This window comes from Mixophyes fleayi, chromosome 4 (genome assembly GCF_038048845.1).
Source record: "Mixophyes fleayi isolate aMixFle1 chromosome 4, aMixFle1.hap1, whole genome shotgun sequence".
Lineage (NCBI taxonomy): Eukaryota > Metazoa > Chordata > Amphibia > Anura > Limnodynastidae > Mixophyes > Mixophyes fleayi.
The window spans coordinates 337,146,953-337,265,466 of NC_134405.1; the positions used below are offsets into that span (position 1 = coordinate 337,146,953).

At 43.0% G+C, this 118,514-nt stretch overlaps 1 long non-coding RNA gene across 2 annotated transcripts; it reads right to left on the reverse strand.

Annotated features, from left to right (window-relative positions):
- Window positions 1-43,695: 43,695 nt before the first annotated feature.
- LOC142150310 (uncharacterized) lies at window positions 43,696-112,836 on the reverse strand. Of its 2 annotated transcripts, none has more exons than XR_012691076.1 (3): window positions 112,759-112,836; window positions 104,832-104,926; window positions 43,696-43,737 (listed from the first exon to the last, which is right to left on the reverse strand). It is a non-coding gene; the product is annotated as an uncharacterized LOC142150310 (long non-coding RNA). The 2 variants fall into 2 exon arrangements; XR_012691075.1 differs by lacking the exon at window positions 43,696-43,737 and adding an exon at window positions 54,955-55,073.
- Window positions 112,837-118,514: the final 5,678 nt, after the last annotated feature.

Below are 118,514 nucleotides of genomic sequence, written 5' to 3' on the forward strand. Positions count from 1 at the left end.
CCAAGATCTGCACCTCCCAAACACATTTATTTCCAGCCCTCATTACTAATTACAGAACATTTCTTGGGTTTTGTGAAATTCCCTCCCTCGCATAACAAGACTTTCCCCTAGCTGTCAAACCTTAAAGCGTTTTCTGATAACCTACCTTTTAGGCAAGCTTATCAAATGCCGAAGATCTTTGATATTCCGATCTTCAATCTTCTTCAAACTTCTTCTTCAATCTTCTTCAAACTTCTTCTTCTCTTTCCAATCTCCTTACCCTCCCTAGGATATTTCAATCGATTACCACCCTTCTACAAAATATACTCAAACTTAAAGTTATTCTTCTTAACTACTCATATATCACTCTGATGCCCAAACCAACATTGCTGTGTGACTGAATCATATAGCCCACTGAGCACTATTCTAAGGATCATTTACAAACGTACAAAAATGACACCTTAGTGCCTACTCCACCTTGTGATTTCATGAGCTTATTTTTGCAAACACACCCCCCTTTATATGGCATGTGCAGAGATCTGCAGGTCAGGATGGAAGTATCTGCGGCGTGTAATAAAGTTTGAATACAACCACCCGGAAATATATTGGGGCATTTGCAGCTGGGTACTATTATTCACGTTTATTGTCCCCACATGAAAATTTAATTTTGTTTGCCTGGACCAGATATTTGGTCCAATGGGTTGAGATTTAATGGGTTGAGAGAGAACAGTTAGGGGCCTTTTCTCCAAAAACATTTTTCTTTCAGCTTAGTTTATAAAAATAGGTGAGATACATTACTTCCTGCTCACGTAAGTGTTTGGTGTTATAGGGATTTCAAACAGCCCAAAGCGGATCCAGAGTTCCATGACATCCTGACAGCAAAGCAGAGACAGCTGGGTATGGGGCAGATGTTATATGACCGTGAGGTGGCTGTTATTCAGTGTGGGGGCTGTAACCAGAGTGGGTAAGATGGGTGGATGTATAACCCAGAACCCACAGTTAGGGTGTGTGCAGTACGGAGAGGGCATAGTGACCTCACCCATCCTTCCTTACGTATAAGTAGCACCTTCAGGTTTAGATGGTGATCCCACCAATCCAGGGAAGGGGTTGGGGTCTTGTCTAACAAAGCCTATAGTGGTTTGCACTGATAATAGATATTGCAGTAGAGCATATCACAGAAAACATGCAAATACTTAAAAGTTTTTGAATACCTGGAACCTGCCATTACTAGTAGAGATGTTCACTGACCCCCGTGTTCTGAACTTGGTTTTGGTTTTGGATCTGGATTAACTTTGCTTTTTGGTTTTGGCAAAACCGCCCTGGCGTGATTTGGTTTTGGTTTAGGATCCCGGTTTTGTTTTCTAAAATGCCTATTTTTATTTTGCTGAAATCACATATTTTTGCTTTTTTTCCCCCTACATTGTTATTAACCTCAATAACACTAATTTCAAGTCATTTGCAGTGAATTTTGACCATCTCACAGGTCACAGTATTATTTTCATACACTTTCAAACAAAGACTGCAGATTTAGAAGTCCAAGCCTGCCAGACCTATTATTTGTATTTCAGAAATGACAATTAGCAAATGGAGCAATGGAGCTCTCCTGAATGTCACTGGGGACTTTGAAGAACACTGCTACCCCTCCTCTTTCTTTTCTGCCTATGACACTGCCCAACTGCACCTGAGACTGCCAAGAACTGTGCTACCCCTTTCGTGTCCCTCTGTGAAATGGCGCTGGATCGCCGTGGAGGGCGGTACTTATAGAATCCAAAGCTCGCGAGATCCGACAACGTAACAATGACGTTTTGCCTCGTTTTCAATTCCGAGGTACTCGGATCTGCTAAGTTCGGGTGTGTTCAGTTCTCGGAGAACCGAGCCTGAGCATCTCTAATTACTAGGTAAAAATTGATATACAGTACTGAGTACTGTTCCATTCATTCAGGTATTCCTGACCTTTCAATGCACCTTGACCAAATTTGCAGTGGAAACTCGAGGTACTGTAAGATCACCCTCATTTTCAGGTCATCTTTTGGAGAACCCTGTTTCTGCCTCAAACAATTTTCAACTACTCCCACAATGTAGACATCGTGCACATCTAAAATACTTCCACTAATAACACCTCCAAATATGTGCACTCTTGATTTTGCAATTGAATGACCCAATCAGTGCATGTTTACAATGGGGTGTCCATCCTATTAAGAATAATTTTGTGATTCCTACAACTGACTCCGTTTTGTCATGCTAATATGTGCCCAGCTCTTTAAAAACACAGTCACATGAATATAAGTGTTTGGCATCAAAACATAGGACATGAAAAGGCTTTAGCACTGCAGAGGGTTAGTTTTCTGAGTTCTAAAAAGTATGAGCGTGATTCATTAAAGTAGGCAAAATGAAGGTAAATTGAGGGTTTTTTTTCTAAACGCACATCAATCTGGCATTGGCACGTCCATATTCAGCAAAGAGCAGATATAAAGTTATGTCTGTTGTTGGATGTGGGTCTAAGTGCACTCTGCTCTAACAATACACTTCAGGATAAGTCCAATACATATGTGGATTATAAAGTCCAAAAAGAACCCGCAGAAAAGAAAATTCTATTAATGTCACCAATTAATAATATAGTAATTAATGACAAAATATAAAAAAGTTTCCCCTCCCCTATAAAATATTAAGAGCATGATGATGTTCTTAATAACTACTGTACATAAAAAGCATTTTTACAGTTGCTCCCGATTGCCAGCACATGTTCTAGCACTTACACATGACCTACCTGTGGCTGAAGCAAGTGATACGACAGAAAAACACCTTAGAGATGCCCAAAGCTTGAATCGGACGCTGTTACGTAGGCTTGAGCTAGGCCTTTACTGTACACTGACTACTTGCATACGCCCAGTCCCCTCCCCGTTCCGCCCATGAAATCATATGCTGTCATGTGTCCTTTGCGCTCGAAGATAAATTGCATACACTTGCATTCTCTGGTGTGTCGTCCAGTTCTGGACATGCACAGAGCAATTAAAAGCAGAATACGGCAGGTATCGGCACTTGCGATCCTTGAATGAGGCCCTATATCTCCAAAGTGGCGAAGGGCAAAGTTCAGCAGCTCTCAAGAGAGTTCTAAAGACTAGTGTTCAGCAATGTGATCAGAACAACAACTGAAAGGAATGCTCTGTAGAAGAGGGGCTACGAGGAGTCAATGGTGCACATTTATAGGTCTGTGCTCTTAGTCAGTGGAGGGACATTGGCATCCAAACCCAAGATGCAGAACGTCAATCCTTGCTGACAACTTGGCATGAGCCTGAGAGGGGGTTAAAAAATCAGAATCTTGCAGCACTAGTAGATTCATTCCATAACGATTATCCCTGCACCTAAGACAGCAGCCTACCCAGGGGTGATACTACCATGATAATGAGAGTGCAACTGCAGTGTGGCCTGGAGCAGGTGGACCTCCATCACCTGTCAAAGCCCCAAATCATCAGTGCTGCAGACAATTTCTTACCCCTTCCATTTTACTGAAGTTCCCTCTAGCAATCAGTCCTTATAACATAAAGGTAGCTTTTGATTGGTTAACAATGTTGGATGCTTCCTATTGGTTAATATAAGAGCAGCCACTGACTGATCACCAGAGGGAGCTTCAGTAAGCCGGAGTAGGAGAGAAACTGTCTGCTTCATTTATATAATGCAACATTTTACTATGGGGCCCACAAATGTCTAGTTACACCCTAACCCTGCCCCTGACCCCGCTGTGTTCCCAAAACAAAATGATTCCTTGTTTTTCTGGTGATGAGATTATGATTGATGAGGTTATAGAATGAAATCTAATATATCATACTTCCAGCAAGCATCTCATAACATACTTGTACTAAACAGTAAAAATATCTGCGCTCAGGTAGATCTAAGAATGTCATCGGATAGCCACCACTTAATACGGATTCCCCTCGTCTAATGTGGGGTCTGTCAGTCACCTGCATCAAATTCCCAAACCCGCCAGGCTGTCTATTAGATACATTATAATCACATTACCCATGACTGCTGCAAATTTGGAAATGCAAACCATGTGTTGTGGGATAAATGATCCCCCCCCCCCCTATAAAAAATGTAAACCTCAGAAATATAACCACAGCAACAGAGGAATATATTAGTAATATGTTTTGGTGCCCAGCAGGGTGAAAGCGTTGAGTTGCATTTGGGGCTGGAATTAGAAACCAGCAAGCATAAGGTTAATGGCTATTTTCAGATGCGTAGAGGAGGACTGGGTGGGTATCACGGCATTGGTGATTGAATAGCAAGTACTAAAATGGGAAAAATGAACACAGTTGTTGGAGAAATAGAAGAAGGGATGGGTCAGAGATAGTCAGGCAGAGACTGGACCAAGGCTGGGGGCAGGTTGTAGAACTACAGTAACCAGAGGATAGAGAGTAATTGAGGACACGGTGGCAGACTAAATGAGAGTTATCACGTTACAATGGCACAGTGTCTGGCAGCATTTTGGTTAATGCAGAATCGCAGGCACAGCTTGGCATGTGTATTACAGGATGGGTGGGGCAGGGGCAGCAAGGGTTAATGAAGGAGGTGGGAGGGATTGGGGGGGGGGGGGGTTAAGGCTTTTCCTTGCCAGGCTCTGGGCTGTGTGTGGCCACGGGAAGGGGGGAGTTATAAGAGAGGAAACATATGCAGAGCCCAATCCGAAACACACAGGACCCTGTGACCCCTGCAGAGGCACCCTCTCCAGACCCTGTGCCCCCCCCCACCCCCAGCCAGTCGCAAAACAGAACTGCAATACAAGGAGCCCCCTCCCTCCAGTCACACTTCACAGCCGGCACCAGCCAAGCAGAGGCAGCTGCGAGAGCAACATCTGTAGGGTGGCGCTGCCAGAACCTCGTGTGTGGCCGCAGGTGGCAGAACGAGGGGAGGGGAGCGGGACAGGGTGAAGGCCGGGCACAGGAGCTAGACGGGGGAATGGGCAAAACACATGGCGTGAGGCAGGCATGAGGTATTTGAAACGCAATGCTCAGTTGCATTGAACACAACAACCTCACAGACTTGCATTGGGCACTAGGGTGGCAGTCAGTCAAGCATCCTTTGGGACATACACAGCACAGCATTAGGGGAATAAGCGCATCTGTATGGGATATTTGTAGGTAAAGCACAGTATCATCAGTGAATGTTGTGTGTCTTTGAAGGGGCGTAAAAATTGAAAGATTATTTGAACAGGTTTGGACCATAAATAATTGCCCGGGTCATCTCCTTAGATGCAGGAAACTAGCCGCAGGGCAGACGGACTCTGTTGGCGCCCTGCCACTGACACAGAGGTCTGGTCACTTAGCGAGGTAGCACATAAATATCTCTGCGTGAGCGAGCACCGCTGCAGGGCAGAGATCTGGGCTACAGATGAGGTTAGTAATTAGACTGAGAAGTTACAGATCTGACCACCTGTAATAGCCAGAGAGAATGTGCCAAGGCACAAACTGCGACTACAGTACTGGCACTAACTTGGTACTACACCTAATTAGGTTTAATAATGGGGATGAATGACTTGCCTCAGCGTTTTGTTTAATGGTCATATTAAGAGCCGAGCTAAGAGAGGAGCGAGTGTGGCTCAAGAGTGGATATTGCCACAGTCAGTGCTGGGGGCTCCGGCGCCCAGAGATGGCATATTCTCCGTGAAGCCCCTTTGACGCTCTATGGCGCATGCACGGAAGAAGTTTCCCTGTGCACGTGGCACCCCCTATACTCCCGCACTTCTTCCAGTACCACAGAGCAGGGACTCCACATTTTAAATAGTACGTGGGCCGCGGAGGATTTTTTTTTTTATCAGCGCAGGTAGGCAGGCTTACGGTGTTCAGACGGCCCAGGGGACAGTTGTGACAATGTGCCAGTGTGGGTAGTATAGGTGGGAATAGGATAGGCTCTAATAAAGAGATGGGTTTTCAGAGCGTGATTACAGATTTGAAGACTGAAGTGGAGTGAGAGTTGGTTAACAGCGTGGAGGTGAGGTATAGGTCAGAGGCAGATCTAAGCAGTGGCGGATCCAGGGGGGGCGATCGCCCCCCCTAGCAGGGGCTTGCTGCCGGCGGCTGCACAATATGTGCAGGTCCGCTCGGCAGTGACAGTGTGCTGCCCGGCTGCTCTGATTGTGTTTAAAACACAATCAGAGCAGCCGGGCAGCACATTGTCACTGCCGAGCGGACCTACACATATTGTGCAGCCGCCGGCAGCCTTGAAGTAAAAAGGGGGCGGGGCCTAAATCCCCCCCCCCCCCCCCCCCCCCTAAATCGCCCGGGGTAGGATACTTTTCTAGATCCGCCCCTGGATCTAAGAGGGGGTGATTACAGGCTTTAAGGGGGACCTATTTTTCCAAACACTAACTTGCCTTAGTCTTTTCCTTGGTTTGCAAATAATATAATGAGCAAATGAGATTGTGAGAACAACTGGTTAATCAGGGACAGAAAACAGAAAGTGCAGATTGGTGAATGATGAACAATCTACTTTTAGAAGTATTAATAAAACAAATGAATCGATTGTGGAATTCCTTCTCTACGCTGAAGCTTGCCTGGGCAGCTGAGAGATGCTCAGCTACCCAGTGGCACCGGATGTCTGTGGAAGGAGGACCCTTACAAGTCGCCAGGCCTGTCTGGGCTCAATCTGAGTATGCGTAAGCCGGCTTACCCAAGCTTGGACTTCCACTTCCAGATTCAACATAAAAAGATAATAAAGATGTATTAAAAAAATGTAAAAGGATGGGCAGCATAGTAGCTCAGTGGTTAGCACTTCTGCCTCACAGCACTGGGGTCATGAGTTTGATTCCCGACCATGGCCTTATCTGTGTGGAGTTTGTATGTTCTCCCCGTGTTCGCATGGGTTTCCGCCCACACTCCAAACACATATTTGTAGGTTAATTGGCTGCTATTAAATTGACCCTAGTCTCTCTCTCTGTTTATGTTAGGGAATTTATACTGTAAGCCCCAATGGGGCAGGGACTGATGTGAGTTCTCTGTACAGCGCTACGGAATTAGTGGCGCTATATAAATAGCTGATGACGATAAAATAAACTTTAATTATACAAAGAGTCCTGAGATGGAGATAGCGATAATGGATACAGTGGAGGTAGCACCGTTGCATATGGTATATGGGCTACTCTTCTGCTAAGGCGGGTGATACCCAGTGTTATGCCACACCACTAAGGGGCTTTTGTTAAAAATCCGTCAAAATCTTACAACTAAATGAAGTTACTTAACTTTTTTTTTTAAAACAAAACATCAGTGCCTAAAATGTTACACAGCAGCTACCAGTCATCGTATACTTGCAAATACTTTAAGTAAAAAAAGAAAAAAAAAGATATACATCTTGTATCTCTATAAAAGTAAAACCTTCCTTGACCTGGTGTAAGAGCTCCCAGCCAAAGTACATTGCTCATAATTACAGGTATTAATATTAATGTTCTCTCTATTACACATACATCTATAATACTTTAATAAAACAGTTTATTTTTATTCAAAATGCTGATGATGCCGAGTCATAGAAATCTGTTTTTGCTACAGCACTTAAACTGTTTTTGCATTTTCTTGAAAGACGTTATTCTGCTTGGTGTGCAAAACGTTAAATGTAGGATTATCTCTGCTCAAAACTCAACCGAATATTATCTTTACAAATTTGAAGAGGCTCATGCCAACCCTTAACCATTCAATGTAGCCCACGGGTTTTATGGAAAATGCAAGATCCGATGCCCTCTCGTGCACAGAGAAAGGACTTTAATGGAGTGGGCTTTAGAGGTTGATGATTCAGAAGATTCAAGGGCAAGTTTGAGACACCAAAGAAACGCCTACACCTAACTACAAGCGTGCGGTAACTTATAGCAGCTAATGAGGCATCAGATTTTGTTGTGCAAGATCAATCGGTGCCATAGTTAACTGCACATTGACTTGCAAAACAACTGCAATGTTTTATCTCAAAGCAACGCATTGGGAGATACCCCATTCTTAACCTGACTTCCAACAGCCACAGTGGTCAGTGGTCTCACTATTCGTTTTGGAGGTCGGTGGAATCGGTCAGATGGCTGGAGAGGAATCAGGGACATTTTAAGGTCAGGACTGTGTCTCCTTACTGGACCTCCTAGTAATGGAATGCGATGAAACAAGGGTTTAACTTTAATCCATTACTGAGGCATCTAGTTTCACACAAAGTATGGACTTTGGTCAAAGTCATTGTTACTCCTCATCTCCTCCAGATTTCCAGGTTCCAGTAGAGGTGGGTACCAGGCATGTTCAATAAAGGTTAAACCTACTAGGACGCTCTCTTTCCGTAAACCACCCCTGTTCGCCCGTATGCTTATGTTATGTATGTATAATGTATGCTTCAATTGTGTCTCCATGAGTGTACTCTGTAAAGGAGCTGTAGCCATCCTGGGGAAAGAGTGATCCTGCCAAGACTGCTGCGAGCACAGCCTATTCAGGTCTCTGGCTTCCAGTGGACAAGGGAAATCTTAAAATATTTGGCCATCTTGAAGCTGGGAATATTTCAGGCATTTCCTGAAGGCATCAGAATGGATCTTGTTTGAAGAGCTATATGGAAATGTAGAGATCCATCACCTGGACCTCAGGGGATTCTTACAAATTCATAATCTCTTGGTCCTTGGCTCTTGTCATTCGTTTTCACGCTCTTTGACAGACTTTGAATCTATGCGCGGATTCCAGAATATCGTGTCATACCCTTTCACAGACCTATATCCTTTAGATTTCCAAGGAAGGCAAATCCAGACCACCATATGCTTTAAAATGGGAGAGGAATATAGGATCCACCCTTCCATTTTAACAGTGGGTATAGCATAATCTACCATAATTCGTCAATAATTACCAGTTGCTAACGAACTGCCATCACAAGCCCAGTGATCTACAGAAGATGTTCCTGGCTTCTTCTTTCTACTGAAGATGTGGATCCCCCTGTTACATATCTTCTTGTACTATCCAATAAAGTGAAACTGTTGGGAGTTCGAGCTTCAAGACGAACCAACTTTTCATCTGCTTCATCTCAATGGTTTCCAAGTTGGGAGGTGCAAAACATCTTCGTCCATTGCCTTAGTCGACGCGGCTATGTCCTCTGGTTGTTATCCCCACCCTCACTTGGACAGTGGATCTATACTATGCTAGTGTTGGAGGATTGATTAAATCTCTTTCTCCCGTCTGTGCTCTGTTTATCTTTCCTCTCCACTCTCCCCTTCCCCCATTTGAACAGTAAAATAAATATTCCAAGTGCCTGGGACTTACTTACTGGAGTTTATTCATTTATGTGTAATTCATTCAATGGCCTGATGTTTCAAGATGTTTGTTATGTCAAAATAATTGATACTCTTTCTAAATAATTCTATACATACACAGACACACTCAGATTATGGATAGATTAATCCAAACAATAATTTGTGAGTGTAGCATTGGGATTAGTGGGTTACCTAAAATACAAAGTAGATTGAACCATGACCCCCATGAACCACTGAGAGGTTAGAAAGGTAACGTGAAGGAGCCATTACATATAATTCAAGTTCTTTTACAGGGAAAATTTTTTTGCATGTTGGTGCTGGGCTGGGCACATACATGTGCTTAGCATGTACACACCAACAGGGGAGGGCTGGAAAATTTTAGCCAGGGGGGGGCAGCCTATTAGGAGCGTTTTAAAGGAAAAAAACTGCAGGTGGCCCAGTGACCCAGCCCAATGTAACCCACTATGGGATTGGCCTGGGGGGGCAGAAGCCCACCGGCCCCTGTGCACCAAGAAATTAAGTGACCTGGCCAACTCCTTCCATCAGAACCTGCAACATTTCACACTCCAAACCTTAGACCGCAAATCCATGCACTTCCAAAGGAGCATTTGCAGAACGATCGGTGCGAATACCTTTTGTAAATTACCTTTAGAGCGATAAATATGAAATTATAGAAAATATTAACAGAACAGCTGTCTCATGTCTGCCATTTATATAAAGAAAGAAAAACACACTATTGACATTACTATATGGTTAATGAGCAAAATAGTTCTCACAATCCAAACACACACAGTGTTTTAATCTCACCAGTACATCGTGTTCAGATAGTTCACGAGCTGCCTTGTATAGAGATAATCTCTGTGTACAATGTTACAATACAAGAATGAATATCTATTCAGTATCATTAGAAATAATCAGATCAGTAATTAGACAATGGAGTATATATAATTCTAACATGGCACTGTGCAACGAAGACAAGATTTTTTTATGCTTTTGGGCATCTATGTCATTGTTTATTAACATTTATTTATATACAGTGGTGGAACTGGGCTGGTGTACGGCGGTAATCTCGCCACTGCATTTAAAATAGATTGTAGGAGTGAACATTCAGGAGACGATCTGCAAGAACGCATGTGCAATAGTCAAAGCAGGAGATTATGGTTTTGATTGAGAGATGCACATAAGTGCATTTGCACAACATAAAGATATATCTTGGTATAAAACTTTTGTCCATATTTAGAGTAGCTTAAAGCTTACCCTTGTGGCCCCTGGAGAGGGGGATTAGGGCCACTAATGTGCAAGTCCAGTAGAGGAATGACAGATGCAAGTTAAGCACACCCTATACATTTTGAACCTACATAAACTAGGTGCAAGTTTTGGAGTTGAAGATGATGACTGGTATCTTCATCATCTTCATCATCATCATTTATTTATATAGTGCCCAGCAAATTCTGTAGCGCTTTGTCCGCAAATTCCGTAGAGCTTTGGAAACAAACATTAATAAAACAATACTGGGTAATACATACAGACAGAGAGGTAAGATGCATCTAAATGCTAGATTAAAGATTGCACATACGTAAGATGCGTACAACTCAAAATATACATGTGAAAAATGCAAATGTTCAGATGCATCTTTTGCTCATATGTAAACGATATTTTCAACTCTAAATCGGGCGCTATGAGCGCATGAACTAAACTTTCCGCAGTGTCTTCTGTGAAATATGTGCTTATCCTGGAGATGTTTCTGATGTGCTTGTAAGAGGACTTGGAGACAAATGAGATGTGGACAAAGGACATTTCCGAGTCAAGGATGACACCAAGGGAACATGCTTGATGTGTAGGTCTTATTGTAGTCTTGTCAACAGATCTAGAGGTGTCAAGTAATTAGTTTCTGTTGACTTGTGGAAAGGTTTTTTCATCTGTGTTTGAGGTGTAGAGAGGGTGTCCAAGAACTGGCAGAAAAACATTCAACAACACAGGCCAACACGGATAGTGGAAGATCCAGAAACCATAAAAAAATGTAGCTGTCATCATTATAGAGATGATACTGAAATCCAAAATAGCTTATTAGTTTTCCAAGATAAGTGGTATAGATAGAGAAAAGCCTGGGACTGGGCCTTGTGGTACTCTAATTAGAGGAGATGCAGACAGGAGGTGGAAGAAACAAAGAGCAAATGAGCAGTTTGTTAGGTAGGCTGAGAACCAGGATAGAACAGTGTCCTGATTATCTAAGGAATACAGTGTTTGTATGAGAAGTGAGTGGTCGAATCATGGAAAGATACCAGTGGTGAGGGAGAAATTACAAATGTTGTTGAAGGCTAAGAACATAAGAGACAGAGAATGAATGATTTGTATAGTAGCGGCGGTAGAGTAGGGGTAGTGTAGACATGTAGTAGGGGCTAAGTGAAGAAGAGGGTAGATATCCCATCTTCAACAAATGAAGAGGGTGTAGGACAGAAATCCATCTGCAGATTGTTGCTCATGGAAGTGATACCATTATATATCAGATATTGTCAATCATATCCATGAAGTAGGAAGCAAAATCTTGGGCAGTGATGGTGGCCATATGGATTGATGTGGGATGGTTGAGAGGAAATTTAAATGTAAATCAGGACAGAAGAATGTAGAAATTAGGAAGATAAGTTATTGCAGAGAGGTGGAAAGGGTAGCGGAACTTCTGGGGTATGAGGATGCTTTGTTGAGTAAAAGTTCAAAGAGTTTAAAGTGGTGGAGGGGCAGAGATCTCAGGTGATCAGAGGATGGCTGAGAGAGGAAAATGACAGTTAAAGAAAGTAGAAAACAAGATCAAGGCAGTGCCCATCATAATAAGTAGTAGAATATATCCAATGGGAGAACCCAAAAGAAGAGGCTAGAAAGAACAATTTGGAGAGACAAGGAGATTGTGGATAATCAATTGGGATGTTGAAATCAGACATTATTGTGGGAATGTCAGAGGATAATCAATTGAAGTGACAGGAAGAGAGAGAATCAAGGAAATGTTAATGTGATACAGGGGCATGATAGACCACAGTAACATGCAAGGAGAAGGGCTTAACAATGCAGTATGTAGGGTTGAAGCCTTTTCCAAGGCGAAAATAAATGACCTGCTGGCCTTCTGTTGAACTGTTTGTGGATAGCGAAATGGGCAACAATCCATGGCTCCAACCCTCTCGGAAACCACTGAAAGCTCCATCTGACCAAGATGTCCTTGAAGTCTCCTTGGTGTCAAATCTACAATCTATAATGCATTCTTGGATTTGCTGGTGCTATATAAATAAATGTTGATGCTGTTGATGATTCTGAACAGATATTAATCAGTCCTGCCAGTGAAAACCATGGTCCAGGACACCAGACAGCGGTGAGTGATCATTGAAGAAATGCAGGCAGTGCAGCCATGTACTTGTTGCTATTACTCGATGAACTTCATAACTAAGTCAACTTTAGTTGATCAATAGCTTTGATAAACTATGATTGACTGTCGGCATTCAGAGGAAAAATAACCAGTGCTGTGATTGGCTACTCTTGATTCACCTTAGTGATCTATCTGCACTGACTAGGTAAATATGCATTGTATTGGACTACAGTTCTTTTAAATTACATTTTGTTTGTACCTTTTAGGGAGAGGTGGGGTAGGTGTTTTCGAAGACGATAAGAATTCAGTGCAGGTCTGCATTACAGCATTCGGAATTTTAGTGCCGGTGTCGGGATTATCTTGGTTGCAAACTTGAGTACCACCATTAGGGGGGGGGGGAGTTTTTAAAATATCTCATGAAGGTGGAGAGGGAAAGCTCCTATAAATCATACCCTACACATTGCCTTAACCAGGACAGCTACATGGATAGAAATAACTCACAGTGGGTATAACCAGAAACTGCTGAGCGAGGTTAAATATCTTACGAACTTGTTTAACAAATGTTTGGAAACCACTTATAGTAAAAGCAGCGTGTTTAAAGACTCTGGTCTTTAAACTCCCCAATAAAACCCGTGAAACAAACTGCAAACACCTGAGTCCATTTAACTGTAATGATAGCAGAAAAAAACAAATGAGTCTGAGCATTTGTTACACCAGTGAAGACAATGCCAGTACAATACTGGAAAGTGAACTGGAACTGAACCAACATCATTCCGGGAACAACCTGAACTGTAATTGTACTACTAACCATAAAATACCACTGGTACGTAATGACATTCCGTTCACCCATAACTGATATGGTGAAATTGACCTGGCAGTCCTCTGTTTATTACTTTCATACAAACAAGGCAATTAAGTTTTATCTGCATGATTATATGTTGTCGAGACACCTACTGTCGTTATCTTGTATAAGCGTCTACACCAGGGACTTGTGTGGGGAAGTACTGAAATGGTTAAACATTTTGTGCAGGTTGCACAGTGCATGCGTGGTGGAAAGCTGGGTATTTAGGTCTCAGTGGCTGGAGTATGATTTGATGTTGAGCTATGTGGTCAGGTCGGTGGTAGATCTTCAGGAAAATCTATGTAGGTCTGTGGGGAATCTGGTATGTAGTTCTCACTTTGATATTTATGTATATATGGTGGGAACAACCACTCCTAGGACTGCTAGCTGAAGGAAGGGTGTGTGAGATCTCTATTGCCAGTTATTACAAAGACAAGAACCGTAGGCCAATTGCTGCTATTAAATCTGTTGCTAAGAACTACAAAAGCTGTGCTTTTTGGGTGACCCAATCTCTGAGAAAAACACTTGATTTGAGCTAAGAAAACTTCTCTTCACAATCTGAGCTTGAGGTATTTTGAAACTGATCTAAAGTGGCAACCACCCCGGTTATTATATATTACACCTCTAACAACTATGAACAACATCATCTATATCCTTTGGACAGTTCAGGCGCAGGCCGAGACTATCTACGAGGACAAGGTGGGAGGCTAATCCTCTGCTACATAGAACTGCTTCATACATCCATTAAAATGTGAGGTAAATAATGTTTTTCAAAACACTATACATATTCTGGGATTTTGCTGAAGAGTAAATTTATGGTCCTACTCTCACGTTATCTGCTATGGTGAAGACGTAGGTTTTGAAAAAGTGCTGGAAAGATTGAAGGCTGGGAGAGAGTCTGGTAAGGAACTCTATAAGTGGGGAGCGGCACAAGAGATGTCTTGGAGTCGGGGGTGAGAGGCGGTGATCTAAAAGGAGAAGAGGTGTAAGTCAGAAGCAGATTGAAGACGGGAGTTTATTTTGTGTTGAGGTCAGAAATTTACGAAGGCCATTTTGGAGGTTGTGGTCAGAAAGCAGGAAGACTGGATTAGAGAAGCTAGAGATGGGAGAACAGGAGATGGGAATCACAGACAAGTTTCAGGAAGGACTATTTCCAACACTTTGGACGCAAAAACTAAATTTCACACATTTATTCTACATTATTGTATTATTAACTCTTTTTTTGCTGTGAATGTTGTAATGTTCTGATTGGCTACAGGTTGGTCTAACTCTGTGAATTATCATTAATATTATAATAGATCTGTATGGCGCCACAGTGCTCTGCAGCGCTGTACAGTAGGCAAGACAAGGACATGCATAAAACAAGGATAAACAAGGTAGATAAAATAAACGCAGACATAAGAACAAGCGGAATAAAAGACCCTGCTCATTAGAGAACTTGCATTCTAAGTGGAAGAGGACCCAGATGAAAAAAGAGGAGCGAGTGTGGTTGAGAGTGGAGATTGGTAAGGTTGTGAGGGTGCATTAGTGTGAATAGTGTTATCAGAGATAAGGTCACCTCTAAAAAAGAGATGGGTTTTCAAAGCGCGTCTACAGATTTGAAGGCTGTGGGAAAGTCTTATTGAGCGTGGTAGGGAATTCCATAAGTGAGGAGCAGCATGGGAGAAGTCTTCTAGGCGGGAGTGAGAGGTGGTTATCAGAGACGAGACAAGGTGCAGGTCAGAGGTAGATCTAAGAGGGCGGGAGGGAGAGTATTTTGATATGAGATTTGAGATGTATGAAGGGGTGTTGTTGAGGGCTTTGCAGGTGAGGGTGAGTAATATGAATTGGATTCTGGAGGACACAGGGAGCCAGTGTAGGAATTTGCAAAGTAGCGCAACAGATGTGGTGTGGTGAGAGAGGAAGATCAGTCTTGTAGCAATATCTAGGATGGATTGCTGTCTATATATGGGTGCCAGGAATGTCAGATAGCAGGAGGTTGCAATAGTCAAGACGGGAGATGACGAGAGAATGGATAAGAGTTTTGGTAGCATGTTGAGTAAGAAAAAGGCATATTCTGGCGATGTTTTTAAGGTGAAGTTGACAGGACTAGGAGAGAGTCTGGATGTAAGGAATAAAGCAGAGGGTGAAGTCAAGTGTAACACCAAGGAAGAAGACTTGGAAGACTGTGGAAATTAAAATATTATTGACAGTGAGGGAAAAAAGTGCGGTAGTTGGAGAGAGAGGCTGGATCGAGAGATGGTTTCTTTAGAATTGGTGAGATGAGTGAGTATTTAAACGAGGATAGAAATGTGCCAGTGGAGAGAGTCAGGTTGAAGAGGTGAGATAGAGGTGGGCATGCAGTGGAGGACAGGGAGCGGAGAAGTTGGGAGGGAATAGGGTCAAAGGAACAAGTTGCAGGGTGAGATGATGAGATGAGTGCAGAGACTTCGTCTTCAGTTACTGGAGAGAATAAATTAAGGGTAGATTGGTGAGTGTAGGTAAAGGTGGGTAGAGTGGGTCGGGTGAGTGGAATTAGGCATGAGGAAATATCTTGTTGAATGGTGTCGACTTTGTCTTTGAAATAGGTGGCAAAATATGTACTGTGAGGGAGGAAGGGGGAGGAGGTGCAGGTGGGCAGAGAAGTGAATGTTTTAAAGCTCTGATTGGACACAGGTTGTTCAGTTTTTGTCAATTTCTTAATTGGCTACAGATTGGTCTAGCCCTGTGAATGTTCTAATGCTCTGATTGGCTGCAGTGTAGGAACGTTTCAATGCTCCGATTGGCTACAGGTAAGTCTGGCCCTGTGAATGTTCTAATGCTGTGATTGGCTGCAGTGTGTGAAGGTTCTAATGCTCCAATTGGCTAGAGGATGTGGCCCTTCTGAATATTCTAATAAATTGTGTTTAAGCTGTAGCGTTTACTGTCTTTACCACCAAAAAATCTTCAATCATCTTAACCTATAAGCTGCTGTGTTCCTTTCTGTACATACCAGCTTTACATTTACAAAATTCTGCTAAATCATTGTGTTTGCTCAATGCTACAATTAATTTTCCTCTAGATGCTAGGATCGTGGTTACTATATCTTTTGCTAAGATAATGTCTTAAACTCTCCACTGTGGACATCCCCCTCAAGTTCTATTTTCCTTAGATACTATCAAGTGTTTCTCATGGCCTGTAACCCCATGAGTTTTATGAGTTGGGCTATGAACAACATGTTTACTCCAATAACCACACTTAACGCTTAAACCTATACTAAATGAAAGTGTAAAGCGAAATTAAATTCAAATATGAATGCAATTCGGCATTAACCATGAAAGCAGCACCCTCAGGAAGGGTCGTTTACTACATTTACTAACCACAAAATATTTCGGAAGCTTAAAGTGTTTAGGTTTGCACAGATGCATCTATTAGTCAGCTAATCCCAATGTAGATGCACCTGGATGGTCCAAAAGCCGATCCAATGAAAGCAACGTTGGATTTATGATTGCCAGCACCTCCAGAGGACTCCGTAAAGCAACAGTCCTTTTGCAGGGTGAAAAAGGGTCTCATTCTACCCGCAACCAGACAATGCCCCTATAAATGTACCCTCGAATCTCGTTTAAATATCTCACCCCGCAAAAATAAAATCCCATTTTTGCATGTGAGTGCAATACAAAGCTCATGAGTATTTTTCTAGGAATGTTCCCTTAAACACAGATCCTCAGACCAGAGGATGCCAGCTTTAGACTTATGATGATCTGTACAAAAAATTAGCTGCAAAAACAACACAAGCCCTGTGGGTGAGCGTTTCGTGCACATTTGTAAATTACTGTATTGATTCCAAGGAATCCTTGAGCGTGTTGATGAAATAATAAAAATGTAACCGTTCAAACTGAAAGCGGAGGTACGGTCCAAGTACACATATTTTACTACGTGTGCAAAGAAACATATTGAAAAGCATTGGAGAGGAAGTTATAAGTCGTGCAATGAGGCTACGGGGCCGGTACATTGTCTGCACACTTTGGAAGAGTGAACATTGTCATGTTTAGGTCTAGAATTACTTAATGATGACATATGGTCTCTCCGGAAGAAAGAATCTTTATAGACAAAGTCAACAAACTACTACCTTTCAAATATAAATGAGGCATCCTAGACAGGTTCAAATAAATTGTATGAAATATGCTGTCTGTGTTATAGCAAACACTTCACCCAACTAATATATATATATATATATATGTATATTTATTTTCAGCTGTGCACTTTAGCACATTTAACTATTATTATATTTTTTTGGAACAGATAGGAATTTCTTTTCACAGCATAGAAATAACTTTTTATGTAAATGCATTACACAGTAAAAAAAAAAAAAAAAAGTACTCTTTTCTATGAAAATTTCCAGTTACCTTTTCCAAACTAGTGCTTCCTTAAAGAGGGAATTTGATTGCAGATGCGAAAGTCACGCGGGCACAGTGCCTCTCATAATGTCTGCAATTACGGTAGAATTATTCGCTCATTTTCCAGTGGTGCGAGGAAAAGTGAGATTACTGTCAAACCTCCGCCGCGAAGTGTCTCATAGACCTTCGCTGCTAGTTGAATTCCCCCCTAAATGTACCCCAAAAAAATACTTGTCAAGGTCGCAACAAGTTCAGGGATATCAAATATGCATATGGCGAATTTAAAGGACCTAGAACTTTTTAAAATGTGTAGTGATGTTTTTATGTTTTGTTTATTTTTTTAACCGGGTAGCATGACTCAGGTTTAACTGCAGCAGACACTGTGCCCAAATACAGGTTGCATTTGGCTTTCCACTCGTATCCCTAAGCGGTCCGTCAAGAGCACTTTAAGGTGAAGTACCAACCCTCAGTTGGCGGGTGTCGCCTTCGCAACCAACAAGTGCTCCTAGGAGTGCAGAGTGGTGGAAAAATCGGAAAAGTCGCATTGTGCAGAAGTGTAAGCGTCACATGTCCGCCAGCTACCAACTTGGTACCAGCCCTTTCATTGCATTAAGCATAAAGCCTTCCATAGAGAGGCTTCTTTACTTTACTTTATTTTCTCAGGTCTCATACTGATGCAACTGTTTGTGTTCTTGCTCCTGTATGTATTTGTATGATGTAACTGGTTTCTCTATTGCTGGCTGTACGGCGCTGCGGCTTTTTGTGTAGACTGGTAAATAAACATTGATGATGATGAAGCAAAATCCTTTGCACAGACACTTTGAGCATCTTTTTACATGGATAGTGATAAGGGCGATCACGTCCCCCTCCCCGCTTCAAACTTATAACTGCTATCACTTTTAGATCACTTACTCAAGTAATTTTATCTTTTGGTTTGTCTTCTAATCTACAGCTAGCTGAAGTGCCATTTATTGCTAAGTAAGTGAGACAAGAGTGAAAGAGGTCACTGTGGCTCTGTATAGTTTAAATACCACAATGGTGCGTTTCATCACATTGATTTAGGTGTACACATTAATCTGTTTTCCCCTGAGCCTAGACAGTGAATAAGGTTGTCCAGTTGACGACTCTACCCAATGTGCGCTCTCCATTGTCTTAAATTCATTAGATTATCTCGTCCCGAACACCAACATTTTTGGACGTGCGCTTAAAATCAGGCGATTTGTTGCCGACTGGCCGACATTCTACATGGCATGTCGCGATCCCCCAGGTCCAACCATCAGAAGGACAAAATGACGTTTCCCTTGCAAATGAAGACCTCATTAATGCTCTAATCAATGAGAACACCCTAGAAATAGGAGCCAATGAGCAAAGATGGGAGTATGAAGAAGAAGCTCCAGAGTAAGGCAAGCAAAGCTATTAAAAGGTGTAAATTTGCATTGAAGGGGGAGGTAAATTTAAAATGTGGGGACAGATTTATAACTAGAATAATGCATGTCCTAGATTAACTTTAAATTTCAGTGTAAAAATAAAGCTATCAAGTATTTGTGTTCTACATAACATAGCAGCCTGTATTTTAAAAATAATAAACTAATTTGCATCCGTAGCACTGTAACATGGTTTGTTCAGGAGAAACTGTACTCCTTTATTTTTGCTTTGCTCCCCTTAATGAATCAGGAACAAACTGTTTATCATACACTGCGCTTCTACACTTGTCTTACTGACTGACGTTGAGTCTACAAACTGCCCAATTGGCAGCTTCATTGTACGTTACTTACAGCATTTTGTTTCGCATGTTTGCAGCTTCCGGAGATAATGATATACATTTTCATTGACATTTCTTGGCTCTCAGCTTTCATGCTTTGGTAGTGCCATTGTTGAAAGAGTTTGTCACCGCACGACAGCTATAGAACTGAACATTTCACTAATTTGTGTATTTCGTAAGTGTGTTTCATTGTTTGTGCTTACCTCAGCCCTGTAGCCTTGATGTGGTAACTCGTATCAATGGGTAAGAGATCGTCTTGTTTCTGTTCTGTCACGCAGACCTTCCAGCTAAAGGGTTTTAAATGTTGTATTAAAGAACAATGTTTTCTCCTAAGTATCCTATGATTTCCACAGAAGACAGGAATACAAGCTTTTATATTGATTATAGAACCACAGTGGAGCTATTCTGCAGATTTAACCGATATTTATGATGACAATTCAGCCTATCAATTCCATAGGAACTTGTGATATCACTGAGTCCCTGAGGAAATGATATGCAGAAAATTAGTTCTTCATCATCATCATCATCATCAACATTTATTTATATAGCACCAGCAAATTCCGTAGCACTTTACAATTGGGAACAAACATTAATAAGACAATATTGGGTAATACATACAGACAGAGAGGTAAGAGAACCCTGCTCGAAAGCTTACAATCTATAGGACAATGGGAGTTTGAAACACAAGGGCATGTGCTACATCATATTGCACAATGGACCAGCTAGAATGCAAAGGTAAAAGTACTGAGTGGGCTGTGTGTGTAGCAATGTTGGTCAGAGGGTTGTTGTCTTGCGTTAGCTGTGTAGAGGGAGGTAATAGGGTAACCTAGGGAGATTAAGATGCTGGTTGAGGAATATTATAAGCTTGTCTGAAGAGGTGGGTTTTCAGAGAACGCTTGAAGGTTTGAAGACTAGAGGAAAGTCTTACTGTGCGAGGGAGGGAATTCCACAAAGTGGGTGCAGCCTGAAAAGTCCTATACCTCTATGGTATTGCCGAGATACCTGTGTGGCGTACTTAGAAAACAAGGCATAGCAACAACACTACTGCGCCCAAGTAAAAAGTCTGAGTGCCATACTATACAAGGGTACAGAGTTGGTGGTGTGTATTTGTGATACCTGAATGGGACTCTGAAATAATAGAATTAAAGTAACAAGTAAAATGTGAATAGTGTGGCATGGAACCTGGAAAGTTGTGATGTTGGTGCATGTTCACCACTCCAGATTTTTCCGCCTCTCCACACACACAAATACACAAATTGGGATGATGGTCCCAATATCTTTTAGGCATTTTTTTGGGGGTACGGTGCGTGCCCCGTAAATACTTTTCAATATAAGCACAAGGAGAATATTATGATAGTACATTATTATACACCCAGCGTCTACATACACTCTCCAAAAATGTAATTACCTATAGGCTGCTTTCAAAGCACCCAACGGAGCTGATCATGTAAAGGCCACTAATTGGAAAGAGTAAACTAGTACTGGTCCCATAACGAAAACAGAAAACAGAGTAAGTCCAAAGAAGAGAAGGTTCCATTAAACACTGAAAAGCAGGAGCGGTATGAGAGGTTTCTTTTCCATTGATGTATGCCCCAGACAGGAACTAACTTAAAAACTTCTGGAAGTCACCAAAGATAAACTAATAAATTCCCAGTCTTAACTGCTAGACATTTATTTGTCAGTATCTCTAAGTATGTTGTACAACATTGTTAAGAAATTCCAGGACATACTGTAGCTACAAAAGGATACGAGATATATATAGACTAAATAGGAAACTTTCGGAACAACACAAGCTCCATACTGTCAACCATGAGATTCATCTCCAGCTTGGAAGCGTTAAAGTTGTGCGGTGTCTTGCATGACAGCCACGGTGAAGCATCAGTATTGCCTTGTAAAGTATTTATACAGTGACATGCAATGGATGACAACTAAAGTCTACGGGTGCAATGATAGTTTTTTATATATCAGTAAAAGTGGGTGTCTGTTGAGTCCATAAAGCTCTCTGTACATCAGCTCAAATTCCCTTTCCATGTCCACATAGTGCCCATCTTAGCAAAAGCTCTTTCCCTGTTTCATCAGTGACGTCTGTGCGTCACCCGGGCTAGAAACAGCCTGCAGGCGATAAGTGCATTAGAATGTTCACAAAGCTAAACCAGATCGATTTGTAGCCAACCAACAGAACGTTAACAAAGCCAGGCCAACCTGTAGCCAACAGGAGGCTTCTGTCTCCGCACTTTGTGATCTTTATTAGAGATGCTCAGGCTCGGTTCCTCGAGAACCAAACATCCCGAGCGGCTCGGTACTCTGGCACGCCCTCGGAGTCTAAAACGAGGCAAAACGTTATTGTTACGTCGTCTGATCTCGCAAGCTTTGAATTCCTTTTAAAGATCCAGCATGGCAGGGGTGGGAGGGAGTACGGACCTCCATTTTTCTTTTCTGCCACTGCTGTGTGCCAATGTGTCCTAGATGTGCTAGGAACTGCCTTGTGTTTGTCGCCTACCATCCAGCCAGGTCGCTGCAATATTTGTCCGAAAGTGAATGTAAATAATATTGTGTTCTGTGAGGTGGTCAAAATTGACTGCAAATGACTTGAAATTAGTGTTATTGAGGTTAATAATAATGTAGGAACAAAAAAATATGTTATTTTAGCATATTTTAGGATTTTTCCTAAAAAATACAAAATCAAATTCAAAACACACAAGGGCGGTATTGCCAAAACCAAAACACGAAGCTATTCCAGAATCAAAACCAAAACAAGTTCATGGGGGTCTGTGAGCATCTCTAATCTTTATGTGTCAGATCAGACTATTTGAATGATGATCACTTCACAATTGTTTTCATGACACCCAGTGCATGGTCCCCCCCACCCAAAGAAAAATGATTAGGGTTGCATCTATAATATAGTAAGATTATCCAAGACACAAAGATTTTAATTGTACAGATCTACTACTGACTGTACTGAGGAATACCATTAAATTGTTACAGTGTGTTCATAATTATATGAAGAGAAAACATTTTCAACTGATCTCAACACAATTCTATGTGATCCTGAGTTAAATTTCTGATGAAACTGGATTGTATGAGCCTCACACATATGGAGATTATTGCACAATTAAATTGAAATCCAAATTAAACGAGTTTGAAGCCAATCATCATCATCATCATCACCATTTATTGATATAGCGCCACTGATTCCGCAGCGCTGTACAGAGAACTCATTCACATCAGTCCCTGCCCCATTGGAGCTTACAGTCTAAATTCCCTAACACACACACACAGACAGACAGAGAGAGACCATTATATTGTTCGCAAAACAAAAATGAACAGACCTAACTTCTAATACCAATAGCAACAAAATCTATATGTGATATGTGTATTCTAAATCCTGGGATCAACACACCGATATCATCAACAATAAAGCACATTGTGGTTTAGAATATGCAGTATCGCTGCTTGTTTGGTTCTAGACTGGACTCTGCTCATGATGAATTTTTGACCATTAGCAGACTTGGCAGAGGAGAATTCAGACATTTTAGTTCAGTGTTAACAAAAGTACTGTTGAGGAGTTTAGTCTAGTCCTCAATGTTTGCACTTGGGTCCATCCACACACCTAATAATTGCACATCTCTTTATTTGCTGGAGGTGTTGCGAGTGTAGCCGCTGAAATAACCAAAAGCAGCAGCTGTATGTCATAATGATATGTTTACGGTGAGATGCGTGTGATGTCGGAAAAAGCTGTCTGCTAGGAAAGGTTAACTTGAATGCTGATCACTTTGGTCGAGCGTAAAAATACAAATCAATAAGGGTGGTAAAATGAGATTTATTGAGGATTTTGCTCTGATTCCAGAACTTAAAATAGTTGTACGTGATAGTGCCAAGGCAGTGGAAAGAAGCCAGCAGCTTGTTGGTAGAAGAATGCAGAAAAGAGAATTATGTTGTTAATGTCGTTCTTTGTTTAGTGTTAAGAGTTGGTGACTTAATAGCATAATTATCCAAGCACGGTACTAAAACCATGATCATTTCTGGTTATAAGCGAGCTGTTGTTTATAAAAACAAAGATACATATATGGTCATAGACCGTACACTCACTTTTATCTCTCTCTACTTTAAACTGGAACCATGAATTCTTAAAATGTAGGACAGAAGGTTCCCGGATTGCATGTGATTATAGGACAACGCTGATTGTTTTGCAGTATGGAAGCCTCTCAACCAGGAAGCAATCTAAGGCCAAAATAGTCCAATGAGGATCCTTCACCACTGAGACAGGCCCATTTCCAGTGGTCATTTCCAGGACAGGAACCTCCAGTAACCTCATCCATATTAACATAAAGCTCTTAATAATATTTTTATATCAAAGCCCAAAAATATGTGCTTGTAGGCAGCCACAATAGTTACATTTTGGTGTTCAATTATACGGACACTGGTCTAAAGGGTTGAGGTATACTGGCTACACACTGGTCTTTGCCCAATCGGCAGGATAGGTGTCCGAGTTTGCTACACATGTTGGTGACCAGACTAGATTATATCTGCTGGTTCCGCACTCAGAACCAGTGGCTGATCCATTCTTAGATGCACTGGGGCTTTTTAGTCAAGTTGGATGATGACCACCCACACACAAGTCAATATCGGTCATCTTAAAACCACATTTACCAGCACGCCAGATAGTGGTTCACTCAAGTCTGACCAGATTATTATAGGGCTTGTTTTGGGGTCAACAACATGTTGGAATTTTAGCCAATTAAAAGTTTTCAAAATTCAGTTATGGGGATTTAGCAGCACAGTGTTTAACGCATAAATCCAGTATTGCCCAGAGTGACACAATAGTGCCCAACGCATTTATCCAACAGGGCCCAACAATTATCAGCATTGCCCAGCATATGCCCTTACCAACCATACTGCCTGTTGTACCCAGCAACTCTGCCCACCTCTGGTGTCAGCATGTACCATGTGTCTTCTCAGTTTCCCCCTGGCCTAAACTAACTGCAATATCTACAAAGAGGGAGCTTTGCGCTGAATGACAAGTGAGGCCCTAAGCCAAACGCACTTAAATAGACTAGTTTTGGAAGTTTTAACCGTTTTTTTCCGATTCGCCACAGAACAGGCACAGCTGGTAGGAAGGCACTGCGATCAGCGGCTGAGAAGTAAGGCGCTAGTTTTGTTTGGCCGCAGGTCACTGTCCTCTTCGAGGCAGCAGGAACTCTCCTGCCCTTCAGTGAGGAGGTTCCCTTGTCCGGCCCGGTGATCGGGGGCAAGAGTGAGTTAGAGGGGGGACAGGCACACAGACGCCAAGTAGCGCATAGTACACACTTAGGGGTGGAGATCCCGTTAAATGGATACACGGCGGTTTGGCCATATGCATGGCAGTTTCGCCTTAGTTAAGTTGCTTACTGGTCTCAGCTTAGGAGCTGTCCCGCAGTGTCCTTTCTCTGCCACCAAAAAGGTTATTTAAGTTTTAATAAAAATATGACCTTTTAATTTGCCGAACGTATATATGTCTCCCTGTTTTTATTTTAGATAAGCTAGTTTAAGTTAAGTAAAGGTATTGGAGGATAAGGGGGACATACACAGTGAACTATTTATTGGCACTGGCTATTAATGACTGCCAGCTCTTTAAGAAGAGCCAAGGAGAACTGCAGAGCTCTATACTGGTCCGAGTGACTTGCAGTTTGGGATATCTGACGCAGCCATCGCAAACTTGCGTCAGTTGATCTCTTGGCTGTCCAGGATGACAGCAATTGCTCCAAATGAAGGCTGGAGGTCTCTGTTGTCCCACAGTGACTTCCATTAAATGCAACAGTTTCTGCAAACCTGCTTCCATTGAGCTTCTGTCTCTCTATGACAGGAATTGCTCGTTCTGCAGGCTGAAGGTCAATGCTGCTGTTGCTCTGCTGGCCTGTTCCCACGTGCAACACTTATAGAGAAGGAGTCAGACCAAAGCATCAGCGTGGTGGGCAGGGAGGGAAGTCAAAGTGCTGTTTAACTACAGAGATACGTCCGGCTAAGCACATACACACAATTGCACTTTTTTTATGAGTGCATCTTTTCGAGGAGCAAATGTGTCCCATGCCATGAGCCTCACAATTATAAGGATTTCAAAGTATTGAACATATGAACTTAACATAATGGGCCTGATTCATTAAGGCAAATATCTGCCGATTTTGAGCATATCGCATGCAGAATCACTCTGCGCTTGCCAAAGACAGTTACTATAGCCTACGATTCTGAGGAGTGAATGGAGCGGGAAGGGGTGTTTTGCCATAGTCAATGTACAGTAAGGGTATGCACATGCAGCCACGTCCAAATCAAGCTCTGGGTATCTCAAAGTGACTTGTATCTCTTGCTCCAGCAACCGTGCTAGTCTAAGTCCTGATCAGTATTGATGACGGCTGGGTTTGCCTGCTATAACATATGCTTGCAGTCAAAAGCAACTACAAAAATGTATTTTATGCATGTCTTATAATTAATTCCTATATTATTAATGAGTGACATTAATTAAAAAAAAAAATCTGTGCATTCTTTTGTTTTGAAAATTTATAATCCACATTGGTATTGCACTGCCGTGTCTTGTGTATAGAGATGCTCAGGCTCAGTGTTCTGAAAACCAATCCCACCCGAACATCGTAGATCTGAGTACCAAGCCGAGCTGGCTCTTTACTTTCCCGTTTCCTCAGGTCTGAATCAAGGCAAAATTGTCATTGTTGCGTCGTCGGGTCTCACGGGTTTTGGATTCCATAGGTACCTCCCGCCCCAGGCGATCCAGCGCCATTGCGCTCACAGAAACAGGGGCAGCAGTGTTCTTGCCACTCTCCATTCTGCAGTGACATTGCTCAGTGTCATTGCTCACACAGATACAGGGGTAACAGTGTTCTTGTCACTCTCTAGTCTCAAGTACAATTGCTCAGTGCCACTGCTCATACAGAAACAGGGGTAGCAGTGTTCTTATCACTCTCCAGTCTCCAGTGACATTGCTCAGTGCCATTGCTCACACAGATACAGGGGTAACAGTGTTCTTGTCACTCTCCATTCTGCAGTGACATTGCTCAGTGTCATTGCTCACACAGATACAGGGGTAACAGTGTTCTTGTCACTCTCCAGTCTCCAGTACAATTGCTCAGTGCCACTGCTCATACAGAAACAGGGGTAGCAGTGTTCTTATCACTCTCCAGTCTCCGGTGCCATTGCTCAGTGCCATTGCTCATACAGAAATAGGAGGGGTAGCAGTGTTCTTGTCACTTCACAAAAATTGACTGCAAATGACTGAAAATTAATGTTATTGAGGTTAGTAATAAAGTAGGAACAAAAATGAAGCAAATCATGTGATTTTAGCATTTTTCTACAATTTAAAAACAAAAAAATACAGATCCAAAACCAAAACCAAAACATGTGAGGGCGGTTTTGCTAAAACCAAAACCAAAACACAGGGGTCAGCGACCATCCCTACTTGTGTAGTACAGCTGTGCAGATCTACACCCGAATTCATCAGCGCACGTATCTGCATATCCACTCCCTGTTGAATTTAGGAGTCCGCTGAATATATTTCCGTGCCCTTTTGAACAAACGCACGTTGCGCTCAGTATGCATGCTATGATGAATCAGTCCCAATATGTTAACCACAGTGAAGAAATGCAATAACATGTACATTGGTATATGGCTAGAGTTTCAGTGGAGGGAGGAAAAATGGCAGTTTTTACAATACTTCAGGAATGCTAATTTTACATGTCAGAATCCTTTAAAGAAATATATTTTCATTGCCTAGTTAACAAACCACACAAAAGTGGTCAGAAATATGTGGTCAGGGGAAAAACACAGTGCAACTGTACGTGGTGGCTAGTGGCTGGCAGCAGGAAATTGCCGCTTACACTAATGTGACTAACAACAACTGGACAGCACCTTCTCCATTGAGCCTTATGGAAGAGATACTATCCCTATGAATACAAGTAACCACAGAAGCAGGTACTGAACAATTGCTGCCAATGTGGCACATACAGAGGAATCTAATAACAAAAGCAAAATAAACCAATAACAATGCAAGAAGTTCACGCATGTCAGGTTAGGATACTGAGGTCAAATCAAGGACAAAGATGTCAAAATCAGAATGTCTACGAACAAGGTGTAGATACCCTCAATGCATAGTTGCCAACATTGGCAACTTGTGTCCCGGGAGGTTCGGGAGGCAGGTGGTTGTGTGGGGGCGAGGCTCAAAGAATCACGGTGTTAGCCCCGCCCCCAAATCCGTCATCACTTATTTCAGCCAATAAAAATAGGGGACTGGGCCTCATGACGTGTACACAGCACCACGGTTCCAATGCAACATGGTTTTTCCCAGGTGCAAAGTCACTCCTTATTTTGCTTTACTTTCCTTAATGAGTCAGGCCCAACGTTTACTTGCCAGAACATGCTCACTGTGCTCACGGCATCCTCAGCTCCTCAGACTGCGAGTGTGGCCCCTGACTGTGGCATCATAGCCAAGTGCCAGAGTCGTAACTTAAAAATTTTAGTGCATGGGGTGAGAAAGAAAAATGTCGCTCCCATAGCCCTCAATTTTAACCTAAAATATTCATAAACTTCTCCCCCCTTCAGAGTTGCGCCCTAGGCGGTCACCCCTATCACACAGACCTAGTTACGGCCCCCCAAACGCCACTCTCACAGAGTAACACTCACGTGGAGAAGCTTACGTCTGCCTCTCTTTCATGTCAGCGACAGGCACTAAAATCACTGGATGGGTGACATTATGTGCTTGATTCATTCAAGGACCTAAATGGCGGTGCGTGCCATATTTCACGTAAACACGCTCTGCGCACGCCCTGAAACGAACTATATGCCAGTGAACCCAAAAACATCTAATTAACCTTCGAGTGAAAAGGACACTTAAGACAGCCTCTGATGTCATGAGCTGCACGGGGAGGGGAATAGGTGTATGCACGTAGTCAACGTACAGTAAGGACGCGCCAAGCTGGAGCGATTCAAGCTTTGGCCAACTCTGAGGTACGTGATTGTCAGTCTCACTTGCTCCAGCTACAGGTCTGGTGTTAAATGCCCACATTAGTAACATCATGCCAAACGTATTTCATTGAAGAAAAATGGAAAAAAAAAGTTCTTAAGAGACTATATATTCCATATATGAACTAGACGTAACCTACAATGTATTGTGTCTGTCAGAGCAGAGCGCACCTAGACCCGTATTCAACAAGAGACGTTTCTTCAGATCCGCTCCTAGTTGATTAAGGACAGCCCCCCCCACTGCACAATTGCGTCATCACGGTCCTACCCACGTCACAGAAAGTTTGCCTAGTATCCAGGAAGATGGCCTAGTCTTCCCGGGAGAGCGGGCACCTATGCTATAGCATTGGTACTATTATATGTAAAACAAGTGCAGACTCTCCGCTCTGCACAATCATAACACGCCGTTGTGGACAAACATCCACCCAATAGCTCATTTTGGAGATTAAACACTTTAGAGCCCTCCTGGTCCCACAAAGCAGTAAAAACCAGCGTTAATGCCATTAAGTGCAGGTTGATTACATCATAAAAGTAAAAACAAGCAGAGGAAACCTCCCGAATATTTTCCGAGCCAGCTCTCAATTGTGACTTTAGTTTGTAATTTATGGGCCCTGTGAAGCCTCAGACTTTTCCTAACATAAGTTAAGAGTTGTCTGAGTGCCAGAGAAAGGTTAGGAACAACTCGTTTCTTTCCCTTCTTCATCATCTATTGACTTGTGCTCACAACATAAACGGCGCGAGCACAACGGTGGTGGGCTACAATTTCGGACGTGGCGCTACCTGACGATAATCGGGAGAGTTAACCTCAGATTTAAGATGGCATCTGGCAGTCGTCCTCGTTGGTGCTGTCCCAAACATTCTGGGCAACAAACGCTGGGCAATGCCGGTACGGCAATTGCGGTACACACTTCAGGATGTGTAAAAGATTGGGAATGTAGCTTGAGAGTTTAAAATATACTATTCTCTAAGTATCCCAGAGGAAGTGCAAATCACCTCCTTCTCACATGTCAACATGATTCCAGACACATGGGAGGTAAATCACTGGAATTATTGGATAGAGGGGGTCTGCCAATTAACAGGGAAAAGTACACCCAATTCTGACAGATTTACATAGTTTGCCAGTGATAAACAGCACGGCATGTTATGTAGACATATGAAACGGCTCACTCTCGCTCTCTCTCCTCCCGTCTGCAGGTTTATTACACATATCAGCTTTATACACGTTCAGGCCGGCAGGGTTTATTGACATAAAGAAAAAAAGAAAATGACTTGAAAAGAGGCGAGAGCTTTAATACACTCCAGTGTGCGCCTCTTTTTCCACGTAGACATCGTGCTTCCTGCTAGGAGCCATTTCCTCCTGCAAAATGTGTTTCTTTGCCTTTCAGCGCCGTGGTCATGAATATTCTACCACTAAAGAGACAGTCGTAGATACAATGTGCAAGTGTGCATATAAACTTCTACATAGCAATATAAGGACCTCTAATTGTATAATGACACATACACATATATATATATATATATATATATATATATATAATTGTATGAGCTGCACTAAAGGGATGATTCAGTCAGCAGTGAGGTGCTGCAGTAACATCACGCGTTGTGTCTCCACATGATGCTTAGGTATTGATCGTAGTTCTTTTTTTTTTTAAAGTGCAAAGTTTTCATTATTGTTGTTGCATAAACACAGCATAAAAGGTCACTACAGAACCAAGCAGCAAATTAAATCGGTCCCTAACACTCACCAATATATAAGAAAACAGAGTAACCCTACAGGAGATGTGGAGTGAAGTTCCATGACTTGTGGGTGGATTTGTGAATGGTGGGAGTTGTGGAGCAGAGTTCCATGACTTTTGGGTGGATGGGTGAATGGTGGGAGATGTGGAGCAGAGTTCCATGACTTGTGGGTGGATAGGTGAGTGGTGGGAGAGGAGGAGTGGAGTTCCATGACCTTTGGGTGGATGGGTGAGCGGTGGGAGATGTGTAGCATAGTTCCATGACTTGTGGGTGGATATGTAAGTGATGGGAGAGGAGAAGTGGAGTTCCATGACCTTTGGGTGGATGGGTGAATGGTGGGAGATGTGGAGCAGAGTTCCATGACTTGTGGGTGGATAGGTAAGTGGTGGGAGAGGAGGAGTGGAGTTCCATGACCTTTGGGTGGATGGGTGAGCGGTGGGAGATGAGTAGCATAGTTCCATGACTTTTGGGTGGATAGGTGAGTGGTGGGAGATGAGTAGCAGAGTTCCATGACTTTTGGGTGGATAGGTGAGTGGTGGGAGATGAGGAGTGGAGTTCCATGACATGTGGGTGGATGGGTCAGTGGTAGGAGATGTGGAGCAGAGTTCCATGACTTATGGGTGGATAGATGAGTGGTGGGAGATCTCAAGCGGAGTTCCATGATTTGTGAGTGGATGGACGGGTCATAATGACTTGTCTTGCATCATAAAGCCCCACAGTAGTCAGAGCATGCTTGCGCAAATTGAGATATCATGATGCCATGGTAGGCGGGGTGTAATGACATCAATCGTGTCAGCTTTCTGGGTTAAGCCCACAGCTTCAGAGAGATTATGATTATCCAATAGTTTACCATACATTCCAGGAGACAGGGACTGCCGATTTCAAATTTGGCCAACATACATGAAGCTGCCCAGTTAATTGCTACAGCTGATGGCCATAAGTCTGTTCCAATTGTTTTATTCACTATGCAAAGAGGAACTTGAACATTTGTAAGCACACAGAGTTTTTTATATCGACAAAAACGATGATGGTAAGTTGCGCGTTTTCACATCATTGCAAAACCAACACTTGCTCCATTTGGAACGCATTTAGCATTACAAATTTAATGAAGATGCCAGTCCTCCCATCGTTGTTAATTAAAAAGTGACCCAGAAAATTGGATAATTCGAAAAGAAGTCTATTCTGTGCTTGCAGATCCCACCAATGAATCGTAGACAAGAATTGCTTTTGGCAGCCAATTCAGACACAATTTCTTTATTTATTCTTCATGTATTTTTAACTTTCCAATTTTGGAGAAAATTTAGAATATCCGCATTCCTGCGACTTACGATCCGGAGCAACAACATAGGCACATGTGCAGTTACTGCTCCATTTGATGTGACGTGAAAGGTTATTAGACATGCTGATACGCTGCAAATGATCCGTTTATTGACATTGGAAGTTGACTGAAAGGTAATAAATTGAGTCTAGAGATTGGCTGTTTTTTGTATTTTGACACTAAGAACGTGATCCTATGGCTCTCAAATCGCTGTTAAGTAATAGTGCCAAAGAGGAACCCAAAAAAATAGGCTTTCGCAGTGCATTTTCTCAAGAGCAATTACACCTATTTTACTGCACAGCACACGAACAAGAGAATGCCCCAGTCCACATGCATTTTTGATGCAGTTAATATAAAAAAATAATATATATTTTTTTAACAATCCATATTTTTATTAATGATTATACTGTTAAAATGGGTTGGATACCATTTGGCGATGGTGGTAATAGCGACATTGGTTAACCCAACAAAAAAATTCCGATTTCAAGAATGCCTACAAAAAGAAAATAATGACTTACAATAAAATTGTCAGTGTAGATAGCCGATATCCTTACGCTACATACAGATTGCTTTGCATTCCGGCACTTTAAATTGACGTCATGTTGGCTGTTGTTAGCCACAGTGATATCTCTGTATTTAAAGCGCTAATGCCTAATCCTAACTTTTAAATGAGATAAGTTATCGGGTCCTGGCATTGACGCTTTAAATACAGAGATATCACTGCGGCTATGAACAGTGACGTCAATTTAAAGTGCCGGAAATCACAGCAATCGGTATGTAGCGTAAGTATATTGGCTATCTACACTGTCATTGTTATAGTAAGTCATTATTTTCTTTTTGTAGGCATTTTTGAAATCTGAATTTTTTTGTAGGTTTAATTGATGTCGGTATAGTGGTAGTCATTAATATGACTACCACCGGTTAAAAGTTGTTAGTTTATTTTATAATTTTATTTTTAAAAAAATGACGCTTTCTGTTGTGACCTTATACTGCACGGACGCTTTTGCGTATACTGCAGTCTGTTGTGTCTGTTTATATACAGCAAGTAATGTTTAGGCAGAGCATACATACATCCTGATTCAAAATCGAGATGCATCTAGAGATCTGCTTGGATTTGAATATAGTTGACAACTACGCTCGAGTTCCGTGCTCTTTATAAAACGCGGTCACCGATACCTCTACAGCACCTATAAAAAGTTGTTTTTTTTACAAAGGTAAGGAGCATCTGTTGCGATCATTAAGCTGACTGTTGAGAGTACGTGATGATGATAATAATGATGATGATGACAGTCACATCTGTGCTCTGGATGCATCTGGATACCATATTTAAGGTTGTACATACTGTAACATTTGTGTCTGAACATATTTGGCAGATTTTTATAAGCATCATACTCAAAATGCATTCGAATTGAACAATCTCACCAATGTATATAACCATGTGTAACAAGAATTGTGTCTTATGTGGTTTTGCCTATGACCTAAGGGCCTTGCTCCGGGCAAACAGAGTTCAACTTTTAAGATCACACCTTTTTGTCTGGCATGGCACGGCTGGGGCAGCAAATGGTTTCTCATGCCACCTCTCACCCGGGCGGTTACTCCCAGAAATGAACATTTTGTCTGAGATAGCCATCAGAGACGCACCACATCCAGCAAAGCGTGTCCTGAGAGGATGGGTCGTAGGGACAAAACTAAAGTTGATGGGTTGAAGAAGGTAGAATTGTGAGGGCGTAAGCCAAAGACGATGGGTTTGAGAAGGTTGAACAATGAGGAACTGAAGCTGGACCTGAAGTCGATGAATACAAAACAAAACTCCTGAACTGAGGATTCCGAGTTGCAGCAGGGCAGCCTTTACGCAGTGAGTCACAGGCTCAATTGCAATTTATTGCAAATTTGATGACTACTCCTCTTGCTTTTGACCTCTGGCTTTAGACGACTACCCCCCTAGGTCCCCTAGATTTGGACATTGACCCCTCTGGCCCTTGACTCCTGGTTACCCTCTGGATTACAAAATTGTCTGAGGTACAATGCCTTTGAACTTTCCTTGTTTGAGACTACTGCTAACCTCTCTTGCCATAGTAATACACCAGTTAAAACTTTGCTGGCACAACAAGTTATTCAGGACTCAACAATATGGTCAAAACAGAAGGTCCAAATATACATCTTGGCGATGTTTCCGCCGGACTTCCTTATGGTGCAATGGTATCATAAAGCCGCATGGATAAATATACTGTTTGCATGAGGCACACAGATGTAACCTGTGACATCCAGTTGCAAACAATTATAAAGCATTTTATTATGTATTTATAAGTTATTCTATATAGTAATATATAGAATCTATTTTCTATGTATTATCATCTTCAGACATTAACTGTGTGGTCCCTTAGAGGTCTCAGGAATGTTCCCATATTGTGTTTAATTGCTAAATGACATTTTATTATTTATTTACATTTTTATGTTAATTTGTAATGTAGCCTGCCCATGGTTAATACTGGCTGGGTGCCATTGTATTAGAAAGTAATTTGATGTTTGGATGATTTAGTTTTATTATCCAAACCAGATTGCTGCAGTTTATTTTTCTAAATATATATATATAATATCCATTGTATACAAAGATTAATTGTTTTCAGATTCCAGCCTATTGTTGACTCCTATGTCATGCTGCCTAATCCCTAGTAAGGCAACCAATGAGCCAAGAACCAGTGACCGTTAATGGACCCAACAACCTTCACAGGACAGGAAGTGCTTTGGCCTAACAGTTGCAGAAGGGTGAGATGAAAACCCATACACTGTAAACTCAAATGTCATCCATTTCACGTGTTACCATTATCTTTGATTCTTAATTCTCCCGTGTAAGCTTTCTTCATCTGGTCCTTGCAAATATTTAATCTCCCCAAGTCTTGCAATCTTTCAGCCAAGTTTCGATTATTCTTATTTAGCCAAACACTTACTTAAAAATTAGAAATATAATAAGGCCAAGTTAAAGATTCTCTGAATTTGATTGATTTGGAGCCAATGAAAGACTCTACAGAGGTCAAGCTGAAATAGGAACAAAATTGTCTTCATATGATCCTGTTCTTTGCCCAAAGAGTGATTTGTAAGCCCTTAAACATGCACCTATGCAAAAAGAGTTTTATTTAGATTTTCCTTTTTTATTTCACAGAAATATTTTATTTTATTTTTGCAAACTAATGGTACAAACTCACCAGCCATATTATTCTGTGCACCCCTCTTACCCTTGGTAAAGTTCCTATCATTGACAGCACTATATTCGGCTTATACAGGAGGGGAGGGCAACTGTAACCATTGACTTCATCATCATCATCATTTATTTATATAGCGCCACTGATTCCGCAGCGCTGTACAGAGAACTCACTCACATCAGTCCCTGCTCCATTGGAGCTTACAGTCTAAATTCCCTGACATACACACAGACTAGGGTCAATTAACCTACTAGTATGATTTTGGAGTGTGGGAGGAAACCGGACAAAACACACGCAAACACCGGGAGAACATACAAACTCCACCCAGCTAAGGCCATGGTCGGGAACTGAACTGATGACCCCAGTGTGGGAGGCAGAAGTGCTAACCACTGAGCCACTGTGCTGCCAAGCAGGTAAAATACCTAGTTCATATTTTCAGGAATTGGTTATGCAATAAAAGAGAAGTAATAGACCAGTGATTTAGCTAGCCATACACTTATAAGGCCCCATGGAATGCCGCTGTTCACTCGGACTGTCGAATGACCAGCGCAGTCCAATTTGGTTACTTATATTAGTCAAACATCCGGTCATCCAGCCATCACATTCAAACACAAAAATCCTCCACTGTCTGGCCGTCATCTTTGACTCCTCCCTCTCTTTTGCCCCCCATATCCAATCCCTTGCCCAATCCTGTCGCTTCCAACTATGTAACAATCCCCGAATCCGGCCCTTCCTACAGCAGGGTGCCACCAAAACCATGATCCATAAACTCATCATTTCACAAATTAATTATTGTAACATTCTCCTCACCGGCCTCCCCAGCTCTCACCTCGCCCCCATTTGTTCTATACTGGCCGGGAGACTCATCTTCCTTTCACGCGGCTCCACCTCTGCCTCCCCTCTCTGCCTGGCCTTACACTGGCTCCCCTTCCCATACAGAATTCTTTTCAAGCGCCTCACCATCACATACAAGGCCCTCTCCCACTCTACTGTCCCTAATCTCTTCAACCTCCTCTCCATCCACACCCTCTCTTGCTCCCTGTGCTCGGCCAATGACCGCCGCCTCTCCTCCACCTTGATCACCTCATCCCATTCCCAAATCCAAGATTTCTCCTGAGCTGCCCCTCTCCACTGGAATGACCTCCCACACTCCATCCAACTGTCTCCTAACTCGTGCTCCTTCAAACAGACTCTTAAAACTCACCTCTTCCTCAAAGCCTATCAGCCATCCACCTAATCCTCTCTCCATGCTCATTCTCTTCACCTCTCTCTTCCCGGCCCTTACTCACTCCTCCTGCACTTGATCCCCTCTTCTGACTCCCTTTGTACCTGCTGTATGTTTGCTCTCCCTTTAGGATGTAAGCTCTTACGAGCAGGGCCCTCCTCCCTCCTGTCTCTATACCATTTCTTCTGCTCCAACCTCTCTGCAATTGCTATGAATGGAGCTTTAGGAGTCTTGGTTTACTCGGTTTTTGTTCTGTACTGTTTTACCCTGCATGGTCAACTATTTGTACTTGCGGAAACCTTGTGGCGCCTTACAAATAAATGATAATAGTAATAATCTTAATTTGCAGCCAGCTTGATGCCAGTATTGGCAACAGGATCAATATCGGAGCATGTATGGAACCAAAATGATCTCCTTGCATTTTGGCATGTTCGAAAATCCAAGCAACAGATGACCATGTGGCCTGAGAAACCAGTTCAAATACCAGTGTTAGCTCCCTGTGACCTTGGGCAATTCATGTTTTGTCTCCCAGCCATCAAAATTAGAATAAGCCAATAACCTGCCTGTAAAGTTCTCTGTCGAGTGTGGAGTATGTTCTATAAAAAGAAACAAATATGAAATTTACAGTGAACTATTTAATGGGCCAGCATTAATCTCCTGTCTCCTCCAGAAAGTGATCAAAGCCGAGGATTTTTGCTAAAAAACCCTTTGTATCTACATTTACTAAATGGCCTTTCTAGCTTAGCCATATCCAAGTTATGCTAAAAAGCTGTGTCGACCACAAACATTAGAAAAAAGATCTCCGTGAAAATGGATATGAAGTTGAATATAACTCTTTATGGAAGGGCTGATTTATATACTTATAAAAGAAAGCCTTGTGTAACCTTTCTGCTTCTGCTTTGTCAGTGGTCGGAACCTACACTTACCAATCCCTGCCACGTACACTGCACGTTTGTGTAATAAGGTGTCTACAGGATAGCCTGATGTAATCACATTTAAAGAAGAACTCCCCTTAAAAGTCTTTTTTTCCCTACAAACCGCAGGCATTTCGATTTTGAGATCATGGTCAGTTCTCCAGGGATCGACACCCTGGAAAACATTAAAGAAACACATTAAGCAATGAAAGTGTATTGAGAACGCTGATTGGACGGAACAGCAGCTTGTTATAGCCACTGAAAAATCTCCAGGGTGTCGATCCCCACAGAAATGACGGCTAATTAACACAAGGTTAAGTGCAGCGGTAACTTTGGAGGGGACCCCGAATACAGAAGCTTTGTGGTTATGCTAGTTGGGGAAAGAAGGTTATTTATTGAAAACAGAAACATTTAAGTGAAGTTTTAAAACCCAGAGTAATATCTCAATAGAATCTTGCAGATATTTCAGTAGGGTCACAGTTGTTCACAGGTAACAGCGCCGAGAGGAGAGGGGTGGGACTAGGTATAGAGTATCGGGGCCTGCCTGTGTAGTGGGAGGAGCCACTAACCTAGTGTGGTTCCGCCCCCTTCGGTGACCATGGAAGGGACCCCTAGAAGTTGGTGTACTGGAAACTGAATTGCCTCTTGACTGACTGCCCTGTTCTCAGGAAAAAAAAGATGCTATTCATATGTCGGGTTTAAGTTATATTTTTAGAAAAGTTTGATAATATTTGGACACACAAGTCATGATACAGAGAAAAACGTACAATTCCTATATCATACGCACTATAGTTAATTTTTGACAGAAGTCAATCAACCGGCCAGTATGTCTTTGGTGTGTGGGAGGAAACCGGAGCACCAGGAGAAAATTCATGTAAAAATTAGGGGTGTGCACAGGCCACTTTTGGGGTTTTGGGTTCTGATTTGTTTTGCCAAAACACCCCACGAAAGGTTTTGGTTCTGATTTTGGGTTCTGATTTTTTTTTTACAAAAGCATAAAAAGTGCTAAAATCCATATTTTTGATTTTTTTTTTCACTCCTACACTATTATTAACCTCAATAACATTCATTTCCAGTCTATTCTGAACACCTCACACCTCACAATATTGTTTTTAGTCCAAAAGGTTGCACCGAGGTAGCTGGATGTCTAAGCTAAGCGACACAAGTGGGCGGCACAAACACGTGGCCCATCTAGGAGTGGCACTGCAGTGGCAGACAGGATGGCAGTTTGCAAGAGTTTGTTAGAGGTGCAAGAGGGAATTGTCCTTGGGCCCTCCCACCCACCCTGATGTTGTTGAAATAGGACATTCGCACTTTAACAAACCAATCAGGAACAGTGAACGTAGTTTAATCTCTGGTACTAATATTTCTGGACTGCAGGAACAGTGAACGTAGTTTAATCTCTGGTACTAATATTTCTGGACTGCAGGAACAGTGAACGTAGTTTAATCTCTGGTACTAATATTTCTGGACTGCAGGAACAGTGAACGTAGTTTAATCTCTGGTACTAATATTTCTGGACTGCAGCAACAGTGAACGTAGTTTAATCTCTGGTACTAATATTTCTGGACTGCAGGAACAGTGAACGTAGTTTAATCTCTGGTACTAATATTCCTGGACTGCAGGACTATCTCTGATCGAGATCGTGGAGGAAATTGACGAGGAGGGTGTTGCTGGTGTGGATACAACAGGACCAAGGGATTTAGGTGTCCCTGGACTGCTGGCGGTCTTAGCCACAGGTCCTGAATTAAACACTGAATTATGAAGGTTCTTCAGGTGACGTATAAGGGAGGATGTCCCTAGGTGGCCAAGATCCTTACCCCTGCTTATTTGAGTTTTACATAAGGTACATATGGCCATACATTTGTTGTCCGGATTGGGATAGAAATAATTCCAGACCGAAGAGGTGGATTTCTTGGTCTTCTGGCCAGGCATGACGATGGGCTTTTTCTTCCCATGGACAACAACTGTTTCCCCCCCTGGTGCCTCATTTAGGATAACCACATCAGCATCCTCCTCGTCAAGTTCCTCCTCAGCACCAGGTACATCAATATCCTCCTCCCGGTGTACAACATTCACACCTTCATTAGCCAAATCTGTAACTGGACTGTGGGTGATCCTTCCAGCATATGCAGAGGGCGTGCTGCAAATGGTGGAAGGAGCCACCTCTTCCCGTACAGTGATGGGAAGGTCAGGGTTCACAACCAACAACACCCTTGGACTCGCCTTGGGGATTTGTGATGACATCTCTTTAGAAGGCAGAGTTGTTTGCTGTGTTGTTGATGACAGCTTAACTCTCTTAAATTTTGTAGAGGGGGGGGGAGGAGGAGGGCTTAGATCCTTGGGTGAAGCTGATCCACTAGTCATGAACACGGGCCAGGGCGTAAGCCGTTCCTTGCCACTCCGTGTCGTAAATGGCATATTGGCAAGTTTACGTTTCTCCTCAGATGATTTCAATTTTCTTTTTTTGCTAATTTTAGTGAACTTTATGCAATCCGAGTCTCGCGAGATCTGACGCGAAACTTGGACGTCATAGCCTCGTTTTCATTTCTTTTGGCCGCCAGAAATGCCCGAACAGTGCTCGGATCCCGTCGGATCCGCACTGTTCGGGTGGGCTCGGATTAGCGCAATCCGAGCCCGCTCATCTCTAGTAAAAATGGGGAGATCACACAAAAGGATAGGTCTGTGGTTGGTATCAAATTTATGACCCCAGCGCTGTGAAACATTAATGCTCACCCCTGTGCCTCCACGCGGTCCTATAAATGGGTCCAGCGCAAATATACAGTCATCATCATTGATTTGGAAACTTGCATTGGCAGGGGCAAACGCAGAATTTGTAGAAGGGGGTTTCCACACCACGACGCCAGTGGACGTGACCAGCATGCATCGGGGCGTGGCTATAATTTTAGACAGTGCTTGGCTGCTCTCCACTTCCTATCCCCATAATATACATGGGCAATGCTGTGTGCACTACTGTTAGGTGCACGCAGCTCTCCCTTTTCAGAGCCGTGTGAAGCGGGGGAAGGGTCCAGCCACCTCAATTATACAGTGCCCCAGGATTGGAGGGGGGTTTCCAGGCACTATGAACCCCCCCTCCCCTCTCGGTTTGCCTATGATTGGGTCTATGGGATGTGCAAAGATATGCCTCCTGATTGGTGCGTTTTAGAGATATGTGTAAGACAATATTGGATGCATCTCTAAAGGGTGTGGTTGTCCCGTGTCTCCATGCCCCACAGGTACTGAAATTACCCCTTAACGCCCCTCACCTGCTTCTCCACGCGCAAGAAGACTCAAGTATAGGATCTGGTCAACTCAACATAAGGCCGGACGTTGTGGACATCCGTAACGTGACAAATCTCACGTCACATTTTTACGTGGCGCAAATGGATTTACGTCGTACTCTTAATAAGACCTACGTTGTTTTATATGGAGAGCTTTACGCTTTGGAGCTGTCATTGAAGCAGACACGTAACCATACTTACCAATTAGTTACTCTTTCTCTCCAGGAGACCCCAGGGGGAGAGCTGAAGGGTGGGAATAGAGGAGGACGGGGTGTGGTGAATCGATTCATTTTGGCCCCGCACCCACACCGAGAATCGTGTCATGGAGGCTCCAATCCTGCCTACTTAACTAGAAAGTGGATAGAATGTAGAAGAATGTCCTCCCGGAATTCAGGAGTCTACATAACTACATCCATATTTACAGACACCAGCATGGATTTTCAGCCCAAGATGATCATTTATTTAATGTTTCAGCCAGTTAGTGCCCTTCATCGCACTGACATACACATGACTTTTGTGGATTATACCTCACTTTTCACTGCACACCAGCGAGCCCCTTAGTCTGGCTTGGTGACGTTAACCCATCATTGGAGCAGCCGGGTGTCACTCTGCTTCCCCAGTGATATCTTATTAATAAATTGCAGCAAGGTGTCATTTTTTAGTGCTCCTAAATACACAATCATACTTATAGCATCATATTTGATAAATATGTCCCTTAATGTGTTACATTCTCTCAGCTTGTCCTGCTTCATTAGCAAAAGCAAAACGAACGTATATCGGGTATAGGCTCGTCTGTATTCAACAAGGAGTGGATCCATCTGTTGATGAATACGGGTCTAGGAACGCTCTGCTCTAGAAGACTCTGGAGGATACGTCTAATACATATGTGGAATATCCAGAATGCACAGGAAAAAAATATATGCGATTAATGTCATCTGTTAATAATATAGGGCCTGTGCTACATGAAAAAACAGACAGTATTTAACTTATGTGCAAAATCGAAAGCTAATTTGCACCCCTTGCATTGTAACATGGTTTTGTCCAGGAGACTACTCAATTTTTTTCTTAACTTTCCTTAATGAATCAGGTCCATATAGTCATTAATGACAAAACATTAAAAATGAATAAAGGTTTTATTTATTTGTATCTTCCCATAAAATAATTTATTACAGTTGCTCCTGATTGCAAACACATGTTCTAGCTGTATACACAGCCGTAATCACTATCGCTCGCAACAGCCGACCTGTAGCTGGTGCAGGTGTTACAACTGAAAATCACGTACCTTTGAGATGCCCAAAGCTTGAATCTGCCGCTGCGTGGGCTGGAGCTTGGCACGCCCTTACTATACATTGACTACGTGCATACAGCCAGTACCCTCCCTGCTCCGCCCCAGAAATCATAGGCTGTAGTAAGCGCTCTTTGCGCTCAAAGATGATTTGCTCATTTCTGTGTTCTATGGTGTATGGTTCAGTTCTGGGCATGCGCAAAGTAACTTTGTATGCAAAATATGCAACGTATTGCAATTTACACTCCTTAGTAAATCAGGCCCATTGGGTCTAATTTAATGTCCTGCTACAAAGAGCCATGAAGTACTGTAACCCATAGAGGACAGTTAGACTTATGCTCAGTCTGTACCTGCTACTGAACTCCAACCAGAGACATTTGGGGCCCAGGTGCCATCTGTAGCATTCCTCCCTTCATGCCCCCACCATCGCCTAGGAGTGGGCATAGTTCATAGTTATGTAACCATGCCACCTAGCCTGTAGCAGTCACCTTCCCATCCGCACTCCCCTCTACATGTCACATCCGACCAGCTCCCTGAGCTGTAGCGTTGGCCTTTTGCATCCGTTCTAAACCAGTGCAATTGTCCGCCAAGCCTGGAGGCAAGTGGCGGTGATCTTATCTCAAGAAGGTCGCTGGCCGTGAGAGATAGCGAGAGAGTGATCACGGGGGAGCCTGTTAATAGCTGGGTGACATGGACGTGACTCTGCACGATAGTTCGTTGTATGTTTAAATAAATATTAATTGTGCCCACCCTCGGTTATGATGGGTGCTAAGCCAAGGTTGCCTTCTCTGGCACCTGGGCCTGGGACAGTATTTCAATTTGTTCATAATGAAAGCTTTGTATTAGAGAATTACATTTAAACTCCTCACCCTCACCTTCAAAGTTCTCAATCAATCCCTCCCCCACATCTCCAATCTCATCTCTACCTACACTCCTACCTGCCCCCTCCGCTCTGCCTGTGACCACCGCCTCACTACTTCACTGATCACCTCATCCCACTCCCGTCTCCAGGACTTTGCTCGGGCTGCTCCCCAGCTGTGGAACGATCTTCCACGTTCCATCAGGTTAACCACTACTCTCAAAGGTTTCAAGCGTGCCCTTAAGACTCATTTCTTTATTCAAGTCTATCAGCCTCCCTCCTAACTAACTCCCTTGTCCTAGCTCTCTCCCCCAGTCAGTACCACCATATTTGTGTCTCCCCCTTCCCTTTAGGATGTAAGCTCTCAGGAGCAGGGCCCTCTTTTCTTGTGTTCTCCTTCTTATATTCCATCACCCTCTGTACCTGTTGGCTTGTTTCCCTGGCCCTGTTTTCTTAAGCTTAGGCCTTCTTCTTGCTGATTTCTACCATCACTCTCACTCACTGTCCCTCATATAATTTGATCTACATTACCGTGTTACCTTTATATTATTATTTATGTTTTTATTCATTCAGTATATCTGGTCTTTGTATTTTGTTCTTCATGTATCTTGTTATGTGCTAGGGATCACTGTTTTATGTGTATGACATTTACGGCGCTGCGGACCATTTGTGGCGCCTTATAAACAAAAGATAATAATAATAATTTCAATAAAACTCATTTGAATAAACCCTACTGCTGCCCCCTACAGGGGTTGCCTCCAGAGGTACATTGTACACATCATGGCAGGAACGCCCTTGACTCCACTAAATTGCACATTATTGGATGTAGATTTCCTTTAATTACTCTGCTGAGATATGAAAAAATATCGCCCCAAAATGTGAATGGAACTGTGCTTATAGGCACCACATTATTGCATAACATGCTGGTATAAACCATTGCTATTACCAGACAATAACTTTTGGAAAAAACATCTTTCAGAGTTGGGTTTAATTCTAGTGTAATGTAGAACATATTTTGTTTCCATGCAATGTGTCTAATACCCACTGGATGAAAACCCAAAGTCAAATCAGCACTTTGATGGAGCGTTTAGACGGTGGCTCTGATCAATTAGATGCTACTCATTCGGAGACTTTGCACTTGGGTGTGTCGGCAAGAACATTAATACGTGTGACTCATTCTGTCTGCGTTTGACCCTATCACAGATTTCCAGAATCGAGGAGGTTCCGATATCCGAGGGGTTAAACGCAAACCCTGGGGAAGAGAAACGAAATCCACACAAAACAATAAGATGAGTTGAGTTTGGAAAAGTTCACATGGAAACGGCGCCCAAACTCTGAAGACCTCTCTGCTTCCAATATTCTTCCCGAGCTGTTTTCTTTCCCTTGAAAAAAAAAAAAAAGTAACATCTTTAGACTGTTTATTTTTCCAAATGTTATGTGGAAATTGTGTTAACTTAATAAGCTGAATTTTTTACTTGTGTAGCAAGAAAAGCCATTCGTTCTCAATCCAGCATTTGTCTTTCGCTCACACTGTTGTTATTAGTGTCACAAAGTGCTGACGGCGAACAAAAAAAACGAACTGAGCGCCGTGCTTTAGCAGTCGCAGTCGATAAGCACTGTCAGGAGTTTGACGTTGAGGAGCTTACAATTTGCGCACGTCATTTCAACTCTGCAGTGACTGGAGAGTGGTTCCTCCGTCCAAAAACAGCAAACCTACCCCAAAAATAGCATATGTTAAATGTTCATATTAAAATGAAACCGCCACGGAAAAAAAAACAGAGGAGACTAAGGAAAAGTTCATAAAAGGTACAATTTAGCTAAAGAAATAACGTGTGCTGGTCACGGCGGAGGCAGCCATTTCTCGGGCTGAATTAATATTCATGAGGCAGTAGCCTATCGATAGGCTAGGAACCAGAGATGTCACATAGAAGGCACGTCGGCTGCAGTTACAGAGAAGTCAGGAAAACTAGGAAGAGATGAGGTTACAATGATGCAATCGGCTGGCATCACGACCTGAGCGATTCTTGTATTCATTTCATCACAAACCAGTGGGTGGGCCACGGTGCAGCGGTGGGTGGCGATGACCTGAAACGCATCACCCCATCCTGCCGACCATGACTTTGTAGACCTCTTGTCCGCATCTCCTAGAGGGCAGGTCTACAAAGTCAGCAAGTATGTTTAAAACACATGAACCCTCCATGCATCCTACATCACGCTGCTAAGTCTTAATATGGCATTGTGACATTAATTATACTACGATCCAAACCCTCTATACACTGTGTTATTAACTTATTTCAAATTATGCAACCATCCAAATGGTTCAACTTGAATCAGTCCAATTTATTAATGCTTTAATAAAAAAAAACTGAGCCATCAATTGTAATGCCGAGAGAAATCATTCAAAGTATTATGGAAATTTTCTGTGGCATTGTCGTACAGAAAGCAACCCCAAACTGCGCTATATTTTAGATCTTTAATTACTTTATTCAACTTTGTGACAAATTCTCTCTTACTGTTGAACTTAGGACTCCTAGGGCTAGATTTACTAAGCTGCGGGTTTGAAAAAGTGGAGATGTTGCCTATAACAACCAATCAGATTCTAGCTGTCATTTTGTAGAAGGTACTAAATAAATGATAACTAGAATCTGATTGGTTGCTATAGGCAACATCTTTACTTTTTCAAACCCGCGGCTTTATAAATTTACCCCCATGTATCTGTTCATACATGTGAAAGCGATATCTAGGTATGTTATACAGACTTCCATCGGTTTTTTTACCATCTCAATTTTTATTCACTGGGAGCGACCATGATGATTTTTCTAACAGTGGGTGGAATTATTCTGTATATAACAGGCTGTATAAAAAGAGTTTTCAATGGAAACAGAAATGCTGTGCTGTAATTAGCTAGCTTTAATTACGGTATATAATGTAAATAGGTAAATGAGCTATAAAAATGTTTGTGTCAATTTATTGATATATTTCAGGGACTTAAGATGTGGGGCAGACCTTCACAGAAACTGGCAGCGGCAGTTGAACAACCGACTTAATTGCTGTTTTTAGAATTTCAGAGAAGTCTTCTACATAATAACAAAATAAACTTGGGGTGACTTGGGATACTTCTACTTTAATTCATGTCACACTAAAATCTTAAAAACAAATACTAGTATATACTATTATGTAGTAATAATAATAATAATATTATATACTGTATACTATTATTAGTCTAAGCCCTACCTATTGTGTAAAGTTACATAACACTCACCATTTAATATAACTCAGGTTGAGTCTTATATTACATAATTTGGCCACAGAAAAACACTCTTGTTCGATGCGCCAAAATAAATCACTTTTGGGCAAGTCTAAACTCTCAGTTTTATGGGCTTGCCGTATCATACGATCTGACGGCCTCCGCTTCCTCTATTTCCACTGGAGAAGGCTCGCCGTCGTATTACCTCTCTATAAGCGTTCCCAGCTCGCTATTAGCAAGTCACCTGCAGGGAGCGTAAATCATTTAGAGGGAGGAGTGCATCCTTACCAAAATATAACTTCAAACTTGAGTTAAGAGAGATATCAAACTAAATATTTACTTTCCCAGGACCTGCGTTCTGTAGATTACACATGCTAGAGATTTATAGAGTGCTAACGACTTAGAAGTTTCAGGCTGCTAATTTGCGCTAACATATAATTACTGAGCTGATCTGTATATATATATATATATATATATATATATATATATATACACACACACACACACACAATGTAGGATTTTTTACATTAGTGTCCATATTTTATACTGTTGGGCCTTATTCGAGTTCAAACGTAACTTTGTGCTGTAAAAGAGCACATAACTTGTGCCTAGTTTTCACATCTTCATCAGCACTATTTATACCGCTTTCATACTGCCGCCCCCCGGCAATATCCCGGGTTTTTCAAGCCGGGTTTTTGCCGGGGCTCGGAGCGTCCCAGCTCAGAAGCACCATTCATACTGCACCTCGGACCCGGGAATTTCCCGGGTTGACCCCATTCATACTGCACAAGTCTGTGCCCTGGCAATTTGTGGGAGTCATCACCAGAGCAGTTTTCATTGGCTGAAAAATGGTGATGTCATTGAAAGGTGACTGGTTTTTTGACGCATAAAGATGATGCAAAAGTGGGATGCAAAACTCCGATTCTGCTTCAGCTTGATCTGCACTCCACCATTTCTCCTAAACTCCTTCTCGAATCTTCCACGGGCTCCCACCGATGACATCATCCTCCAGAGACAGGCAGACAGCCAATCAGCTTGTTTTCTGTGCAACCCGGGTTGAAAAACCCGGGTTGCACCATTCATAGTGCAGGCAACCCGGGTCCAACCCGGGAATTACCCCTCGATAAATCGTGGGTTGAAGACCCGGGTTTTTAGACCCGGGATTTTTGACTTGTACCATTCATACTGCACCAAGACCCGGGTCGTTTGAGCTCGCCCCGGCAAAAACCTGGGATTTTGGTGCAGTATGAATGGGGTATTATTTATATAGCACCACTAATTCCGCAGCGCTGTGCAGAGAACTCACTCACATCAGTCCCTGCCCCATTGGGGCTTCCAGTCTAATTTACCTAATATACACACACAGACAGATAGACACAGATAGACTAGGGTCAATTTGTTAGCAGCCAATTAAACTATCGGTATGTTTTTGGAGTGTGGGAGGAAACCGGAGCACCAGGAGGAAACACACGCAAACACGGGAGAACATACAAACTCCTCACCCCTACATTATTATTAACCTCAATAACACTAATTTCAAGACATTTGCAGTCAATTTTATTCACAATATTATTTTCATACACTTTCAAACAAAGACTGCAGATTTAGAAGACCAAGCCTGCCAGACCTATTATTTCTATTTCAGCAATGACAATTAGCAATGGAGCTCTCCTGAATGTCACTGGAGACTTTGAAGAACACTGCTACCCCTCCTCCTTCTATTCTACCTATGACGCTGCCCAACTGCACTATAGAGACTGCCAAAAACTGCGCTACCCCTTCTGTGTCCCTCTGTGAAATGGCGCTGGATCGCCGCGGAGGGCGGTACTTATAGAATCCAAAGCTCACAAGATCCGAGATCTGACAACGTAACACTGGCATTTTGCCTCATTTTCAATTCCGAGGGCGCGCGAAAATACCGACTCGGCTCGGTACTCAGATCTGCTAACTTCGGGTGCGTTCGGTTCTCGGGGAACTGAGCCCGAGCATCTCTAATAAAAACTGTTTTTAGTATAATCATTGCTATAAAGATTAATTTTTAAACATAATTTAAAATATATATATATATATGTTTTACATTAATTGCATAAATAATGCTGTTTTCAATGTGTAGTGTGCATATAATTCAATTTTATAGTCTTGGCTGCATGCAGCTGTTCTATGCTAGCCGGCGGCACGCATACGTGTAACTGTTAAATCAAATGACCATGTCAGTCATCGGTCGGCACTTACACCTGACCTGTAGCGGGTGCAAGCTGAAACCAAGCGCAGTTACTAAGCAAACAGATGAGCGTCCCAACATAAATCGGCCCATTGTGTGTATGTTAAAAAAAAAAATACTGAAAATACATTGATTATTGTCATTTTTCCTATATATTCACAGTAAAAATGGACAGTCTTCTGAAATCATAAGAGAAAATGTCATTATTATGCTTTTCTGCACTTGCATCTACCACGTTACATATATTTAGGTAACCTCATTTATGCAAAGTGGCTAAGTGCTATTAGACATAAGAGGGAGATTTACTAAACCTTCTAAAAAGGAAAAGTGGAGATGATGCCCGTAGCAACCAATCAAATTCTAGCTATAATATTATAGACTGTACTGGATAAATGATAGCTAGAATCTGATTCATTGCTATGGGCAACACCTTCACTTTTCATTTTAGTAAAACTGTAACAGATATCAACCAATTGCACTGCGTCGTTTTTCTAGTGCAGTTTGCAAATGAATACTAATGAAAAATAACATCTGATTGCTACGGATAATAACACATCTGAGCACACAACACTATTACTAAATAAACTTATTAGTAGTGCAAAGCTGTCTATCAGGTGCAGCACGGTGGCTCAGTGGTTAGCATTTCTGCCTCACAGCACTGGGGTTATGAGTTCAATTGCCGACCATGGTCTTATCTGTGTATAGTTTGTATGTTCTCCCCATGTTTGCGTGGGTCTCCTCCGGGTGCTTCGGTTTCCTCCCACCACTCCAAAAACATACTGGTAGGTTAATTGGCTGCTATTAAAATTGACCCTAGTCTCTCTCTCTCTCTCTCTCTCTCTCTCTCTGTCTGTGTATGTTAGGGAATATAGACTGTAAGCTCCAATGGGGCATGGACTGATGTAAATGAGTTCTCTGTACAGCGCTGCGGAATCAGTGGCGCTATATATATAAATGGTGATGGTGATAGATTTGCATCAATGTCACTTAGATAAAAAGACAATGTTAGAAGAGTATAGGTTGCCTGTGGTTAAGTATAGGTTGACACAGTAAACAAACTAAAAGGTGTCAGAGTCCACTGGAATTTCCATTGACTTCAATTAAAGTCCAGTTTAACTGCGTGTCGAAAGCTTAGAGAATACCATAACTTTACACCCAAGAGTAAACCCGTGCTCGGAACCATATTGTTTATCAGATATTGGGGCAATGACGGGTTTTAGTTGGAGTTCCAGAATGTGGGGGAAGTGGGTGGGGGGGTGGCTTAAATTATGCACCCGGGGACATTTAGCTAAAACCACTGCACGCACCCTTAGGCGACCAATGAGGGAATAAAAGTGGCTTAGCCGAACAATAAGGACTGTCTAACTATTCTCTGTTCCGGTTCAGCAAATAGGTTCTAGAATTCAAACTTTTCATTGGAATTGACAAACTAGGTCCAAATTCTTTTTAGGATTCACGTGAATCCAAAACTGAATTATTTTTAGAAGTTTTAGTAAACCTACCCCCTGATCTCTGGTCGCTCAAATCTGGTACAAAAATAAAGTCCTTTTTTGGAGAGAAAATATCAGCAAGGAACACCCCTAAAAAGGTGCCCTATTCACCCCATCTGATTGTATTTGTACTTTGTATAGAACAGCATTAATCAGCTGACTCCTCCCACTAGCGGGTGGCAAAAATTCCTTTAGTTGATACAGGGATTCTTTATATATTCCAGTCTCCCCATCTTAAATCTGCAGCTCTTCTTACTTAAAGCAACGACAACTGCTCACAGCTCCTATTCCCGTGTTTTGTGGGGAACAAGTTCTTTATACAGAGGGGAGAACATCTTTTGTGGTTAGAACTGTATGAGCATTTCACCGTTCTACTTTGAATATTTCAGATGCCCCCCCCCCCCCCCCTCCAGGCGCTTATTTAAGAATTTCTAATTCCCAGATTTATAGAGTGACTGCATTGAGGGAAACAGAGGCTGAGCGGGACGGACGCGAGGTCGAATTGTTATGAGGCCACGTCAAAATATCATGATTAGAAATGACAAATTTGCAGGAAGAATATGCGAGACATGAGGAACAACCGGGGTGGGATCTACATGGGTTATGTACGGGTCTGGGGGCGTGGCAGAAAGTAAATAAAGAGCTTACATAACGTTACAATACTTCTATGTATATTTTTTAAAAAAAACATATTTACATTAAGTTACCTTCACATCTAGAGGTACTCTTTGCTTTTCAGATTATGTTGAAACTTGAACTGCACAACTTAGTGATATCATACTGCTCCTAATTATTGAGTACATAATGACATACTGACAGACTGAGCAAGTGCAAGAGGCGATTGTCTTCTGCAAAACGCACCAGATAACCGTGCAAGACTTTTACTGCTATTTTTACATTAAGGCTAACTCCACTTTCATCTAACTTTTAATATAATATTCGTCATATCTTAATGAAGAGTGACTTTTCCCAGTTACAGGTACCTACCAGTAGCAGCCTAAGCTCATTTTAATTGCTTTTGCTTGTCGTAGACAATTACTAATGAACTATTACTGCACCCTTAATCCATACTTAATCCAACTCTCCCGGAATGTCCAGGAGACTCCCGCATTTTGCGAGAGTCTCGCGGATTTCCTGCATCTGGCAGAATTAGGTCCAAAACGCTGTGTTTCACCGGGAATCGCAGCGTTTGGCCCCACCCCCTACTGTCAAATGACATTTGTGTCATTACATCACTAGGGCGGGGCCAAAATGACGCAAATTTTGCAGCCCCGCCCCCATCACGCCCACCTCCCCCGGCAGGCTCCCGGAAGTCAACTTCAGCAAGTTGGCAAGTATGCCGTAATCCCGCACTGTGCCCGACGACCGGGGAACGCGAATGTCAGCTTGACTGTATTCACGCCGGCAGTTTAATAAGGCGACTGAGCTGGGGAGCAGCTTAAACTCCTTTTGTGAATAGCAGTTTCCACCAGCATGACATCAATATATAGAGTTTCATGTCGGTTCTCTGTAGCAGTCGCCAACAAAACTGAAGATAACACAGACTGTTCCAAGGACCTATCCGTGCTGGTAACCTGAGAAATAAAGGGTGTAGGTGCAGGATTCTATTAGGAGAATTATTACGTTAGTTTATTGAGAATACGATAGGAAAATATAGACATAAGTGGCGTTAGCCTGTCTCAGATATAAAATTCCTATTGTTCTGAGTTATTCATGGGAAGGGCCAAATATTTCCATTACCTGCTAGATCCTATTAAACTTATTTTATGGACTAGCAACTGGATATCTCAATGAAAACTTAGACCCACGAAAGGTACTCTGGCTTGTACCACAATTATCGTTACATGGGAAATAAATCAGATTAATAGTACGGCATGCAGATGTGTGAAGATCTGTCCGGTTATTGTCACGCAAGCTGAATAGTTTTTATAATGTTCCAGCAGATAAAAATATCTAAACTGCTTGTAAGACAAACCCAGGCAAATGATTAGACCCTACTTCTGCACAGGCAGCCATTAGCCCAAAGAGCACAAAATAAATCTGTGCGCATTCCCGCTAAGGAAACTTTCCATTACAGCTGCAGGCCGACACAATTTATTGCACTATCCCGATATTTCAATTATGATCCACTAGGGGGAGAAGTTAGTCCCTACACTGGCCATACATGGAGCAGCTGTAGGTACAAGATGACACAGGACAATCATTTAGTGTTTTAGGCCGGGTACACAGTAGACATAATTTCTTCAGATGCTTAACGATTTTACCAACGATTAAAAAAAAAAAAAGAGACCCAAGCAGTAGCCGATTCCTGTGCACACACTTTACAATATTTACCGTCAGATCTGTGCTCTTCATCTGTCGTAACCATCGGCTGAAAAGATCCTGCACACTCCATAGAGATCTATGGACACTGCCGGTCCTGAGTGCAGACACTGCAGGATTGGAACAATATCGTTCCATCGTTGAATGAGATTTTTAGTTCTGTTTATAAAATCAAATGAAACGATATGATGAGCTTTGGAACGATAATCTTTCATCGTTGGAGCGTACACACTAATGTGATATAGGGCGTACGGTCGTTTATCGTTTGATTGGTCTGATAATTGGATGAAAGGGTGTAGCACCTATTAACGGTACTGACTACCCCGAAAAAGAGGAGGACGACAGGAGGACACCGACTTGATACTACAGCGACCTGAAAAAAAACTACTTACCAGGATGCAGATGTCTTCATGGGACGACTCGGTGTGTTACATTACATCAATGACAGCTGGGTCCGTCCATCGCCGCTTTAAGACAAGTCCCGCTTTGCTGTGACGTCATCCAACACAGCCAATATGTCTGGTGTACGATCCACACTGAAGGTGACTGGACACATTTTACTTACTATTACAAATCGCACATATCTTAAAAGTACAGAGTAAAATATGGGACACAATTAAATCGTTGTAAGTGTAAGTTGACACACATGCAGCACAGGCAACCATCCTTTAAAAGTGCCCCCCTAACCTAAATAAAGTGTAAGCAGACATTGTGAAAACGAAAGCAATAAATGGATCAGTTATAAGTTATTATTTATTTTAAATGCACCTGACAGCAGCTAAGACGTTCACATGGATTCTAATCCTTTTATGGAACTACAGGAAATAAATATGAATTTACTTAGATTCCCGGTTTGTGATCACACGTTCAGCAACTGTTTCACAATGTGCCCGTCTATAAGGAGCTGCAATTACATGATGACAATTGCTGCACAGACATATGATCGCTCTGCAGTTTCCCATACAGAATGCGGCGTGTTCCTCATAACCGTCTAGTTTTCAGCAAAACTGTAAATCCCAGATTTCATATTAGGCTGTACTTTGAGGAGGTTTTTTTTAAAAAAAATTGCTAAATTTGGTGCATCGCCGAATATCTGTTCAAACGAAATATGACCACGTGAAATGGGGAACCTAAAGGTGTAACTGCATCTGTAAAATGAGTTGTGCACACATATTAAACACATTTTGTGCATTAACTCCATGAAGAAGATACAATACTGTTGTTGACTGCAATTTTTGAAATATATAGTAGCAATCACGAATCAATCGTTGCCCGTGGCGTGAGTGTGTTGGTGGTTTTAGCTCATACTTGCCAACTTTTCCTCGTTAGCTTCAGGGAGATCCCGGGGTGGTGAGCGCGACGAATCACATCATTTTAGCCCCGCACCCTAAACGGTGTCACAATTTTGGCCAATTACATCAGGGGGCGGGGCTAAGATGACACATTATTTGCGTCATTAAGCCCCACCCCCCCACCCCCCGTCACTTATCTATTACGGGGGCAAGAATCGGGAGGTTGCCCTGCTCTCTCGGAGTGTCTTCCAGAAAAGCGGGAGTCTCCCTGCCATTCCGGGAGAGTAGGCAACTATGCGTTAAAGAAAAGCAGCTAATGAATCTCTAGAGACGGAAGTGTCTTTTACATTTCTGTCTCCATTACTGAAGTCATGTTGTCTTACCTGTCAGTCATTGATTAAATCTTGGTCTCCATGAAAATGGCCACCTCCATAGGCATCAATACATGGACATAGGACACAATTTCTGAACTGTGTCATCATGCCACAGATGGCGAAGCCAACCACGTCTTGTACTGGCTCAGCATCAGGGAGAATGCCAGACTCTTCAGGGAGTGAGGGAGATCACCCCTATTTCAGGGAGTCTCCCTGACATTCAAGAAGAGTTGGCAAGTATGTTTTAGATGTGTACATGAGCGTGGGAGCCTGGGGCGGAATTATAAGAAGTGCGGTGACTATGGGGCCAGAGTTGAGTGTGTGCGTCTGTGTGTGCATTGTATGCATGTGAGTGTGGTGTGTATGATGTGTGTGAGTGTGGTGTGTGCATATATATATGTATATAGTGTGTATTGTGTGCGTGTATGTGTGTGTGGAGTGTGTATGCAGTGTGAGTGTGGTGTGCATATAGTGTGTGTGTATGTATGTGTGGTGTGTTTGCTTAAAACTAGGTAAGTTTGTCGTCCTTTGAGAATATTGTAGAATAAGTTTGGTGACTCACACTCTGTAGCTCTGTCACCCAATGAAACCAATCTCACAGTATTTCAGTTCATCTTTACGACCTGTTCTAAGTTCTCCTAAATTTCGTCAGTCCGCTGTCAGATTGTGTAAATGAGTCAGCTGTTCTCTTGCACTTAATAATGTTTTAGGTGAAAAATAATCTGCTAGAATTTTATTAAGTGTAAAGCAGAACGATGTCTTATAAACATGTTTTCCTTTTTCAGGATCTTGAAGTCAGTTATAGTTATTCTTTGCATTATTCCATTGGCCTGAAAGTCTGTATCATCCAGACATTTAGTTGCCTCTTTGTGAACTGTCCCCGTTTCCGCTGTGTACTGCAAATCTGAAGGTTACAGGAGTACAAGATTGCCATTAATGTGAAAAACTATATACAGGAACAGTTCCTATAATAACTGTAGATTTCGGTACATATGGGAGCATCTAGTCATCTTTTTATTTCTATTTAGTTCAAATAAAATACTTTAAATATAATTCCCATTGTAATAATGTTGACAAACCCTGGACAAGTTACTGATTCTTTTCATGTTTTATTATGAGTTATTTTTTAATTTTTGTTTCTTTATTAACTTTGCATTTTGCGATTGTTATGGAAATTCGATTACCGGTAAGACCCTCCTAAGCGAAGATCTCTACTGTTTTGCCCCGATCGCCCCCCCCCTGGATCCGCCACTGATCCAGGCAAAACATGAGTCACTGATGGCTAAGACTGGCCACACATGGATTTCGGGACCATCAACAGAATTTGTTTCCAACATTTCCACACCACAGGTGACCAAACCTGATGCGATCCAACAGGATTGTTTTGAGTCCCTTGTAGCAGGATGCACATTTTCATACCACATGCTGTATTCAGGGGTGCAGAGAGGAGGGAGAGCAGGTACAGAGTACCGGGACCTGGGATGCCTGGGGGCCCTCGTCTGCCTGTACACTGGGAGGAGCTACCAACCTGGCGTGACCACACCCCTTGCTGCAGCTACATAAAGGGACCCAAGAAATTGCTGTACAGGGGCCTGGCTGCAATATCTCAGAGTTTGAATACATTAAAACTTAGGGCATTCCCTTATTCACAAAAAAATTTCAAACTAACTTTTATTTTGTCCCTGTATTTCCCTGATCTGGAACCACTGTTTCTACAAGACCACCCAGCGCTCGCATTATGATATCTCTCGCTCCATTTACAGGATCAGGTTCTGCAGATAACACAATAATAAGAAACAAAAAAAAAAAAACATCTGTTACTTCTCATTAATGTCTCTTTTCAATATCTTGACCATAGATTTAAGTATTCACTCTGCACATCATGTTCCCTGCATGATACTGTAACAAAGGGATAACACTTAACACATTAACAGGACAGATATGTCAATAAAACACAATGTTCCAGTTTAGAGATAAAAAATGATGACAAAGAAAATAAAACAATATTCTGAAAACGTGGAGTTTTAAGGTCTGTACAAGTCTTTAGGGTGAGAGGGAGATTTTACGATGGGGAGCAGAGGAATACCAACTCAATGCAACCATTCAAACATTACAGTCAATCAAACAAGCATAAATCACTTGTTGGAACATTTTTACTCTTTCAGATCTATGTAAGAAGCATTTAGCCAACAACCAATAACAAGTAAACTGAATTTTGGAAGACATATCTTTTATTCCCAGACTGTAAATGCTTCTAGCACTATCAGTTGAGGTCAAGTCACAGAAAAAGATTATGACTCAAAGAGCAACCTTCACCTATTAAATACGTACTGTACATTTATGCTTCTTTTCAGCCAGGGGATTCCTTGATAAGTCACAGGAGACTCTGATAAGTCTTCCCTAATGCCAAAACTAATAGCATCAGTCTAAGGCAGTGATGTGCAACCCTGCAACCTCCGAAAGGGCTGCACATTACCCTTAATTTCAGGAATAAAAGAAAATACCCAAAATAACCTCCCAACATGCCCCCCACATTCCACTCACACTTCCCTGCATGTCTCTTACATTCCACTCACATCTCCCCACACATTACACTCACATCTCCCTACATGTCCCCACACATTCCACTCACACTTCCCTGCATGTCTCTTACATTCCACTCACATCTCCCCACACATTACACTCACATCTCCCTACATGTCCCCACACATTACATTCACACTTCCCTGCATGTCTCTTACATTCCACTCACATCTCCCTACATGCCCCCCACATTCCACTCACACTTCCCTGCATGTCTCTTACATTCCACTCACATCTCCCCACACATTACACTCACATCTCCCTACATGTCCCCACACATTACATTCACACTTCCCTGCATGTCTCTCACATTCCACTCACATCTCCCTACATGTCCCCACACATTCCACTCACACCTCCTTACATGCCCCCACATTCCACTCACACCTACCTACCTACCTACATGTCCCCCCACATTCCACTCACACCTCCTTACATGTCCCCACAGATTACACTCACACCTCCTTACATGTCCCCACACATTCCACTCACACCTCCTTACATGTCCCCACACATTACACTCACACCTCCTTACATGTCCCCACACATTACACTCACACCTCCTTACATGTCCCCACACATTACACTCACACCTCCTTACATGTCCCCACAGATTACACTCACACCTCCTTACATGTCCCCACACATTACACTCATACCTCCTTACATGTCCCCACACATTACACTCACACCTCCTTACATGTCCCCACACATTACACTCACACCTCCCTACATGTCCCCACACATTACACTCACACCTCCCTACATGCCCCCACATTACACTCACACCTCCCTACATGTCCCCACACATTACACTCACACCTCCCTACATGCCCCCTACATTCAACTCACACCTCCTTACATGTCCCCACACATTACACTCACACCTCCCTACATGTCCCCACACATTACACTCACACCTCCCTACATGTCCCCACACATTACACTCACACCTCCCTACATGTCCCCACACATTACACTCACACCTCCCTACATGTCCCCACACATTACACTCACACCTCCCTACATGTCCCCACACATTACACTCACACCTCCCTACATGTCCCCACACATTACACTCACACCTCCTTACATGTCCCCACACATTACACTCACACCTCCCTACATGTCCCCACACATTACACTCACACCTCCCTACATGTCCCCACACATTACACTCACACCTCCTTACATGTCCCCACAGATTACACTCACACCTCCTTACATGTCCCCACACATTCCACTCACACCTCCTTACATGTCCCCACACATTACACTCACACCTCCTTACATGTCCCCACACATTACACTCACACCTCCTTACATGTCCCCACACATTCCACTCACACCTCCTTACATGTCCCCACAGATTACACTCACACCTCCTTACATGTCCCCACACATTACACTCATACCTCCTTACATGTCCCCACACATTACACTCACACCTCCTTACATGTCCCCACACATTACACTCACACCTCCCTACATGTCCCCACACATTACACTCACACCTCCCTACATGCCCCCACATTACACTCACACCTCCCTACATGTCCCCACACATTACACTCACACCTCCCTACATGCCCCCTACATTCAACTCACACCTCCTTACATGTCCCCACACATTACACTCACACCTCCCTACATGTCCCCACACATTACACTCACACCTCCCTACATGTCCCCACACATTACACTCACACCTCCCTACATGTCCCCACACATTACACTCACACCTCCCTACATGTCCCCACACATTACACTCACACCTCCCTACATGTCCCCACACATTACACTCACACCTCCCTACATGTCCCCACACATTACACTCACACCTCCTTACATGTCCCCACACATTACACTCACACCTCCCTACATGTCCCCACACATTACACTCACACCTCCCTACATGTCCCCACACATTACACTCACACCTCCCTACATGTCCCCACACATTACACTCACACCTCCTTACATGTCCCCACACATTACACTCACACCTCCTTACATGTCCCCACAGATTACACTCACACCTCCTTACATGTCCCCACACATTACACTCACACCTCCTTACATGTCCCCACACATTACACTCACACCTCCTTACATGTCCCCACACATTACACTCACACCTCCCTACATGTCCCCACACATTACACTCACACCTCCCTACATGCCCCCACATTACACTCACACCTCCCTACATGTCCCCACACATTACACTCACACCTCCCTACATGCCCCCTACATTCAACTCACACCTCCTTACATGTCCCCACACATTACACTCACACCTCCCTACATGTCCCTACACATTACACTCACACCTCCCTACATGTCCCTACACATTACACTCACACCTCCCTACATGTCCCTACACATTACACTCACACCTCCCTACATGTCCCCACACATTACACTCACACCTCCCTACATGTCCCCACACATTACACTCACACCTCCCTACATGTCCCCACACATTACACTCACACCTACCTACATGTCCCCACACATTACACTCACACCTCCTTACATGTCCCCACACATTACACTCACACCTCCCTACATGTCCCCACACATTCCACTCACACCTCATTACATGTCCCCACACATTACACTCACACCTCCTTACATGTCCCCACACATTCCACTCACACCTCCTTACATGTCCCCACACATTACACTCGCACCTCCTTACATGTCCCCACACATTACACTCACACCTCCTTACATGTCCCCACACATTACACTCACACCTCCTTACATGTCCCCACACATTACACTCACACCTCCCTACATGTCCCCACACATTACACTCACACCTCCTTACATGTCCCCACACATTACACTCACACCTCCTTACATGTCCCCACACATTACACTCACACCTCCCTACATGTCCCCACACATTACACTCACACCTCCTTACATGTCCCCACACATTACACTCACACCTCCTTACATGTCCCCACACATTACACTCACACCTCCTTACATGTCCCCACACATTACACTCACACCTCCTTACATGCCCCCACACATTACACTCACACCTCCCTACATGTCCCCACAGATTACACTCACACCTCCTTACATGTCCCCACACATTACACTCATACCTACCTAAATGCCCCCTACATTCAACTCACACCTCCCTACATGCCACCCGCATTCCACTCACACCTCCCTACATGCCCCCCACATTCCACTCACACCTCCCTACATGCCCCCACATTACACTCACACCTCCTTACATGCCCCCTACATTCAACTCACACCTCCTTACATGTCCCCACACATTACACTCACACCTCCTTACATGTCCCTACACATTACACTCACACCTCCCTACATGTCCCTACACATTACACTCATACCTCCTTACATGTCCCCACACATTACACTCACACCTCCCTACATGTCCCCACACATTACACTCACACCTCCTTACATGTCCCCACACATTACACTCACACCTCCTTACATGTCCCCACACATTACACTCACACCTCCTTACATGTCCCTACACATTACACTCACACCTCCCTACATGTCCCTACACATTACACTCATACCTCCTTACATGTCCCCACACATTACACTCACACCTCCCTACATGTCCCCACACATTACACTCACACCTCCTTACATGTCCCCACACATTACACTCACACCTCCTTACATGTCCCCACACATTACACTCACACCTCCCTACATGTCCCCACAGATTACACTCACACCTCCTTACATGTCCCCACACATTACACTCATACCTACCTAAATGCCCCCTACATTCAACTCACACCTCCCTACATGCCACCCGCATTCCACTCACACCTCCCTACATGCCCCCCACATTCCACTCACACCTCCCTACATGCCCCCACATTACACTCACACCTCCTTACATGCCCCCTACATTCAACTCACACCTCCTTACATGTCCCCACACATTACACTCACACCTCCTTACATGTCCCCACACATTACACTCACACCTCCTTACATGTCCCCACACATTACACTCACACCTCCTTACATGTCCCCACACATTACACTCACACCTCCCTACATGTCCCCACACATTACACTCACACCTCCTTACATGTCCCCACACATTACACTCACACCTCCTTACATGTCCCCACACATTACACTCACACCTCCCTACATGTCCCCACACATTACACTCACACCTCCTTACATGTCCCCACACATTACACTCACACCTCCTTACATGTCCCCACACATTACACTCACACCTCCTTACATGTCCCCACACATTACACTCACACCTCCTTACATGCCCCCACACATTACACTCACACCTCCCTACATGTCCCCACAGATTACACTCACACCTCCTTACATGTCCCCACACATTACACTCATACCTACCTAAATGCCCCCTACATTCAACTCACACCTCCCTAAATGCCCCCACATTACACTCACACCTCCCTACATGTCCCCACACATTACACTCACACCTCCCTACATGTCCCCACACATTACACTCACACCTCCCTACATGTCCCCACACATTACACTCACACCTCCTTACATGTCCCCACACATTACACTCACACCTCCCTACATGTCCCCACACATTACACTCACACCTCCTTACATGTCCCCACACATTACACTCACACCTACCTACATGCCACCCGCATTCCACTCACACCTCCCTACATGCCCCCCACATTCCACTCACACCTCCCTACATGCCCCCACATTACACTCACACCTCCTTACATGTCCCCACACATTACACTCATACCTACCTAAATGCCCCCTACATTCAACTCACACCTCCCTACATGCCACCCGCATTCCACTCACACCTCCCTACATGCCCCCCACATTCCACTCACACCTCCCTACATGCCCCCACATTACACTCACACCTCCTTACATGCCCCCTACATTCAACTCACACCTCCTTACATGTCCCCACACATTACACTCACACCTCCTTACATGTCCCTACACATTACACTCACACCTCCCTACATGTCCCTACACATTACACTCATACCTCCTTACATGTCCCCACACATTACACTCACACCTCCCTACATGTCCCCACATTCCACTCACACCTACCTAAATGCCCCCTACATTCAACTCACACCTCCCTACATGTCCCTACACATTACACTCACACCTCCTTACATGTCCCTACACATTACACTCACACCTCCCTACATGTCCCTACACATTACACTCACACCTCCCTACATGTCCCTACACATTACACTCACACCTCCCTACATGTCCCCACACATTACACTCACACCTCCTTACATGTCCCCACACATTACACTCACACCTCCCTACATGTCCCCACACATTACACTCACACCTCCTTACATGTCCCCACACATTACACTCACACCTACCTACATGCCACCCGCATTCCACTCACACCTCCCTACATGCCCCCCACATTCCACTCACACCTCCCTACATGCCCCCACATTACACTCACACCTCCTTACATGTCCCCACACATTACACTCATACCTACCTAAATGCCCCCTACATTCAACTCACACCTCCCTACATGCCACCCGCATTCCACTCACACCTCCCTACATGCCCCCCACATTCCACTCACACCTCCCTACATGCCCCCACATTACACTCACACCTCCTTACATGCCCCCTACATTCAACTCACACCTCCTTACATGTCCCCACACATTACACTCACACCTCCTTACATGTCCCTACACATTACACTCACACCTCCCTACATGTCCCTACACATTACACTCACACCTCCTTACATGTCCCCACACATTACACTCACACCTCCCTACATGTCCCCACATTCCACTCACACCTACCTAAATGCCCCCTACATTCAACTCACACCTCCCTACATGTCCCTACACATTACACTCACACCTCCTTACATGTCCCTACACATTACACTCACACCTCCCTACATGTCCCTACACATTACACTCACACCTCCCTACATGTCCCCACATTCCACTCACACCTACCTAAATGCCCCCTACATTCAACTCACACCTCCCTACATGTCCCCACACATTACACTCACACCTCCCTACATGCCCCCACATTCCACTCACACCTACCTAAATGCCCCCTACATTCAACTCACACCTCCCTACATGCCCCCCACATTCCACTCACACCTCCCTACATGCCCCCACATTACACTCACACCTACCTACCTACCTACATGCCCCCTACATTCAACTCACACCTCCCTACATGCCCCCCACATTCCACTCACACCTCCTTACATGTCCCCACACATTACACTCACACCTCCTTACATGTCCCCACACATTACACTCACACCTCCTTACATGTCCCCACACATTACACTCACACCTCCTTACATGTCCCCACACATTACACTCACACCTCCCTACATGCCCCCCACATTCCACTCACACCTCCTTACATGTCCCCACACATTACACTCACACCTCCCTACATGCCCCCACATTACACTCACGCCTACCTACATGCCCCCTGCATTCAACTCACACCTCCCTACATGCCCCCACATTACACTCACACCTACCTACATGCCCCCTACATTCAACTCACACCTCCTTACATGCCCCCCACATTCCACTCACACCTCCTTACATGTCCCCACACATTCCACTCACACCTCCTTACATGCCCCCCACATTCCACTCACACCTCCCTACATGCCCCCACAATACACTCACACCTCCCTACATGCCCCCCACACATTCCACTCACACCTCCCTACATGCCCCCACATTACACTCACACCTCCCTACATGCCCCCACATTACACTCACACCTCCCTACATGCCCCCCACACATTACACTCACACCTCCATACATGCCCCCACATTTCACTCACACCTCCATTACATGACCCCCACATTCCTCTCCCACTTTCCATACATGCCCCCACTTTTCCTCAGAAGCCCACAAGCCCTCTATCTTAAAGAATAAGTCAGAATGGGGACACAGAACTGGGGGCTGCAGGTGACGGTTAGCCGGGACGCTGGCAGTCCACGGGCCACCTGTTTCCCACCACTGGTGTAAGGAGTGTTTCCTAAACAAGCATTTTCTCAAGTGGCAAACCAAATGGAAGACCGCAATAGGGACCCATTGATCTATATACTGTGCTGCGTAGGCTTTTATCCCAGACAGCAATTAAATATTCCACCCATCCACATATATAACTACTTGTCGGTTGGACAAGCCCAAACATAGACCAAATCACTACCTTAGAAGTCGGCTACTGTTAGCGTCAATGTAATTGGCCTTGCAGAAGCCAGTTCTTATGATGTCTAAAAGGATGCCATACAGCAGTAGCAACAGTGACACTCTCAGGATATACAAAGGTATTACACTTTATCAACTAAAACATTTAAGTTTTTTGCATAACCTTGGAACGATGGCTTATGTCTAAAAAGAGACCTCCAAAGACAACAATAGCAATCAGCAAACCAGACCACAAAACTTCCCCACTTTACTTCTCTCTGAGTTTATATATTTTATTCAGTATAAAAGAAAAAAGACAAAAAAAAAACTTAATGAGATTATTAATGTAGTTGGAATGTAATTCCACTTATTTCTACATCCCTGAATAAATACAGAAAACTAGATCTAGAATCTTAGCGCCAGATTTCCAAACTCCGACACACCTACGCTGCCATACCACTAATCTCCAATGGACCCATTCTGCCAAATTATTGTGAGAGCGAGGTCTCGAAAGCAGCTAGATGGCCAGGATCATAGGCTCCAGCAATGCCAGGTTCCCAGAGAGAGACTGCACGGCTAAACTTAGCCACACTGGCTTCTTCAAAACAAGGACTGGAATTAGCTAACATGGGAAACAAAAGAATTGCCCAAGAATCAATGGAATTCTAAAAGTAAATTTTTACGTCCACTACTGAAGAGTGTAAACTGTAACTGTATATTAAATATATATGTATCTTATATATAAAAATTGTCAGTCTGTTAGTTTATCTGTCCGGTTATGCATTCAGACACCACTGCACCGATTGGGATGGAACCAACACGAGGTGGTCCATTTGGATCCTGGCCGGGTTTTAGAGGAGTTAGGTTCCCGGTTGGACCTCCCGTTAGTGTACGCTGGGCAGAACTTTGACCTGGGGAGCCTGTTCTGAGCCTTCTACAGGACGGATTTGGATAACATTTAATAAAAACGACACTGGGCAGCCACCTCATGGGTGTTTTGGAAGAGCTGCTAAGCTGCTAATTATTTTTAAAAAGTTTACAGTTACATCCAACTCATTGATAATTTAATAACTTAAAGATCTAAACCTGGGCAACTTCGGGTAATTCGGCTATTATATATATATACATACACACACACACACACACACACACTCAAAATTACAAATGAAGAAATGAAGAAACAAAAAACACACAGAATTCCGTAGCTGCTACAAGTATCAGTTACATAAACTAAATGATTATAAGTGACCCACTGTGGGCGATCTCATTGTTTAGAGTTGTACTATCCTATTAGCTGCAGTGTCTTGAAAGTGCCATATATTTGCAGATGTATGCAACCGAGACTTCTGATTCTGTTAAAACTTTAGAAGGATTCGTAATCATACTCTCTCGAAATATCCAGGAAACTCCCGAATTCCAGGTACCTCTTCTGGACTCTTAGGAGAGCAGGCTGTCCTCCTGCACCCCGCCCACTTCCTAGTGAAATGAGCAGGATATGGGCCTTGATGATGCGATTCATAGCAAATCACGTCATTTTCACCCCGCCCCCCAGAAAGACACAGACATTTTTTCCACAGGTTTGGGGCCAAATGACGCAATTGGCTGCACCACGCAGCCCTCCGCACTAGACACTTGGACCTCTCCTCTCGGAGATCCTGGAGAGGAAAATCAGAAAGTCTCATAGGAGTAGATCTATCAGAGGAAAAAGTGGAGGTGTTGAACCAAAGCAGCCAATCAGATTCTAGCTATCATTTATCTAGTACATTCTAGGAAATTATAGCTAGAATCTGATTGGTTGCTCCACTTTTCCTTTTTAGAATGTTTGATAAATCTATCCTTGTGGAATATGAACAGAACAAGCCAATTGCCTGATATCGGCTGAGATATCGCAACCTGCGGCGACCTTCAAATTCCAGCTGGAAAAGTGTCCCAGTCCTGCTAATCTCTCTATGTAAATGTAATACTTTATAATAAAAATAATAAGTAATCATGACCATTGTTTTGCTCAGCTAACAACTGACTTTATTGCCCTACAAGAGAGTTATCACCGACAATCATTGCATGGCCCCAGGGATGCAGAGATATTTGTCTCAAGCTACAAAGGTTCAGCATCATTTAAAAAGCGAATTTCTCAGAATTTATAGGCGTTGAGGAGCGTTGGATTTGTCATAGAAATGTGACTTTGAAGAGATGGGTCGCAGAAGAATTTCTGCAATGAACATACGAGATTGAGGACTGCAGAGATCTTTCAGATCCCAACACTTACTTTTGGGCTGAACAGAACGTGATCAGCCCAATGCCCGGGATCCCTCAGACAGGAGGGGGGGATTCCTGCAGTCTATGTGAGGAGATCCCCAGAGGTTTATGGGAGGGGGATCCCCAGAGGTGTGTACTGAATATTAGCTCAGTGTTTCCTACACACACAATTGGCACTCTCACCTCTCTGGTTTCATGTGTCGCTCCAGGGTGGGAACACATTAAAACTCTGGGGTTGGGCGGCCGCCAGTACACATCACATCCCTGTGACTCAGACACAAGATTTCTGCAAACAGAATCACTCTGAGCAACCACAATGTCACACGCTCGATGGAAATCACTTTAGACCCTCTAGAATATAATTCCAGGTGAGCTGAGCATCAAAGGAGCAAAGATTGACTCCATGTTGGACATTAATATACCTGTACCTCCAGGACACAGACAAAGCGCCGAGGGGTGACACGAAACATAATGTCCCCTGTGTCCTGTCAAATTTCCCTTTGCAGGATATGAAACATCCTAATTTGCTTTAGGTCACAGCTTCCTTTGCAACGCCTCCCCTGCAGCACACATAAAACAGTCTGCAGCCAAACATGGTGACACATTACAGATATGATCAGGAGCTGCGACCATTCAGCAAATGCTCCGACTAGAGATCTTAGATACTAATCTCCTGATGCTAAGTACAGCATCTCCTGCAAGCCTATTGTACACTGTCTCCATCAGTTTCTCCTGTTATGGCTTCTGAGCACCTTCTTCCAACCTATCTGTGTTCAGTGCCTGAATTCTCCTTCTTCTGTCGGGATCAGATTTAGTGACTCAGAGCTTTTGCCTTTGATCCTGAGATTAGGAGATTATCTCTTTGATTTTGAAGCAGACCTCCCGTGTTCAGGATGTGCCCCTTCCTGTGCCATGTGTGAAGCAGCTACAGGTGTGGTATGAATCTGGCAAGACAGGTTTATTCCACAATTATATTACAAGTCCGTGTCTGCTTTTAGAGACAGGTAAATGGTCCTGAGCTTAGACTCTGAACGTGCTCTCTGGATGGCGGAGAAGAGAACATCTGTACACTCCTTTTGTGGATGAAATATGTATTTTATGATTAGCTGTGAATGGCAGAGCATTATGAGAAAATGCCTGTTCCAGTGTTTAATGTATCACTGTTGCTCCCATAGAGGAGATCTAAATAAAATCTATATAAGAGTAAGCCAACCAATAGCTCTCCAGCACTTGTGGAACTACAATTGACTAGGGCCTAGGGCTCTTATTTAGAACTCAGGTTACCATAGGCACAAGTAAACGATGATGTTCCATCACAGAGTTCTATATCAATGGCTCCACCTATATATGTGCCAACACAGATGCCATATGATCATTGGAGATAAAATAAAAGAGGGCAATGTATTAATTTCAATTAACACACACACACACACACACACACAATATATATATATATATTAGCTTCGTGTTTTTATTTTGGTTTTGGCAAAACCGCCCTTGTGTGTTTTGGTTTTGTTTTTTTTAGAAAAAATCCTAAAATATGCTAAAATCACATAATTTTGCTCATTTTTTGATCCTACATTATTATTAACCTCAATAACACGAATTTTAAGTCATTTGCAGTCAATTTTGACCACCTCACAGGTCACATTATTATTTTCATACACTTTCGGACAAATACTGCAGCGACCTGGCTGGATGGTAAGCGACAGAGCAATGACACAAACACACGGCAGTTCCTAGCACATCTAGGACACATTGGCACACAGCAGTGGCAGAAAAGAAGAAGGGCGCAAGATGGAATTGTCCTTGGAGCCGCCCTCCCTTCCACCCACCGCTATGGTAGATCATAAAAAGGAATCCAAAAATTGCGAGATCCGACAACGTATCGATTCCGAAAAAGCGCGAAAGTACCGAACCAGCTCGGCTTGGTACTCGGACCCCCTAAGTTTGGGTGTGGTCGGTTCTCGAGCCTGAGCATCTCTAATTATATATATATATATATATAGTTAAGGTAGATACCATAGGACAGGGGTAGAAACCGTATGTGTGGTATAAAACAGAGGGAGGATTCAAAGGTGACGTCAAGAGAGGTGGCCTGGGAGACTGATATCAGTGGGGACTCTGGCAGGAGGGAAGACCATAAGCTCCGTTTTGGACATATTCAGCTACAGCATTGGGACATCCATATGGAAATAGAGATAGTTGGTCGCATGAAAAAGCAAAGAATGAGAGAGGTTGGAGGAAGAGAAGTTGATTTGGGCCTCATCAGTGTAGAGATGGTACTGGAGGGTCCAGATACACGATAAGTTCCACAATAGAATAGGCGTGAAAAAAAGGGACAAAGCCTTGTGAGGCCCCAACAGACAGTGAGAAGAAGGTGATCAACAGTGTCGAAAGTGGTCTAGGAGGATGAGTATGGAGAAGTGACCCTTACACTGTAAGTAGATCACTGACCACCTTCATAAGGGCTGTATCAGTGGAATGTTTGGAGCAGAAGATGTTGGCACAGAGTAGAGAAGAGAGGGACATTAGAGAAAGCGAGTCAGGTGGCTGTACGCAAGCCAATCAAATAGAGGCAAAGGGGAGGAGAGGAATAGGGCAGAGTGACACAGAGAGGCTGGGCCAAGAGATCATCTCTTTAGGACTGGTGGGATGAACATGTGTTTAAAGGACAATTGGTATACAGTGGGTGGAAGGGAGCTGAGAATGTGGAAGGGAAAGGGTAACTGGGCGGGTTGTCAGGTAAGACAATGAGATGAGTACAGAGACTTTGAACTGAGAATGAACTGAGTGTGGATTTAGCATTGCTGGAGAACAGAATATATACAAATATGTAAACCACACATGTATAGATTTGCTTTTGGAGAGAGAGTCTTCTGTATAGCAATGTCCTTCCGAAAGACAAGGTGTCCAGAGGAACCTTGGTCCCCAGTGCAGCCACTTTTTGGCTCCACCAAGCTGTACGCTGCCTTGGCAAAAGCTGGTGCTGAAAGGTGGCTGAGAGTTAGTGGCAGCCGGTGAGTGTTGTGTCGTGAGTCAACATGAGCTCCAAGAGCGAGACTGCGGGAAAGAGGAGTCGGTGATAAGGCTGTGAGACTTGTCAGACAGATAAGCGTTAGGAGACAGTGCCTGCTCTGAGAGACGTGTATGGACAGCACACCCGCTAATGGGAAGAGACACCCTAGAGTGAGGTGAGAGCAGGGTATGAGAAGTGACCATGAGAGTGCAGAGACAAGAGAAAGAGAGAGTGACAAAGAATCCCAGTCAGCGAGAGTGTCAGCTCTGGAGACAAATTATTTGATATGTCTCAACTGTGATTTGCGCAACCATGAGTTGGGCAGGAGAGAATTCATGTTATAAACATGTTTATTTATTTATTCAGCAAAATGGTCTCTTGTCAATTCCTTGGGCCTGATTCATAAAAGAAAGGAAAGCAACAAAAAAAAAAATGAGTAACTTTGCACCTTGGCAAAACCATGCTGCATTGGAGGGGGAGCTAAATTTAAAACATGTAAACGGATTTATAGTTAGGGTAGGCCATGTCCTAGATCAACTTTAGTTTCAGTGTACAAATAATGCTATCAAGTATGTGTGTGCTACAGGTAAAAACAGTATTTTCCTTATGTGCAAAATAATAAACTAATTTGCACCCCTTGCATTGTAACATGGTTTGTCCAGGGAGAAAACTTACTCCTTTTTTTTCCTTTCCTTTCCTTAATGAATCAGACCCATTGTGTTTTTTAAAAAAAACACGCATAAGCCTGACATACACACATCTGTATTCAACAAGTGGATCTGAAGATACGTCTGTTGATGATACGGGTCTAGGTCCGCTCTGCTCTAACAGACAATACACTGCAGGATATGTCTAATACATATGTGGAATATCAAGTCCCAAAAGAATGCACAAGAGAAAAAATCCTATTTATATAATATCACCCGTTAATAATATAGGGCCTGATTCATTAAGGATCTTAACTTAAGAAACTTCTTATTTCAGTCTCCTGGACAAAACCATGTTACAATGCAAGGGGTGCAAATTAGTTTTCTGTTTTGCACATAAGTTAAATACTGACTGTTTTTTCATGTAACACACAAATACTTGATAGCTTATTTGTACACTGAAATTTAAAGTTGATATTTGTGTGCTATATGCTATTATATCATAAGCGCTTGATTGAAAATCTAATGCTTTAAAAATGCATTTGTTCATATAGTTGACTTCATAAAAATTGTGTGTACTGTGTATGTTTTTGATTTGCTATGGTAACAATGATCACACCCACTGGCTGGCACTATTACAGCTACACAAATGCTGTGATTACACTAATGGTGAATGAATACAGCCAGGTATCCTCATCCTTTCTATTATGTCACACACACAATGTCTTTCTTCCGAGCCCTAACATGCCCATTCATTATAACTATAATGCTTTCTGCATTATAATAGGAACTCAGGGTAGCTAGAACAGTAAGCTCTGCAGTAAGTCGTCATTGATAAAAATCCCCCTTATGGAAACATCAAATGACATAATTAGAATGTTGGGCATTTATGAAAGCTAATAGGTAACTATGTAAAAACAATGCTGCAACCCATAGCAGCCAATCACATGCTTCTGTACATTTTTTTTTTAAAACTGTACCAAGAAGCATTGTGATCTGATTGGTTGCTATACATACAGCTCTTCCTCCACTGTCACACCTTTAGAGCTGCAGGTAACAGTAATGGATCAAAATAAGTCCAATGTATTCTGCAGAATAGAGTTTAGAATATACTACAGATTAAAGGGAATGCTCACTGAGGAGCATTTTTCGCCTTGAACCTCGACATTATCAAAATATCCCTAACCAGTCAAATTTTTCCTGGGAAAATTCTGGCAGATGACGGCCCACCTGAGCAAAACGCAGTAATCAACGCACTCATTATGTTCCTATAGACATCTCATTCACAAATGAGCGGAATTCCGTGGCAAAATTAGAATGTGGCGGATATCGCGCGGAACAATGTTGAAAACATGTCTAATTGGCGGCTTTAAAAGTATAAATTGTAAATAGGAGACTATAAAAGGTCTAATAGGTTGATCATTTTGTAAAAAAAAAAAAAAGAGTACCACGGGAAATAATATAACAACAGTGATGGTTTGAGGACAGTCAGAACAATAAGAGGTATGCAGAATACGTGAGCTGGCATTTACCATCATATAAGGTGTCCATCATAACACGTTCCGGTAAAGGATATGACTGTAACATTACACACTGCAGGACACGTTACGTCTCTGCGCTGCAGGCGGCTGGTACACTCACACGAGATGCAACATCTGTTTACAAGAAGACAGCTGCAGCTCGTGCCCCGGGGGGACACATGGGCAAGACACAACGAATGGGAATCCCCCTAAGACCATCCGAAATAATGGAATGTGCTGTACTACAGGTAGAGGAGCTGATGTGGTTAACGCCAGGTACAAGCAGAGGTAGGCCACCTCTGGCTCTATAGCTGCTCTGAAAGGCATGGCATGCTGGAATTTGTAGTTCCACAGTTGGAGGCTCTCTAAACACGCACAGGCTACAAAACCTTACACCGGGTCTGGCCACCCTGTGGCTCTCCAGGTGTTGTGAAAGTACAGACCCCAGCACATCTGTTACCAGTAGATAGCCAGCCAATAGCTGGCAGGGCCTGCTGGGACTTGTAGTTTCACAACACCTGGAGAGCTGGCCAGGCCTGATCTACACTTGCTCTAATATAGTTTTGGATACTGATTACAGGCGACTAGACAGGCCAAGCACGACGTTAACCCTTACCACCCTGGGCCAGTGTCTGCAAGGAAGAGACTCGACTCTATGGACCCCTCAGTCTCCTATTCTTTGGGTCATTAAAACATAGAAGTTGAAATCAGACTTAGGCCAACCTACCGCCTTGCAGTCACTTTCCTTACACCATTTACCAAGCACTATTGGGACATGATATGTCCCATCCCCCGATCTGTGCAAGACATGGTCCAATCTCACACAAACACACCCTCTGCCCAGTGCCGTATCCCCACCTCTTTCAGGGGACGTGAATCGGGACTGTCCCGCTCCAATCAGGACTGTTGGGACAAGTGCAATCACACTCAGCAGTAGCGTGTTACACATTATTTGGAGTTAATATAACACAAAAGCACAATCTCCAGTGTGTGTGAGGGTTCTCCCGCCCATCCTCCCAGTTTTATCATCATCCAGTTTATCATTAAACATATTGCTTCCATTCCACAGCTTAGACTGCACCATGCGAGACAGACCTAGACTGCACCATGCGAGAAAAACCTAGACTGCACCATGCGAGACAGACCTAGACTGCACCATGCGAGAAAAACCTAGACTGCAGCATGCGAGACAGACCTAGATTGCACCATGCGAGACAGACCTAGACTGCACCATGCGAGACAAACCTAGACTGCACCATGCGAGACAGACCTAGACTGCACCATGCGAGAAAAAGCTAGACTGCACCATGCGAGACAGACCTAGACTGCACCATGCGAGACAAACCTTTATCTGCACCATGCGAGACAGACCTAGACTGCACCATGCGAGACAGACCTAGACTGCACCATGCGAGACAGACCTAGACTGCACTATGGGCCTAGATTGCACTATGCGAGATGGGCCTAGATTGCAGCATGCGAGATGGGCCTAGATTGTACTACGCGAGATGGGCCTAGACTGCAGCATGCAAGATGGGCCTAGATTTCAGCATGCAAGACCGGCCTAGATTGCGCTATGCGAGATGGGCCTAGATTGCAATATGTGAGACCGGCCTAGACCCGGCCTAGATTGTACTATGCGAGATTGCAGGATGGGAGATGGGCCTAGATTGCGCTATGCAAGATGGGCCTAGACTGCAGCATTAAAATATTTGCGCAAAATCCGGGAATGTGTGTCTGTTTTACTTGCGCACATAAAGAAGCCGTTTTATTGCACCTAGAAATAACTATAATTGTACGAATGTAATGAACCTGAACAAGGAAATGTGTTAACAAAGTGTAGAAAACAAAGTGTCACTGAACAGTGCAGAAAACTGAACGTTCAACCTCACCCCTAAACCTTACTAGCCAGAGATGGGCGATTTAATTTGGCTAATACAGAAATTCGTCCTCATTTTGGAGATTTTCCACTGGTGTATTAATTTGTGAAATGGTCCTGATTTGCAAATAAATAACAGCAACTGGAAAATCAGGCCAATCACAGAGCATGGAAGGTAAAGAAACCAACAAGCATATACACATCTCGCATGAAAGGAGCTGAGAGTTCCTCCAAAATTCTTTCTTCCTAGACTAAAAGGTAAAGTAACCCGAACTGTCGTGTGTTAATGAACGGAATAAGGTCATTCAGCAAACTGTCACCAAAACTAACTCCCAGGGAAAGAGAAAATTAAAATGCAAAAAACACAAAACTTTTTGATGGGAATTATGCAGAATTTTTTGGGGAAAAGACGATGAAAAGTCACCAAAGTCTGCAACTTATGGATAAAAAATTCTGGAAGTATACTTGAATTTCCCTACAGTACATGATCGAGATCCGCTGGAATATTGGCAGAAGAAGCAGGACCAGTGGCCAGAATTACCAAAATTTCCATTGAAACACTTTTCCTGCCCACGATGTAAACATGTGTCTGAAGGTGTGTTCAGTGCTGCCTGTGGAATTGTGAACAAAATTGCAGTTAGTTCTACTCCAAAGATGTGTAAATGTTGACATTTGTAAAAATTGATCCACACCAGAGTCACAAGATTAATAAGTGAACTATGTAAGACATTTACTGTCACTTTACATTGATTTAAACAAAGAAAGATTATGAAACAAGTAGAAACTGAATATAAAACTGTAAATATTTTTTTTAGAACCCTCATGAGATTTGTTGACTTGAACACTTAGGTTATTTATGACTCACAAAAGGTGTAAATACCTCTTTGGGCACGTCACATACCTAGATGCGTCTAGTTTTCTGCCAAAGTGCATGGATTAAAGGGACAAGATGATGTTCTTTGTGCCCGTGGATGGGAGGAATGAGGGCAGAGTGTGGATGAGTCACACAGAAGCGCTTCATTTTTCTAACCCATTAGTGAGATATGTTTGGCAGCGCAAAAATATTAAAATGAGGACGTACATGAATCCCACTGTAATCTATAGTACATGTGTCCCCGTCACTGTATATGTGTTCCTGCGGAGTGCATAGGTGGCTAATGCACTTCCTCCATTTTCGGTGTGGGCATGGGTGACCAGAGAGTGGGCACATGCAGGTTTAAAAGCAATATCTTTTACGTGAAGACACAGGTTGGAAACTTAGGGTGCAATAGTTGCCACAATAAGTTGGGTGCCCGACCATCTCTGTAACAAAATATAACTCTTTATTTATTCATTTTCATTCCAGCACCATATATGAGTTGCAAATAACACTAAGATAAATATGATTCCTTTCTCACTCCAGCACAGATCGTAGTCGGATAGAATATGGTTACAGCATAGATCTTCCCTCTGACTTCTCCAGCACAATTCATAAGTATATCTCAAGATGTTATTAAGACAGATCACATCTCCTCAATTCTCCTCTACCATCCCTTAGGGTACTTACCGAGATAATGACGGGCAAAACATTTCCCACATCCAGGGCATCTTCTTTTATCTGCAGCCCCGACACATTCTTTTTATGTATACTCTCAACTGCATGTCACCCGTGCAGGGGTGATACCTCACGTGTATGTGCAGGCTCTGACATCCTCTCTGTTCAGTGCACCCTCAACCTTGCTTGATAAATCCGACACTCTCACTGGTGTCTTCTTGCAGCCTCTTCACTTGGGCTATAACCCATTTATGGTGTCGGCTCTGGGTCACATCCATGGCTGTGGACTCTTTAGCGCTTCTCTCCATACATAAGGACTCTATATGTAACACTGGCATGTGGTCGCTATTACCAGGCTAATGTTGTTGCATGCTGTGACACCCCGCCCCCCTTCTTTATTGGGGTCCCCTCCTTTTTCTCTCAGGAGCTCTTCATTATTAATATGGGGTCTACTTCTTGTGGTTCTGTGAACTTGGGGACTTCTTCCCCTCTTTGAATGGCGATCCCCCTCCAACTTGGGGTCTTGTTCTCCTTGAAAACACAGTATATCTTTACCAATCAACAGGTGCCTGAACTATATACACATTCCCTTTATCCTCGATATCTCCAACACAAAACATCACCAACCCTACAAACACGAATGACATCGTTACCTATCTGACCCAGGTCCCTGAACTATATACACATTACTTTAATTGCCTGTAACTGCTGAATCACCTTTTTCCCTGAATACATCTTCGCCTAGCAAGAACTCATACAGCCATATGTTCCGTCAGTCTTCACATAAATTACGCAGTCAAGAGGTTTCCATTACAAAAAAGAGATGTTTATGAGTCGATTACCATATTCAGATCTATTAAAGACCAATATAAGAGTCTCTTGGGAACATGTTGTCAGGTAATGAGATTTCATCAGTAAGACACCTGTCAACAACTACTACCGTATATCCCCCCAGGCCACTTGCTGAGTAGCTCACATTTCCAGGGTACATTTTGGAAAGATTAATCATCGCGTGAACTACAGCAGAGCTTGTAAAATCTCACACTGTTCACCCCCTCCGAACTTACTAAAACGCGTATTAATCCGACTCCGTCTAATAGTCAGAAAACTTACACTGCTGAATATTATAAAAACTGTATTCAATCAGCTGTATTACAGAACTATAGATACAGTTTAGCTACTATGAGTCTCAGATTTGTTCTTAATATGCCTTAATCACAGGAAATGCATAAAGTACAGTATGGAAATTACAGGAGAGGATAATCTGACAAGCAATGTGTAATGTACAATAAGTGGCATAACCCAAACTCGGAATTAGGGAATTAAATTCTCAGCACAAAAAGTGTATTCAAATGTATTTAGTCCTTACTATGTCCCCCTGTTTATATCGCCTCCCTCCCCATAGTGATGTCACAAAAGTCTATTTGCGCCTATATAGATGGAGTAGAGCAGTAAGTAAGTGATCCACAGGATGATGGCCATTCTGCTGCAGGATATCAACCTACCTACATAAATCTGCAAAAACACAATTTAATTCTGCAGGACAAGGTGGTGTCTGCACATACTTGAATTCCTAATTTTATGTCGCACAACAGAAGTGGCGTTAAAAGTTGAACTTTTCACTACATTTTAAGTACACCAATCTATGCGGACACCAATATGCAGCAAGTAAGACACAATGCACATATCTAAGTACAAATAATACAATGTTTGTTGTTGTTTTAAAAAAATAAGTTACAGAAACTATTCCTCTAACTTGTATGAAAACTTAATTGCTACACTTCATGCCTATGGGGGGTTCTTTGCTTTGTGTTATACATTGAAAAATATATCAATTGACTAATATATTTGACAATAATAAAAGTGTGTTGATGCTTGACAAATGGATATATCAATACATATCTTCATCCCCTTACATTGGTTCGCCCCATGTGTCAGCCGTTAGTCTGTCCCTTTCCCTATAGATTGTAACAGTGTTGGACTGGGGCACGAAGGGCCCACCGGGGAAACCAATGACTGGGGCCTACCTAATACCATGTAGCGCTGCAAAGGGGGTCTTCGGGGGCCTGGTGCACTTACGACAGGTCTATATCATATTAAATACATTTTGGACAAATACACAGGCAATACTGTGTGCACTACTGTTAGGTGCACGCAGCTCTGACTTCACGAGTAGTACAGTGTGAAGCAGGACATACCTCCCAACTGTCCTTGTTGTAGGACCAAATCCTGACTAAGCGAGACAGTCACCCAAATTCATGACTGCCCCAACAGATTCAGGACAGTTGGCAGACTGTCCTGCTCTCTCTTACCTGTTCTTGTCACTTTCACCACTTGTAGTTGCCGGTGTCTTTAGATCAGTTGCTGCTTGTCTGGATTCTGGAATGTTGGGGGCCCTATTGGAAGAAAAATGGGTACATGAAATGTAAAAAACTCCAACCAGCCCCAGCATTAAATCAATAGCACCCATGTTTAATAATTAGGCCTCCCTCCAACTCCAAGATTAAAATAATAGTACACACATTTGATAAATAGATCTATTTCCCTCCAATCAACCCCAACAATAAATAGTATTTTCATTTAATAAATAAACCTAAAACCCTCCCTCCAAAAAGCCCCAGCAATAAATTAATAGTATTTAAGTTTAATATAACCGTTTCCCACGACCATCCCTGATATTGAATAATTAATATTCCCATTTAATAAATAGCCCTCCTCCCCAAACTCAGCCCCACATTTAATTATAGACCCAAACTACCCCAGCATTAAATTAAAGGTCCCGTCGCCCCATCTTAATTTAATAGGTCCCCCTCTGCATAGTTTAGTATAGGCAGCCCCCCTCCCTATAATTTAGTATAGACAGCACCTTCGTCCCTTAGTATAGGGGGGGGGGGGGCTGTAGTTGTAGTTGATCTGACCGACGTCGCTCCTCAGATCAGGCAGACAGGAGGTGAAGTGAGACTTCCTGATAGCCGCACAGCACTGTGGGACCCCATATAACTACAGGCAGCCTAACGATTGGCTGCCTGTTGGTGTCCACTGACCACCAATGCTCTCAATCACTTTCCGTAGGAATAATCTGTGTGAAAAGTTCTAATATACTTACTTAATGTTTCAAGACAGGATGAGCCAGATTCAGCAGAACCTTGTGAAGTCTGGTTTGAAACTTACAGAGTCATTGATATACATGAAGAACATTCAAATTTCTTTGGGGGTAGGTTGAAAATTTGCTGTTGGCAATGATATAAATCATAGAAACCAAACACAGAGATTTGAAAAAAAAGGATGAGGACAATAATCAGATGAGGCTACCGGGCTGTGAGTGACAGGAGTGGGAGCAGATGGAGTCAGCTGACCAGCGAGAGGGTCAACGTCGTTTTTTGTGAAGATTCTGCAGAAGAACCTTGTTCCATACTTTCTGAAGATCTGCCATGACAGGGGGCTGTATTTGGATATTGGCATCAGCTGTTCAATAAGAGGAACAGGTTTATCAGCCCAAATCTGATCTAGGATCTAGCAAAGTGGACTTGCAAAACTTTTAGTGGTTGGTTTTCTCGTGATAGTTAGTCAGGATATTGTCCAGATTTAACATAACCGGTAAGTCAGCATCGAGCCAGAGAGAGAACACAGTTACTGCAGAATTGGAAGGAACACACAATTAAAAAAAATATTCCCTAGATGATCAGATTAGTATCAGAAAACTTAGATATTACGTAACAGAATAATACTTACCTGCAGAATCCTTTAAGGTACTGCGGAAAATTCATCCAAATAGTGGAATACAGAGAAGCAGTAGAGTACGAGACGGCCACATTAAGAGAGGAAATACTAACTACAAACGCAGACACGCTGGCAACAGAAGAGACAACCGCACACATGTGACTTGGCTGCCGCACCAGGCGCCTATTCAGTATGGGAACAGCATGACGAAGACGCACCTTGCTCCCAACTTTATAGATCCCTCCAGCTGTAAATGGGCAAAACAACAGCCGGGAGGCAACGCAGGACAACCAGCATAGAGGCAGATGCGTAATTAAAGATGCTCCTGTCACGACCATTGTGAAAGTAGAGGAATACGGGTAAGAGGAGCACTGGAGGAGGTTAGAGAGGGGCAAGCCAGGCCGGTTCTAACACTATACAAGGCTGCAAGTTCTGACAGTTCTACACTATCTATTGCAACCAACGAAGGGATCAATGCTCCTAATACCATAAACCTAACTCACTCAGGAGGTAACAGGACAGCACAGTCTACAGGAATGGCAGCTGCATATTTTCACCCAAAAAAATGTAACTAACCAATAGTATAGACAAAACGCAAGATAGCTACTCTAACCTACCCTGGCAGGACTATCTAGACTGCCAAGGTTGGGTGTCTGCAGTGCAAAGCCGCTAAATGCGACAAAGGGATGTGCTACGGTGACACAATAGTGTCGCTTAGCCTCCTCCGACACTTGCTACCCGATTTGTATAAAACTATAAGTTAGTAAGTATGATCTATAGCTTAGGAGAGGAGTCTCCAAGACCGTTCTTGCCCTCCTTCCAGCATTGATGGGACCCTAGTTGTCTACACCAGTGGTCAGGTAAATTACCCCAAATGGAGTAAAAATGAAATTCCTGTGGTTAATGCTGCCGATTCACATGCTGTCAGTTGGATTGTAGACCCCTTTAAATGTGGAATTGCTGTTGTACCAGAAGAGCCTCAAGGGTTGGCAGAGGCACTTCTTGAGCTTTGATGCAATAATGAAGCACGTATTGCATTTGAAAACAAAGCAGATCTGTCATATTTTTGGATGTCAACAGCTGCAAAGGCATTCAAAATTGCACATAAGAAGGCAGTCAAAATGTGCTGCCTTTTGCAACAACCTACCTGTGTGAACAAGGATTTTCCACTCTAACGAACATAAAAACAAACCAGATAAATCGATTGGACGCTGAAGACTGTATCCAAATTGCTCTGACATCAAAATGCCCCAATATTGATGCTCTTGTATCAAAAATGAAGCAACATTATTTCTCCAAAACCTGAAGTTTTGAAGTTGAAGCTTTCAAAGAAATTTTGAATAGATTCAATAAAATTTTGAATTCCAATAATTAATAATATATTATTTCCTTCCTTTCAAATCAAGGGGGTAACATCAACGTATCTAAATATATTTGGGGGTAAAAAGTAAAAAAGTTCCCCGACCCCTGGTCTACACAGACAAGAAAACCACTCAATGTTCCTGCTCTACCCTATTATATTCTAATTCCTTTCATTCTTCCACTCTGTGCATTTCTCCTTTTACTCGTGTCTCTCCGGTGAAAGTGAGGACCATTTCTCAGCGGTTTCTCAGTGTTTGGAACCTGTCCACGTGGTTTTCTCTGTCTGTTACATAAATCGTCCTCCTGACAATCTCTTTACATCTCTACGTCCTCCAATCTTCTTTCAGTTTATTCTCCTTCTTCCCTATCTCTTCAACAGACACATTATTTCTGTCACTATCTTCCTCCTTTTTTAGTCCCTGTCTATTTAATGTTTCTCTTTTCACTGAATTTTTAAATGTCTGCCTATTCCACTCTTTAAAATAAACAAAAACTCTGGTTTAGTGTAGTTTGTGGTCCTTTTAACCCTCAAGTTGTCCCAAACATTCTCTTTTTCGCTCTGCTCTCCTCCACTGCTCTCCTACCTGTCTAGTTTTCCCCACATATTTTTTAATCTTTTCCTATTTCTACTTTCAGTCTGCTCTCACGTCCATGTCTCTCACACTGTTCATGTCAAGCTGGTCCTCTCGCAGGTCCCACGTCTCATCTTTCCCTCTCGCTCCTCTCTCCCTCTCACCACCGCGTCCTCCCCCTCTGGATGGCAGCCATGTATCTTAGTCTCTTAGTAAAGGATGCCAGTGGCACACACTGAGTTGCTATATATAGCAGCTGGACGTTTATGAATTAATAACTGATTTCTTTACCCTCCAACAGAAATTAGTCACTTTAGAATGTCTCCGGGATTCTGAGAAGCAGACACAGAACTGGCAAGAGTCTGGCACACAGCTCCCTGAATATATGACGGTGCGGGCTGGGTTCCCACATACAGCGCAGTGAATAGATTACAGGGCAGGGTGAGAGAAATTCTGTTCTCTGCTGGGGGGGGGGGGGGGGGGTCCAGGTTTCCCTCTTCTAAATGCAGGTGCAGCCTGAAGACAAGCATAACAATACAGAAGTCCAAAACTCCAAGATCCAAGAGGCCATTGAGCAGTTCCAGTTTAGGAGACACAAGTTAATTCCGGTCGTTATCACGTTTGATATTAAAAAGTGAATTTTCTATTCCCCAAAAGCCATCCCTCTAGTAGCAGAAGAGTGATCCTGCGCTTGCGGAAGATCAAGGCAATATTTCCAACCTCTTAAACCCATAGAGCTTCTTGCCCGTATGCTTGCCCTGGATCCAGTGACCTCTTTTGGAATGCTCTGTGACAATACAACAGATTGCAAAATAAATAGCATAACAAAGGTGATACATGGGAAACAAATTTTAGTCCACTATTCTGGGAAATGCAAAGTCTTAAAGGACCACTAAGCTCCAACATTTTTAGATTTGAACTATGGAGGTAAAACTACAATGTTCAGCTCTGTTACAAATAAAAGCATTAGTGAGCTAGTGCCACCTCTTTAGGACAGAGTCAAAAAGCTGAGAATGCAGTCATCTGAGTTACTGCAACATTAGTGGCTCCGCCCCTTTGCATGTATCATCCAATCCGTACAGTGTATTTCTGCAAGCAAGACTGCAAAGCTGTCACTCTCGCTCTGCCTACTCAAAGAAGTATCTCTCAACTACCATGGCAACCTGCTGCAGGGGGAGTGACATAGAGCATGATGGACACATTTAATTAAGTATAAAAACGCCACTTATTTATGTTACGATTTCAATGCCTTAGTCAGTATTTGCACAGGCTTACCTAGGGCGCGGAGTCTAACGGCCTTCTGGTTTTCACCATGAACCACCGCAAGGTAGTGTGGGCTTTGCTGCCGAAGAACCGCAGGTCGCGGCCCCCAGGTTAGCCTACTGACGTAAGGGAAAAGGTTCTAAGTGATGGATTGTCAGACAGGCAATATGATAAAGCGATGCAAGTATAGGCACTAACCGTGAATTCCAGGGTTTGTAGGTCTGGAGCAGTAACCGGTAGATGCACGGAATCAAATGAGTGTGTAGCAGGAGATGGGTCCAGGAACACAGCCGGGTCGGTACACAGGAGATATCAGGTATACAGTGCCAGAGGGAAATCCAGAGAGTAGTTGATAACACAGCCGGGTCGGTACACAGGAGATAGTCCAGTACGTGGTGCCAGGGATAAGCCAAAGAATAGTCAGGTCACAGCCAGGTTGGCACACAGGAGTAGGAGGAATAGAGGGATATACAGGGAGCAGGTTTACAGGAGTCAGGAACACAGGAACTGTTAGCCAGGAACAGGAAACACATTGCTCTGACACAGGCAGCGTGTCAGAGCAGAGAAGATATAGCTGTTTGAATTCCCCGCCCAGGAGTCACATGATCAGCTGCAGGAAGAACCCGGAAGTGCGGGGGCGCCATTAGGAGAAGCGCTGCACGGATCAGATACCGCTGCTAGACCACGCTGACAGCGCAGCGGAACGGGGATCAGGTAAGCTCATAACAATTTAATGCACATTAATCAGCTCAGTAATACACAGCATTTGATATATATTAATTTTAATTAGTGGTTTGATATGCACTTAATTTAAACCTACCCTGGTTTAAATGTAATGAATGCAGCACTGGACTGGTAAAGAACTGTGGTCAATCCAAACAGTTGATGCATTCATTACACATCTATGGCCCAGAATCCCGTGGATGTCCATGGATCTCCTGCACTGGACAAATTCTGCTCTTCCTCCTGTAATTGGAGGCTGCGATCAGGTCTAGTGTCCAGAAGAGATCAGAAAAACAGGGGTTGTCCAAAAGATAACAACCCCTTCAACATGATCAGCTGAAAAGGAATGCCTATAAACTCCTATTTACTAGGGATAAGAAAACCACACCAGTTTAGCCCAAATTAATCCTAAACCCTTTAAACCCTTTCATCACCTTGATGAAGCTCGTTAATTAGAGGACAGCAGGTCGTTGTATTTACATTGAAGAGAAATGTCAGCTTACATTGCACTATGTAGATAGAGAAAGACAAGCATAAGCCTGCCCTATTTTTAAGGGCAACTGGAAAAGTAAAAAGCAGGAGAAGAATGTGATCCAAAGAGGGGACTAGAGCAGGAGGAGGAAATGGAGCTGATAGTTGACTGGAGCAGGAGAAAAATGTGACGGGAAAGGGGATCGCAGCAGCTGGAGAGTGAAGAGCTAAGAAGGAAATCAGGTAGGAGGACAGAGTATGGTTGAGATATAAGTAGAGAATGTGGATCTGACAGGGTATGCAAGAAAAAAGATACAATACAACTGAGATCAATCCAGGAGGAGACTTCAATATGATGGGAAACCAGAGCATAAGTCTCCTCTTATTTCCGAAAGTAGCAGAAACTGAGATTTAAGAGGGGAGGTCCAAAGGGCTAGTGCTGGGGGTGGTGGGGCTGGGGGGCGTGACGATGCAATTTGTGTCAGCAAGGCTCCACCCCCGCACAATTATGCAATTGAGACCTCGGGGGCAGGGCCACAAGGACACAAATTGCATCATTGATGTCTTTAGAAGAAGATTGGGCAGGATCGAGCAGGGCTACCTACTTTCACGGGAGTCTGGGAGAACTCAAAAATTGAAATTCAGGTATCTAATAGACATTCCGGGAGAGTAGTCAAAAATGCTTAAAATGTGGTAGACGGACAAGTAGGGACACTATTAAGCTTGCGCAAATAAGGAGCCAGTGCAGGTCCTAAATTATTGCAAATTGTAAAATACACTTAGGACAACATCAGTGTCCCGCTGTTATTTTTCTATATACATACTTAATTATGGGTTCCCTTTAAAAAAAAGGAAGCCAAAACTATTTTACAGACATAATTTCCTTTTCATACATTTTTATATTTGGAAGTGTTAGCGCTGCTTGGCGCTAGCGTATTGGCCCCTGAGTGTAATAACTGGTCCTGAGTTTAAATACATCATTCTTACCCCTTGGTTGACCTTTGTCTGTAAAAAAAAGACGTGTTAAGTTCCCGGCCAGCTCTGCTACACGAAGGCAGAGAACTAGCACCCAGCATATGGAGAATGGAGAAGCAGATTGAACTGTCACCGAGTACAATATGAAGTGTTAGGCCGTACCTTCACCCGTACGCAGCCAAACGCACTCATTCCAGGCTGTAAATACTTTTAATTCCTTTCTGGGGATCTTGGTCTATTTTACTGAACATTGTTGCGTGCCAGTGAGTTGGAGAGCTCTAGGAGAACAGGAAAAGCAGCAGAAAGGTCCAGCTGGGGCACAGTTTTTCACCGTCGGCTGTAAGGCCTCATGTGACCGCACACTCCGGAGAGCGCTGGAAAAGAATCGGAGGTCTGTGACTCACAAGCTCCACTTGGAGATCTGCACATATGTCTTTTTAGGACTAGTGGTGGTCAACGCTGACCTGACATGCCCCACTTGAATCATTATAAGTAAAGACTTACACGATGCCCGCTAGCTCACAATAAACGTTTTTTCCTTATTAAATTTAACTGAGAGAATCAAAATCAAAACTAATTATGGGCAATTTACACCAAATCCCTTATGGAAAAATTAGTATAAGAGTTCAATGCACACTGGTTATTATACATATCTGCCTCTCCCATGTAACTGCCTGGTCAATCAGCGCAACAACATATGTGCGATGATGTTCCAGGCAGGTTGGCATGATCAAGTCTATGCAACTAAGGGATAGAATGGACAAGATACAAGGTAAACTGTACAAGGTACAATACAGGGAGACAAATGCTGCCATAAATGTATCAGCAACAGAATCTAGGGTTTCACACAACAGTAACAGTATTGAGACGGAGCCACAGCAGAAACAGAATACTTAAATAATGTGTATAGAGAAACAGGTGATGCATTTCAAGCTCAGATTGTCACTTTACTCCAACTGGTGAAGAGCCATTACTTAGTTGCAAATGCATACAGCTGAAGTGACATATGGGTGGAGCTTATAACTGTGTTCAAATTGCATAGAGGTGAGTTACATGTGGGTGGAGCTTATTACTGAGTGAACATTACAAACTAAATTTGCCATTTTTAGCTGCTGAGCCTTACTGAGAATTGTCCTGCGTCCAGCCATGCGCAGGGATGGTGGTAGACTGCGCAGGGATGGTGGTAGACTGCGCAGGGATGGTGGTAGACTGCGGAGGAATGGTGGTAGACTGCGCAGAGGTGGTGGTAGACTGCGGAGGAATGGTGGTAGACTGCGCAGAGGTGGTGGTAGACTGCGCAGGGATGGTGGTAGACTGCGCAGGGATGGTGGTAGACTGCGGAGGAATGGTGGTAGACTGCGCAGAGGTGGTGGTAGACTGCGCAAGGATGGTGGTAGACTGCGCAGAGGTGGTGGTAGACTGCGCAGGGATGGTGGTAGACTGCTGTACTTATCTCTATTGCATGTTTGCATATTTGTGATTGTATTAAAAAAAAAAAAAGTTGTTTTTCTAACTTGTGTTCATTCTGTGGCAGAAGAGAGGGAGAAGTCCTGGAACAGTTCCAGGGACACGAAAGAGAATTCAGCTTAATGTCATCTCATCACAGCCAGCAGAACTCAATCACATCCAGCGTCTGGGGGGTGAGATGGATGTAGCTATAGGAAGCAGACATCCAGCACCAGCTAATTTACAGCAACTATGGGACTAAATGGCATTGCCACGGGCCAGTATTTCTGTGTCGCACATTTCACACCTTGTTAAATCCATATTCTGAGGGCAAGTGGGGATAACTCCGACGAAGGGCTGAAGCGTTGGTAAATTAGGACAAAGACTGTTGCAAACTTTGGACCTGATTCATGTTCACACGTACATTCATTTGCGTAGTGTATTTTGCATGAGATAACTCTACGTATGCCCAGAAATGGACATTACACCAATGAGCGCAATTTCATGCAATTTATGTCTGGACGCAAATGACACGTCTGCCTACGAATGGGGGAGAGAAGGGGCGGACTAACGTAGACCGTGTAGAGTGTGTTCCAACGCAGATGCGGCCGATTGAAGTCCTGGGTTTGCTGTAAGTACGCTTGCTGTAACCCGTATCTTCTGCTCCCACTAGAGGGCAGGTGTAAATAATGACTGGCAGTGATGACTGACGCAGCATAGTCTTATATTAAAAAGTAAACTTATGCATGTCAGTAGCTATCACAGATCGACTGCATGCAACTAAGATATAGTGTAAAAAAACGTATTGTATATACTATACGCATTGAAATCATCTTTATTTATGTACTTACGCGTGTGTGTATATTTCAGAATGTTCTGTCTGTCTACATACGACAAGCACTGTTTAGGTAGAGCGCACTTACACCGGGATTAAAAATGAAATGTCTCTTGAGATCAGCTTGCATTGAATAGGTTCAGAACTATGCACAAGTTCCGTGGTCTTTTTAGTGACGCAACTTCTGTGCAAATGGCATTCGCAAATTAATCAGACCCTAGGGGTGGAATTCAATTGCCCCCGAATTAGCGCAGCGTTAAAGCCGTTAGTGTTGTTACGGTAATTTTAACCCGGTTTTCTGCTCGCAGCTCAGGGAGCTGCAAACAAAAAGCCGCTGTTGAAACTACCGGAATAACGGTAATAATGCACAGGCCACGTTACTTTTACCAGTAACGCAGCCAATTGAATTCCCCCCTAGATGCAGCATTTTTCAGATTCTGGATAAAAAAAGGTGGAGGATTTGTCATTGCAACATTTTTGCAATTAATTTATACAAAATATGCAGTTTATAAGACACACAGGTAATAGCAGTGAGGACCAGACGAGGGGTAAAATAAAGATTTTTTTCATGACAAATATAAAAAAAAAAAAAAAAAATTATTTTTTTTTTTATAAATTTTGTCTGCAGGATGTTAGATTTTTTGGAGGAACCTATCTGCACTGTAAATCTATGTACACACTACAGGTTTTTCACCCGATTATCGTGCCAATCACACGATAAACGACCATTAGGTCTGATATCGCATTAGTGTGCACGCTCCCACGATCATGTTTTATCGTACCAAAGTACACCGTAACGTTTCATTTGATTTTATAAACGGACTAAAATGTCTATAAACGATGGAACGATGTCGTTCCAATTCTGCATTGTGTATGCACTCAGGTCTCCTTAGATCTCCATAGAGTTTATAGAGTCGTGATCTTTTCATCTGATGGTTATGACAGATGAAGAGCACAGATCTGAAGGTAAATCGTGTAAAACGTGTATAGTGTGTACACATGAATCGGCTGCTGATCGGGACTTTCAGTTGTTGGTAAAACAGTTAAAGATATCGCATCGAGATACATTTTCTGTAGTGTGTACCCAGCTTTACAGATTAATGCATGCATACAGTCACACAAATGTCTTCCCCTCCCAGATTATCCCCATAGACAATCTACCCAAACAATCTCTCCAAGTCCATAAAGCAGGAACAACACAGTTCTGTGATAACTTAACACCAACTACTACCAATCTGCTAGCAGGAATGTAAAGGTTAATTGCGACCACTTCAGTTAGACATAAGTAAAAACTTAAGTGCATGTTGTAAAGCTTCTTCTACAAAGAAAGCATGTACACTAATTGCTGAGAGATTTTGTTTCAAAGTTACAGTTCTATGAAAAAATACTTGGGCTTACACGTTATTCAGCATAATTGCATTTCGCCCAAGGCTAGAAACACCTTGTGCTCGGCAGATCCGTCTTTGACTACTGTTGTGAATTGAATTGAAAATGCAGGTCAGACAGAAATACAATGCATATCAAGGCTTAAACCACACATGTCACACCAGTGTACACCAGGACTCAATAAGCTGCTATCACTGGCACATATCAGTAACTACTGTTGCATTGTGGGACGTGGGGCCGACTCAAGGATGATATAAAGTAACACAATGCAATATAGTGACAAATACACAAATTTGTAAGACGCACGCCCAGTATATAACGTCCGTATGTACTGTAGATTTGACACATAAATAAATATATATTTTTTTCTATTTTCATCCATACACAAGAAGGAAGATTATACCTGCTGTGTTATAGAGGTTTTTTTTTATTTAAATCAAACCTCATAACGAATGTTAAAAAAAAAGCTTTCTTATGCTTAAGACCTGTTTGATTGTAAGTGTATCAGTGATAAAGTCTCAATGTCTTCTTACCCTACAGGATTAATATAGAGCATAAACAAAGTTAAACTGAGAGAGTATTTTAGTTTAAAAACTACAGTAAAACAAATCTAACATCAAAATTTCACAAAGCTCAACAGCTCCTGTAAATGAATAAAACATGGCAGAAACAAGTGTTTACTTTCTTTCAAAACTAATATCGCCTGAAAGCAGTCTCAAAAACACTTGCTTAACTTACAATCGCTAGCAGCACGCTTGATAGCTCGAATATAAAGTTAATATGTGCAGGAGGCCTTGCCTGCCCAGGACTCAACTATTGTTCCAGAAACAAAAGAAAATTTGATGGCCCTCTGGCTTTATGAGGTCCACGTGGTGTAGAGGCCTTGGTGCTGCTTACAAGTATTCTTTCCATTTGGGACAGAATTGTACCACTACCCTGCCTTACTCACATGGTGGGTGGTAAAGATGACTTTGTGCTTGAGAACATTGCAGTGTCTAAACTAGGCCAACACTACTTCTTCAATCCAAGGAGACACCTCCTGGAGATGATCTTTTTTGTGGTACTAGATGATCCACCACTTAATTTCTTCCTTGTCCCATATTTCCTCCATGTTTTCAGATGTAACTGAGGATGAGCTGGGCTTTGTGACGTTGGCACAGGGGAGGGCTTCAGAAGGTAGACCAGCCAGAGGAAGAGACCAGCCAGAGGAAGGAAACAGCTAAAGGAAGAGAACAGCCAAGCAAGAGGCAGGCCAGAGGAAGAGACCAGTCGTAGAAAGAGACCAGATATAGCAAGGGAACAGGTAAAGGAAGAGAACATCCAAATTAGAGACCAACCAGAGGAAGAGACCAGCCAGAGAAAGAGACCAGCCAGAGAAAGTGACCAACCGAAGAAAGAGACCAACCGGAGAAAGAGACCAACTGGAGAAAAAGACCAACAGGAGAAAGAGACTAGCCAGAGGAAGAGACCAGCCAAATGAAGAGACCACCCATTGGAACAGAGGAAGAGACCAGACAGAGGAAGAAACCACCCATAGGACCAGCTGAAGGAAGAGACCAGCAAGAGGCAGAGACCACCCATTGGAACAGAGTGAGAGACCAGCCAGTGGAAGAGATTAGCCAGCTAAAGAGAGCAGCTGGAGGAAATGTAAACTAACACATTGAAGAGACAGATTTGACACAACAAGTCAATTAAATACACTCTCACACAGGAACATTGACACATTGAGAAACATTGGACAGTCACACTGATACAGGCAGATTAACATTGACACTGACAGACAGACAGAAAATGACACACTGACGCAGACAAACAGAGCTGCTCTAGAATTCACCACCAGCTCTACCTTGTGCAACACGTGTAACTCGGACAGATGACCAAGTTTTATATATTAATATGCCCGAAGGAGCTGTGGTCCATAGGTGAAGGCCCAGAGGGCCATATGTGGCCCAAGCGCCCATTACCCGCTTGGAGGACATCTGCACATAAAAGTGTATTTCATTGTTACTTAGGGGAAGATTTGCTAAGCAGCCCTACATATCGAATGCGGCTTTTAGACCCAAACCACAGTATTTACTATCCTGCAGTTTGAAGGCTGAAAACTGAAACCACATCAGATGTTTGGAGGTTTGCAAACCCTTACACCAAATGATGTCAAGGCCAAACCTCATGGTACATTTGTTTTACCCATTAAATTGTGCAAGAGCCTGTGCTACTTAGCATCAGGCCCAGTCTTATAGAGGGGGAGCAAGAAAAAATACTTACCTAATATCTTCTTTTCTTTATCCGACTTAAACCAAAGTGAAGGAGGATAATTGAATGACATCCTCGGTTGCTGTTATGAGCTGTGTTAGATACATATGGACATAGTTTGCACCTTACATAATTAAAATTTTGTTCCTGTTCACTTTTTACTGTCTTTCATTTTAATTGCAATGATCATGTGACATGTGCCTAGGGCAGAATAAACTCTAACAGTATTCATTTTTTTTTTTTTCAAATCTTCAATCTTCTTGTAATTAGTCAATGTAGCAATAGTGTGGTACCTTTCTGGCAATAGATCTCTTAAACTGGAGACATGACCTCACATGGCCTTTTCACTGTGCAATGCAGCCTTCACGTGGGGAGACATGGGAAACAATAGACAGTAACGCTAGTAGGAGACTCCTAAAAATAGTTATTACAATTAGAAACAGAGAGGAAACACCAAGAATGAGCTGTGTCAAACATTGGTAATGACTCATCCAGCTCTACTTAAATGCCATCGCTTCACATGAAACGCTTTAATGAAACTTGTTAAGAGTTTTATTGAGTTTTCAATTATACATATCATACAAATCGAAAAATAACCTCTTTATACCACTTTTTTATATGGTACAAGCCTGCAAAAAAGTTTTTTTTTTGTATTATAAATAAGTATGTATGTTAAATATGTACTTTTAACAAACAATCTAAAGAAGAAAATCAAACTGATGTCATAGGTCTGACACTGCAACATTTTGTCCCTATCCGTGAGTGGAAACAGAAACCCAATAGTTGCTGGTGTCAAATTTTGATGACAGATTTCTTCTTAAGTAAAAATGATATACACAATACTTATTTTGTTATTGGTTTTAGTTCTATTTATACAACCTAGGAAAGAGGAAAATCTTTTTAAACTTTTTGCAAATCCTTGGTGATTGGCCACCTTTGTTCCACCTCTCAAGGCCACATGGGGCACAGTGCCCTTCTGAGTGGGCGGTCATAAAATGCCCCTCTCTGCTCTTTTCAGTGTAGAGCGGAGGGGGGGGGGGGGGTTCATAGGCAAATCACAGGGGGGGTCCTGCTGCCTAGAGACCCCCCTCGAAGCCTGGTGCACTGTATAATTGAGATGGCTGGACCCTATCCCAGCTTCACAAGGCTCTGCTTGAAAAGGGAGAGCTGTGTGCACCTAACAGTAGTCTACGCAGCATTGCCCATGTATATTATGGGCATAGGAAGAGTTGGAGAGCAGCCAAGTACTGCCAAAAATTATAGCCACACCCCCATGCATGCTGGTCACGTCCACTGGTGGCATGGTGTGGAAACCCCCCTCTACAAATCCTGCGTTTGCCCCTGGGGGTTGACGGGAGGCTACACTGGCATTGCTGGGCCCTGAGCTAAGTGTTTACTAGAGGGTCTAGTGAAACACTGTTCCGACCCAGCTCCTTCCTCAACTAAGATTGGACCCTCACCTCTCTGTGAGTCATTGTTAGGACATCCATGTCATCAATGCTTAAAGTGGGTCATGGCATTCTGCTAAATGGTGTAATTCAAATATCTGTCCCTGGCCATGTTTGCTGTGTAATCAACATCTATAGAAAATACACTAGGCATATGTCAAAAACATATATAAAATTAACCTAATTCCTCCATATTTTAATTGTTTTGGAGGTGTTCGTTTGAACGTTTCCTAGCATGTCTTTGCCTAAATGCTTACAGAAATTTATATTTTTTTCAATAAATGTTTGAAATACCTCTTCTGCAATCCGTCATGTAACAGTTCCACTTATTGGCTGCATTCTACACACTATAAATCTTTCCTGTGCTGTTGGCTGTACTGCCCAGATGGGATGTTGTCTTGGAAATAAACTGTCATATGTGTCATTGGGGACGTCTCAGGAATTCATAGGATAAACAGTGGATATTTCAATATAGCGTACACTAGAGATACTATATAATGATCTAAATTACAATGTACCTGTTACCTTCACACAATGAATGAATGAATGTTGACTTAACCACAGTCAATCAATTTACTCAAAATTAGTGACATTTCCAAGGCATTAGGCAAGAACTGACTCTTGGTGATTTCTTTAGCTCTGAGTTGATAGTCTGCATTATATGAATACTGGTTCACCTCACAACAATACTCCTTAAACTGTGTGTAGGTGACAGACACGCTTTAATATCAATCATGGAGAACGAAAACATATTTTATCCTCTTTCCCCTGCTCTACATGTTTCACAGAATATTACATTATATAATTTGTCTCATATTACTATTCTAAAATTTAGAAGACGCTGAATTAGAATAATTTACTTGTGTCCTCATTATATCATCATTACATTGTGTCCAAAATCTAAGACAAAAGACTAGTCCAAAATAAACCGCCTTCCAACATACAAATCAGGCAAATCATGGTGCAATAGCTGTGCCCATTGTTGTTCCAAAGGTTCAGGGACAAAATTTAATCTTCAAACTTGCTACTATAAATGCTGCCAATAATCATAGTTTCTGTAAATAAGTGACAATGTACAGCTGTGCCTTGGAAAGTAAAATTGGAAAGACTCTCTCTTGAATTCTAGAATTGGAGACCATTGGGCACCATAAAGATGTTGTACGTTATGGGAAGTGCAAACCTCACTACATACATACTGTTTTTGTCAATGACTGAAGAATGGATATACTTTTAACCTTAAGGTGTTAGGAAACTGTCCATATGTTACTGACATCCTTTCACGGGACGACCTCTATTGCAAAGTATGTCCCACTACAGTCATGGCTAAAAGATTTGAGAATGACACAAGTATTGGTTTTCACAAAGTTTGCAGCTTCAGTGTTTTTAGACCTTTTTGTCAGATGTTGGTATAGTATACTGTAGTAAAATTACAAGCATTTAATAAGTGTCAAAGGCTTTTATTGACAATTACATTAAGTTTATGCAAAGAGTCAATATTTGCAGTGTTGCCCCTTCTTTTTGAAGACCTCTGCAATTCGCCCCCTCGCATGCTGTCAATCAACTTCTGGGTCACATACTGAATGATGGCCGCACATTCTTGTCTAATCAATGCTTGCAGGTTGTCAGAATTTGTGGGTGTTTGTTTGTCCACCCGCCTCTTCAGGATTGACCACACGTTCTCAATGGGATTAAGGTCTGGGGAGTTTCCTGGCCATGGACCCAAACTTTTGATGTTTTCTGTAGCATTTTACAATTGGGAAGAAACACAGTAATAAAACAATACTGGGTAATACATACATACTGAGAGGTAAGAGGGCCCTGCTCGCAAGCTTACAATCTACAGGACAATGGGAGTTTGATACATGAGGGTAAGTGCTACATATTACATATTGGTGTGGCCAGATTGCAAAGGTAACAAATGCTTAGCGGGCCATATGATCCGGTCATACAGAAATGTTGGGCAAAGGGTTGTTGTCTTGTGTGAACTGTGTAACAGGTGGTAATAGGGTAACCTTGGGAGGTTAATAGGGTGGATGAGGAATCTTATAAGCTTGCCTGAAGAGGTGGGTTTTCAGATAACGCTTGAACGTTCAAAGAGAAGAGGAAAGTCTTATTGTGCAAATATCCTACATATGTTATGAACCAGGTGACCATCAAGAAGTGATTGTTTGCAGTGTTAGCAAATATGCAACCTGTGGTGTCTGAGTCCCTAAATAAAAAGTGTATGAAACCAATCATAATGGGCTGTTTTTAATACAACCACTCTTTGTTTTATTCTCTGATTTGCTGCTTTCTGAAAATAGTAACAGGAAAAATGTAAGTACAAGTAGTTGTATGGTTTACTTGTATACTTCATGGTAGATACTTTTAAGAGGCTTCATTTTGGTTAAAACATTTATATAGTTAAATAACAATTTCTACACAGCTAAGATGCTGAAGCTCAGTGACTGTGCACGATAACACTGGTGAGCTTTCTGGGTAAATATGGTATTCTTTCCATTCCCATATTATTCTGTAAATGTGATGATTTATGGAGTCAATTAGGATGAGATACATTAAGATAAATTATAACTTTATTAATTGCATTACCCCATATGCAGTGTAAGGTATAGACTGTCTGTGTCGTTAAGTATCAGTAAAACATTTAATCCTGTAAAAGACAGGGGGCCTAATTCATTACGGATCTTGACATGAGAAACTTCTTATTTCAGTCTCCTGGACAAAACCATGTTACAATGCAAGGGGTGCAAATTAGTATTCTGTTTTGCACATAAAGTTAAATACTGACTGTTTTTTCATGTAGCACACAAATACTTGAGAGGTTATTTGTACACTGAAATTTAAAGTTGATATTTGTGTGCTACATGAAAACACAGTCAGAATTTAACTTTATGTGCAAAACAGAAAACTAATTTGCACCTCTTGCATTGTAACATGGTTTTGTCCAGGAGACTGAAATAAGAAGTTTCTCAAGTTAAGATCATTAATGAGTTAAGCCCAGTGTCCTACAATATATATGATTAATCAGCAAACACGCACTATGACACAACATTCCAGGTCACTGAGGCTGAGAAGATAAATAGGTCTCAATGAAGAGACCATAGGTACAAGACATGTCTTTGAAGGGGCTAAAATTAAATTTTTAACCTGTTGGTATTGGTATTGGAAACCATGGGTCTTAATGACCATAACCGTATTCAGTACTCAGTCCAAAAGGAGAGACAAATTCCACATCCTAAACATGTTATCCACATTGGAGGCTATGAGCAACGCATTGCAAGATTCTGTTTTGTTAGGATATATCCAATTAAATCCGACAGTGTCTGCCAGTGCTGGTTCTTGTCTGAGAGCATCCCACGGTTTCATTACTATTACCGTAACGTACCCTTTCATCCCAGCTGGATGTAATGTCTTTTCTTCCAGCTATTAGCTATGGCCTATTAATACATTTATACAATGTGGTCATATCCTCAAGTAATCTTCTCTTATCTAGTGTAAATAAAGCAATCTCTTACAATCTTGGCCCTTAACAAGAGATATTCCATACACCTTATTCATTTAGGTGCCCTTCTCTGCAATGTCTGAAATTCCTGGACATCGACATCACACATTTTTATGAATTATGAATTGGTGCCCAAAATTCAAACTGCATATTCAAGGATCAGGTCTCACCAGTGCTTTATAAACGGACAGAATTATAATTTTCTATCTTAAGTCTATGCACCTTTTAATATATGATAATAACCCACTGGCTCTGGATGTAGCAGATTGACATTGACATGCTACGGCTAATATCACGGCTTCCCACTACCAGGTTGTCTGTCTGTGTGGGTGTCACGAACACCCAGCCTGTCTCAGATACAGCAATCTGAACAGCTGGCCGTGGTTGGAGTCGCCTTACTCACTTAGCAATGACTACACCTTTTCTGCTACCACAAAGGATTTACTATGGAGTCCTTGCGTTCACCAAAACCACTTATTAAATTTTCACACTTAAATCATGTACACATGTAGCATGAGCCTTACTTGGCTTTGTAAGTTCACAAGACTCACGGAATCACATTCAATGTATTTAATCCGAAAAATTATTCCAAGGCTTAAGTACAAAACAGTTAAAAACAAGACATACAAAATAAGTTGCACAAATAAGTTTCAGAAATAAAATAGAAAATAAAACCAGAATCACTAACTTATTAGAATTTCAAAGGATAGGATTTCTCACCTCTTTACTTTGCCTGGTTGGTCAGATTGTTAACAGAAACTCTGCCTCAGAGATGCTATCTGTCTGGCCTGGTTACTTTCAAAAGACTCTTGACACTTGCACAGGTCAAACTGATATCATTCAGCAAAGCACACTTGTTACATACAAAACACATACGGGCACACATGAATATTCAGGGGAAAGTAACAATCAGTGATTAGGTGCAATACATAATCGCCACAGTGTGCCTGAAAGAGTTAATGTCACTCAGAAACTTTATGTGCCAGACTTTGCCCTGCAGGGTACCACTGCCCCTGAAATCAGTGCACCATGCTTCTTAACTCACTACAACCGCCACACTACTATATATAATATAATAAGAAGGCCTGTATCATCTCCAATCTGATACTGAATTACCTATATAACCCATATGTTTAGTAAAAAATAAACCCAATAGGTCTCAGCAACACAATACTTAAGATTAATACCAGCATGGCTATTTCAGTGGGATAGGTCCTAAACCAGGGGTTAAAGACAGACTAGGTTACAATTTATATACAGATAATATTATTACAAAATAGTTTAAAATAACATACAGTAAGTACATGTTTACAAGACAGAACCAAAATTAAATGGAGGATAAAAGCAGAAAAAGACTAGGAAACATACCAATATGCTGCTAGGATGTTTGGAAAAATAAAATCTGGTACATCTCCAAAGAGTTGCTTCTTCCAAATTGAAATATGCCATAAAAATATCTCTTTGTCCTAACGTAAAACCTTTCTTCTTTGCAGGGGACAGGGAGAGGCTGCTGATGGTTTTAGATTGTTTTTACGAAAGCCTGATTTTTACAAACCCCTGTACAGTACTCTACAGGGCAGGATGTTCTGAGAACTTAACTGGCTCATAAACCTGATTAGAATAAACTTTCTTAAACAACAATAAAATTGTGTCATGATGTTTGAGGTCACAATGAATGATCTACAGTTCTTCTCCACCATCAGGGCCTGATTAAGGGTTCCAGCCGCCCCAGGCTAACACACCGGTTGCCGCCCCCCGCCTTCCCCCCCCCGGCGCGCACCACCCGCCCCATCCAGTACCTATATTTATATATTTATACCACAGTCTGCCAGCCCACTTCACCACTGTGTGTGTGCGTGTATATATATATGTGTTTGTGTGTGTATATATATATATATATATATATATATATATATATGCACGAAATTGTAAAATATTAATTAATACATGAAAACACACAGACCCTGATTCATTAAGGAAAGGAAATCCTCAAAAAATTGTAACTTTGCACATGGGCAAAACCATGTTGCATTGGAGGGGGATGTAAATTAAAATGTGGGGACAGGTTTATAGTTGGGGTAGGGCATGTCCTAGATCAACTTTAAATTGCAGTGTAAACATAAAGCTAACAAGTATTCGTGTGCTACATGAAAAAACAGCCAGTATTTAACTTATGTGCAAAATAATAAACTAATATGTACCCCTTGCATTGTAACATGGTTTTGTCCAGGTGAAAACTAACTTATTTTTTTTGATTACTTACATTCATGAATCAGGTCCACATTAGTTTGAAAACACATTAAAATGTCACTAAAGTAAAAATCCACATTCAAAGTTAGACAGATTGCGCTGTTCTCTCTTACCTGATCTTGCAGTGCAGACTACCTGACGTTCTCTCTTGCTTGTTCTTGAAGTATTGTTGTCAGTTGGCTTCTGGAACCTTGGGGTCCTGTATTGAAAATGTGCAAGAATGCAAAATGTTAACAAACCCTGAATGATTCAAACACAACACTCCATTATGACCAAATAAAACAACCCCTTACTACAGGCATATATAGATAATAAAAGATTTGAAATTTATTTATAATATACTAACATCTACCAACCCCTGACAGTCAGTTAATTAACCCCCCAGCTCTTAGCTGATTTATAATTTTTATGACCCCTGCAGCTTATTCCCCCCCCCAAGTCATGATCTCACCTCTAGCCCCCATATAGAGAAACATATTTATCCCCCTGCAGCTTACCAACCCCCCCTGCGTCATGATATGTGCCACTGCCCCCGCCCCCCCCATTAATTAATTATTTCTGCCTGGAAATGCCAGGTTCTCCCCCACATATTGTGCCTGAAAATGCCAGGTTCTCCCCCCCCCCCCCATATTGTGCCTGAAAATGCCAGGTTCTCCCCCCCCCCATATTGTGCCTGAAAATGCCAGGTTCTCCTCCCCCTCCCAATATTGTGCCTGAAAACGCCCCCCCCCATATTGTGCCTGAAAATGCTCTCCCCCCTTTTTTAGTGCTCCCAGTTTTTAGTGCTCACTGTTTTTAGTGCTCCCAGTTTTTAGTGCTCCCAGTTTTTAGTGCTCCCTGTTTTTAGTGCTCCCAGTTTTTAGTGCTCCCAGTTTTTAGTGCTCACTGTTTTTAGTGCTCACTGTTTTTAGTGCTCCCAGTTTTTAGTGCTCCCAGTTTTTAGTGCTCCCAGTTTTAGTGCTCCCAGTTTTTAGTGCTCCCAGTTTTTAGTGCTCCCAGTTTTAGTGCTCACTGTTTTTAGTGCTCCCAGTTTTTAGTGCTCCCAGTTTTAGTGCTCCCAGTTTTTAGTGCTCCCAGTTTTTAGTGCTCCCAGTTTTAGTGCTCCCAGTTTTTAGTGCTCCCAGTTTTTAGTGCTCACTGTTTTTAGTGCTCCCAGTTTTTAGTGCTCCCAGTTTTTAGTGCTCCCAGTTTTAGTGCTCCCAGTTTTTAGTGCTCCCAGTTTTTAGTGCTCCCAGTTTTTAGTGCTCCCAGTTTTAGTGCTCCCAGTTTTTAGTGCTCCCAGTTTTAGTGCTCCCAGTTTTAGTGTTCCCAGTTTTTAGTGCTCCCAGTTTTAGTGCTCCCAGTTTTTAGTGTTCCCAGTTTTTAGTGCTCCCAGTTTTTAGTGCTCCCAGTTTTAGTGCTCCCAGTTTTTAGTGTTCCCAGTTTTTAGTGCTCCCTGTTTTTAGTGCTCCCAGTTTTAGTGCTCCCTGTTTTTAGTGCTCCCTGTTTCTAGTGCTCCCAGTTTTTAGTGCTCACTCAAAGTTTTACTTACCAGCCGCTGCCTGTGAACTCCTCTTCTGGTCTTCTCCGGCGTCCGGCGGTGCTTGTGGTTTCGCGCGGTTTGTCTGATCAGTGTGGTCTTGTGAGATGTTAACATCTCACGTGACCCACAGAACAGCGCACCGTGCCCGCACTGACGGCAGCTGACAGCTTGTGATTAGCTGTCATCTGCCGTCTTCTGCCTACACTAGCTGAGCCTGTGTATGGAGTCATAGGTGGACTCCATACACACGGGCGGACCCTATAAGGTAAGAATTTCGGGGGGGAGGGGCTTGGCGGGCGGGGGGGGGAGTTGTTTGAATCGGGCAAAAAAAAGAAATTTTTTTTTCTTCCCCAGCGCTGCTGCGCCTCCCACGACTCAGCGCCCCAGGCTGCAGCCTGGTCAGCCTCTTGGCTGATCAGGCCCTGTCCACCATTGATGAAACTCTATAGTATTCTATCTAAAGTGCACAATGCAATCATGCATTTAGCCACATTGGGCTTCATGTACTTTATCTAACAATGCACGTAAGTCCCTTGTAAAGATAACACATATTGTAATCTACATAATTTAGTGTCATTTACAAACACGGAGAAAGTACTATTAATTCCAAAGTAAATCATGTATAAACATCATAAATCAGCATTGTTTCCCAAGAAATTCACAGAGGATAAGGACTGAAAGTGACCTGATGTGTAGTTATGGCATTAGGTTTGCGCTGTTAAAGTGGAATTTCATTGCACAATAATATCTTCACAATAATTTCTTCCCGGGAACGCCTGAGATTAAGGAGATACTTTCCTCCTGCTTCAATGGAAATTTGTCCCAGGCTGACACAGAGGGAAGTTGGAAAGTACACTCAGGACACTGAAAAGTTGTCAACACAGCTGATTGGACAAGATGGAAAGAGCTGTCCAATCAGATGTGTTGACAACCATTCAATGCAGAGTTTACTTGGAAAATTCTCCAGGCAGTCCGTCCTAGAGTACTTAATACAGCGCCAATGGGTGACTGAGGTGTCCACTCAAACATGTTTAAAATGCTATGAAATCTTATTTTTTACTTTTAAAAGCAGTTCAATAGTCCAGACAGGACACCAACCTAATGTCTGACGAAATCCAATAAATCCATTTTCAGTAAATCAGCTATATTATTATCATTATCATCATCTATTTATATAGCGCCACTAATTCGGTAGCGCTGTACAGAGAACACACTCACTTCAGTCCCTGCCCCATTGGAGCTTACAGTCTAAATTCCCTAACATACACACACAGACTGAGAGAGAGAATAGGGGCAATTTAATAGCAGCCAATTAACCTACCAGTATGTTTTTGGAGTGTGGGAGGAAACCAGAGCACCCGGAGGAAACCCACACAAACACGGGGAGAACATACAAACTCCATAGAGATAAGGCCATGGAGGGGAATCGAACTCTTGACCCCAGTGCTGTGAGGCAGAAGTGCTAACCACTGAGCCCCCCTAGTGCCCTATAGTCACTGGCCATGGTAGGGAATTCCACCAGCTGACCGGCCTCATAGTGGAAAAATCCCTTCTATATTGATCATGAAAACATCATCTATAGCAGGGGCAACATAGGATTTGTAGATGGGGATTTCCACACCACGCCACCAGTGGGCATGACAAGCATGCATGGGGGGCTTGGCTATAATTTTAGACAGTGCTTGGCTGCTCTCCAACTCTTCCTATCCCCATAATATACATGGGCAATGCTGCGTGCACTACTGTTAGGCATACTTACCAACTCCTGGAAACTTGTTTCCGGGAGAGGGGGCGTGACTGGAGGGCGTGACTGGAGGGCGGGAGGGGGTGGGACGAGGCCAATCGCGTCATTTTGGCCCCGCCCCCCGCAAAAAAGCAATTTGCGTCACAGGGACGGGGTGAAAAATGACGCAATTGGCCTCGTCCCGCCCCCTCCTGCCCTCCAAAATGGCGTGATTCACCGAGAATCGCGTCAAATTACGCGATTGGGATTGAGATTGGGATGCGGGAGAAATGCCAGCTTGCCCGGGAGCCCGGGAGACTGACCCGAATTTCGGGAGTCTCCCGGACTTTCCGGGAGAGTTGGCATGTATGCTGTTCGGTGCACGCAGCTCTCCCTTTTCAAGCAGATTCGTGTGAAGCGGGGGCAGGGTCCAGCCACCTCAATTATACAGTGCCCCAGGCTTGGAGGGGGGTTTTCCAGGCACTAGGAACAGGTGACAAAGTTGCATAGTTGTATTTTATATATTTGATTAACTTTGCAGCAGCAGCTTGATGTTGAGTGCTATTATATACAGCTAATTGTTTAGCAGTATTCCTGGATTCCTTTCCATATCTAAGCTCCCTGACTGTGTCCATATAAGTAGGATAATGCTTACCATAGTCTAGGTGCATTACATCAGAGTATATGTAGCTACATTGAACCTTATCTGCCCTTTAATAGCCGAACTTCACATTTTGTCCCCGTCTTTCTGTCCTGTTATAATAACCTTACTGTGTATAACTAATGTCAGCTGTAAATACAAAGCCATTAATACACAGGTGGAATAGAAGAGAGACTAATACTAATCCCTGTTACACTACTAACAACGTTAATCCAGTCTGAATATGTTCCATTTTCATATCTCTCTGGCATTCATCTGTCTATACAAGTTTCCCCCAGTCCTATCTGTTATGTGGAATAGGATTAAACAACGCCGTAACATTCAAATATCCCACATCAACTACATTAGCAAGATATATTACACAAGTGTTACAAGCTATAATAACAAATCTGACAATAAAGAACTAAGGAGCAAGGGGCCACAATTGTGGGCACAGAGGGGCGACTCTGGCCCCAGGGCCACCGTTTGCCCATCACTGATCTATTTTGTTCTTTAAGTCTACCTTTATGACCTTTTACTAAACTAATGTAGACATAATGTATGCAAGGGATCTATTTTGCAAATACAAGTCCCTTCTGATCTGTTATGGTTAGTTAGATACATTTTGTAGTAGAGTGTAACTAACCGTAAGTCATACTTGCCAACTCTCCCGGAATGTCCGGGAGACTCCCGCATTTTGTGAGAGTCTCCCGGACTCCCGGGCGAGTGTGGCAATCTCCCGAATTCTGCCCACTTCACTAGGAAGTGCCCCACTTCCTAGTGAAGTGGGCAGAATTAGATCCCAAACGCCGCGATTCCCGGTGAATCGCGGCGTTTGGCCCCGCCCCCGCTGTCAAATGACGCAATTTGCGTCATGACGTCACAGGGGGCGGGCCGAAATGACGCGATTTCGGCCACCCCGCCCCTTCACGCCCCCCTCCACTGGCTGGCTCCCGGAAGGGAGCTGAAGAAAGTAGGTAAGTATGCCGTAAGTTCATACACAGACAGCCATCTTCAGTGGGATCCCGACTGTATGCAGTCCTTTGCATACAATGTCTGATGGCAACGACTTTGAAGTCAATTGATCAGATACTTTTCAGGCTAGTAATTTCAGTCCCAGCCCCTGACGTTAGGTGGTGGCAGCTGGGCTAATACAGAGGGATACATGCAATTGTCTCCCTTGAAGTTATTAAAAAAAAAAAGAAAAGATTTTGCCTAATTACCATACACTGGGTACCACGGAATACTGAAATAATTCCCCAAAACGCGAACTAGGATTTTTGCCCGAAATCAGCAGTTGAAATACTCAGACATGGCTGTTGCTGCCCTTTGGCAGACAGGTTGTGCAGATATCACACTCATCAGCAACATCTGTAACCCTGTCTTCCAAATGGCATCCACAAGTCATGTCTTTCTCGCTCTCTCCATCCTGTGTACTCATAAGGTTAGCAGATGTCATTAGGCATGTACATGGTAATATATGCCGATATGAGCCTGAGATGACACTTATTTTACTGTAAATCTGCATGCAATGCTGAAAACACAGCGTGCAGGTAGCTTGCTCTCATCTACACACATGCCACATACATTTCTGGGTGACAGGGCATTGTTAACCGAGAGTAAAAAAAAAATAATGAATTAATGGAGAAAATAGGAGTCATTTTCCATCTGGCTAAACTCATATCCTGCTTAATAGTATTTATGTATCTGTATGTGCAATCCTTCAGGTGAAGACGTCTTAAGACTCTCTTATAAATTTTAGCAGTGATGTTGACTTTGACAAAGTGATTAAGGTGAAAGTATTACTCATCCTGTCCGCCACATACCTTAAACATTGCTGTGAGTTACTCAAAGGTCAAAATAATATGCCAACCTCTCACATTGCTTTATCTGGGGAGAATGACCAATATGGTCTGGGGGGGCTGCACTGTGGGGAGGGATAAACAACAAGAAAACTGACGAAAAACACATTTAGAAAAGGAAAACAATAGATGGATTTTTTTTTTGTGAATAGACGGATTTTATATTATGATTTTCGTTATGATTCCCTGTGTGAGGCAACCCTTGTCTGATAACCACGGCCATGATTCATCAAGGTACGCATTCTGTGCGCAACCCGTTTTTAGAAATATACGCATGTATTTAGGCTCCCGAATTGCAAAAGAACACACAGAAAAAAAAAAATATTGCATTAATGTTACCTGCTAATAATATAGGCATTAATGATAAAACAGTTAAAAAATTAGGATGATATTAATGTCTACTGAGCATAAGATAAAGGTGCACGTGATTGCAAACACATGTTGTAGCATGCTTACGAGACTGTCAACATTACTGATCAGAACTCAAGCTGGGAACATACTACAAAGTTTTCAGACGATTATCGGGCCACTCACCTGATAAACGACTGTTTAACCCGATATAACATTAGTGTGTACACTGCAGTGATGACTGATTATCATTCCAAAGCTCATTGTATCGTTTCATTTGATTTTTAAACCAAACTAAAAGTCTTGGAACAACTATGGAACAATGTCGTTCCAACTCTGCAGTGTGTATGATATTTTCAGCCGATGGTTATGACAGATGAAGAGCACAGATCTGAAGGTAAATCTTGTAAAACGTGTATAGTGTGTACACAGGAATCGGCTGCTGACCGGGACTTTTTTTCTTTATCAGTTATTGGTAAAATCGTTATAGATAAAGGATCGGGATAAAATGTCTGTAGTGTGTACCCATCCTTAGACTAGACCTTTAGCTGGAGCAAGAGATGCGGCATAAAAACAAGTAACTTTCAGACGATCGGCGCTTGATTCGGACGTGGCTGTCTGCGCTTGAGTTTGGCACGCCCTTACCTTACAGCAAAATCGTTGGCCGTAGTAAGTATCCTTTGCGTACGAAGACGCAGAGTTGCGTTCACAGACAGTTCTGGCTAGGCGCACTGTGATTTTACGGATAATACACTCAAAATCGACAGATAAGTGTCCCAAGTGTATGAAGCAGGGCCCACCCCTGCCTGGAAGCTGCTCCTCAGATTGAGAGAGTGGCGCTTGGCTGTGACATCATAGCCGAGCGCCACACCCCCAGCGTTAACACTGACATGGAGCAGCCAATAGATTGACCTGTAAGAAGTTTCTGGCTGCTTCTGCTTCATGTCAGCGGCAGGCGATCCGTGTGGGCGAGAGTGAAACTTTACAGACATAACAGCTACTCAGTAAACGTTTTGTGTGAGGTTGAGATCCAGTCCTCAGCCTTAACATTGCAATACCTACAATTTCATATTTTGTTTCATTTTTTTATTTTTAAGAGGATTCCCCACTATCGTCTTTTGGTGAGGGTCCCTACCCTGGAATGCCCATTGTTTAATCAGCCCACCAAGGTTTCAGTGCTTGCATTTATTGGGGGGGGAACTCTGGTGATCTGGCCGGGCTCCTGGTTGGGTGACTCACTGACATGGCTGCACTTTAGATCAGCTCTGTGCCCTAAATCACAACAGTCGACTCACAAAACAGTTTGTGGAGCCAGTGGGACATTACAAGGTGGTAATTTTGAAGATCTACTAGAATACCATCTACAGTCAGCAGCTTGTCCCAGAGAGTTCAACTGCCATCAATTTTGCCATCTCTTTCCATCCCTTGGTTAACTGCGCAGCCTCCTTGGTGACAACAGCTGTCCCCACAACTATTGTAAACAAGAGGAACAAGTGATCGTGATACCAAAGAAAAATACTGGGCACACAGCTACTCCAAGCTGGGCGATTACCAGAGAAGATCCCAAGCAGTGAAAGAGTGAAAGCCTTCACTCTAAGGCAGAGGAGGACGGAGGTTCAGATATATGGTGAAGGTCATGTTTGCCAGAAGCTGATTGGTTCATCTTTCATGTCTCCACTTTCTAATGTCTCTCCTCATTCCAACCATACCACACCACCGGTAGTGGTGGTGCCATTCGCTAATTGTGGCTTTAGCTACGCACTCTTGCACAACACCATCTACATTTGTTATTGCACTACATTATATAACATGTGATCCCTCCACCTCTTAGATTGTAAGTTCATTTGGGCAGAGCCTTCTTTACCTTCTGTTTCATGTCATTGTGTCTTACACCTGACCTGTAGCTGGTGCAAATGAAACAACATAAAAACATGTACCTTTGAGAGGCCCAAAGCTTGAATCGGACGCTGCCCGCCGTGCACTCCACCTTGGCACGCCCTTACTGTACATTGACTACCTGCATACACCCAGTCCCCTCCATGTTCCGTCGCTGAAATCGTTTGCTGTCGTAAGACGAATGTCCTTGCGTTCTCTTGTGTATAGTCCAATGCTGAGCATGCGCAGAGCGATTTTACATGAAACGCAAACACAGGGAAAACATACAAAATCCACACAGATAAGGACATGGTCGGGCATTGAACTCATGTCCCCGGTGCTGTTAGGCAGAAGTGCTACCCACTGAGCCACCATGCTGTCCATGAGGTCCTATATGTTATTTATTGGTATTATGATCAACCCAATGTACAGTGCGGAGTAATATGTTTGTGCTTCATAGATATTTTACTAAACTTAAATAATAATATAATAATAATTTAGGAAGACCAGTTTTGACTTTTACCAAGCTTATCTGCCCGCAACATACACGGCTTATATATTAATAGGGAAGGTGTATTATTTCAGTTGCTTAAAGGATAATTCCACCTAAATCTGAACATACAGTTTTATGTGAAATATCTTTCAGTAAATCCTAGACTCCAAAGCTCACTTACCTGGTGTCTGGCATTCACTATATAGGGAGAGTCCAATGGCGTCCTGTGTACGCGGCTGATGCTCCCAACACTCACGCACTCCACTAACACAACACCTAAAATATACGATGAAATAAAAAGGTTAAAAAAATCTTCAATACTAAGAGGGTTTAAAAGAAATCCCTCTAGTACTATTGCTTTACTAGTATTTTCTTATCTGCTTCGTGCTGTGATACCGTGTTAGCGCATATAAAATGCAGGATCTATTTTGTAACACAAAACAGGAACAATAATACAAACAAGGACGCTGCTATCTCTGTGAATCTCAAATCGTTCCAAAAAAGTGATTTCCAGAATCAGTCTTTTGTTTTACAGGAAAATAGAACAGTAAACCCACTTCCTCTCTGGATTCCTCACTCTCTCGTTATTCTCTAATAAGTAAGAAAACCCTTCCTTCCCAAACTATTTTGATTTGTGGTTTTTTTAAAGGGGAAATATGCCTGTTTAAAAGTACTTTATGTGCACTTTAACCTTCTACGCCTGTTCAATAAAACTTATCGCTTTTTTGAGATACCTGTTTCTCTACATCAATGATAATGATACTTTTTATCAGCAATGAAGTTCACCCCAATGACTGTCTCTCGCGCTCTGACCGATCAGAGTGAAGCTGTCCTCTATTGTTTAGTTGCGGACAGGCTTCCTGGCCCAGTCACCCGCGTTAGGACTCCGCAAAGACCAGTTCAGCTTTGTTCCTTTGGGTTTATGGAAGAAGAAACAGGAGAAGTCCTTTGGAATTAATAAAATGGGGAACGAGGCATCGGGCTAGTATTTATTTTAACTAAAGTATTTTTTCAATAATGCGTTTAGGTTATTTTACAGTATTTTTTTATGTCGCACTACAAGTCACAGGAGGATACTAGTCTGTGCTGGCGCTCGTAGCTTTACAAGCACCAGTATGCTCTGGCAGCCATGGGCATGCTGGCACTTATAGTTCTACAAGAGCCAGCGTACTCAAGCAGTCTCTGGCTGCTGGGACCAGTTGTGCCAGATCTAAAAACTTTATTTTCTGACTTTTATACTTTATTACACCAATATCCACAGGATAGTGTTTTTGTGAGGGGAACCCATGTTGTTCATTGCCGCCTACCCTCTAAGTATGAGCTTTGGTGCTTAGATCACTCTTTAGGGGGGGGGGGGGGGGGCTAAGGCATACTCTTTTTATTTATTATTTCAATTTTTTACTTTATTTATTTTATTTTATTAAACACTGCAAAGGTTGTGATGATGATGATGATGATAGTGATGATGTAATTCACCAAATCCAGTAGACGTCGGGACACTATTGGTGAATCGCAGTGAATCCTGATAAGGGGACGGGGGGGGTTATACACCATTGGGGGGCCACGGCTGCATCACATGTCTTGTGCTTTTGAAGTGCCAGCCTACCCCTAAACCAGTGTTGACTAACCTGTGACACTCCAGGTGTTGTGAAACTACAAGTCCCAGCATGCTTTGCCAATATACAGCAGCTTATTGCTGGAAGGGTATGCTGGGACTTGTAGTTTCACAAACACCTGGAGTGTCACAGGTTAGCAAACACTGCCCTAGACCCTTCTCTAACCACTACGCATTGCTGTGATAAGCGGGACACACCTGCTAAGGGTCCCAGAAGTCGGGTCAAAACTCCTAGTTGCCGAGGCGACGGAACACTCAGCTACAACGGGAAGTATGTGATGTCGTTGTCTGTATTCTAAATACTCCACGTTAGTACATATTAAGAGGATGGAGACTAAAAATAGATGATTGAACTGCCTATTATGGGCCTGATTGAAGTCACTTACGGAACTTGAGTGTCGTTACAACCGCATTCAAAGCCAAGCGGATGTCAAGGTATGTATCCATTTGAATCTGAGTGTAAATACTCTCTACCTACACACTACTCGCCTTACGTAGACACACAGGACAGAGTACTGTATACACACAAGCGTATAAGCAATCTAAGGTCACATCAGACATACAGAAAAAAATTATATTATAACTCTAAACAGTATAATCATATCTTATTTTCGCTTTACTCATTGAATACATAAAGAAGCCTTTAATGCCTACTGTACATATATGTTACAGTCTGTCTTGCATACACATGTTCTGTGCTAGTCAGTGGCACATATATGTGTAATTTTTAAAACAAAGACTATGCCGTGCCAGTCATCACTAGCTGGTGCAAACGATACAGCTGATACCCTATGCAAATGGACTTACGTCCAAGCATGAATCAGGGCGTATAATAAATAAATAAAGTAATATATCATATTGTGCATTTGCCTATTCTTGAAAAAAAAAAGGGAACTTTTCCGTATGCAAATCCTTAAAACCCGGCAGTTTCCCGAACAAACAGGGACGGTTGGCAAGTTTGCTGCTGTAAATGATGTATCGGTGGCGGATAACAGCGGGATAACAGGGATGAATACTTCTAGGTTATTTACTGAGAATTAGGAGCAGCTCAGGATTGTACATACACAAAGCAGAGCTGCCTCTGACCTAATACTCTGTGGCATGGTAGAAAAGGAATGATATTTCACAAGACAAAACAGCCCCTTGAAATACAGACATATATCTACTGTCAGAAGAGATAGGAAATTGCTTACAGTGCTGGAGTGAACTACACGACTGACTTGCTTACAGGGGAGAGAGTCAGCTCTTCCCCCTACACAAAAAGTGTGTTAAAGACACAGTCTATGTGTGTGGGGTAGAGAATTTAGATTGTAAGCTCCGATGGGGCAGGGACTGATGTGAATGGTTACACGGTCTCTGTACAGAGCTGAGATATGGGATTGGTGGTATATAAATAAATGACGATAATGGCTATCTGAAATTATCATCATCACCATTTATTTATATAGCGCCACTGATTCCGCAGCGCTGTACAGAGAACTCACTCACATCAGTCCCTGCCCCATTGGGGCTTACAGTCTAAATTTCCTAACATACACACACACACACACAGACAGACTAGGGTCAATTTTTATATTAGCCAATTAACCTACCAGTATGTTTTTGGATTGTGGGAGGAAACTGGAGCACCAGGAGGAAACCCACACAAACACGGGGAGAACATACAAACTCCATCACAGATAAGGCCATGGTAGGGAATTGAACTCATGACCCCAGCACTGTGAGGCAGAAGTGCTAACGACTGAGCCACCGTGCCATATGATGCCAGTTTTTAATAAGATCTTTTCAGTATACACTCTGAACTATTTTAGCAATAGATCACTGTGTCACTTAGTATTTATATCAGCCTCACCTTATACCTAAATAGATTGCTAGTTCCTCTGGGCAGGTCATCTTTCTTCTGTTCTATTTATTAACAATGCTAAACATGTAACATATTCACACCCATTGGTGTTTTTTGGCTGGGTCAGCAGACAGTCTGGTGATATATGAGATTTGTCCAGCTCAAGACGACTGGTTCAAACTAACCAATCCGTTCCCTCGAACCTTTCCTCCTCTTTGGAGTAGGCCAATGACTTTACACAGGCACGGACGGAGGACCCAGTCTACCAACCTGATTGATCAATCATTTAGACCAAAGTCACCAACAATATGTGGCTGGGCCTGATTCAATTCGGGACCTACGCCCATCTTGTGCAGTGCTACAGGACAGGTGCAAATGCCGAATGATAGAGAGGACCGCCACGGCACAGTCTTCGTTCACTAAATGTCACGCCTGCGTCTCTGTAGCTAGAGCAGAAAAAAAGTGCTCATGTGCGGTGTGATGTGAACTCATTGTAAGTACGCACGTAGTAAACACAGCACAAATGCTCCTAAAAAAAATACTTCGGCCTGTACATGCGTCTAGGGTTTCAGAAAAAGTATGCGCCGTTTATACAGAGAGTGTTTATATTCAAATGGTAACGTATCTTAAGAAACTAAGCAAAAGTTGCATACTCTTTTTAAACACGGAAATTACAACGCAATTTGTGAACCGACTTGTATCAGACCCCCTGTGTGCACATTTGGTATGACTAATAAATTGTGCGGTGCCTCAGTGATATCATTGTTCAGAATCGACCGGCTGAATACTGCTTCCATCAATAAATAAAAATGTATGTCCGACTCCACTGTATGTAGGTCACAGATCCACTTTCAGTGTCCCGGCAGTTCCGGCAAGTAGCTGATATAACCTAATATCACCATTAGTAAAATACAGACAAATAAAAACAATTGTGACTGCAATGGAGGAAGTCTGCCCTGGTTGGTCCGTGGCCAGAAAACGCTGCTCACAAACATTTGGAGGAGATGCCAAGGGAAGATATGGTTTGATAAATACATATAGGAGAGAGATATGAAACTAGAAGCTTTTAGGCATCATCAAAGAATAACAAGCGCCGAGAGATAAGTCTAAATTAGGAATGCAGTGAGCATTTACTGTAAAGCACTGCAATGTGTGTTTTCCCCATATTGTGTAATGCGCTAAGTTTAGACGTCAGCCCATAAATCATCATTGACAGGTGCAATTTAAATATTTAAATTTCATAACGCCCAACTGACCCGTGTTAGGTGGGACAGTAACGACTTGGATGGAGAGTCCCATGTATGGGAATATTTGCACCAATTCGGGGATAGTTGGTAGATATAGTCCAATAAACGATGGACCTTAAATTCCGTGCGTAATAGCGCCAAGTGCACATGGAAAGGGGGCAGTGGTCACGCTACATGGTGGCATTGGGGGGCATGGTGACATCACATTGGTAGTGTGCCACATCACCCAGGGGCATGCACAGTGCTCAGTTCATGCTGGCCTGAGGGTGCTCTAGGTACCCACCATCCACTCTAAATCCTAGATCCTAGGTACACATTTTATACACTTATGATGGATTCAAGGGACCTAGATAATTCCTGGTATAATGGGCAGCGTTATCCGGGTACAGTACATAGTAGAGGTAGGCAGCTGCCTACAGACGTCCTGCTTGTCACTTGCAGATTATTACCTTATAGATACAACATTTGCATATTGCATCATGGGGCGAATACTTATAAACCAGAATTTGCTGAGTTTCAGAGAAATGTGTCAGTGTATATTATTACTTTATATAACTGTTCCTTCTCCCAGTGTACACCGTGTCTCTGAGCATCGCCCACATACACAGAGTGAAGGACAGTGATAACGAGATGCACAATCTGAGTTATGTAAATGCTGCATCCGTTAATTATGGAACACATTTAATAAATAAGTGGCATCACACAAGCAGGCAGGTCACTAGCGTATATGTGGGGGACATCACTGCTGGCATAATGTGGGGACATTGGCTGGCACTGGTGCTGGCATATTATAAGGGCTGTTATTGCAGGTATAGTATGGGTGACGCTGGCATACTCTGTAGGACACTGTGGTGAATACTGTGGTTGGTATATTGCTAGAATGCCAGTACTGGCATACTGTGGCAGAACCTGCAACTGGCAAACTGTGGGGCTGGTATACTGTGCAAGACGCTGGGGCTGGTATACTGTGCAAGACGCTGGGGCTGGTATACTGTGCAAGACGCTGGGGCTGGCATATTATAAGGGATGCTGGAAAATTATGGGGAGATGCTTGGGCTGGCACACTGTGGTGGGAACTGGTGCTGGCAAACTGTGAAGGGCACTGGGGCTGTGGGATCCTGCGTCTGGCATACTGTGGCAGGCACTGGGGCTGGCATACTGTGGTGGGCACTGGGGCTGTGGGATCCTGGGTCTGGCATACTGTGGTGGGCACTGGGGCTGTGGGATCCTGGGTCTGGCATACTGTGGTGGGCACTGGGGCTGTGGAAACCTAGGTCTGGCATATTGTGGCGGGCACTGAGACTGTTGAATCCTGGGGCTGGCATACTGCGACAGGCACAGGGGCTGTGGGATCCCGTGGCTGGCATATTGGGTTGGCACTGAGGCTGGCACACTGTGGCAGGCAGTGGGGCTGGCATACTGTGGTGGGCACTGGGGCTGTGGAATCCTGGTGCTGGCATTCTGTGGTGGGCACTGGGGCTGTGGGATCCTGTGGCTGGCATATTGGGATGGCACTGAGGCTGGCACACTGTGGCAGGCAGTGGGGCTGGCATACTGTGGTGGGCACTGGGGCTGTGGAATCCTGGTGCTGGCATTCTGTGGTGGGCACTGGGGCTGTGGGATCCTGTGGCTGGCATATTGGGATGGCACTGAGGCTGGCACACTGTGGCAGGCAGTGGGGCTGGCATACTGTGGTGGGCACTGGGGCTGTGGGATCCTGGGTCTGGCATACTGTGGTGGGCACTGGGGCTGTGGGATCCTGGGTCTGGCATACTGTGGCGGGCACTGGGGCTGTGGGATTCTGAGGCTGGCATACTGTGGCGGGCACTGGGGTTGTGGAATCCTGGGGCTGGCACACTGTGGCGGGCACTGGGGCTGTGGGACCCTGGGGCTGGCACACTGTGGCAGGCAGTGGGGCTGGCACACTGTGGTGGGCATATTCTGCGGGACCCTGGCGTTGCATTATTATGGGTGGACGCTGCCCCTGCCATTCTGTCATCATTTCTTCACTTACACATTATGCAATTGTAAAAATGACAGTAGTAGCTTCTAAAGTAAAAAGTGGACCAAGAACTAAAAGTAGAGAACTTGTAACCCTTAAGGAATTCAGACCTAAAGACTCTGATGTTGAATGTTAGGTATAATTCAGTAGTTGACGTCATATTTTTTACTGGTCTGTTCTTTCCTTACTGACGGCCCTGGGCAAAAATGTGACTGTTTACGGACAGTTGGCAAGATGATGCCCGGCTGGCATCCCGTCTTCACACTGGTGCTGCAATCTTATTGCTGCTAATGGATGTATAATACACTGCACTGTATATATTTGTGTGATTTACATAATAACATCCCGAATGGCTTTAGCTGGATATCAACTTTCTGAGAAACTTCTCCGGCAGAACCGGTGTTATAATCTCTATATCTATCTTCTACTTTCCTGTCAGCTGAACCTCAGTACTTGCAGAGCGGCAGGAATATCTCTGGTCAGTCCTGTCACCAATAACATACAATGGGCTATTTATAAGGCATATTTCCGGTGACTTCAAGCTGCAGATAAGAATAGTGACAGGATCATACCTGGGAACACTGCAGAGGAGCACAGAGCACGGTGACCCCACAAACCACACGGCAGCCATTTTAATTCTACTGACGCTGGTATAAAGTTCTCACACATTATTTATATATATATATATATATATATATATATATATATATATATATATATATATATACACACACTCACACAATCTCTATATATGAGATATCTATATATATTTTAACACATCTCATAAATAGGGATTTTTTACCTCACAAAATATTATATATATATATATATATATATATATATATATATATATATATATACACACACAATCTCTATATATGAGATATCTATATATATTTTAACACACCTCACAAAATATTATGTGTATATATGTATATATATATATATATATATACACACACACACACACACTCACATATTCATGTATAAATATATATATTTTTTTTTTATATACGCACAATTTCTATATATGAGATATCTATATATATTTTAACACATCTGTGTATATATAAATAATATATATATATATATATATATATATATATATATATATATATATTTATACACACACAATTTCTATATATGAGATATCTATATATATTTTAATACATCTCATAAATAGAGATTGTTAACCTCACAAAATATTATATATATATATATATATATATATATATATATATATATATATATATATATATGCACCTCATAATATATGTCATATATAATATAGATCCACATATATGAATATATACCTCACATGTACCTCTGATATGTATATACCTCACATATATAAACATATACAGCCATTTAGCCGAGTACACAGTAAATACATAGCCTCACCTTCACACATTGGCTTCTGGGCGTAGTATGATGACATCGTGAAGGCAGAAAGTAGGGACTGCGACTCATGGAGACAGATCACGTGACGGCCACACCCCAGACACACCCAGAGTTCCGATGTCTGTGAATAATTAGTGGCCTATGGTGTAATGATGATAGTGACTCTGGATATCTGACCACCAGCTGCAATGTGAGTATTATAATCATAAATAGGGACTGTTGTGTCTATTGCAGCATCTTTGCAGGGATTAGCAGCCATGCACCATGCACCATGCATGTCTGGGTGGACAAGGATAGGAGAACCCGTGCAATAATAAGGAGTCACTTACTGACAGCTATTACAGTGCATCATGTCATGTAAGTCAATGAGGGTCGGTAGTTCTGCATTATAGAAAGTTTCACACACACACTTCAATATATGTAAACTCTCCTGTTAATGATACATCTGTCTCCTTTGCTCAGTGAGATATTGTTTCTTCACTAATTTTCTGATTGCAGTAACCTGAATTTGGTAACTTATGTGATAGATAAATGATGATGATGATGATGATGTGATTGCATTTGGGAAAAGAAGTGTGAAAATCAGTGGAGAATTAGTGTCACAGTGTGAGCAGCAGTAGGGTATCACCTCCCTGTGATAATGAGTCAGGTTTGGTATGATCATATCTGGATGTCATGTGGTGAGTTATGAGGTCATCACTTAGGAGGACGTGTGCACTATATGGAATATCACACACCCTGCTGTACATTGTTAGGAAAATCAGAAGTCATCTTGCTGGGATTTCTGTGACCTTGATATAAGTGATGATTTACATGGAAGTCCTGACAACCATTATAATTTATAGCAGGAGGTGCCTATCTCATGTACATTTCAAAAGTAGGTGTGTTAAAGAAAAGTATCTCTTATGTGCGACAGATGCTGTTTTGGGCTTAATGAGGACTTGATGATTGTTAATTATGTTAATTTTGTCCTGAGATGCATTATAAGCCGTCTACTTTCTTCTTCATAAGACTAAATGCAAATCATATTTCCCTACTGGACCGCAATGTCCGGGAGACCTCCTGGGCTCCGATCGAGTCAGTGGGGTCAGCCAATGACCATTGTTGACCAGTGTGTGTACAGTCACCTGAGCGCAGAAACCTGAAACATCCGTTATCACCTCAATTTACCAAAAAAATATTGTATGGGTATCTGAGTGATATTTTGCTGCCCCAGTGTTACTGGGCTGGAGTGCAGTGTCAGTGATGTCACTGGTTCCTAGTGAATGGATAGGCTGCAGTGTCAGTGATGTCACTGGTTCCTAGTGACTGGATAGGCTGCATTCTCAGTGATATCACTGGTTCCTAGTGACTGGATAGGCTGCATTCTCAGTGATGTCACTGGTTCCTAGTGACTGGATAGTCTGCATTCTCAGTGATATTACTGGTTCCTAGTGACTGGATAGGCTGCATTCTCAGTGATGTCACTGGTTCCTAGTGAATGGATAAGCTGCATTCTCAGTGATATTACTGGTTCCTAGTGACTGGATAGGCTGCATTCTCAGTGATATTACTGGTTCCTAGTGACTGGATAGGCTGCATTCTCAGTGATGTCACTGGTTCCTAGTGACTGGATAGGCTGCATTCTCAGTAATGTCACTGGTTCCTAGTGACTGGATAGGCTGCATTCTCAGTGATATTACTGGTTCCTAGTGACTGGATAGGCTGCACTCTCAGTGATGTCACTGGTTCCTAGTGACTGGATAGGCTGCATTCTCAGTTATATTACTGGTTCCTAGTGACTGGATAGGCTGCATTCTCAGTGATGTCACTGGTTCCTAGTGACTGGATAGGCTGCATTCTCAGTGATGTCACTGGTTCCTAGTGACTGGATAGGCTGCACTCTCAGTGATGTCACTGGTTCCTAGTGACTGGATAGGCTGCACTCTCAGTGATGACACTGGTTTACTAGTGACTGGATAGGTTGCATTCTCAGTGATGTCACTGGTTCCTAGTGACTGGATAGGCTGCACTCTCAGTAATGTCACTGGTTCCTAGTGACTGGATAGGCTGCACTCTCAGTGATGTCACTGGTTCCTAGTGACTGGATAGGCTGCACTCTCAGTGATGACACTGGTTACTAGTGACTGGATAGGTTGCATTCTCAGTGATATCACTGGTTCCTAGTGACTGGATAGGCTGAACTCTCAGTGATGTCACTGGTTTCCTAGTGACTGGATAGGCTGCTTTCTCAGTGATGTCACTGGTTCCTAGTGACTGGATAGGCTGCTTTCTCAGTGATGTCACTGGTTCCTAGTGACTGGATAGGCTGCACTCTCAGTGATGTCACTGGTCCTTAGTGACTGGATAGGCTGTACTCTCAATGATGTCATTGGTTTCTAGTGACTGGATAGGCTGAACTCTCAGTGATATTACTGGCTCCTAGTGACTGGATAGGCTGCATTCTCAGTGATGTCACTGGTTCCTAGTGACTGGATAGGCTGCAGTGTCAGTGATGTCACTGGTTCCTAGTGACTGGATAGGCTGCATTCTCAGTGATATTACTGGTTCCTAGTGACTGGATAGGCTGCATTCTCAGTGATATTACTGGTTCCTAGTGACTGGATAGGCTGCATTCTCAGTGATGTCACTGGTTCCTAGTGACTGGATAGGCTGCATTCTCAGTGATGTCACTGGTTCCTAGTGACTGGATAGGTTGCATTCTCAGTGATATTACTGGTTCCTAGTGACTGGATAGGCTGCATTCTCAGTGATGTCACTGGTTCCTAGTGACTGGATAGGCTGCATTCTCAGTGATGTCACTGGTTCCTAGTGACTGGATAGGCTGCACTCTCAGTGATGTCACTGGTTCCTAGTGACTGGATAGGCTGCACTCTCAGTGATGACACTGGTTACTAGTGACTGGATAGGTTGCATTCTCAGTGATGTCACTGGTTCCTAGTGACTGGATAGGCTGCACTCTCAGTGATGTCACTGGTTCCTAGTGACTGGATAGGCTGCACTCTCAGTGATGTCACTGGTTCCTAGTGACTGGATAGGCTGCACTCTCAGTGATGACACTGGTTACTAGTGACTGGATAGGTTGCATTCTCAGTGATGTCACTGGTTCCTAGTGACTGGATAGGCTGCACTCTCAGTGATATCACTGGTTCCTAGTGACTGGATAGGCTGCATTCTCAGTGATATTACTGGTTCCTAGTGAATGGATAGGCTGCACTCAGTGATGTCACTGGTTCCTAGTGAATAGATAGGCTGCACTCTCAGTGATGTCACTGGTCCTTAGTGACTGGATAGGCTGTACTCTCAATGATGTCATTGGTTTCTAGTGACTGGATAGGCTGCTTTCTTAGTGATGTCACTGGTTCCTAGTGACTGGATAGGCTGCACTCTCAGTGATGTCACTGGTTCCTAGTGAATGGATAGGCTGCACTCTCAGTGATGTCACTGGTTCCTAGTGAGTGGATAGGCTGCACTCTCATTGATGTCACTGGTTCCTAGTGAATGGATAGGCTGCACTCTCAGTGATGTCACTGGTTCCTAGTGAATGGATAGGCTGCACTCTCAGTGATGTCACTGGTTCCTAGTGAATGGATAGGCTGCACTCTCAGTGATGTCACTGGTTCCTAGTGACTGGATAGGCTGCATTCTCAGTGTTGTCACTGGTTCCTAGTGAATGGATAGGCTGCATTCTCAGTGATGTCACTGGTTCCTAGTGAAGGGATAGGCTGCACTCTCAGTGATGTCACTGTTTCCTAGTGACTGGATAGGCTGCATTCTCAGTGATGTCACTGGTTCCTAGTGAATGGATAGGCTGCATTCTCAGTGATATCACTGGTTCCTAGTGAATGGATAGGCTGCATTCTCAGTGATGTCACTGGTTCCTAGTGAATGGATAGGCTGCACTCTCAGTGATGTCACTGGTTCCTAGTGACTGGATAGGCTGCACTCTCAGTGATATTACTGGCTCCTAGTGACTGGATAGGCTGCATTCTCAGTGATGTCACTGGTTCCTAGTGACTGGATAGGCTGCAGTGTCAGTGATGTCACTGGTTCCTAGTGACTGGATAGGCTGCATTCTCAGTGATATTACTGGTTCCTAGTGACTGGATAGGCTGCATTCTCAGTGATGTCACTGGTTCCTAGTGACTGGATAGGCTGCATTCTCAGTGATGTCACTGGTTCCTAGTGACTGGATAGGCTGCATTCTCAGTGATATTACTGGTTCCTAGTGACTGGATAGGCTGCATTCTCAGTGATGTCACTGGTTCCTAGTGACTGGATAGGCTGCATTCTCAGTGATGTCACTGGTTCCTAGTGACTGGATAGGCTGCACTCTCAGTGATGTCACTGGTTCCTCGTGACTGGATAGGCTGCACTCTCAGTGATGACACTGGTTACTAGTGACTGGATAGGTTGCATTCTCAGTGATGTCACTGGTTCCTAGTGACTGGATAGGCTGCACTCTCAGTGATGTCACTGGTTCCTAGTGACTGGATAGGCTGCACTCTCAGTGATGTCACTGGTTCCTAGTGACTGGATAGGCTGCACTCTCAGTGATGACACTGGTTACTAGTGACTGGATAGGTTGCATTCTCAGTGATGTCACTGGTTCCTAGTGACTGGATAGGCTGCACTCTCAGTGATATCACTGGTTCCTAGTGACTGGATAGGCTGCATTCTCAGTGATATTACTGGTTCCTAGTGAATGGATAGGCTGCACTCAGTGATGTCACTGGTTCCTAGTGAATGGATAGGCTGCATTCTCAGTGATGTCACTGGTTCCTAGTGAATGGATAGGCTGCACTCTCAGTGATGTCACTGGTTCCTAGTGAATGGATAGGCTGCAGTCTCAGTGATATCACTGGTTCCTAGTGAATGGATAGGCTGCACTCTCAGTGATGTCACTGGTTCCTAGTGACTGGATAGGCTGCACTCAGTGATGTCACTGGTTCCTAGTGAATGGATAGGCTGCAGTCTCAGTGATATCACTGGTTCCTAGTGAATGGATAGGCTGCACTCTCAGTGATGTCACTGGTTCCTAGTGAATGGATAGGCTGCACTCAGTGATGTCACTGGTTCCTAGTGAATGGATAGGCTGCACTCTCAGTGATGTCACTGGTTCCTAGTGACTGGATAGGCTGCATTCTCAGTGATGTCACTGGTTCCTAGTGAATGGATAGGCTGCACTTTCAGTGATGTCACTGGTTCCTAGTGAATCGATAGGCTGCTGTAACATGCTGCTCATTCGGCTTCCATAGACCAAGACTGAGACACTCACAGGTGTCTCATTAACAGACTTCAAACCTCTAGTACAGATCTGCGCAAGTGCAGACTGATTACCTGTCCATTTCTAATCAAATTTCCTATTGGTTCCTGTGTTGGCTCCAGACATGAAAAGGCAATTCCTCCCTTTACTCTGGGCCTGTTGATCAAGTTACCTGTCTGGTTAGGTCTCTACCTATTCTATGAGCTCTCATCTGGATCGTCAGTGCCTCTGCTGTATCGTTACTCCGCGGTCGGTACCGCTCAAGCTGCATCTGTTCCCACTGTGGCTACTCCACGGGTGATACCACTCAGCTGCACCTGTCTCTACTGTGTTGCCATTCCATGGGCTATACCGCTCAAGCTGCAACCACCTTAGCTGTGTGCTACACCATGGACTAACTCGCTTCAGCTGCACCCGTCTCTGCTGTGTTACTACGCTACAGGTTGTACCACTCAAGCTGCATCTATCTCTGCTGTGTTGCTATATCTCG